General features: G+C 35.5%; 3 protein-coding genes across 3 annotated transcripts; 2 read left to right on the top strand and 1 right to left on the bottom strand.

Annotated features, from left to right (window-relative positions):
• Positions 1 to 25,585: 25,585 nt before the first annotated feature.
• Positions 25,586 to 26,572, bottom strand: LOC132543071 (uncharacterized). Its single transcript, XM_060206525.1, has one exon. The coding sequence runs from the start codon at positions 26,570 to 26,572 to the stop codon at positions 25,586 to 25,588; it is 987 nt and encodes a 328-aa protein (XP_060062508.1).
• Positions 26,573 to 41,241: 14,669 nt separating this feature from the next.
• Positions 41,242 to 42,669, top strand: LOC132543055 (forkhead box protein A2-like). Its single transcript, XM_060206511.1, has one exon. The coding sequence runs from the start codon at positions 41,242 to 41,244 to the stop codon at positions 42,667 to 42,669; it is 1,428 nt and encodes a 475-aa protein (XP_060062494.1).
• A 25,884-nt stretch (positions 42,670 to 68,553) lies between these two features.
• LOC132543070 (uncharacterized) lies at positions 68,554 to 103,307 on the top strand. The gene is made up of 2 exons (XM_060206524.1): positions 68,554 to 69,026; positions 102,671 to 103,307. Exons 1-2 carry the CDS (start codon positions 68,554 to 68,556, stop codon positions 103,305 to 103,307), a joined length of 1,110 nt encoding a protein of 369 aa, XP_060062507.1.
• The last annotated feature ends 6,937 nt before the right edge of the window (positions 103,308 to 110,244 follow it).

The following is a 110,244-nucleotide window of genomic DNA, read 5'->3' as shown; positions in this document are numbered from 1 at the left end:
CTTTTCTTGACATTACTGTTTTCGGAAGGGAAGTCTCGTCTCATCTTTTTTTATGATTTACGGAAATGAATAGTATGGAGAAGATTTTGTTTCGCATATCATGATAAAAGCCGGTAGATAAGGTCTTTATTCATTATCCCATAAAACCAGAGATATATTTCAGGATTCTTACACAGGTTAAATAGCACAAAAAAATGTTGCGAGGATGTTGTTCGAAATATTAAAACTTTATTTTTGGAAAAATTGTCGTTTTTTTTTTTTACTTGCATGATACGTAAAACAAATTGAAAAATCGATCACCCGATAGTCAACATCATGATAGTTCTGAAAATTGATAAGACATAGTCAGTAACATCATAAGTAACCAATAACATCGTCATATATTTGAAATTTAGCTACGTTATCCATATTCAGGTTAAAGGTGTAAAAGACTACTGGGATTACAGAATGGTCCTTAAACTATAATTGTTTAAAGAATCAGGTTCGAGTGTTTGAATTTTCTGGTTACTTATCTGCTAGTGTCGTTGATAATACACTAAAGACGGACTGATCGACAAGTTCCTGTCACAGAGCTCTCTCTGCACAGTTACTATTTCGAAGCTTTCTGTAAACCACAACATCATATTTCTTTGGCCTGAACGAAATTAATTTGTTGGTAGAGAAAAACGTTTATTGCGGTGGTGAAACAGGATATTGAAACTGTTAAAATGTTAACGTGCTACAAAAGTTTAACTGGTAAATAGGGGCACTCATTCATGGAGATTGCAAGAAACGATACGAAATGGCGTGGGTAAGTATCCGGAAAGTGTAGTCTCGAAACGTTTTATCGTCTGTATGTAATATCACATGTAATCTGATTATCAACAAATACAGCGCTACAGCAGAATATGCTAACCCAATAAACCAAACAGAAGTGTTTATTGAATGCTTAGTTAATTGGGACTAATTATCCCTCTGGTTAATTAGCATGGCGTTCACTAACGCTCTCATTTTCAGCTTGCAATGCGAGATTCCGGAATTAATTGGCTCTTTAAGTAGTATGAAATCTGGTTTTAGAAAAACACAAATGGCAAAGAAGAAACGAAACGAAAACTGTTATGCAACACTGAGATGGCGGTTGCCTAAATAGTATTATCAACAGTATTATTTACGACAATCTTTCGGTTAGTGTTGAGCATATTATAGTGGCAGCACAATTTGATATCAAGCCTGATATTTTATTGTTTAATTATCAAACTAATCTGATCACTGCTACCTTTGATTTACTGTGATGCAATAATCCACAACGGCTGATTAACTTTAAGAAATATCAGTACCGTCAGCACTGCTACCAAAATAATACGACTAAAAACGATGTAGCATTTAGGAATAAGATTTGCATTTGATAATGGCAAAAAAAATAATCAGAGAAGTTATAAAAGAAATTAAACTTTAGAAAAAAAACAAATTGTGACAAAGCCATTTTGTGCGAGGTAGTCATTATCACTGATGTAGTTCATTGTGGTAAACAAACGTGACAAAACATTTGGCGACAATATTAATTTAACCTGAAGTTTAAGAATCTCCTCTTTCCTACAATGTTGTATTTATCGTGTGCCTTTATAGTTTATAATTCTGGACAATCAAGGTTTGCCAGGTAAGATACAAATCGCATAGATTCGGTCAGCCAAACTTTGTTTTCTGCACGCTTGTTGAAGCGTCTTGGTGACTAAGACTATTGTTGCAATGTCCGGCATGTTGCCATTGGCGCAAAGCATAACTTTTTCTTCGCACGTATTATGTGTAGGGCTTGCTTAGCAAGCTGCCTCACCGGGGTCGCTCGAGCCACGCTCGCTCAAAACAACAATTTAATTAAAATATCAACCATAATATTGCCGATTTTGCGGTAAGGCAAAAGCATAAACGGGAGTAATGAAAGAAATAACAAATCCGGAAAGTTGAGTATGAACTAAGGTAGTAAACGTCTGTGACAACAGCAATAACAGTGATAGCTGTAGAATTCAACATAAAGTTAATTGGAGTCGTCAACTGTAGCAGTTAACCTAAGCAACGACAGTGATAACTGTAGTAGTCGACTTAAGCAACAACAGTGATAACTGTAGCAGTCGACTTAAGCAACAACAGTGATAACTGTAGTAGTCGACTTAAGCAACAACAGTGATAAGTGTAGTAGTCGACTTAAACAACAACAGTGATAACTGTAGTAGTCGACTTAAGCAACAACAGTGATAACTGTAGTAGTCGACTTAAGCAACAACAGTGATAACTATAGTAGTCGACTTAAACAACAAGTGCGATAACTGTAGTAGTCGACTTAAGCAACAACAGTGATAACTATAGTAGTCGACTTAAACATCAACAGTGATAACTATGGTAGTCGACTTAAACATCAACAGTGATAACTATAGTAGTCGACTTAAACAACAACAGTGATAAGTGTAGTAGTCGACTTAAACAACAACAGTGATAAGTGTAGTAGTCGACTTAAACAACAACAGTGATAAGTGTAGTAGTCGACTTAAACAACAACAGTGATAACTGTAGTAGTCGACTTAAGCAACAACAGTGATAACTATAGTAGTCGACTTAAACAACAACAGTGATAAGTGTAGTAGTCGACTTAAACAACAACAGTGATAAGTGTAGTAGTCGACTTAGGCAACAAGTGCGATAACTTTAGTAGTCGACTTAGGCACAAACAACTAGTACTGTAGTAGTCGAACGGGATCACATCAACAATACATTTAACAGTCGTCAAAATTAGTCATAAGTACGGCTGTCGAAGTCCACCATAACATCAATAAGCTACAGCGTTGGGTGTCGGCAACAACTTGCCCACTCATGCCGAATGTAACTACGTAAACTTCAACAACCGATATAAGCATCAGTTATTGGCGTCCGCAACACCAACAATTACCAAAGCAGTCGACGTCGGAAATACATAACTGACGCCGGTAGAAACATCAGTAACAGGTGCGACTGTCGAATGCTACTGTCTATAATTCTCTAATCGATATCAACAGTGCCATTTTCAACGACGAAAGTCGACTTCAGCAACATAATTACTGCAGCAGACATTTGCAACACTAACAGTAATTACAGGAGTAAACATCAGGCGGTGTAGGCAAAAACAACCATACAAAAATAGCTGTCAGATGACGACAGCGGCAAAAACTACCACAGTCGATGTTGGAAACATCACTAATATCAGAAACATTATCAACAGCAATAATTTTTCATAACTTCAGATGTCGACGTCAACATCAATATCAACATCAATAACCTACAGCATCGGGGGTCTGCATTTCAATAAGAAGAGTTGATGTCTGTTACGACGGCAAAAACTACAAGAGTCGACGTCGGTAACACTGACAATAACTGTGGATGTCGAAGTCGGTAACACTGACAATAACTGTGGACGTCGCCGTTGGTAACACTGACAATAACTGTGGATGTCGCCGTCGGTAACACTGACAATAACTGTGGACGTCGCCGTCGGTAACACTGACAATAACTGTGGATGTCGCCGTCGGTAACACTGACAATAACTGTGGACGTCGCCGTCGGTAACACTGACAGTAACTGTCGACGTCGCCGTTGGTAACACTGACAATAACTGTGAATGTCGCCGTCGGTAACATTGACAGTAACTGTTGATGTCGTCGTCGGTAACACTGACAGTAACTGTGGACGTCGCCGTTGGTAACACTGACAGTAACTGTGGACGTCGCCGTCGGTAACACTGACAATAGCTGTGGATGTCGACGTCGGTAACTCTGACAATAACTGTGGACGTCGCCGTCGGTAACACTGACAATAACTGTGGACGTCGCCGTCGGTAACACTGACAGTAACTGTCGACGTCGCCGTCGGTAACACTGACAATAACTGTGAATGTCGCCGTCGGTAACATTGACAGTAACTGTTGATGTCGTCGTCGGTAACACTGACAGTAACTGTGGACGTCGCCGTTGGTAACACTGACAGTAACTGTGGACGTCGCCGTCGGTAACACTGACAATAGCTGTGGATGTCGACGTCGGTAACACTGACAATAACTGTGGACGTCGCCGTCGGTAACACTGACAATAACTGTGGACGTCGCCGTCGGTAACACTGACAGTAACTGTGCTCGTCGCCGTCGGTAACATTGACAGTAACTGTTGACGTCGTCGTCGGTAACACTGACAGTAACTGTGGACGTCGCCGTTGGTAACATTGACAGTGACTGTTGACGTCGTCGTCGGTTACACTGACAATAACTGTGGACGTCGCCGTCGGTAACACTGAAATTAACAACACAGCCACCAGTTAACAACAACACAACCACCAGTTAACCACAACCACCTGTTAAACACTACACAACAACCAGTAAACAACAACACATTCACCAGTAAACAACAACACAACCACCAGTAAACAACAACACAAAAACCAGTAAACAACAACACAGTCACCAGTAAACAACCACACAACCACCAGTAAACAACAACACAACCTCCAGTAAACAACAACACAACAACCAGTTAAAAACAACCACCAGTAATCAACAAAATCACCAGTAAACAACATCACAACAACCAGTTAAAAACAACCACCAGTAAACAACAACACAGCCACCAGTAAACACAACACAACCACCAGTAAACAACGACACAGCCATCAGTAAACAACAACACAGCCACCAGTAAACAACACATTCACCAGTAAACAACAACACAACCACCAGTAAACAACAACACAACCACCAGTTAACAACAACACAGCCACCAGTAAACAACACATTCACCAGTAAACAACAACACAACCACCAGTAAACAACATCACAGCCACCAGTAAACAACACATTCACCAGTAAACAACAACACAACCACCAGTAAACAACACATTCACCAGTAAACAACAACACAACCACCAGTAAACAACAACACAACCACCAGTTAACAACAACACAGCCACCAGTAAACAACACATTCACCAGTAAACAACAACACAACCACCAGTAAACAACAACACAACCACCAGTTAACAGCAACACAACCACCAGTAAACAACAACACAACCACCAGTGAACAACAACACAGCCGACAGTAAACAACAACACAACCACCAGTTAACAACAACACAACCACCAGTTAACAACAACACAGCCACCAGTAAACAACACATTCACCAGTAAACAACATCACAGCCACCAGTAAACAACATCACAGCCATCAGTAAACAACAACACAGCCACCAGTAAACAACACATTCACCAGTAAACAACAACACAACCACCAGTAAACAACAACACAACCACCAGTTAACAACAACACAACAACCAATAAACAACAACACAACTACCACAGCGATGTCTTTATAAACGCCATTACAAAAGAAATAGCATTAACTGCAACATTGAAGAAATTTGTGTACATGATACTTGTAAGTTTACGTCCCTGCAACACATGAACCGAAATGTCAACAACTACAGAAAACTATCAGATTACAATATAATTACTACGAAATTTTCCCTTAATGAGCGCCATCTTAAATATTAAGATCAGATCAAGTGATCTTCTCTTTACAAGCTATAGACAGGTATATCTTTCATTGAAAATCTGCGAAAAGTTGATTGGCACCAACTCCGTAATAAAATAACTCTCTCTGGAATTCAGGCTAGACATTGACAAGATTCTGAATTGTCAACACTCCGGGAAATAGACTTGTGGAGACTAAGACTCCCGTGTCAAGTGCGTTAATTACAATTTATGACTTTCTAGTTCCTAAGCAGTAGTTTTTCGTCGCAAGACTGACAAACACGGATTGCAGGAAGTTTTACAAGCAAACCTGTTAAGGGCTAAGGTCGTTTGAACTCTTATATTAGAAAAAAAATTAAAGGATCACTTTTTATGCTCGTTGTTGCATGCTAATTCTTTATAGCTGTAACAGTACAAATTTAAAAAAAAAACTCTTATATATGTAAAACGGTCATCTTATCGTGAGAAAATAATTTTTTATCCACATTTTTGTACCTTTATAAGCTATCTGAAATTTCAACTTTGTTGTTCCAAAAAAAGGTATCAAAACTGGGAAAGATATACGTCGAACTGGAAACGAACACGGCATCATATCCGGATCAATTTCTATTTTCCTGAAACTCGAATAACATGTGTTTTATATCATCTGGTCGTGTGATTTGTACCTACCTGGAATTGTTGATTGATAAAAAAGTACCTTGCTAACGTTCTAGTGGACACTTAATTTAGCAGGGCCCACGAAAACTGGTACTTTCTTTCAATTTTTACGAGGATAATAAATTTGACTTTTGACCAAGAAGCTACTAAAGTTGTGATTTTTAACGTACTGCTACCAAGAAAAGAAATAAAATCTTCGTGAATCTAGGATTTATGTTGATGTGCAAGTGCTTTGTTCCCATACTTGAAGATATACATATAAACTATACGTCATATTGGCGTTAAAATTTCCCCGTTGATATTCTGTACTCTGTTAATCTATTTCTTACGTCGGTTTTAAGAGATAATAATTTTTTATGCTTTGTGTTACCTACAAACGTTCAAAAACATCACCATTTATAACAGTTTTCTATATTTGAAAGAGAGAAGTTGCACGTAAGGTCATGACTTGACCTTTACACGACCCAAAATAAATTCGATAAAACTGGAACCCTGCCTATAATTAGCTACACAAGATAAATCTAAATATTCATGATCAGAAAAAAATATATGATGTTGTTTACCGTGTTTCCAAATCATTTTCAAGCTATTTCATTCTGTTTTTTTAAAATATACAACTAAATCATATATGCATCAAAGTATATAAATGATATGACCAGAGGTCGCTTAATTTACCTTACTTCAAGATTTATCTAACCATACTCGAAGTTACATGTACATCGGGGTACATAAACCAGCTAACCAGGGGTCACTTAACCTTACTTCTTCGGTTGTCTAATCATGACTTATTGAGGACACTAAGTGCAGCATCCGGAATCAAAGCACATTTGAATGACAGAAATGTGAAAGTAAATTGTTAGGCAATCCATTTAATTTTTTTAATAATTAACCGCATTTATCAAAACTTATTGAAGTCAGGTAAGCTCGGAGCTAGTCAGCATGCCTGGTGATTCGTTGTTATAATCCTGGTAATCTTTCAGAGAACATGACATTATTTACTTGGATTTAACAAGATTTTTATATCGGTTGACCTGCCAATGAACCAGAAGACGCTCGCCGTTCCGTAACATCTGGTCTTATTCCCCTTTATTTTTTCAGGGGTCTCTGTGTAAATATTTCTTTGATCAAAGTTCGCGCTTATTTCATCGATTCGGAGTATACCGGAGTAGTGGCTGACTATTATTTCTTGTTTAACTTCATGAAATCCACATAAAACATTCGTAAAAACACCATGCTGAAATTGTTCAAATAGATTTTCTGTCTAAGACGGAAGGAGCAGTCTCATAGGATTACAGCTATTTATCTTATATATGTATATACACGTACACATGCCATATACATACATACATATATATATATATATATATATCAAAGAGAACTCCATTTCGGGACGAGCTATATAATTTACATGCTAGACTAGAGTTATCCGCTCTTTGAAGTAACTTGCTGATCATTATAATTAACTATTCGGTATATCGGTAAGTTAGTACTGTTAAAGTAAGTGTATGATGGAACATTGTTTCAGTATAATTATAATACTTAACTCGAGACAAATATACACTGAGTTGTACGTCTACTGAACGACAACAACCACAAATCTACACCAGACAAGAATGGCAGGCCTGACATGAAGAAATAGTTCATATTCTGACAGATTTCACGTCCGAATTCCTCCCTGACAAGAATGTCAGTGTATTTTTTTCAAAGAGTAGAGTTATTAGAGTGATGATTAATACGCCAGCATCGATCGGAGTGTGCGCGTGAGCAATTTGTACCGGAAGTGTGTGTCGGCGTCCGCCAGTGTACAACGAAAAAATAATCCAATATCTTTTACTTATAAGTTATCGAAAGGAAATGGAGGGGCCTTAATACGCAGTTATCAGTTGTCGCTTTCCGCTAACTTCCCAATTGGAATCATTAACAAGTGATTAAGTTAATACACGCGTGCTAATGTTTTGCCGACGGTTACAACTAAAAATGTTGTTAAGAAACTAACGAAACTGGCTTTGTCTGAGCTATCTGTTGGAGCTCTCTAATAGAGAAGCTAATTCAAACTCCACTTCCGGTAATCATGTCCTCGTATTGAAAACGCGGACTTCCTGTTTGGAGTAGTCTTGCGGGAGCCTAACAAAAACACAGCGGTATCTGGCTACATTAACAGGATCGAATATGGATGCCGATTTGCCCCCGTTCATACACAACAAAATGTTGACGAATTTTCAAACGTCAATTTGAAGAAATCGATAATGGATTCCATCTAGCTAGGCATAGAATTGCTAGACAAACGAACTAATTACTCATCTGATTTTTCTCTGACACTCGCTGTGTGCTATTTTACCGATTTCTTCACAGACTGTTTCTGGTAATTTAGAGAAACGTAGTCTCCATGAAAAAAATGTTTTCATGTCCACTGTAAACAGAGTAGAATACAAAATAATTAAATAAATATCATTTTTAAATTTCCCGGTCTTTCACTGTAAAACAAAATAAATAAATAAATAAGTAAATAATATCTTAAATTTCACTGCTCTGTTCTGAAGCTAATATTGAGAACTATTTCGTGACATTTTAACCCGCTCTGTGAATGTTTTTCCCCCATGTTCCTAATTACAGACCGAGAAGAAATACAATCCGATTGTTATGAGATAAAAAAAAAATACAACACAGTCCGCATTGATTAGTTATTTCCGTGTATCCAAGGGGCTTATGGTATTAAGAACTAAAGAATATACAGAAATGAAAAGCTGTGTGATCTTGTGATCTGATTATATGTCTTCAGGGAAGGATTTTGTGGTATTATTTTACAAATTAGGTAAGACGAATGGAATAGCATCTGTGCACGTGCACGCTCGTGATACTCTCGTTAAAGGAATGGCGAATAAAGTTATGATGTATGTTGTATTTTCTTCATAACGCAGTTCTGTTAAAGGGATGATTTAATCAATGAACAAATTTAACACGGGTAAATACAGTGGCAAAATATAACTTATAACTCCTAATGATAATTCAATATCTGATAGTGAGATAATTTTATCCGATGTCCAACGTGATCATTTTCTAGTTCTACCCTAAATATGGCATCAACCGGACTTGAGCCATCATGACATAGAATTCGTTCACGAAACAAGTCTCAAATGAGAAATTTGATTTACAACGGTCAAATGTAATAATGGTTCGGTGGTTGTTTACCTTGTTCTCATTTGAGAACGTGACATTACCTACTTGGATTGTTCAAGGTTTACATGGAAGGTGTCGTCTATGATGCAGAAGACGTTTACTCTTCCGGAACATCTGGTCTTATTCTCCTTGTACTTTTTCAGGAGTCTCAGCGTAATCTTTCTTTTGTTAATATTTTGCCCTAGTTTATGCAAATTGAAATTGAATTATGATGATGATTTTACAAGATGTAAATGTAATTTGATAAAAATATTCCTTATCAAATGTTATTTACTAATATTTTGTATCCAAATTATACCTCGAGTTTAGTAAAACTGGATTCAACGTTCAACGATGGCTATTATACTTATTTTTTCAATGTTTATGTTTATTCATTTCTTCCTAGAAACTGATTGTAATACAAATAGATTAACTTATGTAGACACAATTTCATCACTTCTAACTCTAATGTAGACAAATTTCATCACTTCTAACTCTTATGTAAATACAATTTCATCACTTCTAACTCTTATGTAAATACAATTTCATCACTTCTAACTCTTATGTAAATACAATTTCAACACTTCAAACTCTAATGAAGACAAATTACAACACTTCTAACTCTTATGTAAATACAATTTCATCACTTCTAACTCTTATGTAAATACAATTTCATCACTTCTAACTCTTATGTAAATACAATTTCATCACTTCTAACTCTTATGTAAATACAATTTCATCACTTCTAACTCTTATGTAAATACAATTTCATCACTTCTAACTCTTATGTAGACAAATTTCATCACTTCTAACTCTTATGTAAATACAATTTCATCACTTCTAACTCTTATGTAAATACAATTTCATCACTTCTAACTCTTATGTAAATACAATTTCATCACTTCTAACTCTAATGTAGACAAATTTCATCACTTCTAACTCTTATGTAAATACAATTTCATCACTTCTAACTCTTATGTAAATACAATTTCATCACTTCTAACTCTAATGTAGACAAATTTCATCACTTCTAACTCTTATGTAAATACAATTTCATCACTTCTAACTCTTATGTAAATACAATTTCATCACTTCTAACTCTAATGTAGACAAATTACATCGCATCAAAAAAATAATTAAATACAATATCATACATTCAAACTCTTATGTAAATACAATTTCATCACTTCTAACTCTAATGTAGACAAATTTCATCACTTCTAACTCTTATGTAAATACAATTTCATCACTTCTAACTCTTATGTAAATACAATTTCATCACTTCTAACTCTTATGTAAATACAATTTCATCACTTCTAACTCTTATGTAAATACAATTTCATCACTTCTAACTCTTATGTAAATACAATTTCATCACTTCTAACTCTTATGTAAATACAATTTCATCACTTCTAACTCTAATGTAGACAAATTTCATCACTTCTAACTCTTATGTAAATACAATTTCATCACTTCTAACTCTTATGTAAATACAATTTCATCACTTCTAACTCTTATGTAAATAAAATTTCATCACTTCTAACTCTTATGTAAATACAATTTCATCACTTCTAACTCTAATGTAGACAAATTTCATCACTTCTAACTCTTATGTAAATACAATTTCATCGCTTCTAACTCTTATGTAAATACAATTTCATCACTTCTAACTCTAATGTAGACAAATTTCATCACTTCTAACTCTTATGTAAATACAATTTCATCACTTCTAACTCTTATGTAAATACAATTTCATCACTTCTAACTCTTATGTAAATACAATTTCATCACTTCTAACTCTTATGTAAATACAATTTCATCACTTCTAACTCTAATGTAGACAAATTTCATCACTTCTAACTCTTATGTAAATACAATTTCATCACTTCTAACTCTTATGTAAATACAATTTCATCACTTCTAACTCTTATGTAAATACAATTTCATCACTTCTAACTCTAATGTAGACAAATTTCATCACTTCTAACTCTTATGTAAATACAATTTCATCACTTCTAACTCTTATGTAAATACAATTTCATCACTTCTAACTCTAATGTAGACAAATTTCATCACTTCTAACTCTTATGTAAATACAATTTCATCACTTCTAACTCTTATGTAAATACAATTTCATCACTTCTAACTCTTATGTAAATACAATTTCATCACTTCTAACTCTTATGTAAATACAATTTCATCACTTCTAACTCTAATGTAGACAAATTTCATCACTTCTAACTCTTATGTAAATACAATTTCATCACTTCTAACTCTTATGTAAATACAATTTCATCACTTCTAACTCTTATGTAAATACAATTTCATCACTTCTAACTCTAATGTAGACAAATTTCATCACTTCTAACTCTTATGTAAATACAATTTCATCACTTCTAACTCTTATGTAAATACAATTTCATCACTTCTAACTCTTATGTAAATACAATTTCATCACTTCTAACTCTTATGTAAATACAATTTCATCACTTCTAACTCTTATGTAAATACAATTTCATCACTTCTAACTCTTATGTAAATACAATTTCATCACTTCTAACTCTTATGTAAATACAATTTCATCACTTCTAACTCTAATGTAGACAAATTTCATCACTTCTAACTCTTATGTAAATACAATTTCATCACTTCTAACTCTTATGTAAATACAATTTCATCACTTCTAACTCTTATGTAAATACAATTTCATCACTTCTAACTCTTATGTAAATACAATTTCATCACTTCTAACTCTAATGTAGACAAATTTCATCACTTCTAACTCTTATGTAAATACAATTTCATCACTTCTAACTCTAATGTAGACAATTTTCATCACTTCTAACTCTTATGTAAATACAATTTCATCACTTCTAACTCTTATGTAAATACAATTTCATCACTTCTAACTCTTATGTAAATACAATTTCATCACTTCTAACTCTTATGTAAATACAATTTCATCACTTCTAACTCTTATGTAAATACAATTTCATCACTTCTAACTCTTATGTAAATACAATTTCATCACTTCTAACTCTTATGTAAATACAATTTCATCACTTCTAACTCTTATGTAAATACAATTTCATCACTTCTAACTCTTATGTAAATACAATTTCATCACTTCTAACTCTTATGTAAATACAATTTCATCACTTCTAACTCTTATGTAAATACAATTTCATCACTTCTAACTCTTATGTAAATACAATTTCATCACTTCTAACTCTTATGTAAATACAATTTCATCACTTCTAACTCTTATGTAAATACAATTTCATCACTTCTAACTCTTATGTAAATACAATTTCATCACTTCTAACTCTTATGTAAATACAATTTCATCACTTCTAACTCTTATGTAAATACAATTTCATCACTTCTAACTCTTATGTAAATACAATTTCATCACTTCTAACTCTTATGTAAATACAATTTCATCACTTCTAACTCTTATGTAAATACAATTTCATCACTTCTAACTCTTATGTAAATACAATTTCATCACTTCTAACTCTAATGTAGACAAATTTCATCACTTCTAACTCTTATGTAAATACAATTTCATCACTTCTAACTCTTATGTAAATACAATTTCATCACTTCTAACTCTTATGTAAATACAATTTCATCACTTCTAACTCTTATGTAAATACAATTTCATCACTTCTAACTCTTATGTAAATACAATTTCATCACTTCTAACTCTTATGTAAATACAATTTCATCACTTCTAACTCTTATGTAAATACAATTTCATCACTTCTAACTCTAATGTAGACATAATTTCATCACTTCTATCTGTTATGTTGACATAATTTCATCACTTCTAAGTCTGATGTAGACAAAATACAATCAATGCTAAATCTTATGTAGACATAATTTCATTGATTCTACGTTTTATGTAGACATATCTGTTTCAATAGTTCAAATTCGTCGCGACTGAATAAATACTTGAACTTAACACATTGCCCAGTTAACCAGTATATTTTTGTGAATTTAGAAAACAAATCAAACAGAAAAAATCATCATTGTTGTGTTGAAAGAATTTCTGTTCATTCTGTTATTACTTTCCTCAAACTTTGAGGTTTTCATGTTCTTGGCTTGTCTCAGATTTATCCGCAATGCACTCATAACAAAAGATTTCAAGATAAGTTGTTCAGTTGAGACTAAAGGAAACTTATCTGGTTTCACTGAGATTGTATAAAGAAATTTCCTTGTGTGATACGATACCAAATCGTTAGTCTACCTGTTTTCGTTTTTGTAAACACGGCTATCAGTTTGAGTACATGGCATTGCTAGGGTAGACATAGATGAGCATGGAGAGTGTAGTCGATGGAGCATATTCTCCATGTGGTGTGTTGATTTCAAACTTGAAGTACAATTTTGTTAGATATCGACATTCTCTTTTATTCAATTTCAAGTGCTTACATCTCTGCGAGTACATTTTTAAAAATCTTCTATCTTTTTTATCTTATTTTGTTTTATATGTTTTATCGTGGCCACACCTGCAAAATATAACATCACATGTAGAAGCATTACTAGTGACATATTAAAGAGATAATTAAAGTTGACAGGAATATTAACCTGATCAGAACCTTTCCTACCTCTCCATATACGGAACATTCTAATAAATTATTATTTGAAATATACATCCCTTGTGAAATAATATATACTAAATCTTATTTTCACAATATCTGATTATTTTCCCCTTTTGACATTGTTTGTGACCTTGCTTTTATAACATAGATTTTACGATGACTATATTGAGTTATTTGTCCATTTGACAAAATCTGATAAACGAATTTTACATTTCATAGCAAATCTAACAGACACTGAACCCTAAGGGAGACTTTTTGAAAACATCGCCAGTCTGTGTCTGACCTGTAAGGTGACATTCTCTCTTAAGATAAAACATACTACACAACTTTTTTGTTTTCAAAAATCTGCCCTTAAGTAGTCACAGCTAACGACAGGACAACATTTTGTTTGATTTATTAATCCTCTAACCACGGTCTCTAACCTCCAATTCCAGCCATGCATCATGTGATATGTAAATGTTGACGACTGATGGACACACTCACAACACATGGTTTCGAAAGATGCAGGGAGATGAAGATACTGGACCCATTTAGAAATATTATATATCCTTGTGCGATGCTAATTTGGACTTGTTTGTTTGTTTGTGTGTTTACTTGTTGGTTCCGTTGTTGTTTATCCTTTTCTCATTTTCAAACGTTGCATTACATCTTTGGATTGACGTAGATTTTGATAGCGGGTGTCGTTGAAGAAGCATAAGACGGTCGCCCTTCCGGAATACCTGTTCTTATTCTCCTTGTGTTTTTCAGGAATCTCCATGTGAATTAACTTTTGTTCATATTTCGGCCATAGTTTCATCAAATTGAGATTGATTTAAAGATTAGGTTGACTCGTTGCTATTTTTCTTTTATGTTCTAATCAGAATTATGCGGCGTGCAGTAAGGTGTGGGCTTTTTCAGTGTTCTATACATAATTTCTATACATGTAATGCTTGGTGCACTTAAATTTTAACTAAATTGGATAAATTTGCATTTGGATAAAGTAAGATTAAATATATTTACATTCAGCAACAGTTCACTCTTTTGTAACAAGGCATTGTAAACGATCCAAATTCCCGCGTGTTTCCATCTTGACTAATCGCGAAGTGGAAAGAGGCCAAGTTTGATCAAAATGCATCAAGGAATAAGGGCACTAGGGCGCTGACAATTCTTTTCTAAGGAAAAAATTAATGGTGAGCATGACTTATCCCATAACTCTGAAACTCGAACTTATCCGTGGTATAATGGTATTTATATAAATATGCAATTTGATCAATATCCTTAAAGGATTAAAAGGCATTGAATCTGCTCATAAAGTTTTTCTAAAAAAATGTAATTATAAATTTGACTTAACAACCCGTCCGAGGTACAGTATTAGGTTTCCCTATCATTTGTTTAACCTTGACCTTGATCTTGGCTACCTAAAACAATAATTCTTTTGAGGTTTTCTCATGTTTGTCTAATATATGAAGTTTTATTGAAATTTCTTAAACATCACGTCCATAGAACGACGACAATAAGTAAACATACGTATGAAGTTAACGGTATACCCAGCCCCGACGTCGTCCTCTGTTTTATGTGGTAGTGAGGGAACTTCACAATGACACCAGTCGCATTTTTGTACCTTTAATTGCAAAGATTAAAGTACCTTAATTTTTATACTGATATAGACCTTCTAATGATAATGAAATATTTTTTAATAAAATTGAATAAATAAATAAAAATTTAAAAAAAATCAATTGTGACTTCAATAAGAAAAGTAGATTCGTTTTAATGAAAAAGAAAGAAGACATTTCACAAAAAGGAGGGATGATACTTTGAAATTGTATGTTGTACATCATTTTAAATACATCAATTTCAAGAGAAAATAAAAAGTAAATTAGAGATTATCTTCTAGTATAGTGGCAATGATTTCCTTGATTTCTTTATACAAAGCTTGTTGAAGTCGGTCGCTATCTATAACCTCCGGAAATGTTAAACATGTTGGTTTTCTGTACCATTATATTAAGTTGTAATACAACAGGTGTTTTTGCACTCTAAGTTATTTCTTGTTTCTCTTTCTCTTAAGTACGCCCAGTCATATTAAATTGGCTGTATATGATGCATGTATTCGAGGAGAGCGCGCTGACAATGCTACACCTTGTCCTTTTGGCATATTGGGAAACTGAAATCTAGATGTGATCGAGTTTGGTTGTTTGTCGTTACCGTGTCCAATATGTTTTTCTGCGAAATGTTCAGAGAATAACCGAAACACATAGCAATCATTAATTAATTAACTTATTTATCTACCTTTAGATTTAATTACATATTTATTTATTCATTCATTTCCTACTTAACCTACATACCGTTATCAAAGATTGATGCGATGTCAAACGAGTGTGCCCCAAGACATTGATAAATGAAACGGATGAAGATGTGATCAATCTGTTTGAATGGAAACATCTAGAGAACAGCGTCTCATTTGCGCTTGAATTACCTGTACAATACGGAAACCTCGGTACATATTCTGTAAACAAATATAGAATGATTTTTGCTACAAAATTAGCGACTTAATGACCGCGTCGTCTTCAGCTGAATTTATCTTCGTCATCAAGTTGACAAATCTACTAAATATCAGTTATTATCAAAGATAGTTAATTCAATTAAATCTGGCGAACTTCCGGTTTTCATGACATCAATGTCGACATTTTCTTTCATCATTTAAATGAGCTTCCTACCACAAACCACGAAACACTGATCATAGTTTCCGAGACGTGATCCTCGATGCAAGAAGGAAACAAACATTTTTACGATAATGATCAGGCCAGATCGATGACGTCGATAAGACAACAGTGTTACCTTAATGAAGAAGGTAAGTGAGCGGCTATTAACTTCTATAAATACACACGCGTGACCACGCTTTATGAAATATCGCCAGCAAGAGAACTTCTGCAAGGCACATATTCCCAAATCTAATTTAAACAAGAGACCCATACATCCTCTATCGATCACCTGGTTTGGTTCGCTGTGATTGTTTTATCTAAAAGTGTTATATTTATTTCAATGCATTCCTATGATACTTACTGATTGCTTGGGTTGACCAAATTTAGTCGTAGTAAGAAAAAGAAGGGAACCACTGAATTGTTGTCAAGCCTTGAATTTGATGCTTAAAAAATTGTAACAATAGATCAATACAAAGTGTCAACCTCGGTAAATATACATAACATTTTCAAGCATAAAAGAAATGAAAATTTCCCAAGACATGATTCGAGAGGGAACTATTTGAGAAAATATTTTACGAGGAACATATTTTAAAACTGCCTGGAGGATGATAAGAACATGGTGTCAGTTTCGACCTTGTCAATTATCTGTTTGTTTACATACACATAGTGATAACCTTTAAACAAATCACCCTAAATCTTTTAACCCTGTCTATATAACAAAACACAAGGGGCCCGACATATGTAGTTCTTTAACGCTTACAGGTTATAATTCCTTTAAAGCTGACTTGAGAATTTTCACTACCATCATTACTACTCTTCAATTCCGGTAAGTTTAGCAAAATTTTATGTCCGTTTTTGTATCTCACGAACACCTTTCGAGGGCCATAACATATTTGACTATAAATTGTTTTGTGATTAGAACAAATCTTTAAAAAAAAAAATAAATAAATCGGGGCTACAAAGGTTTGATATCGGCCATGCTCACGTCACAGATGGGAAAGTCGTTACAAATTGAGGTTTTTTTCAAGTAAAACCAATTTTTATGATGTAATACTTACCATAACTTTAGTATGCATATATGGTACCTGCATCCATCTTTGTAACCATAAAACAAGATTAAAAAATCCCGCTCTCCCTACAGTCCCATGAGTCATTACGGCTGAGACAGAGTTATCTCCCTTTATGGAGCCTTAGTAAAGGGGTAGCCAGGCAGAGAAGGAAAAGAGAGGATAGAGAGGGACTCCATAAAATTATGGTTAGTATTGTATCATGAAAATTGGTTTACATGAAAAAGCTCAATTTTATTTCAGTAAAGATTCCCATAACTTTAGAATGCGAATTCGTCTAACCGTAGTTGAGACTTCGAAGCCAAGCAGCCCATCAAGGCACAGCAAGTAGGGAAGGGTTCAAGGAGTCCCCAAGGAGGACCAGAAGAATTGAAAGAATACCCCGTGTAGTAGATGCACCAACATAGAAATGACCTGCTGAAAGGAGGATCCATTGAGGAGGGCCCAAGAGGCAGCAAGGGTCAAAACCTCATGAGCCTGCACTTTCACTCTCGCCCGAGCTTGATTGATCATCAGAATGCTCATGTAAGCATACTTGATGACCTGGCAAACCTACCAGGAAACCAATTGTCCCTGTTTGATGGGCAACAACAGGTGGGTTCGAGAATCCCGCTCCTTCCCCACTAGTTTTATCGAGATGGAACCTGAGTGCCTGACAATGACAAAGCAATCCTCCGGACCAGTCAAAGCCGGAATCCTAATTTGATCGTGTGAGAACCCAGGGGCCCGATTCTTCGTCAAGAAGGAAGGACCTCTGGACCATCGTAGACAGGGAGGAAGCGACGACAATGCGTGGACTTCGCTCCTCCTACGTCTAGGGATAAGAGTCAGGAGTCAGAAGTGAACTTTACTGATGCAGGCTCAAAAGGAGTCCGAGTCGGGGAATCGAGAACCAGGATCAGATTCCACCAAAGGGCTACCTGCCGAACTATGAGCCTATCCAGAGCAAAGCCTCTGATTATGGCGGAAAGAGATGAGGACGAACCTATCTATTTCCTATTATAAAATGCAAGGACACTGGCAATAGTAATGCGATAACCGACTATTGTGCCAGGGGCCAGATTGTGGTCCCTCAACAAGGAAATCAGGAAATCCGCAATCACATTGACGTGTTACGAGAGCTGTTCCCTAGACCACTCCCCCGAGCGGCACTGACCGTCGTGGTAAACTCCCTTGTCTGTCAAGGGAACAACAGGACCATAGAGTGAATCAGCTTGGACAGAGGAACCAGAGAATGTTCTTCTGAATGATCCGCCAACTGGGTTAGAGGAATCTAGGCCTCCCAATCACTGGAAGAAGGAACCCAGTTGGCCAGGAGGAATCATCGGATATGAAGCCTCCCTCAGAGGACCACATCTGCCAGTGAGTTCAGATACCCCAGAAAACTGAGGAACCAACGCACCCGGTCATACGACCACGCGATGACGGTCAGAGCAAGAGCCCTGGCCTTCTCGAACTTCTCCAGAGGTGGAAGGGCTAAACCATGAACCGTGTCGAAACGATTCCCATGGAAAACGAATTCCTCTCTCTGACTTCTCTCTGGAGGAATGAAGACCACTTTGAGCAAGGGTTTCATGACCAGACGGGTGTCCCTCACTAAAGATTCACTCACGAGGTGAAGCATGAGGGAATCGTCGAAATAAATGTGGACATTTTCGTCTGCCACGGTCAAGGAGCTGAAAGTGACAGGAATCCTTCATCAGTAACCGGCGGCCGAAAGGCCTTACCTTAAGGCAGACCAGAAGGAAAACGGGAACTCCAAGCCAATTCGGCCCTGGGCTGCGCCGAGCCAGGGTTGGGGTACCCTCCCCCCCCCCCCCCCTGCTCCAGGACGCGCCTTGACGTGAGGGACCACCTCCGAGGGAAAAGCTCCAAGAGAGGAGAACTCCCTGGACAGGAAGAGCTAACTCACCGACCGGTTTAGAACAGGCGGCAGAAGACATAGCAGGCTTGCCTCTCCTGCCGGAAGAAGAGTACGAATCCCTCTTACGGCCGGACGAGGCTCACCGAGCAAGCTGGGACACCTTGACCAGGGACTCCCCGTGAGAATAGAGTTCACACGGCGCAGTCTTATTACAAGGACGACAAAGGGGACTAGCATCACGTAGGTCCCGCTCTCTAAGGAATTGGGAACACCTATGAGCCGTACCCTGACGCAAACTAGCACGAGACATATTTATGACGACAACTATGAAAAAATTGCGACTAAGTAAATATAATTTTGAATAACAAAAACGACTCCAAACTTACAAACACAAGCAACAAAAACGAAGGGAACCAACGCAAGCGAAGCAAGTAAACGGAAAAAAGGCCGCAAACAAGGAAACAAAAACAAAAAACAGCTGAAAAATACCGCCGGTAAAAACTGTAATGGCGGAACATGCTGTCACACACTCGAACTCATGGAGGAAGCAATGGCCGAAAACAGGAACAAATTAACAAATAAAAGCCGTAATAAACGTATGTTAAGGGAAGATGAGGAATATAAACGTAACTGAGTCAAAAATAACAAGGAACAACTGAAATGAGAGCTAAATCTAAGAGCTTATCTGACACACGTCAGGTCACAGCGGCGCCATAAAGGAAAGAGGAAGGGAGATCACTCTAAGTTTCTGCCGTGAGGGCTCGTCGGACTGCAGGGAGGGCGGGCGGGAATTTTTATCTTTTGTTTTTGAGATACAAAGATATATGCATACTAAAGTTATGGTAATTATTACTGAAATGAGAATGTGAGTAAAAGTGTTGATGAGTTAAATTTCATACAAATTTGACTATTGAGGAATGAAACTTAAAAAAACAGTGATGTCAATATCAGTTGCTACTTTCAAAATTAAGTCGTCATTTTTTTTTTTTTTTTTTCAATTTCAGCTCATCCGAGGCCATTCCTTTAAAACCTGTTTCGTCTATCATATATTAATCGGAATTAGATAATGTTTTATAGATTGAAAAAAAATGCATAGCTGAGAAGTATTAAACATTCCTAAACTCGATATACAAAGTTACACTTCATTAGATATGTCGAATAACGGTTAACAATAAATCAGCAGGCAAACTTCGTCATATCGAGGACTTTTTGTCGTCCTGACGCTTGTCAAGGCATATGGTAGGATAAGAGTCATTTTTAACCCCATCTGACATTTTAAAACCTTATCAACTCCTTTGTAAACGTACATTAATGAAAGAGTTATGGACTCGCCAACACTAGGCGAGATAGTGAAGGAACAAGTTGAGAGAAATGTCAAATTTCACTCTACAAGAGCAAAAAGATTCCTAGGCAGAATCGTGATGAGATTTAGGACGTCTTATTTATTTATTTGTTTATTTATTTATTAACTCTTTGCATTATCTAAATTACTAAAAGACGAAACAATGCAAATCTGTTACCTGAATTGTGCTTGCAAATCAAACATTCTATACGTTAACCAATTCGTAATTGATTTCGAAAAGAGATATTTTTAAAATCTCATCTACTGTATGGTAAAAGGCTTTTTATGGTTGAAATCTAAATAAATACAATCTTTAATTACCAATGTAATGTGTCTTAGCTAAGGTAATTTTTGCCATGGTTACTAATCAATTCGGTATAATGATTGTAACATCGGCTGGCATGATTTTCGCCAAAGTTCGAAAATGTCGATTCATTAATTATGTAAGCTAATGATTCTTTGTTCATGTAAAGGCGTTCGTTCATAGACCAAAATACATAGGCTTAATCACACTTACCACAGTGTAATGGGTACAATACAGACACCCAAATGCTAAATTTATGGCGATCAGGGGGATTATTAATTGAATAATATATAATGTGACGTCTGGGCAGCAAAAACATGTGACCGGTCAAGCCCTGCACCTGGAAACACGTTTGCCAGCGGTCACCTTTTTAGTCAACAAGGGCGTGACCTCATGGAACAAATATAGCAGACAAACCCATGTCGACTGGCCAATTCCGTTTGTGCCCGTAAAAAATGTCGATTTTCTTATCTATTTTGTGTTTTTTTTCTCTTTTTTTTTTAAGGGGGAGGGTTGTGTTAAAAACGTGTTTTCTCATGTAAGAATAAACAAATTCATAAAAACCTGTTTTTAAAACTGAAACTTTACAGAAAAGCAGTTCTCCTATTCTTAACATTATATAATGTTCTCATACATTTATGCTACAATTATGTATGTGAGATACGCTTAAGTTTGCCAAGGCATCATGGTAGACTTCCGTCAATAGCTGATCTAACGTTTCATTAAACCATACACAGCTGAGAAAACAACACAAAACAGCTTCCTTTAACCTCCATTTATCTGGAAGAAAAACAAACAAACATCTTCATGTATGGCGAAACCTTCTAAAAACCTGAGCTTAAAACGAAAAGAAGCTTATCAAATATCTCCCAAAGCATTTTAAAATAATTCGATTCGTACAAATATTGGTAGAAGAAGAAGAAGAAGAAGAAGAAGAAGAAGAAGAAGAAGAAGAAGAAGAAGAAGATGGAAGAAGAAGAAGAAGAAGAAGAAGAAGAAGAAGAAGAAGAAGAAGAAGAAGAAGAAGAAGAAGATGAAGAAGAAGAAGAAGAAGAAGAAGAAGAAGAAGAAGAAGAAGAAGAAGAAGAAGAAGAAGAAGAAGAAGAAGAAGAAGAAGAAGAAGAAGAAGAAGAAGAAGAAGAAGAAGAAGAAGAAGAAGAAGAAGAAGAAGAAGAAGAAGAAGAAGAAGAAGAAGAAGAAGAAGAAAAAGGATTTCAAAACAGTATAGAGTTATACATTCATGGGAATAAATCGAAAGAATTCTGTGTTGATGACCGAAGACAAAAGAATGAAGCCGAGAATACCCGCCCCCATCGCCCACCCCAACGCACACCTGCACATACACACCGTATCTTCCCCACCCCCATAAGAGGTATTTGACGATCTGCTAGTTATGTCATTTCCCTCATCTTCTTTCCATTCATCATCCTCCATTCATCAACAGAGGATAAAAAAACTTGACAGAAATAAATTCTACCTCGATAGTTGTTGATTTGCGTTATCACTTGCAATGTCAATGTTTAACACATAAAACTTCACAAAAAAGCGAAATTTGTCGTAGTGTTGAGAAAGTGCGTAGGACCAAAACCATTGTTCCTCGAGGAAACTATACTCTGGAACACAAATATTGAAAAAAGGAAATGTTTTAACAAATTCGGAATCAAAAGAAATGAAAATATTTCAGTGTGGTATTGGTCTCGGTGATTTTGTCACAGATGTTGTGACAAAGAAATATCTGATAACGTTGAACAGGTGTGGTCTTGATAAACTTGCTAAAAATCACGATAAACTTTAAATCTTAGAAATTCATCTTGTCTTTTTTTCATTATCTTTATTTCGAACAAGGCCTTTAACACCTGTGGTGGAATAATTAGATGTTGCTCGCACGTGATAATCACATCACACGTAACTATTTATGTAATTATGTAATCAGATACATACACGCCTTAACAAACCTAAGAACATGCATGCGTGTCGGTTCAGAACAATAGGCTACTCTAGGGTAAAATTTCTTTAAATTATTTTTATGTGCTTGTGAAAATATGGAGAATGTTAAACGTAAACTTTATATACAAATGTACATCTCAAAATTGTAAATAATTTTCTTGTGAGTTACAGACATATGCGATATACAAATGCATTTTTTTGAGAAGGAGAATCTCCATTGTTTTAGTTAATTACCGTAACGATACGTCCTCTTCAATGCGATGCGAGAATTCATAGAAAATTACGATTCCTGTTAAGTCAAGAATTGTAAGTAATTCATTTTTTAGTCAAAGTAGCTTTTAAAGAATCTAGATTTTATATATCAGAGTAGATTTTTTTGTTTGTTTTACAGTCTAGAAGAGTAAGAGATTACCATCAAACGAAAAACCTTCCAGGAGCCTCACATGAATCGGAATTTGATAGATTAATTCCGGAAATTATCCGCGGAAAGGATCTATGGATAGTAAGCGACGAATCCAATATTTACGGTTTAATTAGAAAGACAATCTGAGGTAAGACAATTTGGGAAACAGAAAAATAGAATAATTATGAATAACCTCAACGACATTTTCTGAATTGCGTGCAGAAAGGACATAATGTGTAGCATTGCCTAGTCTTGTATCTGATAGCTAAACTGCCAGCAGCTTATATAAGTCCCGTTGTTCTCAATGTATCGAATTTTTTTTACAACCACAAAAAAATTAGGCCTCAAGAATCAGATAGAAGAGATTTGCATCGCTTTCATAATGAATTTCATAGATCGGATAGATAAAGCTAAATACTCCCGGTTAAAATAATTTCAATCTGGTCTATCGTGCATTCTGGACGGTATAGGATTTATCTAACTCAAAAGAAACAATGTCTCGTAAATTCTAATGACTTAGAACACGCGCAGCTTGCACGCGCGTTGTCTATTTCTCTAAAATAAGAACCAGGATGAGTGCGCACGCAGAGACGGTTAAGTCTAAGAGATCATCATGTTGTCAAGACATATCAATCTAGATTGACTTCCTTCACGCCTTCGTGCCTTGGTCACGGTGAGTGATCACGAAAAATGAAATATGTGTTTTTCACAGGTGTATTTGAAAAGCAGGTGAAACAAATCACTTCAGAGGCCCCGATGGGAATTGATGGAGTGTGCTAATAAAGCGTGGAAATTTTGATGAAATCGTGATACTGCGAGAAAAAAATACACACTTTTATCTTGATCTTCACACTTTTCGACACACACGTTAAACGTCGAGTTCTGAAATGTTTTTATTTCTGAAATCGTCTAAAAGTTCTATTGGATTAATAAGAAACTTATTTCCAGTTTTTGATATGTTGTCAGTTGTCAAATTGTCTGAACAGATTTACAACTTTATATAAGAAGGAGAAAAAGTAGTAGTCGTAGTAGTAGAAAAAGAAGAAGAAAATATTTTCATGGGAAAATGTACGACAAGGAAACGATTCAGTAGCACATACCCGATATACATATAGGTAGAATTTTTAAAAATGATTTCTGTAATATCATTGTACAGGCTATATGTGTTATTCAACAACATCTTAAAACACCTTTCGAGCCCCTTAAATAGCAAAGAACCTGACGACTCCCCAGGCTAAGATAAATTGATGTTTCAGATGCACAGTTGGACTGTCATATCCAACTTTTGTCCTCATACATTAGAATTACAATGCAATCAATCTCTGCCAGATCTAAACCTCGGCCGAGTCTGATCTATTGACGTCCAACCCGGAGATTATATACATGTACGACCTCAGGTAAAGCTGATATTATAAACCTCAAAACAACAGGTATTCCGGATAATCGGATTTATTCTCTATTTATTCTCTTTCTCTTCTTTAATAAATAATTATAAGATAGTATCTTGATAGACTAGCACATGTCGAGTGCTATCTTTAAGCAGAATTCTGATTTTATCTCGAGAAACCACTCGGCAATGTCGCAGACATGTAATGATGTTGTCGACTTTCGATTCGTCGCATCTTTTGTAACTCGGTAATGATCGGTAATGATCGGTAATTCTTTCGTCGATGACCCTCCATCACCGCACCGCCGAAGGGGCTACTCGATTAGAGTACTTCAGGTTCATTTGACAACTACTCCAAAGGCCATAACAGTTAGATCGTGGTGTGGGGTCAAATTTTCACTCAATTGGTGAAATTAAAAATACAAGAAAAAAAAAGAGGGAGGGGGCATTGCTTTTAGTAAGCACACAGCACCAATGTTTTTATACTGCCGTTTATTCAACCTAATACACCTCTATCCCTTTGAACAACAAATGTCTACACAGCAATCGTCTGGTTTTAAGTGTATTTGGTACTATTAAAAGAAAGATTAAGATGTGACAAGATGAGATGTCATTCCTTCTACACTGCAAAGGGAATCAGTAAGAAACGTGTCATCATATATTAAAACCAATTGCATGGTGACGCCGTCGTGTGATTTCCATTGTAATATTTTGTGTGTTGACACCGTTATCAAGTGACTTAATTTGTTGTTTGGTGACGCCGTCGTCATGTGACTTATTTTGTTGTGTAGTGACGCCGTCGTCAAGTGACTTAATTTGTTGTTTGGTGACGTCGTCGTCATGTGATTTAATTTGCTGTTTGGTGACGCCGTCGTCATGTGATTTAATTTGTTGTGTGGTGACGCCGTCGTCAAGTGACTTAATTAGTTGTGTGTTGACGCCGTCGTCATGTGACTTAATTTGTTGTTTGGTGACGCCATCGTCAAGTGACTTAATTTGCTGTTTGGTGACGCCGTCGTCAAGTGACTTAATTAGTTGTGTGTTGACGCCGTCTTCATGTGACTTAATTTGTTGTTTGGTGACGCCGTCGTCAAGTGACTTAATTAGTTGTGTGTTGACGCCGTCTTCATGTGACTTAACTTGTTGTGTGGTGACGCCGTCTTCAAGTGACTTAATTTGTTGTGTGGTGACGCCGTCGTCAAGTGACTTAATTAGGTGTGTGGTGACGCCGTTGTCAAGTGACTTAATTAGTTGTGTGGTGACGCCGTCGTCAAGTGACTCAATTAGTTGTGTGTTGACGCCGTCGTCATGTGACTTAACTTGTTGTGTGGTGACGCCGTCGTCAAGTGACTTAATTTGTTGTGTGGTGACGCCGTCTTCGAGTGACTTAATTTGTTGTGTGGTGACGCCGTCGTCAAGTGACTTAATTAGGTGTGTGGTGACGCCGTTGTCAAGTGACTTAATTAGTTGTGTGTTGACGCCGTCGTCAAGTGACTCAATTAGTTGTGTGTTGACGCCGTCGTCATGTGACTTAACTTGTTGTGTGGTGACGCCGTCGTCAAGTGACTTAATTAGTTGTGTGGTGACGCCATCTTCAAGTGACTTAATTTGTTGTGTGGTAACGCCGTCGTCAAGTGACATAATTTCTTGTTTGGTGACACCGTCGTCATTTGACTAAATTGTTGTGTGATGAAGCCGTTGTCATGTGACTTAATTTTTTAGCCGTCGTCATTTGTGAGATATTACCCGTAAGATTGTCACCTGAATTATGAATTATGTTGTTGAATGGTATACTTGTCTTTGTCTTCAAACAAATTTTTATCTATTGTTTTTTTTTTTCAGATATGTTAGTTGGCAGAATTATACTGCATGGCAATGAGAGTTACATTTTTTCGATCAATAACATTGCTTGACAAACATATATCTAAAAACTTTAATATTTTTGTAATATTGAACAGTAAATATTTATGAACAGTGATTTATTTTAAAAAGAATTTGTCAATATACATTTTATGGCGACAAAGAACACGTCCAGGTTACAGAGGATGATGTTCCGGTATATATAAACTCTTGCGCATGTCTATCCATAATCATTTAGTAATATTATACTTTCGTAAATTTCTTTAAAATGAATTAAATTGACACGGATTTGAATGACATTTCCCACTTAACAGATAATTTTAAACGGCGATGTCATTTTTTGTTTGAAACGTTAACTTTTTTACCCCATTATTCTATATTGCAAATTCATTACTGCCCATATATATTTAGTGATAGATATTTCCTGTAGTAAAGCCGGAATTAGGATACATTTCACTTAATGATATAGTCTGTATATGCGTCCAGTCGGGGATGACACGATGAGAACTCGGCTTGAACAGTGTATTTGTAAAGTCGTGCCAACAAATGCTATCATGGTAACGACCCGATCAATCCGCGGCTGTGAATGGGCTACGTGGCACTGATTGACAGATTGGCGAAAGGAAATGACGTACCCCGCCGTGACGCCGCACGTCAGTGCTCCCGAATAAAATAGTCCTTTTAAAAATAATTTGTTATTGAGTGTAAAGTGTAAAACAGAAAAGCTTGTTGAAAAAAAAACACATGTGTTTGTGTAGGTATAGGAACTACAAACTATAGTTAACAGTATTATTTATTTGTTTATTATTTGCTCACCCTTTCAAGTCTGTGGTCATTGTAAAATAAATAAGGTAGGATTAGCCTTAAGCCAAAAGCGTCGCTATTAGTTCCATTTGCTGTTCGATAGATTTCGATGTAATGCTGTTTAAATGTTTGAAACATGATGCGGCTTTGCCTTATAGCCTTAGGTGTGTATACTACCTTTACGTTTACAGTTGTGCTTGTTGTTGATTGTATCTTGGTAAAACGAAGAAATACGATACCAGCGACATATTGGTAATGTGTACAATTCGCCATCAACAAAAGCCATCGCTAACTAGCTGCCGATCATTTGTATGATCAAGAGCTGCTAATTTGAAAAGCAATTCGATAAATGAAACAAACAAATCAATTTTCAATTATACAAGTGTCAGACTCGGGTGAGCGTTTCACGTGAGTAAGAGACGTTCTTAATTATAGATTAAAGGTTCCACCCGGAGCGCTCAATACGTTGCTGATAGATGGCTCTCTTTTCTGCTCTTTCAGATACATATATGTAGTTCCGAATCTATGGCGGCAAAGATATTTAACATTTTCATAGCAACGAATGTGGACGGGAAATCAAGTTGTGTCCATTTTCGCTACGGAAAGCTCAGTTTTCCATCAGTTTATGGCGTCACGTCAATAGTTTGAAGACTAAACATTTGTGCTAATTCAAAAACGAATATGAAGTTGGACAATTGGACATGTCTGTATTATTTGGACCAGGACAAAAACGTGCCTACCATCGTTTACAAGCTAAAGGCAACTACTCTTTTTACAGACAAACACAACCCTCTGCTACAAATAAACGTATATTCAAAATATTTTGAAAGCTGCCCAGAATGATATAAGCAGATGCTTTAAACACGAAAATTCTAGAGACATTCGGAAGTTTCATTTATTGATCGGAATTTCCGTCTTTGATTTACGATGTCAAACGGAAAGACCCGAATGTTTATATATGTATGTATATATATATATTTCCACTGAGATCAAGTTAAGCAATTTAAGCTATTATTTCAGGAATATCGTCTCTGCCAGATCCAAAATGGACTATAACCATCACGTATATTTTCCTTATTATACCCGTTGATATGCAATAACGATTTTGATGGCACGCCCTATCAGTTGATTGTATTAACAAACGTAAATGGTTTCCCAGTCCGCTCGATGCTCAGACAGTTTCAACCAGAAGTACCCTTAGGAACAGTCTAGAGGATATTCCGCAGTGTCAACAGTTTCTCGAGATTTAACAGCCCCATTTAATAGTATTAATTTAAAATATTATAACAAAAGACCAGTTGCTAAGAAAACGATGACTTTGGTTGTGTCGCTTTAATTTGCTATATGTCCAATTCAAAATGTCAAGTATGACGTCGTAAGGTCATTTGGTACTCACGGGATGGCGGAAAGACATAGAAATAATTACCTCAAAGTCAACTAACACATTGGTACATTTATGAAGACATGGATTTCAATTACCGTCATTTTGAGAAAAGGAAAAGGGGAACCATTTCTTTTACAAGATATCCCGTTTAACTGTATTCTATATAAAAAAATCTACTGTTTAAATTCCCCATTGCCCATAGACCTTTCAAAAATTAAATTTGTTAAAATCTCTGTAGAATTTTCTCGGTAATGTCTCATGTTTAAGAGCCCAAGTTCCAACAGGTAATTTTCCCAGCATAGCATCTACCTGTTGGAACACAAGCACGAGTAACACTATTACAACTGTCTTGTCAATGCTGAATTTTTTTTTTCATTTTCATCCAGCAACGGTGATTAAGGTTGCGTAGTATATGTTGTAAATGCATTAATGAAAAAAATATGTATTAGAGATTTGTTCGGTGATGTGTATGCACTCTATTTTGACCAGGATCAACGGAAATCCAGACGGAGGTCAAATGACATCATTACGGATTCGCATGATTATCTCAGATATATATATATATATATATATATATTGTTAACATTATTTTATATTCAATACGTCTTAATTCTATCGGGAGTTGAAATTCGATATTGTAAATCAGAAGTTACCATTACAAAAGAAGATGATTCCATAGTCAGATTTCGAGTTAGTCACCAAAGAATTAAAAAAATTGTTTGTCTAGAAAAGAAGAAATTGCAATCGGATTTCAACAACTTATATATATCTAGTGTGTTCGGACTTAATAGAATACACCTTAATTTTCACAAAAAGATAGCTGATTGGCCAATACAAGAGTTTAAGTTTTTTTTATAGACATTAGAGAGCTAGAATAGCATAGTCACTATTCAGGAAGATAACGAGACGGAGGTTAACGAGTCTGAAGTGCCTTTAATTTCAAATCTAGCTTTCGTTTTGTCCTGTCTCCTATTTTCGCCGACTTCCTTATCCACAGGAAAGACCAGTTTAAGCTTGCTCTAATTTACCCCAATATCTGTCCTTTCATACTTAACGACAAAACGTCCTAAATCCGCATTGGAAATGCACTCGTCTTTTAGTCATAGGCGACCATGGGTTCATTACTCAAACTAACATAAAAAGATATGGGATGACCACGTGGGTTTTCACCGGGCACTCTGGTTTTCTTAAATGTGTTTTTTTTTTTTTTTTTACTACCGTACCACCCGACCAGCAATAACACAGCTCGTGCTTTCATCGGGGCCAATAAGAACGATTAATGTCAGTTGAATTATGTCGTGCTACAATTGTTATAATTATATATAAGATGTATATCGTTGCCGTTATTACATGTTCGTTGCCGTGAAGCTTAAGTTGTCGGGTCCTTTTTGACATGACAGTTGTCTGCATCTCAGATTTCCTTGTTAGTTTCATAAATATTTTTCATACCTTACGTGTGAAAATTGACTAAGTAATCTTAAATTGTTTCAGTGCTTTATTGCGTTAATTCGTTTCCGCTCTTATCTAAATTCTATCACGAACTTAGATATTAATATCTATCAAAAAAAAAAAAAAAAAATAGAAAACAGTAATATCTAGATAAAATTCTGTTTATCTAAATCTAAATTCGTGACAGAAACTATATTATCCACAGGGAGTTGCATGGAAATATAGCGCTTCATTTGAACACTGTGACAAATTTACTGAAATGTTTCACCTTCTGAAATATATGAATCTAACTGTTCCCCAGGGTTCCATTTTTGTGTCCTATTCCGTTTACTATTCAACCCACGTAGTGTTAAAGTTGGATATCATTTATCTATTTCCACTTCCTTTTTCGCCTTTATCGAATTTTGGTAACACCGACATCAAGATAAATTAATACCTCAACATAGAATATGATGTAAATATCGGATCATATATTTTGATTTTAAAAGCATCAAAGTTCATGCATTATCGCTATGTGTATTGTAATAAAACCGATCATAGATGTAATTACGTAAACGGTATTGATTACGATACTTTGTGTTATATAATGTTATTGCTCTTAGCGTTTTGGCTGCATCTGAATTGTTGAAACATTTACAGCAAGAATTTTTTTATCAAAATAAAAAAGTGAAACCCGATATCAATATATTACTGCAGTAGGCGTCTTGTAATGTTTTAATAGCACGTCACCTTACATGCTGGACAATAAACACACCAAGTGTAAATTTAATCGAGAGCTCCATGTGTGACACCGTGTTGATAAGACGAGAAGACTAGTTTGATCCTTTGACGTACATCAAACGAATTTCGAGGTCGCATAAAGGTATGTTGTCCTGGCTTTGAAGCTGGGCGTTGTTACTTCGTAATCTTCAAAGGAGCTTATCAGTATGTGATTGGTCAGTTTTTTCTCCTAAAACTCGTTCTAGACAAGTAAGATTACTTCTTTTGTACCTTCAATTTTGCCATGAATGTTCCAGGGTTGCAGGGAGCGGAAGTGACGTCACCCCTGGAGTATCAAGGATGATATTAAGTGTGTATGGTACATCGTAATAAGATAAATCACGAATTTTAGCGAGTTTTCTTTTTTATCAATTTTGTTAAAAAAAAAAAATGAATTAAAGAGAGAGGGAAATTTTTTTTTAACCCGAATGAGCTTGCGTACTTGTTTCTACCACAATAAAATACCTATTCCAGTGATGAACGATGAATTGCACTGTTCTGTTCCAAAGTACATTTTTTGTTCACGACACCAGTTTGCCCGTAATGATACGACCAGCGAGACACACGCTAATTACAATGCAAAACTAACAAGAAACAGAAACAAATGTAAATATATAAATTTATTGCAAGTCATATTAAATAATTAATGTTTTTTCTATAAATTGACAGAAATCTTTATAGAAATCAAATTACAAATCGTGAAGTACTTATTGCGTGTTTTATGTTCCGCAAATGGGCGAAGCGCCCTTCCGGCGCTATTAAGCGCCATTCCAGACAAAATTCAACATGTCAACCAATCGAAAATCGCAGTTTATTTTAAGTGAGGTATAAGTTTTTTTTTACAAAACTTGTTATCATTTATTGATTCCTTGGTAGTTGAACAACGCCCACCTATTGTGTAAAAAAAGAATATATGACCTTCCAGAATTGATAATTTTCACATTATGTATCCCATCATATCCTACTATTATATCTGCAATATATATTAACAAGGACACCTCTTAGTACATATAAAACAAAATGAGTATTCACAAAAGACATATATGTTCAGAAGGCTGATTCTTTTTTAGGATTTGCAATGTAGCATAATGTAAGTTGCGATAATATAAGATCGTACATAGCACACACAAGTATATATATATATAATATCATATTTTCAATTAGTTCGATTAGTAGCACGGTCCATATGTACATGTACTTCACGATCTTCTAAAATATCGAAATTATTTATTTTAATTATGGAGATGTTGCACCTCCCCGTCTAGATTTTGACTTTTCTCTCGATCACCTTGAATTATCCTCAGTGGCCTCCTAGGCTTCAAAATTTAGGCCCTTAGCATCACTGACGATTCCTAGAAGACCTAACTCTAAAGTATTAAAAGGTGTTATTCAGTGAATCAAACTACATTATACAACTGTTTCATCTTTCTAGGACTCATCAATGATGTTAATTACCGAAATTTGAAGCCTAGATATAACTGAGGAAAATCCAGATTGATCAAACGAAATGCCAAAATCTATATGGGGAGGTGTATATCCATCATAATTCAATATATTTTATAATGTTCATGCACTTGATAGTTTCAAAGGCATATCTTATTCTGAAATGTGCCACTGTTCGAATGAATAAACATGTGAAGCGGTTTTTTTTCCAACGGGATTGAATTATTGTTTATTACACAAGTCTGTTGGGAATAATTGATTCAATCAAGTCTACAGATCTAGTCGCAGTAGGTATTGACTGAAGACTACATTTCAAGCATAAGAGTATTGAATAAAGTTTAGTATTAAAAATAAAATTAAAGTAAAATGAGAACTGTTCATATAAGTACTTACAAATATGAAGTAAAGTGTATTTATTTCAAAAGTAGTCAATATTACATTAAGTCCTATAATCACAGCAACAATATCCAACATGTAACACATAGCGTTTCAACAAGGACCGTTCACTTCTACTGTTGTATACTCCTAGAATAAATACCTAAGTTACAGAGAATTCTTAATATAGATAGTTTTCAAAAAGTAGTAAAGTGATTAGGGTTATCTATACCGTAATATATTTTTGTATTCTGTTTCGTGAATAAATTTTTTTATTCTTTTCACTTGTCGTGATTGACGGCTTCCATCAAATCTAAAATACGTAATAATGAAAAACAAAAAACAAAATAATTTAAGAACAAACACTTGTTTTAATGTCAACTATATCACAGGTGAACTTTCGATATCCTATTCAAAGTCGACTATTTCATGCTATTTTTTTGCATTAATTCAGTGACGAAATCGCTTGCGTTTCCATCACCCTTGCATTGGTTTTGGTATGTCCAAATTTGTTCCACCCCAAAATGAACCTCTTCAGATGTAAAGAAGCATTTGTTGATTATATAATAAATCCACAAGCATCACTGTACCACTTATACACTATATCACAAAGGACTAAAACATAGAGTGATTATACTCTCGCTTACAAGATATCCAACCTTTCACATTGATCATTGCCAAAACGAAACAGATGAAAACAATATAAAATCATCCCTAACCACGGAGAACGTAGATATGTATCTATTGGTATAAATTATCAAGAAATATCCGTGAACGTCAATAAAAATGTTCTTCAATGTACACAAACCCCGTGTTATAATATACTTATATTTATATTGAAATTTGCAAGTTTTTCATCATTGATATTTCTTCCTTTCCTTAAATTTCATCATCGATTCCAGTTCATTGATCTGTATTCGTCAACAAGATCGACGCAGGCGGTCTGGCCGAAGCATTAACGAGCCATATCGTAAAGGTCAATATTGATATATCTGGTTTCAGTTTCACACAAAACTTCCAATTTCTTGCAAGGCCTACATCCGCCAAACAACATATCTCGTGTCATAAGATGGCTACATTCATTTTCTTTTCATTGACAACGACACCACAAATAGTATCGTTCGTGATGAAACTTGTCAATGTAATAGGATTAATTTATATATATACTGTGCTCTGTTTTTGTTATTCTGAAAATCACAAGAGATGCACGGGTATTACTCGGCACGAAACAGCGTGTTTGTATATCAGTAAACCATATGTTTTTTACTCTCATCACCTACAGTATCTGACACGTTATATGTCTATATTAGTTGTTTTTCAATACTGGTATTAGAATCATGATATATCATTTCTGTGTCAGCTCTATAACATAAAGGAAAACTAAAGATTAAAAGGACCAAGAGAGAATATCAGATCATGAACAGGAAAGGGAGAAAAATCGAGTGTAGAAAAATAAGTTTAAAGAATCATTTACAGAAATGAAATAAAATTGTATCAGCACTCTCACTTCTACAGCTATCTGTCTGGTTTGTTTATTACGTCAGGAAATGTAACGACACAGTCAAAACTATTTCAGACTTCGCCTCCCTATTCACCTCTACGGTGAAAACAGTTGATGTCTTTTTGAGATGCCTCATTTGGTCAGACAGTAACTTAAACAAATACATATATATTATACAAAATGTACATTGTTTATTTGTAACAACTATAATTCTCGGAGTGTTGACTTCAAAAGTAACCAAAGTTCCTGACATTAGTGTTCTAAAAAATAATTTCTTTACGGACATTGAGTCTACCTACTGTATCAGTTTCAAATATGAAAAATTGTTATTACAAATTTTATAGCATCAACACTAAAAAGAATCCGATGGGAGCGCACAATTAATATTAATTTTTTATTGTTCTGTCACATAAAAACAATTTATAGTAGACATTTATAATTTTGAGTCACCATGGAAACAAGTATTAATCACATGATAAACAGGATAGTATTTAGTGAGATTTATCAAACTAGATGTATTTTTAAAATAATGTTAATGAGAGGCCTGCTTGAAGAATTAGTAATGAATATAAGCAAATGAAATAAAAACAAATACAGACTCATGCTGTGTCGACTGGCAATATATCAGCTTTAAAAACTGGTGACAGTGTCAAAAGAAACTAAGCGTGATAAACAAATAAATAGATAAAAGAGATATTTAGGCCTTAGCAAATCTTTAAAAAAAATGTTGAGCAAATCTTCGAACAGGTATTTATGAAAAAAAATATGACGAGAAGAAAACGGATGGATTCATAACTTATTAAAATATGAAGAATTACCATGAAAATTGCTAAGACAGGATTGTATTCGCATCATGCAATATAGATTCCATATGTGTACCAATTGTGAAATAATCAACTACTGAATTAAGAATCACACTTATGTTAATTATTCTAGTTTGATTATGATGCTATTGACTGGTATACATAACGATTAAGACGAGAGGTCGTCACGTAAGCTTACAGTATTGCGCAACAATAGTGTAACTAAATACATTGATGTACAGCCTGGCCGTAATGACCACAATCGATGTGGTCAAAGCCACCTGGTGCGAAGAACGACGAAAAATCTCACACTCAAATTGTCCTCTGGTCAGTCAGTCTATTCATGTATCTCATATAAGAGGATGTCCACTTACACTTGACCACTGGTGAAACCCACGATGACCGTACCGTTTAGTGTCTATTCACATGCATCAATATACTGGTCAAGTGAAAATTACAATGACATGACCGTAACTCCAACCAAGCTGGCTACTACATCTAGTGTCCTGCAATGACCATTACGTTTAGTGTCCAGTCATATGTCACCAGCCAAGACCAGAGCGAGGTGGTAAACATAGCAGTAATTGCAATTCTATAGCCAATCATTAACATGGGAAATATATAAAATAGAGCATGGTTTTATCCTCGCGGGAAGTCTGACTCGAGCTGGCAAGTTTTGGTCGTGTTAGAGGTTTGGCAGGAACACAATACAGTATTGTTAAGCGCTGTTGTTACAAATTCTCGGGGTTTCGGCACATTCAATAAACCAATAGAATGAATAGGGAAGAGCTATCAAGGACAATCAAAAAGATTAATTAGAAAAATACACAATGTCTGGTGACTAAAACAGGAAAACTAGCTCCATTTTGACATGAGAACGTTTCTGAAGTCTAGGTGGTCCCTGTCCCGATGTGACACACGCAACGCATTCCCATAATATTTGTGTGTGACATTTTTGTCCAGTTTTCATTTTGAAAATCCTTGTTTTAATCTAGACATTTCTATGGTTCTTACGAGCTCCTAAGTCGAAGTAGTTTATCACTATCTCTATCATTGTGTAATCATTTGTTGTATTTAAATTTTCTTAGAAAACAAATTATTAGATACAATAGACACACTCAATGAAATAATTGTACATACAGCTGTTCCGTCCCTCTAAGACTCGTCAGTGATACTAACGACCTAACCGTTGACGCCTAGAAACAAAGTGATAAAACTACAGTTTTATCCGTGTCTACATTTGTCTGATAAACAAATACCAATCATCACCAGAAACAAAACAAAAATCACGGCAATTTGTGTCTTGATTTTTTTTCTGTTATGATATTTCGAAAAAAAAAATGTGATTTTTGTGATGGGTTTTATTATCTCTCTGATGTTTGAAGTGTTTTTTTCCACGCGTATCTGTTAATGATTGATTTATTAATTAAAGATAGTTTTTTCTGTGATAACCTCTGAAAAAGGTAAGACAAAATAGAGATCCGTTGACACGTTTGTGAAACAATCGCCGACTGTAAACACAGAAAAACGATAAACTACCGCCTTGTCTATGTGTACTTCAGCGATCGAAGAATACAGAAGGAGTGCTCAAAGGACATTCTCTAGTTTCTCCGAAAGTTATTAAAAGATTAGCCCATTCTTTATCAGATTGCTTGTAAAATATTAATTTGTACATATATGTTTATGCATTTACCTGAAACAAATTTACATAGACTTAACCAGTTTTTGTTCAAAGGAATTTATTGAAAAGAATGCATTTTTAAAAAAAGGGCAATTGCTTGCATATCTTAAAACTTAAAACGTATATATCAAAAATTAAAAAAAAAAAAAAAAAAAATTAATGCAATTTCATTTTAAAGTAATTTTCTGTAAATATTCAACTGTTGTCATGGTTGCGTTGTTGCTCTTTTAAAAGTAAATGTTGTCAATGAGAACTGTACATATTGACTTTTCTCAGAGCTACGTCTTAATTACTGTTAACAACAAGTAATTTCTGTATAATATATATACATATTTTATCGCTGATTTCATTTCTGCGAGTTAAAGTTTACAGGTTGAAATTTCAGTGCCCTAGGTTTTGCCGTAACCTGCATGCAATTCTTAAATCCATTCGAACATTGGCACGATTCAGTGTTTAACGGCCTACTGAAAGTTACAAAATTTATTGAATTATAGGGCTGGTGTACTTCCCCATAAAGAATATGACATTTACTTTTGATCATTGATTTTCTTCAATCGCTTACTTGGTTTCAAAATCTAGGTTTTTAGCATCACTGATGAGACCTGTAAGGACGAAACAGCTGTATGATGAAGCCTACTTCATAATTTGGTTCTACCATTTCTAATTCTTACTTTGCATCCAAATGTGATAATCACAGGCGTGCCGTTTGTACAATCTTATAAATGTTTTACAGATTTTATCATGAATCTAATATACGAGTGAATTAAAATTTCTAAAAACTTCACAATCTATCTAACTAATATTTAAGTAATAATGTATTATGTTTACCAAACTAAAGTTGATAATAATATTGAGAAAATACCTAGTTATGAAATAGGTAAGTTAATCGATACTTAAGCTACACAAAAATTGCTACTCTGTCTTAAAAAAACTACAGTTATTCTTATCAGGTCAGTAATGTGACGACCACACATTACTACTGCTTCTCCAGTACAGCTAGGATAACATGAAACGTTATGGAAAGTCAATATATTTCCTTATTCGTCAGATAAAAGCTTTGTATTTCCAATAACTGGCACTTCTTTATGTTACCCAGTTTTCGTATTTCAGCATCCGTTAGCATACAAGAAATACCTAACCCTTTCTGACATCAAAACAAGAGGGATTTATTCTTAATAGTCTGTCTTTTGTGCAATCCTTGACGCAATATGTATTTTGTTATTATTTTGTAATAGTTACTGTATGTTGAATTATATTGGTAAGAATATTTTTATTGTTGAGATAAAGCTCTATAGAAGCTTACCATTTCACCTTATCTAAATTCAAACCATACAGTGGGTGAATGATGTTCTGTCTGTAAATGCGATGAACATTAAATTTCAAAATGTGTCCAATTTAATATATCAATCAATATAATTAGAGTTAATCAATTTATCTTTGGAAACATGTGACTTTAATCATCTAAATATACGCAGTCCCGTCGCTGTAATTTTTGGTAATACAACGAGTTTGATTCTCAAAATAATTATGCCCATGAATATTGTCAGTTGAACTGCCAAAGTCGTTAGTGATAGGTATCTTTATTGCCCATTTGTGGATCTTAAATCGTATTTTACAACTGTTCATTTGCTAAAAAGTACTTTCTTTATTTCACAATATATCCTTTAACTAGCATGGTTTTTAGAAACGATGCAAGCCCTTATCAAATCAAATAAAAATAGGACTGCTTCGTAGCAAATTTAACGACAGGCAGATTGCAGAAAACTATGACACAAGATTTTTGTACTTTCAACTCCAAGGACTGGACTTATTTAAGTCAACGAGTTTGATTACTGAAATTGTTTAAAGTTTACACGGAATACAAACATTTCATGTTTTTTTTATCGTTTATGCAGTGATATTATCACACCTCATTTGTATCTTATGCATCTTAAGTGACCCTTCAACGATCTCAGTTGTGTTATTTCTTGTATCGTATGGGCCACCAAACCCAAGGAAATGACAAGCCTTATTTTCTCATATACTATACATTGAATTCTCCATTAATGTTCTGAATTTTGTCACAGATGAAAAAACTAACTGGCTGAATATATGTAATCTACCCTATGTAGACATTTGGTTTATCAATATGTTAGTTTCATAAACAAGTTATTGGGTAGGGGAAAGTAATGTCAAGTCGATAAATATTTTTTCAAGAAAAAATGTTTCGCGTTTAGGCAGCTTTAGATTAACAAACATGTATACGGTTTTTTCAAGTTACAAATGATGTAAGAGAATTTTGGTATTTGGTTATGAGTTCGACATTTACTTCACTGTTGTGAATTGGTTAGAGAAATAAACATTTGTGATACTCTGATGATTACACATTAAACATTATATTTTTAGTGTTACGAGTATCTCCTTGATAATTAATGATAAACATTTTTCATATGTGCCGAGTATCTCTATGATGATTGTTGATAAGGTCATAATCTAAAATGACATTTTGTATAGATAAGCATTTCTATCTAACCCTGCAGAATATCATGATTAAGTCTTGTATCTGTGATAACGCTATTACTTTTTGGAGTTAAACAATACCACAAACATTATCACAGAAGGTACGGAGGAGTTGGCTTCCATTTTTTTCATGCTTTATAATTTCAAATTAGTCATAGTAACGTATATGTATACTTTATCGTTTGTGCATATCTTTATTTTAGTAAATGATGTTTGTTTAATTTCATTAGAATGTTAACAGCATTGTCTTTTAATAAAACATACTTAGCTTTTCACATAGAAATGAACAACTATTACTTCTGTAATATATATGGCGAAATATACGTGTGGTGTTTTGTTATCTGTTTTTTGTCCGTGGTTAGTATTATATTATATTATATTATGTTATACTATATTATATTATATTATATTTGCAAGGCAACGCAAATCACTTTTTTCGCTGAGATAAAGGAACATTTTTAATTTATCCAGCGCCAATAGTGTAATAAATTTGTTCAGCCGCGAAGTATTGGGCATTCTCTTAATACCTCACTGAACGCATCCCAAAGTTTTAGAAAAAAAATGAAAAAAAGAACAGATTTAGACATGCTCACTTAGTTATCAGTAGGAAAGCTTCTGCCTAGAACAGAATCTCTGAAAAATTGATTATATTTTCTAGATTATTTCCGAAAGGCACATAAAACATGCAATATCAACTAACATATCTTAGAATACTGTAGTTTGCATGTTTAAGAAGTATGAAAACAGATATTCGATAATTTTTGTTAGAATGACAATAATTTTCATGAGGCATGTAAAATAGATTTAAATGCAAAATGAATGCAGTCTTCATGAAGAAAATAAAGATATAAGATACGATAACTATGTGACGAGAATAACATCTCAAATTTACATCACTAAACACAATCACAACGACCTCTAAATGAAAATGTGTTAATCTAACATAGTAATGACACAACCAACAGTCGTAATTTTCTTAAGATATTAGAATCGTCAACCGTCGGTTTTTGAAGCCTTCAAGCCACCACGTGTCTTTAGAACATCGAGATGAAAAGAAGTACCAATTTAATCCGTGCTGTAATCTTTAAATGCTATTAATTAAAATCGTATCAAATGAATTTGGTATTGATACATGACACGACACTTCACCTGTAAAGATTTAAAAACAAGCATCAAAATATCAACAAAGCTGTTCCTTTCTTCTATCCTTTTCATCGAAGCACTGATTTGTTTTTTGATAATATATTTCTATTCAACGGAGCATAGTCGTTTTCTTTCTTATCTATTTTCAAACCGTTTTTCTCATTCCTCTTATGCGAAAGATTAAATGTCTAATTGAATTGAGTGGCTATGGATGTACGGCTTTGTATAGCTCACTTCATACAAATCTCCCGAGGGCAAGCGCCAAGCTATGACAATATACGGTGGGTGCTGATCGCGAGTAGAAGGGGAAATACAGTGTCGAGTCTAATTATGGGCAAATCACAGGGTTAGAGCACAGATGATTGGCGCAAACACACAGAACGAGAACAGCGGCGAAGATCTGTTTATTGGCAACATGGCTCATTAATATTCATGAGGTAACGGCCAATGAGATTGCCCGCAGTTCAGCAATCGCTGTGGATAATTCAGAAAATGGGGTGTATAAAGTTTATATTCTGTGTTCGGTCTAAGAAAGGCAAATTTGTCACACAAGCCAAACTGACGAAACGTATTTAGGAGCAAATATTATTTGAAGCGGTATCTTTAAACATGTGTAACACTAACCCTAGTGCCGTGTTGATTCCGTATGGGTTGAAGGTACCCAATCCAACACCGTACATGCCTTTCGGTTCTAACGTCTCTCAGATGGCACTGGACTTACAGCGGGCACAGTTTTATGACTATAGCACCCGACTTCAATACGGTCTTCGGGCAGGTTATCCCAACTCCCTGGGTCTGACACCATACCATGCTCATCCCGGGACCGACCCGTACATGCACCCGTACCTGTACAAGGACCCAAGAGCGCGTTATATACACGAGGAACCAAAACCTAACCATAGCTATATAGGACTTATTGCCATGGCAATTCTGAGCCACAGAGATAAAAAGTTGGTTCTTAGTGACATTTACCAATGGATATTGGATAACTATGCTTATTTTCGCACACGAGGTCCAGGATGGAGAAACAGCATCCGTCACAATTTGTCACTGAACGACTGTTTTATCAAATCTGGACGGAGTGCTAACGGAAAGGGACACTATTGGGCTATACATCCCGCAAATCTCGAAGATTTCCAAAAAGGAGATTTTCGTCGAAGGCGTGCACAGAGGAGGGTAAGGAAACATATGGGTTTGTCTGTACCAGATGATGAAGAAAGTCCCAGTCCCTCTCCTACTTCAACATCCATTACCTGGGACGATAACGAACCGATTTCTCTAGAATCTGAAGAAAAACAGGATTTGGACGGAGCAAGCGACAAACCCGATAGCGGTATACACAATCCGGACACTATAAATTCGATGAACGTTGTGGTAGTTGAAAACGCTATCAATGGTCACCAACAAACAAGATCAAAGAAAAGACTTTTTGATGTGGAAAGTCTACTGGCACCCGATAACTTTGATACTAAACGTCAACGTCCAGACGAAACAAGATTACGGACGATGGACCGCAAATCGGATACTGATGAGGATATCACTTTGGATGTTGGGACAGACAGCCTACAAAACACGGATATCGAATCCAATCACTCGCCAAAGGACTTGTCATTATCAAACTCAGAAACCTTTAATGGAAATACTGATAAAGAAAACATCGCACGTGTGACAGGTACCACTATCCCCACCCCAGGGGAAAGGTATGGTGACGTCACACCCATTGGAGATAAAGACATGATTCGACAAACAAGTATGTTATTTACTACAGGTGGAAATGACAGTGTCTGGAAACATGGGTGCAAGAACTTCTCGTTGATGGCATCCCGACCGAGCGCTTTCCATAATGCCAGAATGTGTTCGTGGGGGTCAATTTCACCTTATCTTGCAACGTACCCACTGGTCAGTATGAAGGGTCACTACCCTCTCGTGATACCGAGGTCAAATGTTAGTGTGGACACTGCACAAAAGTGGCAGGAAACTGTTGCCCAATTGACCACGAACAATCAAGAAGAAAAGACAATGTCGTCGGATGAATAACATTATATTTCGTCACAAGTGCTAACTAAAGACTCACAGAGAGGTCATTTGTGCATGTATGGTGAAAGTGAAAGTAAGACTGTTTACATGATAAATGAACTGTTAAATGAAAAAAAAAATCGTTATAGTCGTGAAAAAATTATTCAATATTTATCCTGTTAACTGATAGAAGAATCACATATTTATATTATGCTTGGTGCTAGGACGAATAATCATGTTGTTTACATTACTAATTTGTCTGTGTACGTCAGTGTCAAATGTATATTGAAATATGCCTGTTCTTTAGGTATAAGAAATCACACTGTCAAACCCAAACGTAAAAAAAATAAATTTCAAAAAATACGAAGAATGTAGTTGTCAAATTTTTGCCATTTAAGAAAATATACTTGGGCATATGCTTTGACCATACCTGCACGTTGGTGACAGAATACATCGTTTATGAGGACTTGAGGGTCGTTAAGCAAAAATGTGAGTATAAGATTTTATATCACGTATAAGTTTCCTTTGATATCTTTTTCATTTCTAGAATAGATTTAGTTTTAAACAGTACTTAATTGGAAATATTTAACTATTCATTATACGATAGTAAACGTTTCAGGATAAAAGTTCTTGAAATTCATATCAAAAATTAATTGTACAATTATGTAGCATTTGAAATATTTCATATCAAGTAAAACTTAAATCTAGTGTTAAAATCATCCTGCTGTTTCTGATGTCAGTTTTGATACTTGTTAAAGTTTAAATATTGATAAAAGTAAATATCATTTTCAAATGAAGTAATATGTAACGCTATTAGTTAAGATTTCAATGATGCTTTCTCATTTAAATTCACCAGGATTACCTCATACTTTGTCGAAATATTTCAAAAAATTTATCAGAATCCAACTTGAATAAATTGCCGTAGAAATAGACATCTTTCAATTGATAATTTTCATAATTGATACATTTGTGCATAGTGAAAATACGTTTTTTGTAATTTATTTTCATTTTTAATTATCTTTCTACCATTATACAATAATCTCAATATTTTTGACATATTGTTATTGAAGAATAGTGCACATTTTATTCCTAAAATGATAATTTATGCAGATTTAAATACAAAACATGTTTTGAAACGACCTATGGTAATAATTAGATACTTCGATTTATTGAAATCGGTAGAAGTGTTCCGTTTGATAAATCTAAATTTAAAATGTAGAGTAAAAATGATAACATTTGTTAAAAGTTCAATATAATGAATTCATATATACAAATGTCGTTTTAATTTTATAATTATTGTCTGGTTTTAGATTATTTGCTGTATTCAAGGATATTATCACAAATTGGTTAATATATCTTTGGATCACAAAATAGTGGTTTGTTATCACTATTTCTGGAGCAGTAATTGATGGATCATGCTCAAAGTTCAGTGAGATTATGATTATTATGACAATTGTTTAATTCGAAGTCAAGAGAGTTTTATTCAATGGCATTTACTTAAGTTAAATAAGAAGTTTTCATTAAAAGTTGTAAAGATATTTTCTTTTTACACATTGTGGTTGATAAACAAAGGCTACTGAACAACATCCTAAAATCAGCCATCCCATTATCACAAACGTAAAAGGACGGCAGATAGAGACACCGTAAGATGGTTATCCAAGAATTTGTCAGAATGAATCATTATAAAATACAGCATCAATCCTTTATTTCTGGGCATGTGCCGACACCTTGATACCTTTTTAATTTGGGACTTCAATGGATTCACTGGAAGAGATACGGTTGCAAAATTGTACCTTTTCATATCACGCAAGTGTTCAAGATAATGTTTCAATCGTGAATGTGCATCAGCTATGAAAAATCAATATTTGAATGTTTTCTAAACTAATGATTATTATACTTCCACGTAAATTTCAAACAGAATTGTCCTTCTGAGATTACAGGCGAAGCTTAATAAAATATACAACCTTCAGGTCTGATGATAACATGAACCGAAAGATATATCATTTCTATTTAATAGTTTTATGAAAACTGTACCACAAAGCAGATAGAAAGAACATTTATCACAAAGGGTTTAATATTGTTATTTTCACTCAGATCAAGAATTGGGGATAATTACTCATATATTTTCAAAAGAAAAATATAGAAGAATTATTTCTTATTTTCTTTGTTTTACGTCATGTTATTTTTGATGAAAATTATAGAGAATAAAAACAAAATAATAAATGTATATTACCAGGAAGACATTGTGATTTTTTGAAGCATAATTGACAGGTCGTTAATAAGAAATATATACATATATAATCATTTGGATAGAATGGGTATGAAGACACTATACGCAATGTGCATAATTAATTTATATATTAGATTCAATTCAAAATTTATTAGCACATATCTAATCATAAAAGTGATTTGATAGCAAAATAATCAAACATATTATAGAACACATACCATACCAAATAAAACTGTATCTACATCTTTATTAGTCCTAATGACTGACTAATATAGAAAATTAGATAATTACAGCGTGTTTTAAAAGTAACGTAAAGTAATTGTTTCCTAATAACTACTATGTTGTAAATTAACTGCCGAAAAAGACATTGACATTACAAGAATACTTTTCTGTAAACGGTATTATCGATCAAGTTGTAAGCAGAGTGATATTGTAGAACCTAAATTACAACAGCAAACATGTTCAAACTTATATACCGCTGTTTAATGAACAATTCATGTCTTGTCAATGTTGATACTAGTTTAGAATAGCATATTCATTTCCTGTCCCTGAAGATACCCCGTTTTATCGTAAAGTATACTTTAATTCAAAACAGGCGAAGGGTTCTTCATTACTGAAAACTGTCCATAAAATGAAAGCTATATTTAATTTTACTTTAAGCATTTGAACCTATTACAGAAAAGCAATGAGTAATTTATTAAAACCAACAGGATGAAAAATACATTCTTTACTAAAGCTATCACTTTAGAACTAATTGTTCTACTGACAGCAGGAGGGGTCGTTTTCCGTATACGTCAGACTTAAAAGTATGTTTATACCAGTTCGATAACAACTGTCAAATTAACGATTAAAGAACGATATTGTAATTATGTTGCGGTACTTAAATTAAACATCAGGTCACTGATAGCATACAGTAGTTACAGTTAATAAAATGAACATCGAACTATTTTCTTCCACGTTTTACAATTCTATAACGGAAACGTACACCAGAAATTTATAACATTCAAGTATTTTAGTATTGTTCCAAATCACTGTGATTTTTTCTGACGAAAGAAATTTGCCATAAACAGAAATAGTGATCGATGTCTATAGTTTATATATAAATCATATTAAACCATCATGGATAATCTATGTTTGTTTTCATGAAATATATTTTGATTATCATTCAAAATTGAGAGAATCAGTTTCTAATTTGAATTTTCAGGTACGAAAATACACATCTACAGTCTTCAGCAGTGTATAATTATAATATTTTGTATAAAAATAATATCGCGCCTACTTAGCATTTTCTTTACGAAATATATTATATAAACATTATGTTATATTTGCATAAACGTTAAATATGTTGCTACAGTATAAAATGATTTTAAGGGAAACATGACTTCCTTTTTGTCAAGTTTGCCATAGCTATTAATAATTAACATAAAATATTACTTTCAACATTAGATATATATATGACATTAAAGACGTGATATACAAATATATATTTCTGAAGATGTAACGTAAATCACCTATTTCATCTTCATGACATTGTATCTAATATACTTACAATGATTTCAAATTATAGAAGTATCAATACTTTCATTAAACAAAAACTGTAATTGTTAAAACGTATTTTAAAAGATAAAAGATACTTTTCACTCTCAAGTCATATGTAAATTAAATAAAGCGATTTAGGAAATGTTGTCAGAAAATGATTAAAATTCATATCGACTAATTATTTGTTTTCAGTAATTAGTTCGCAATACTTTGAAAATATCCTTCTTCGTGTTCGATTTTTTTCGTGGTATAAATCCATCGTTATTAAGTCTAAGAAATATCAAAATGCTACAAATCTTCTCCTGTGAGTAGATCTGTTTATCAAAGACCTGAAAGAAAGAAATCTTAGATTGTGAGAACCTTGTTTTAATGTCTATCATCAATTAATATATCAGCAAGAATCGGCAAGATCTTTTAAGAAAATTCAGTATGACTTGAAAAATACAAATGCATTGTAATGAAAAATGTTATTCAACTCTTGTATTTATATTGCAAAATAGTTCTTTGTAAATACTTTTATTTTACAATAAGTGAAATATTTGTTAGTCTTGTATCAACTGGGTTTTTATCTCAAATCATTAAAGGATATGAACTACAAAAAAGCTGTAAAAGAAGAAATAAAGTCTAAAATGATATTTGTTTTATGAATCTCCCTGTTGACATTGTACACCCATCCTCTGACTCACATATGTCAATCTGACGGTAACCTTTTGAATCCTACGCCTTCAGTATTTAATGGTCATATGAATCTATCAGTGTCATTGAGATATTCACATGTAGAAGAGTGATCAATGATACAGAGGCGCTGTAACCACTCAAGTACTCGTGACTTTAAGAAGGAGGTAAAATTCACTATGAAATACAAACATATCACAAGCTATGTGTCATTTAACGACAGAAACTTTTATTCCAAACTTACCGTCTTTTATATATATATATATATACATATATTTTTTCCCTCGCTATATACGTCCGAAGTTACCTTATCCCATTAGTCTCAAATATATTATGTATTTAAAGTATTTTTTAATGTAGTTGTATCGGTAAGGTTTTAAAATAATTATCATCAGTCTTATTCATGTTGCGTTTTCATATAATTCTAGAGTTATCAGCGAAAATAAATGTAATGAATTATCGCAGGTTCACTCATTACTCATCAAGTTGTTTTGAGGGTCATGATTTATTTTTCTGTTCCAGAAATTTGTTTCTTTCCGTTGTTGTGTGAGTATTCACGAACCCAGCCGTACTACCATTTATTTAGACCAAAGTGAGGACGTACATTATGTCAGTGATTTGCTCCTATAAAACACCCTCGCTATATCTTCTGTACATCATTAACTGGCTAACACACGCAATATAACTGTAAGGGAGCTAAGACATTTTATATATGTGGTTTATCTGTACGTACGGTTTTATACATAGAAATAATATTATAATTTTAACAATCTATTTCAAGACCTGCTGATCGTTCGTCTCCATAAATGTCACATTTAGATAAATGAATTGCAAAATATTACTTGTAATTTCTAAATTGCTTATAAAATCTAATTGACAATCCAGTCTTGCTTAAGACGATTATTCTCCCAGAACATCTGATATTATTAACTTTGTACTTTTTCATGGGTTTTCAGGTGTAAATATTTCTTTTGTTCATGTTTTGCGGTCATTACATCGATTTTTTTCAGCGCGAATTGAGATTATGTTGACATGTTGGTATTTTTGTTGTTGTTTAAATAAGCATATCTGTTGTGTAATGAGCTTTGGCCCCTCAAAAGCTATTTTTTTCCTTATGACGATATTTGGTCAGTAGAATTATAGTAACTCTTGATAATTAATAACACATTATAATTAATTAATCATATATATCTTTACAATTTAAAATAACATTAAATGCATACCCTTAATAATTCATAATTACACCGGAATCATTTCAGAAACGAAATATGTAGTAAAACAACCAAGAAATTAAAACATGATATTTATTTTGTACTTGATTTTTTTATAATAATTTCGTTTGGTTCTGCTTCGTCACTCATCAATAAATCTAAATCAGTCAAACAACTTTATTATCATTTGATAATGTGTTGAAAATAATAACACATATATTAAAAGTGAAATTAATCTACATTATCTTTTGTATATTTAATAGAAATTTTAAGAATATTGCTCTATACTAATTCTGATAATTTCTTTCCAAAGTAAGTTAATGAAAATTCCACTGATGTTGAATTCAAATTATTGAATTTATGTTGCTTTACCTTTAGTTTTGGAGTAAACCTTTGGCTATGCCTTAACTATTGAATCCGTCGAGTTTGATGTCGACATTTTATTACATACAGATCTTAACTTCTAAATGCAACACCAGAAATAAGAGGTATATAATAATTGAAGCTTTTTTCTAATGCCGATATAGATTTTTCTTTTAAAAAGAACGTTCTCATGGGAAACCTTTCCTTTCACATTAGATATCAAACCGATATGCTTATTAACACGTAATTTACGGTGACCCCGACTATCATATAGCTACCTGTTAATGTGTGGTCTCCTCTTCTACTCCAAAACCGGAAGTTCTTTTAACAACAATTTTAATGGAAGCTCATTGAAACTGAGAACTCTTCACTACCTTAGACATATGCGAATAATTGAAAATAAAACAACTTCTCAGGAAAATGTCGCCGGTTTGTCACTAAACGATAACACTATTTACCTCGCCTAAATTTTGTTTTAAGGTGTGTTTCTAGCTTTGGAATTTATCGCTTTGCACTATGTCGGTTCACGTGCATCTTTGTGTGTTGAGTATTCACCTTCCGGAGAGGCAGGGAACGAAATCTTCGCCAGCGATTGACTTCGGAGCTGTAATATGTTTTTCTACGTGGTAGGTTGTGGTTTAATGGTTAATCGTTTACTATAGAAGGAAGCAATTTGAGCAAGTTTTCATTATCAATGTCCTTGAATGATTACAACAAAAATCGATAGCCACGGGAAGACGTATCAATGGAATGCGATCACTCTCGAGTGCTTAGGAGTGCTACTGACAAGAGCTGGTTTTCTTTTATCATACTATATACTCGGTAAATGAATCGTGAATAGTATGAATCTGTTACTAAACCATAGACCGTCGAGTATTTATTTATAATCTGGGAACAAAACAAAATCACTCTGTTTTCAATTATAGTTTTTGAATAGATGACGATAATGGCTTATTGTAGTACAGAAAAAATATATCAACGTGAGAAAACATTATCAAAGGTTTGAAATTAAATTTGTCTGAATTTTCTGAAATGCCGAGAAATGAAAACGGAAAACAACAAAATTTTATAATATGTATTAAAATTTTAAAAATGCATCTTCTGTTCAAATTTGAAATTGTTTTCCATTCTAATTATTTCGTGAAGTGCCATAGAATTACACAATCATGATACATTAGCACGTCTGTTTTGATTGAAACATAGACATTATATGTTAACTGAAATAAAAAAAAACACCTCTCTCTTCATCTTACTCAGTAACAGTTTAAAAAAAACCACAGATTTCACTGGTGAACAGTTTAAAAAACATTTTATCGCATAACAAAGATATATTACAGATGTTCTTGTAAATCACAAGGGCATCATCTATGAGAATGAAGAAAAATGTCACAGAAATGTGTGCTTTGTAAAGTAAAGGATAAATAAGAAGTGAAATGTCATTATTACATGCATACGACAATCACACACTACATTAACATTTATATATTAATTCCATTATGATCTGCACGATACAAGAAATGTATAGTTTTGAAATACCACGGTTTTTCTTTATATTTGTTTTTGCCAAATGTGTGGATTACAACTAAGTATGATAAGGAGGATAACGCTGTCATAAGCATGGCGTAGTCTATTGTGATTCACAAAAGCTGATCACCGCCAAATTGTTGTGATGCGGAAATCGCTAAAGTTACATACCTCGAAAAAATGTTGATTTACAGTAAATGAGTAATTAGTACAAAATAGTCCCGTGGGTAACTTCATATGACATCTATACTGCAAATAAATGAAATGATAGCTGGCGTCATCTTTATCATGACGTCATAATTACAATATTTACGTAATTGAAATGTTGTAAAATCAATATCAGATGACATCATACTTTTTCCTGACGTCATTATTACAACGTTTACATTATTCCATTTTTTCTGAAGACTGTATTTTCAGTAAGTAAAATTCACTCTCAGTAAAAATGATACTTCAATACATAATTAAGCCGTTAACAAACGTTGATCTACTTCAGGTTGATGAATGCGTTCAAATGTAAACAATTAATGATTTCCCGCAATTCTAATAAATTGATAACATATTGTTCATAATCAATATGCTAATTTAATGTAAACCTTTCGTATTTACAGATCTAGTTAAGAATTGATATCCTTTATGTCTAATACTAGCCTCAGTTCGATGTCACAGAAATAGATTAAACAAAATCAAAATTTGTATGTTTGTATTACTGACAGACATTTACTAAAAGTTACCTTCCTTTTAGGAAGATGAAGCGGTAATGGCCTCCCATCGTGTTAAGGTCTCTTAAACAAATTATAACTGAATACAGCGAACGACATACACCCCTTAGATTTAATATGACGTTTAATCTAAAGGCTTTTTATGTTGGTAGAAATGCACTTTATAAGATTTGAGCATTTCAGAATAATTTAAGTCGTTTCAATAACAATCTAACAATATATCAGTTGAAAACATAGCTTTACACATCGTTGACATATACGGTGAAAATTAATTAACGAACTCAGATGGAAAAAAATCACACGACGAAAAGCTGTTGAGACATATGGCAAAATCTGCTTGAAAAAAAATCGGGAAGTCAAGGAAGACAGACTTAAACAATAAAATTGCTATAAATTACACAAAAGAATTGAAAATTAACCTTAAAGCGTATCTCTGAAAAGATCATCCCTTTCCGAGAGACAGCAAATTTTGATTGATTACAACAGTGTCGAAGATTAAGAACTATAATATCATTAACAACGGATAAATAGCTTTAATACCAAGAACCTTTAAACATTAACAATAGAGACATGTAATCAATAAGTAATTATTGATCAGTAAAACAGCCAGTGTTCTGGTGACTCTGGTTTAAGAAATATATGTTGTGACTGCACGATATAAATCTAAGACAGTGTACCTTTGTGAATCTAGTCCATGTGATTGTAGAAATCTAGATCTAACCTCCATTATTTTACGAGGCAGGAAAACACTTTTAAAAAATTATACATCCTTTTTTGAAGTTTGTTTTTACCAATAATGCATTCTTCCTCATTTCATATTTAAATAGGCTAAACGTCATTCCATAGTGTTTCATTTTAGTTGTGATATTTCAGTGTGATAACACTTTTAAATTTTAAATGTACTCGTCACTTGCAGATACCATTTCTAAACACCCATATCAATGGAACAGATTAAAAAATGAAAAAAATACTTTCCGCATTTTTTCGGCATTGCCTATTGTACTTTATCCGATTTTAATATATTTTTACGTGTTCTACGTCGTATTTTTCATTTCGAATTTGTCTATTTTATGCTGGTCATATCTGGAGATCAAGGAGATAGGAAATGAAATTAAGATTATTATATAAATCTCAGATCATATTTGATTTTTTGTACAGATACACATAGATTCAGAGAATAAGAATTATTATTGGGTTTAATGATAGAAAAAATGTTCTTTTAAACATTTATAAAGATATAAAGTATCTTTTTATCATGCTTTGTTGTATTTGAAGCAGAAAACACAACAAATTATTAACCAGTTTTATAGCAGAAGTTATCAGTACAACAGTTTTGTAACAGAAGTTATCAGTACAACAGTTTTGTAACAGAAGTTATCAGTACAACAGCTTTATAACAGAAGTTATCAGTACAACAGATTTATAACAGAAGTTATCAGTACAACAGTTTTGTAACAGAAGTTATCAGTACAACAGATTTATAACAGAAGTTATCAGTACAACAGTTTTATAACAGAAGTTATCAGTACAACAGATTTATAACAGAAGTTATCAGTACAACAGTTTTATAACAGAAGTTATCAGTACAGTAGCTTTATTTTGTAGTTTTGTTTTCACACATTCAGTCTCATTTTTATAAAAGAATGAACTCAGGTTTTTTCTTCTTTCATTTCATAAAGATATATTAACATATTATATCGTGTTGACATTACGACATATTCTGACAAGAAAATCATTCTGAAAAGTCGGCAAATATTATTAACCATAAGTAGCCTGAGTGACTGCTCCGAGTGGAGACATATATTAAAGTCTCGGTAAGTATATTTAAGTCTCAGTAAGTATATTTAAGTCTCAGTAAGTATATTTAAGTCTCAGTATGATTCTTGATCTCAGTATGGTCAGTAAAGCAATATACAGCAATTTTCTATCGAGAAAATCAAAGTTTGAAAAGGAATCTTTAGTTTTTACTTTTAAGACCGGTAGCAGCTAAGAGTTTGTTTCACTAACTACAAGACCACAAACGACACATAAGTAAATCGCACCCTTCCAATACAAATTTAGAATTGAATAAGGCAAAATAATTCGTCTTTCAGACCTTGACGAATCCTTTTTGTGTGCTAGATGTTATCCTCTAATATAAGGACTGTATCTCACCTAAGTGAAGAGCATTAATGAAATTTTAGTGAATGATGCCCAATATTTCTTGAATAAGTTCACTGTTATCGTTTTAATTGTCTGCTGCTTTATCAGAAAACTGTCGTGTACCAAACAAATCTGAATGAAATCAATACAGCGTTAAGATATATTTTAAATAGTAAATATGATCTCATTTCCTACAGTATTTACGAAACATTGGCAAATATTATGCCAATTGTCTTTTTCAGCAGATTCATTCTAAACCACATCTTAATGATATGCGAAAATATTCCCCCAAACCAAAATTTCCTGAACCGTCAACATTACAGTTTCTATTAGTCGTATTTTAATACATAAATATGACATGATCTTTGTAAATTACAATACTTCACATGGAAAGACTTCCACGACGCTTTTCCATGGAAGCAAACATACAGTCACATATATAGATTAGTTTATGTGAGCCTTCAAAGTGTCTGTACAACCTTGGGGATGAAATCGATAGAATATCAACGACGCTTATCAGTACATGTAAACTGTTTCCATTACGAGCAGACAAAAACAGATTTATACAATGTTTAATGGATGTGCAAATATTTTCCCAAAGAAATAAATCGGTATGAATCTGTGATTAATTGACTGAAGAACTTGTGGTCAAACGGTTAACGGGGTCTCCCATTTATAATGGCTGGTCGTTAATCACAAATAGAAAGAAATGAATGCAAGTGTACAGGGCACTGATTTTAAATAAACTGATGCTCGTTAATAACTTAATAATACTATGTTTTTTCCGAATTCGACATATAAATATCGGGATATTTTTTCGAATACAATACAAGATTTACGCTGATTAATTGACAATAATTATAATTTAAAATACCCCAGTTTAGTTATAATAATTTCAAACATTTTACGGTCATCGTGGTAGACATGCTATGAAAAGGACAGCCTTATGTGGGTACCTTTAGATAGAGAATTTTAAATGTTGTTACCGTTTCAAACGCTGATAGAAAGCTATGTTTTATCGCCAAGAAAAATCCTGCGAGACATATCGATTTTTGACGACAATGTCTGTGAATTCATAATTTATAAACATACTTACATAGATATGCCAGCACGTGGAAAAATCCTTTTTGTTGATCATACGTTTTGACGTCAGTTGTCACAGAAAAAAAAACAATATTAGCATTTTCCAAATGGATCAGACGTATAAAAAGTGTAAACGCAATAATTTATGTAGACAAATAAACAATATGGTTTGCTACAAAATATTTTTGATATAAATAATGTATATGATTATCTTGAAATCAGCCCTTCCTAAACATCGCACGCTTTCTCTCCCAGACTATAAATCTATTAATTGTAATGTATTAGATAATACAGAAACCAGCAAATATGGAAACATATTTAGGGACCTTCATGTCATCTTACAATTTCGAAAATTATTCCAGAGCTTTAAAGTGAGGTCAGCATTGCCCCCCCCCCCTCTCTCTCTCTCTCTCTGTCTCTGTCTCTCTCTCTCCCTGTCTCTGTCTCTGTGTCTCTCTATATGTCTCTCTCTCTCTCTCTCTCTCTCTCTCTCTCTGTCTCTCTCTCTCTCTGTCTCTGTCTCTGTCTCTCTCTCTCTCTCTCTCTCTCTCTCTCTCTCTCTCTCTCTCTCTCTCTCTCTCTCTCTCTCTCTCTCTCTCTCTCTCTCTGTCTCTCTCTCTCTCTCTCTCTCTCTCTCTCTCTCTCTCTCTCTCTCTCTCTCTCTCTCTCTGTCTCTGTCTCTCTCTCTCTCTCTCTCTCTCCCTGTCTCTCTCTCTCTCTCTCTCCTCTCTCTCTGTCTCTCTGTCTCTCTCTCTCTCTCTCTCTCTCTCTCTCTCTCCCTGTCTCTGTCTCTCTCTCTCTCTGTTGTTTTGTCTCTCTCTAATCTCTCTCTCTTGTACTTGCCACATCCATTCTGTCTCTCTCTCTCTCTCTTCTCTCTCTCTCTGTCTCTCTGTCTCTGTCTCTCTCTGTCTCTGTCTCTCTCTCTCTCTCTCTGTCTCTCTCCTTCTCTCTCTTTCTCTTTTCTCTTCTTTATGAACATTGTTGTTTTGTTCATTACTAATCACTCTAATACTTGCCACATCCATTCACATCTCTCGTTTTTCTTTTAACGTCATCAGCCATCCGTCTCTTAATTTCTTAATTCAAAACTGTCCCCATTTTCACCCCATTTCATCCCATTCTTTCCCCCTGTTTTCTCTGGTCTCTTTTATTTACATCCACACAGCATCTAACCTTTTCGTCTCACTTCATCCGTCTCTATTCCTCCACCTTCTCGTTAACTATAAACCGATTTCAACCACACCTACATAGATCAGTTTTCCTATAAGCATGTCCCCAATCCCTATATGTACAATGATAACATGTCATTTATATGTGAAGTTCAGAAATGTAATCTTGCGTAGTATCATGTTCGTGTGAGTGGAATTAATAAAACCCCTTGCATCACAGCATCATTTTACGAACCCCAACCTAGATTAAATAGTTTGTATTAATACAAAGACTGTGCAAAAGACATGTGAATGACACCATTAAGAGTTACATACAGTAGGGCCAAACAATAAATTAAACTGCATCATACAGCTGTTTCGTCCTTCTAGCACTCATCAGTGATGCTGAGGGCCTAAAATTTGAAGCCTAAGATGCGACTAAGGAAAATCTGAAGTGATCGAAAGAAAAGTAAAAATCTTTGTAAAAATGCACAGTTAACTCGACTTAATTCATCAGGAAATAAGTTTTTAGAGTTTTGTTTTTATTTTCAAAAATATCAGGGTATAAAGTTGTTCATTAATCTGTAAATCTATATATGAAATATATTCCGGAACAAGATATTTTCAAAAAACAATGACAGCTGTTGATTTTTGACTTCATCACGAACAAAATATACTACAACGTAAATCGGAGATATGGCATAATACCTCAGTGATTGTTTTTCATATCAGTTTGAGAATGATATTGCCTAAATAGACTGTTACGTGAGTAACATATCATATAGGATGCTCTACCCAATTCACATTACAACCATTATTAGTCTTCCTTTTTAGCTTTAAACAACAATTCTTAAACTGAAAATAAATTTCATATAAAAAAATAAAAACTCATAAAACTGACATTTTGATTACTTAGAAAAAAGGCAGCTTTGATCAACGTCTTCTTAACGACGAGAATCTACACATGTGACGTCACAATGTGTTGTGGAATGAACTCACCATCAGTCTTAGGCTTTATTTTACCACTATGGGTACAAAACGTATTTTAAAAAACGGAAATAGCGCAATCATACATCAATTGGAAATATGTTTAAGACTTTTTGTACATATTTATATTTTACCTTACTTCATTTCGTTGTTTAAAATACAGACAGACAGTAACATATAACAAAATTATCGTTATTTATTTATTTTGTTATGTTTACTTAAATGTATTAGTTCATCGCCGATATCTTAAAAAGAAAAGAAAAGACGATTTACATGGAGAGTTGATGTCAAGGAGAACAATGATATGATATCTTGAATCATTATCGTACAATTGACAAAACAATTATTTTATCAAATTACTGTTAATATGAAATCTAGACATTGATTTATAAATAAAATATTGTTGTTAATATCAAATCTACATATTGATTTATGAATAAAATGTTGTTCTTATTGTGAATCTAGACATTGATTTATGAATAAAATGTTGTTGTTAATATCAAATCTAGACATTGATTTATGAATAAAATGTTGTTGTTAATATCAAATCTAGACATTGATTTATGAATAAAATGTTGTTATTAATATCAAATCGAGATAAAATGTATTCATGAAGAGATTTCATATACAAAACAAAGGATATTGATTTTTGATTTTAAAAAATCTGTTTTTATCTATCATAAATTACTTATCTGCATTCCAATTAACACCGATGTACTGTGGTGCCATTAATTTTCGCAGAATTGGTATTTTCGCGAATTATTTCTTGGGCCACTTACGTGATCGTGAAATTTTGGACTCTGAAATAATATGTTGTGTAAATTTCATTTAAAAAATAAACTGCATCAAAGACGACAATACCGTTGATGACAATTTGTATACTATGACATTCCATCACGTGCGGAATAGATATACTGACAAACATACCAATAAATCATTTATATAAAAAAAATAAACAATTAGTATTTTGCCTGTAATGAATGATTGGAAATATCAGCGATGACGATAAAATCTTTGTTTTTTAAATTCTTGACTAAAATACAACATAGGATCCCTTTCCTCTCATTACAGATATTTCGAGTTTGATAAAAAAATAAAGAAATAAAAATACGTTCCTGATATTTTTTATGAATTATGAGATAATTTTCCGAGCACTTGTATATACCAGGTCAGTTACGTAATATGTCTTTGACTTATTGACATTGTCATAACAGGAATTTTAGACATGTTTTGTTATACAAATCCATCCCACCAACGCACAGGAATGTAGGCCATCTCCTACTGTATCTGTAGAATATAATCTCTAGGTACCTAAAGTTAACAATTCTGTGTTTCTTTATTTCGGCACGTGAATGATGGTTTTCTTATTTCTGCTGTTTTATTGATTGGGAATATGTTTTCCATAGTCTTCTTTTCAGCTTACCCAAATAGTTCAAACGTATTCTAAAGTACATCCATGTGATATTTTTGTGTATTACAAGTGTGTAATATAGCCTATTGTGACGTCAGGTTTAGATAATGAAATGACGTCACAGATTGTGACGTAAAATTGGAGGCCTTTTTTTCTTACCTGAATATCGTTCTTAATGCCTCATTATAATGCTATTTGTTCATCTTTTTAAAACAGTGCAGGATTAACCAAAATTTGAGCATTTTGAAATTGTCCAATTTTTACAGAAAAATAAAACAGTATACTTGTACATAACAAATTTGAAACAAATTTTATTTATGTTTTTTCCTTCTTGAAATATTCTTAATTTCATAGAAATAAAATTTGTTTAAACATACAGTAATTATGATAGTTATAAAATGTGTTAAAGTAAATAATATTTTAATTTGGGAACTTTTTTTCTTAGGTAAAATGTACATAACACATGGTACGACAGCAGATTTATACTGCAATCTTCCCTCGTTGAACTTTTGGTAACATGAATGCTACAAAGAAACATAAAAGTGCATATCATCATTTGTCTAATCTCCTCGCATTTTCAAAAACAGAACTTCTAAAATAATTAACAAATAAAAAAACTATACATGTATATAAGAGTTATTTAAAACTACCTAATTTACATTTCTTTTCTGATTTTCATTTTTAAACATTCATTAGACAAAAAGTATATCTAATTCAGAATCACACCCCTTTTCTCGAAATTAATGTACTTATTTCCAAACAATTACACAATACAGCTGATTTAAAATGCAAATGTAATTTTCGGTTCAGGAGACAATTGAGTCTAGAGGAGGAAACACATGAACGTACTAATGAACCTCTGTTTATTAACATCATTACATTGATAATAACCGGAGAAATGTGCTAAAACTGTATAGATAATCTCGTGCGTTATTTTTTGCCCTTGCTGCTCTCCTGATATTAGCAACATTTAAAACACTCCACTACAAAATGCATTCATGCGAAATTACAAAGAAAAAATCTTAATTTCAAAAATTGCCAAATTAAGAAAAGCCAAGCGTACTGAAAGTTTCGTCATATATACACTAATTTAATAATTATGTTTCCAATAGAACAACAAACTCGGGGAACGACTCTAAACTAGTCACATTGGCAGGGAGTAGCTTCATATAACTAAGGGATCGACATCAATATTGATTGCTCGCATTTAGTATTATTTAAAATAGATAAAAGACTCCTAAGTCTATGATGCGCTGTTGAACTCTTTTTTCCTTTTTCCCAGTTGCCTTTTGGAATTTGATAACCAGCGTATCACATGAAGACAATAGGAAATATGCGTTAATGTTTTATTTTGAATAACTTCATTGTGATGACGTCATAAATCAATTGTATTTATTTCACCTCCTAGTCTGGGCATCTATGAATAGAATCATTATATGCGGTGATAGAATGGAAGTCTATTTGACAGGTCTGACGTATTGTGGCTAGTCACGGCGGATTCGAAACATTTTTAAATGAAAATATATTTACAATACTTCTTAAAACTACATGAAACGTGTATTATAAAAGTGTTTGTATGGAAATTAAAACTATCATACATTGTTAAAATGTTGAAGGATAATTATAAAGATGCCAAATGAAAAGATCCTATGGATTTAAAATACCCCAATTCGGTAATGAAATCAATTACATGTACATTAAACTTTATCATTACTAATTTCAGTAGAATTTAAACAAGTAATAAGATTATGATGATATCCACACGTACTGGTAGATCCAGAAAGTGTCAAAACAAACGATAAATCTTTCAGCACGTAACGTCATGACGTCATAAGATTGAGCGGGGTTATGATGTCACTGAATCTAGAGGGGGCGGTCGGGGACGATGTACGAGGAAGGTTGTTTTCCAAGTAACAGTACAGCAACAAATCAAGGAAAGGCATGTAAAAGTACAGCACTAAGACAAATCGATCTCCTAGGATCAGCAAAGGAGAATCAGGGTTAAATCTAACCATACCGATCGCTCCCCTCGGGGCTGTAGAATTACATATGGCCATTCGGGTCACGTCGTCAGTGTCTGATGTGAAGGGTCATTCGGATCTCTCTCTTCTGACCATACTTTCCCGATGTAAACTTCCCAGAGAGACTATTACACTAACACCCCGTTAACTATTCTTAAAGGACTATTAAGAGTTCTTCGGGTTAATATAATAATCTGTTCGGAGCACTCTCAAAGAGTCAGAGCGATCATACAACCCTTCGGAGTACTCTCTGAGGGCCTGTTTGTATGATGCAAGCAACATCGCTTCCGCGTACAAGACATTTATCAAAGTTTTAGAGTACATGTGCGTTAGAGCGATCTAGGAGAGCGATGTCATTGTTGAAATCTTAGAATTATCATTTAAATGCAACATATCAATTATTGCTAATTTAAACAAAAACAAAAAAACAAAACAAAAAAAAATAGATTTGTTAGGGTTGGAAGAAAATTATGTGAGGAAAAAAAGAAGATCTGGGTTTTTTTTATTTATTTTTTAAATTTTTTTACACTTTTACACGGGTCAAAAAATAGTTAACTTATTTACAAATGAACGTTTATAGACTAAATATATATGTGATATCTTATTTAACCTAACGAAAATCATATTTCACGTGGAGTAACCGTGTACATTTATGATCGTTATACAGACATGATAGAATAACAAAAACTTAATATAAAGAAGAAATTAATTATATTTCGCGCGGTTGACTATAAGGAACGAGCGCGATATCATTTTCTCCAATGGATCGCCCGGTAGGTGGCGTATCTGTATTGGCAAGAGGTACACGGGCAGCTAGTAAGCTTGCAACTCAGTTCAGGGCAACACACTAGTGGTGACGGTCGATTTTCTTTTCTTCTTTTCTGACTAAATAGACCGGTATAGTAATCATATAAAAAGATAGTTTTTAATTTAAGTCATATTATATTTGGAAACTCTTTAGCGGATTATCACAAATGTTATCTGACCATTGAAAGTAGGACCCTCAACGTTATTGACTAGTCTGCAAAATGTAATTTAATCATTTTCAAATAAAGAATTAAATGACACTATTCGTGCGTTGTGGACATCCAATACGTTTTGTGTTGTTGCCACCTGGGGGTCGGTTATTGGACAAAAATGTATAAATATACAGATTACATGACCAGAGTGACAAAAAATGTTTATATATACGAGACAACAAAATTGTAATTTTTCCGGGTACACATAAATTCTTCACCAGACCCACGTCAATGTTATGGACGTGAGTTGATCGATGGCATATTGTACCGAACAGCAGGTCCAAGACATCCTGGAATATTTACAGGTATACTGGTTACCGTAGATTTGTTGTTAAGATCTGTTGAATATTGGGTCACGACGTCAGCTCCTTCGAGTAGATTTAGTTTCATTTGCTATATCACCCTTGTCACTTCATTCCATTGACCAATTCGGAGATTTAAGCAAGAAATTCCAGATGCAATTTTTTATCGAATAGACACTTTGGAAAAATGCAATTTTCGTTAACTGATAAGCCAAATATGAATTTTATTGTTAAACTAAATATTTACACTCAATTTTCCATATTGCTCACCTGCATAATCGCATAACCTGATTTATTTTCTCCACACTTTACCGTAACCATGTGTTGAATAGGCAGTTCTGAAACCAGGCACAGTATCACAACAGGGTCTTTAAAATGAAATGAATTTATTCATTGTGAACTTACTTTCCTTAAAACTTTGGAAAATACCTGATGTGAGAATGATTTAAATTTGAAATTTCCTGAGAGAAGATCATTGTCATTCAAATAGATTTAACAAGACTCTATTAAATAACGTAAATAAAAATTTTGCTCATTCAATTATGCAAGTCGCTTTCACTGCTACGTGTTATCAGAAAACATTTAATTATACATAGCGTGTTTATGACAAGGAGCCCTCAGTTTGTTATTTTTGTTTGTGTAAACATCTGTTGTCCTGTTTACCGATCGATATATACACAATCAGTGCCGGTGTGTTCAGGTCCCCGGATTCTCATGTCATTCTCCTTGTTGCTTCCGCGAACATCGATAGCAACCCGGCCGGAAATTAATCTATCGCAGTTTGCTGTTCGTTTCACTTACGGTATATTTCCGTGAAAAGAGTATGAGATGTTCCAACCCATGGTGGCGAAAGGAAGTCACTTTGCAAGTCAGAGAGCAAAGTTTTTCTGGTTGTTTAAAGATGAAAAATGATATTTGTTTCAGGAAATTGATGGTACTGTGCGGGTAATTACTTTCTTCAACCTCGGTCCTGTTCTCATTCCCGACATATCTTCCCTGAAGAGCCGATGTGTGTAATTTCGTAAAATCAAGATTTGCTTTTCAGAGAGTCGGAAACGTTACTGGGGTCTATTGAAGGAAGCCTGTGGTGACATGTATAGATCTGAGTTCTACTACACCGCTGCCACACAAAGAATTTGCTTTTCCGTTACAGAATTAGGTTTCCCGTTGACATTGAACTCTAATGAACTTTGGATTGGTTTAATTTTATGATATGAAAGTTATCAAAACATATGACATAACTAATTCACAATACACCAGATTTTTTTTTTCAAATTTCAATAGATATCCTAGAAATTATAACATGTCTGGAGTTGTTTGTTTTACGGAGTGAAATCGGGTCCCATAAATAAGCTGTAATTGGCAAGAGTAAGACCGACAGAACAGATATTGGGGACCATGAACATAAAACTGCTTGCAAAGCATTCAACTTAAAGAAAATTTAATGAAGAATTACATATCTCATAGTAATATGAGTGACTGGATCAAGATTCATCGTTAGTCAAGTTATATTTTGAAATTCTAATTATTTATTCTTCATGACAATATGTCTTATATTAACCTCAGGAATATATGTTAGCGGTATGATGAGTTTCGCTATACTATATATATAGGATTAAACCGGTCCTTTTCTTCATTTTTATATTCTTTGGCAATTAATAGCGATTTTATATCTATCAGATCTTATACAGTTTTAAACATTGCCTTATACCTAGAAATAAAATATTTTACAGGTTGGAAAATAATCGTTTCAACCTCAATGTAGGTTAATAAAAACATCAAGTTAAAATGAAGCGGTCTGCTGACGAAGACATACCACAAACAACCCTTGCTTGAAAACTAACCCAAATTTAATACGAGAAACGGTAAACGAGAAAAATAGACAGTGACCATTGAAAACCTACAAAAAGCAGCAATTAATTAATAAATTTGTATCGTACAGCTGTTTCGTCCTTCTAAGACTTCTGTGATGTTACATCATACAGCTGTTTCGTCCTTCTAAGACTTCTGTGATGTTACATCATACAGCTGTTTCGTCCTTCTAAGACTTCTGTGATGCTACATCATACAGCTGTTTCGTCCTTCTGTGATGGGTCGACAGAACCGGCAAATCCTAGATTGGAAGTAATGTCATGCTCTCAACCTGAGAACTGAGCAAATATGTAATCAGTTCAACTGACAAAAGTATGGACATCGAACATGTTAAACGACATATCGAACAAGGACATATAATTCCCTTTATAGAATAATAATGAAGATCTTAAAACACGTTTTTTATATCTTTTATTAACCTGCATTTCTCGAACCCTTTGCTGTGTGTGTGGTTTTTTTTCAAAAGCCGACATATTCCTTGGGAGTCATGTCTTTGGAAACATAGCTATGGACAAAGGATAACCTGCAACATGCAAATACCTTAAGTATATTGTGTAAGGAAGAAAGCATGTTACTAAACATAAATGGATAAATGCAAAATTTAAAAACAGCGAAAATATTTTTTTACACTTATCATACACCTTAATCACAAGCTCCAACTGCTATTTATCGTGTTGGTAAACATCGAGGTAAGAGGTGCATGTACAAGCGCACGTGGAATATGTTTGGTAAATACAATTATTGTTTTAAAAGATTTGACATCACTGAAGGATTTTGCAAAGTAATCGCTGCATTCTTTGATTATGTTATTCTACTAAAGCAAAAGCATGTAAGCCAAAACAGAAAGCTTGATCCCATCACTTTGACAATATAGTTTATTCAAATTCTTGCCAACAAATAAAACAATGATATTCCTAACCTGCTATGTTAGCAAAAAAAAATTTCCAGGAAAGATACGGATCTCATATATCGTGATGTTCTTGACATTTTCCATTTTACAGTTATGCTATATGTGTGTGTCGTATATTGTCGTCTGTAACAGAGGTGAAGATTATCGCTAATTAACAGACAATTATCATCCTGGTGTTATAGATACAAACATTGTCGAACAAAAGCTAATGCTAATGAGTTTATTTCTATATATGTATGTGATAAATCTGTAATATACACAAATTAACACGTTTTATATAACTCCGCCGCGAGTTGTACGGTTCAAAGAACATATATACAGAAGGTAATTGTAAGTGTCCTTCACAATGATACTGTCATTCTACACATTGTGATTTTAAACAAATCCTAACAACAGCTAGTGATTAATATACTTTCGGAATAATCACAATGAAAATAATTCGAGGTGTTTCGAAAGGGTAAGCGCCCTCTTCTTCAACGACAACATTCGCAATCTAATATAATCAATACTTGAAAATATTTCTTGTGACTTTTTTTGTTATTCAATTTCTTTCGGCAAAACCAAGGTCAACGTTATTGTAGATAGATCCCCTGTTACATATCACAGTTGTCTTTAAACGAGACTCTTTATTTTACATCGTCATGGTCGATAAGCAAAATTTCTTCCTATTTGAAAACACGAAATCTTAGCGACCAGTGCATGGGTTGTTGTTCAGACACCGTTTTAAATCATTCACAACCACGTGGCAATGTTAGTCAGACATTGAAAGGAAGAACCTTTTATTAACCTATGCGTTTGTAAATGTTCACCGTTTTCTGAGACAACCAAAAATTCAAGAATATTTTGAAAATGGCTGCCACCTGGCGAGATTTTCATTTTTTCACAGCTATAACAAAAACTCGATCGAAATTTTGTGACGTAAGGCATTTTCGAAGATGTGTTTGAACATGTTACATGATCGTCGGATTAAAACGAGGGTAGGTCGCTTTAAGCCCCTCGTGTTAACGTTGCTTTCGTGTGAAAATATGATGAATTTATGTTAAAACTTCAAATTATAAAATGATAGTGAATGTGTGAAATGTGGTATTTTATTAAAAATTTATTTCATGAAAACTAACGGTAAGAGATAGTTAATGTATGGTTATCCATCTTGGTTCGACTAGAGAATGTCAGAATGGGTCGTCACTGCGTGTTAACATATAACTGAATCGTACGGTCTGAATATTTAGGATTCCCCTTGTTGATTTTTTTTTCTATCGATATTTCGGCATAAATTGTTCACACAGAGTATCTCACAAAGTTTTCGTTTTTCCTCTTAAAAAATGAAAGAAAAATTTGACTGGATCACCCCTTTATCGGTTGCTGTGAAATCTGAAACGTGGTCACAGCGATGACATTGTACACAGTAATTTGTTATTTTGATATGCTGGAGTCGTTGTTAGGAAGCTTACGGTCACTGTTAATCAATATAACGTAATTTCTCTAAAACGTGGGGTTTTTTACCAAATCATCATAAAAATTCAAAATTAAGTGTTCACAAGCATCTCTTGTCGTTCGAGTTGGTGTATTGATTCTCTGGGTCAAAGATTTCACCATTACTTTAGATGTGATGATGACGTTATTACTGTTCATGCTATTTCTCACCCAATCATTACAAAAAAAAAAACAAAAACAAAAAAATGTAAGTGCTTACATGAAATATAAAATAAGGTCAATGATACCTTAATTATGTTTTGACGTCATCAGTTTAATTTTCCTATCAGATTATCAGAAAATGTTTTCGGAGACTGAATTACTCTGTTCAGTGTCCGGAGGAAAGCATAACGCTTGAAAGTTTTTTCTTACATTTGGAAATTAAAGTTATGAAATTAGACATTTCTCTGTTATACGAGTCGATTTAAACGTTAATCACATTAAAAATAAATTATAATTATTTTACAACAACTGCAAGTTTTTCCAACTTATATTAGTCACTTTTCTTGACTCTGATGGAAGCGCGAGAGGGGTCTTAGTGTGGGAGGAAACCGGAGTACCCGAGAAAAACCCACGTGGTCTGGCAGGTGACCCTATACCTTTTCACATCCGTTCCGGGTATCGAACCCCGGAAGGCTAGGTGAAAGGTAAGTGCGTTACCACTGCACCAGCCACCAAATGACATAAATGAAAAAAAAAGCAAAACAAAAACAAAAAACAAAACCAAAATCTAAAAAGTAACGTTATAGTAGTAAAAATGAACAAATAAAACGAAAACAAAAAATGGCACGTATATTTAGGTTTTTTAGGTGGTCGCCTCGCGCGGCGGTAACGTGGACGCCTTTCACCGAGGCGTCCGGAGTTCGGTCCCGGACCAGAATGGACCTGAAAGTGTCTTCTGTCCTACCACGTGGGATGTCTTCGGATACTCAAATTACCTTCCACAGTAAGACTGTTTGTGCGCTTCCACCCGGCCCAACAAGAGTGATCTATATAGTTGTAATTATTGTAAAATAAATATTTGTACTATTATCATTTTTTGTAATGTTACATGAAATAAAGGTAATGCGATTTGCGTTAGTATACTGGTAACCGAAGTTGGCGTTGATCGTCACTGAGAGAGTGAAAAATATCAGCGCGTATTTTATTTTCACGCAATAATATTGATCATTTTCTCTTGGGATCACCAGCTGATATGTTTGAACTTGTCATATGGTCAGTTTGAACAAACAGTTTGGTCAACAGTGTCTAAAATCCCAGGGGGTATCAACATTTCGACGATTCCTATCCGTCAACTCGACAAAACCCGCGCGGTAAGTTATACACAGAAAATAGACTCTTTGTCAACTCTCCACAGTTCCATTTAAACTGCGTGATGTGCTAATGACAATAATTACCGGGAGTGAGGATTCCCGCTATTTTTGGTGAAAGAGGTGCAAATGGGATAAATACATGTTTCAAGATTATCCACAGTTAAATCCTGGGTAAGCCTTTACGAAAATTGTAATTTTGTTTGACCTCCATACAACATTATGCTTGAAGTAAATCATCGAAATACCATACGGGAGCATCCCGAAGGTTGAAGGCAGACGACAGGTGTGAATTTCATTGATTACACTTCACGTCTCATTTACTGGAGCTTTGGCAAATGACAATTATATATATAAATATATCTATATACAAGGCCATCAAAACTAGAGCACAGTCATAACTTTATTGATGCTATTAGTGTAATTAAGAGATGTGACTTATTCATGTTTTCACAACTATTTTCACTATACATTGTGTGTCACCAATTTCCCAAAAGTTTTACAAACTATTTTCCACCATTTCAAATATCGTTCAGGTGCCTTAAACTTTTACTTACTTATAAATACATATTTTGATTTCAAAATGGAAACGACTTACTTTTAAGTTCAACAACTACAGGGAAAATATTAACAAATTCAAAAACTTAATAATTTTAAAATGCTATCGTTTAAAAATTTGCATCAATCATATGCGGTAAAAACAGCGAAATGGAATAATTTGTGAGTAGAACCAACGAAACCATTGATGAACTTTGCTTCAAAGATATTATACATCAAACAAAAAGCTTGTTACATCATTTGTATCCATGTTGAAATGGTTGTGTTGCTGAGCATATTGTCTTCAAATAAAAAGCTTTAAAACAATCCTTGTGGGGAATCAGATCTTTGGAGCGATATTATGGCAGTATTGATCCATAAAGTGCTAAACACTATTAACACGTGCAGAAAACTTCATTTTAGTGATTGTTTATTTGATAAGATTTATTCATTTTTTTTATTGTTGCTGTACGTCCTTTAAACAGCCAGGATAATTTTATAACGTACCTGGTGACTACACCAAGGAGGCTTCAAACCTGCGAACCAGAGGTCTGAGGGCAAATGATACGATATCAAATAATCCATTTAATGTGAGTTATTACACTGTTTAACTCACATCTTTACCTCTTCGTGTATGTTATTGTAACTGTACATGTAGTAGAACAAAGTCACGTGTGTTAACGAGTCACGAGTCCATTCACATGTATCTTTACACTTAAAGGTCATGACGCAAACACGTGACCATACCGACTCTGTTAAAGCTGAACATCAAGTAAGGAACGGTAAAATTATTTCAGTTTCACAAGCTTTTGTTTGACGGTGTTCGTTCTAGCGGATGGTTCATCTGATAACGACGTCGACGTCACCTCCTACTATTCACCCGAAGACGACGTAACTTCCTATAGTTCACCCGACGTCGACGTCACTTCCTACTATTCACCCGAAGACGACGTCACTTCCTACTTTTCACCCGACGTCGACGTCACTTCCTACTATTCACCCGAAGACGACGTCACTTCCTACTTTTCACCCGACGTCGACGCCACCTCCTACTATTCACCCCATGACGACGTCACCTCCTACTATTCACCCCATGACGACGTCACTTCCTGCTATTCACCCCATGACGACGTCACTTCCTACTATTCACCCGAAGACGACGTCACTTCCTACTTTTCACCCGACGTCGACGTCACTTCCTACTATTCACCCCATGACGAAGTCACCTCCTACTATTCACCCCATGACGAAGTCACCTCCTACTATTCACCCCATGACGACGTCACCTCCTACTATTCACCCCATGACGACGTCACTTCCTACTATTCACCCCATGACGACGTCACTTCCTACTAATCACCCGAAGACGACGTCACCTCCTACTATTTACCCGATGAAGACGTCACTTCCTACTATTCACCCCATGACGAAGTCACCTCCTACTATTCACCCCATGACGAAGTCACCTCCTACTATTTACCCGATGACGACGTCACCTCCTACTATTCACCCGATGACGACTTCACCTCCGATGATTCCACAGATGGCGATGTCACCTCCTACTATTCACCCGATGACGACGTCACCTCCGATGATTCAACAGATGGCGATGTCACCTTCTACTATTCACCCCATGACGACGTCACTTCCTACTATATACCCGATGACGACGTCACCTCCGATGATTGCACAGATGGCGATGTCACCTCCTACTATTCACCCGATGACGACGTCACCTCCGATGATTCCACAGATGGCGATGTCACCTCCTACTATTCACCCGATGACGACGTCACCTCCGATGATTCCACAGATGGCGACGTCGCATTCTATGATCCACCATGGAGACAGCAAGTTCATTTCTTTCGTCCCTGTCTATGTAGATGGATTACCAATGTAGGTATCTGAAGTTGGGATAATCAAAATAATTATAAACATGATTCGAAATAGTATCATTAAAGAATTAACAGAACTGGTTGAATAAGAACCTCCAATGTTTTCAAGATTTGAATTTAGAATGTACATTGAAATGCGTTTTTATACATTAAGGAAAAGCTATTCTGGGAGTTCCCAAAGTTACTTTCCGGTTCAGAATCTAGTGCATGCCTGGGGTAGATAAAGGAGTATTCTGAGTAGAAAAACGAGTATATGCTGTGTCTTTCGTTGTACGACAAATTGCTCATTTTCTGTGTATCAAGTGTCTTTTAGGATGCAGTGATATATATACGCAGGGTGTATCAATTACAGAAAAAGACACACCTATCTCCTATGATTCACTATAGGCGACACAAACCATACAGTTGATATGACAAATGTTTTGTGAATTTAATGTCTCGCAAAAAAACAAAACGTACAATAAGAAAGGAACTCGTCAACTTAAGATTTTAGTAAAACAATAAAAAAAAACAAATCATTCCCTCACTGAAAACTGCTTTATATGTGTCCAACAGATCTAGGGCCGTGATAAGACATTTTTATGAACTAGTTTTATATTTTTATGGTTGTTGCCACTTTTATGCCCGAGATGAGAATTAGGTGGCAAGTAAAGGAGATGAGCGGATATATCTATGTAACTCCTGTTGTCTGTAGAGGTTTCTTGTTTATGTCAGTTTTCTCGTCATGTGACCTCCACGTGTCCTTCCCGTGAAGCCCAAGTCGGAAAAAATACTTATATTGATTAATCACTAGGAGGCGCTTTTCATAAGAAGTTGACATTTGACATACAAAAAGTCGATAATACGTTTTGATTGGCCGTTTGTTTTATATTTACCGTTTCGAAAAAAAATTCAATGATTAAAGATATATTCCGGGGAAACTGGCAAATTTCTGGATGTTCTATCAAAGACGGTATTGTTAGCATCAAAACATACTTCCTTGCGACAGATTGGGGAAATTTATGGTAATACCCCCGGTCAATGAAACAAATATAGATATATACATGTATAACGATAACATCGCGCCGTCAAAAATTACGTTTATTAGTGTAAATGTGATACAATCAAAACCATTTGTAGATTGATGTAGATCTATGTAGAATTTCTACAAATTGAACGTCGTAAATGTTGCTGTTTTTTAGGTATACTATTTCTATAGGAACATAAGTATTATCAAAATGTACAAGACAGCATCTTACACAATTTTCCCTGGAATATCCGTAGTATCATTTTAAGGGAAAGAACAAATATTGCTAAAAGTGCTATCAATTCAATCGAAATCTTGTTAAAATATTGGACAATATAAAAGAGTTATTCGTTCATCCATGCCCTCAAGGAGATAACACAGAGAATTTAACGAAGGTTATTTAGTGGACGAGATTGCTTTCCTGCGTTCATTTCAATCAAGTATTTGTTGAAATTTTACCTCTTGGTGTTTAGTGCTGAATTAACCGTTCATCATCAAACTTAATTTAAAGGCCGAAACATGTTGGCAATACCTTCCCTTCATATATCACTTTACTCTGATTGTTTTGAATAATATGCGACGGACCTTCCGTATGTTGTTCCTTGAGATAACTACCAGCTACTACCAGGAGACTCCGCTTCACTACGACCCTGGCTGTTCACGGGGCAATAAACCCAGTGAAATATCATATCTATTACATTAAAACATACTATATGTGTATTCTAGTTTCTGAATTTAAGTTCATAATCGAGGTTTGACAGATCAAAACATCTTTGAAGGTATTTGAAATAAAATATCAACATTTCCATGACCTCTTTATTGGCACTGCTCTATAATAAGCTTATGATAAAAGATATTCTTAAAAGTTGCACGCATCTTCAGGACACACACCAAGTAAATCTGGACTGCTTATAAGCACGGGTATATAACACGTCTAGTTAATACTCGGGGTCATTGTTAGGCGGTGTTTTTTTAACTTACCGTAGCTGATGATTTCATAACTGAACACCATATGAGAGGACCGCCACATAATGTCAAAAACAATTGGGGTACTTGTTGACTTGCCGTTAGGTACAACCCAAGGTTACAAAGTTTTATTCATGTACTCTGTTGACTTAAAACAGGCATTAGAATAATTTGAACAGCATGTATGTATCTACCAGTAAATTTGCGTCAAAATTTCGCCGATGACTAAATTAAATGAAATATTTGTGGACAAGAATACGCTATGAAGCAGGATTCTCATTTTATTCGCAATGTAGTCCTGCTTTCCGACCAAATGCTGACTAGGTGTCTTCTTGTACGATTCCTTGATAAATTTTCACAGTAGTAGAAACGTATTGAGCGCAAAAGAACAAACAGGGAGAAGAGAAACGTGATGATGATGAGGAGAGGAAGGTGATGATGATGAGGAGGACTGAGAGAAAAACCACAACGACGTGAAGAAATTGCATCAAAGATGTCCATAACAGCGGTGATTGATGAGGCAGTATGTATCATCTATTTTCTATAGAGATATAAATTCATGGACAACCAATAAGTCATTAATATACATCATCCACCAAAGTTCAACAAGTCGTATCAGTTCTGAAAATAACCACAAAACAGTAAGTTATTGTCCCTAAACATTTTTTCCGGTACGGTACCACAGCCACGCGCTGGAGGTGTCCATCCTGGTCCGACCGAGGCACACGGCATAAGTGTTGCCTAAATTCTTAGTTTCTCTCAAAATCGTTTGTCTGTTAACTAACAGTCGCTTAAACACCCTCTTTTTCTCTGTGACGACGTGAAACATGAATAGATACCAAAACATCGAAATACATTATTTTGTAAAACATTTGCGAGGGATAATGCATCACCTTGGGGACTAAAGTAGTTTTTATTAATATATTGCTAAAAATTGCTGAACACTGATTTGGTGGAAGAAAATACTCAAAACTCTCGAAACCATTTGTTCACAATAAAATTGTCAATTTATGAAAATTTCTTCTGCGCATGCGTACATTATATTGTTTAGAAATACAATTGGGACATAGATGTATATATATCAAGTGAAGTGTAATTTGATTTCACTGTCTAGGAAGCCGATTTTACTACTTAATTTGTCCGCGACATTTTTTTCGTCCATTTGATTTGATTTGAATGTGTTTATTTCTGTCAAAGTATGGCTGGCATTCAAGTCAAAAGTTTGTTGGTGTAGGCTGATTGCTCATATGTGAATTACAGTTTACAGTGCATATTTACACGGGGGAGTAACGACACTCCCATAAAACAGAAAAAAACTTCCACACATTATGCTCAATAATGTATATAAAACTGTTGCCTCGTCATTGAATATAAAATGTCACGTTTTGATGTATCGGTATAAGTTTCGTCTCATTAACGTTCAAAATTAAGTCATCAGAAAAATACATCTACACACGTGCTCTGATAACTTACTACTTTAAAGGTTTAGATGGAGATTACAGAGCTCCACAACCTCTGACAGGCAACAATGACTGTATTTTGCATACAACTTCAGCAACATGGAGCAACCTCTAAGTAACTACCAAGAATTTGAATACTGTCAAAACTCCCGAATACACTATCGCCTTGATAGTCTCCTCACATTAAACTTATAAATTGTCGTATCCTTCCTAACCACGACCTTTATCATCTGAACCTGACAGAATCTCATTTTTATGCCGGTGGCCATCGTCGTAAACCTCGGGCTCCAAATGAGTTACCAACGGTGATCTGTGAGCACCCCTTTGTAAACTGCATTTTTTCTCATATGTCCAATTTACATCCTATCTACCTGGAATTATTTTTGTCTGGAAATGCAGACCTGTCAAATCTAGACACTATGCGGTCGAGTGACGCAGTAGTAAAGCATGCACTCATCTTTCACCTCGACGTTCGGGGTTTGATTCCCGGAAAGGTCGTGAAAAGGGTACCTTGGTTTCCTTCCAGACTAAGGCCCCTTACACCCAGGGCAAAAACAGTGATTAATATAAGCCAAGAGTCTCGAAATGGTTGTAAAATAAATAAAGTTTATATTTATTTGAGAATGAAGATATTTTAGAATTAATCAGATAATTATTCAAACGATTTGTTTAATGTTTAATTGTCGTCATTATACGGAGGACCAAACACTTTATTTTCCATTGTCTAATATGAAATGTTTAAAGGAAAGTAATATTTACACACTTATTATGGTACACAAAAATTACATATGAAAGCCTTTTGTATGGTGATAATTCTTCAGATATAGAATCAAATAAAAGCTTTTGTAAGCGTATTCAAAACTTTATTGTTGACAGTAAAATATTAAAATACAGGTCAATATATATCTGTCTAGTTGTTGACTCCTACATATTTCTTTTCTAATTATGTCTCTTTTTTCTATTTTTCTTACGTATTTCTACTCAATCACCTCTCTCCCGAATCTTTCTCACTGTTCCGGGTATCTCCATTATTGATATCAATGATTTCACAAAACATGTTATCGTAAAACTGACGAAAAAAACCTCTACATGACTCATTGGTAAGTATATGTAGAAGGAATAGGTTTGACCAGAGAAAAGACTTAACGGTAAACTGATAAGTATATCTAGAAGGAATAGGTTTGACCAGAGAAAGGACCTAACAGTTCGTTGGTAAGTATATGTAGAAGGAATAGGTTTGTCCAGAGAAAGGACTAAATGGTACATTGATAATTATACTTCGAAGGAATAGGTTGGACCAAGAAAGGACCTAACGATACGTAGGTAAGTATAAATTAAAGGAACATGAAGGGTCGGATTGTGAATAGTTTGACTACGTATATTGGTGATGTGGATTGGTTTTTTAGCTTCATGCAGGCTGAATTACAAATTTGACATTTACAGAAAACGAACCACTGTGAAAATTATATTCCACAATTTCCATTCCCCATTGTTTTGACTTTTTTCTTATTTTTTTGTTTTTTTGTTTTGTCTTTCCAAATTCCCCCTTTTTTCCTTGTTGTTTGATAGATATCATAACACGCATATCACGGTTATTACACTGTGCATTATACATCTGTGTGTGTCTCTATACAAATAAATTACATTTTATTGAGGAGGGGTATTACAAGTTTCTTTATCACTTGTGACCAAAATTATCCCATCAAATTATTCCTGGTTCTTCAGGAATACTCGGAAATATCGGCGAGAAACCGGTTGTGCTCGTCAACATTTTGATGGTTTCAATCAATGTCATCAAAATGGTAACAAATGCAAGATTCTGTTTATCACATTACTTAGATACTTTAGCTAGCTTTCGTGAAAACAGCTTTTCAAAAGATCGATATACAATCTAAGTCTGTGATATTCTCACGCCATACCTCTTTCTTTGGTGACGTCATAATATATATGACGCCATAAAGTTATGGCGTCACAAATAAGATAATTGGAACCTTTAACTAAAATACAAATTCCAGATATAGAAATTGAAATTTTATCGATAAAAAAGATAACACAATAAAATAGTAAATCACATTCAAATTCTAAAGAAACTATAACTGACTTTCATTGCAATATTAGATATAGGATAATTCATATTCTATAATAGGTGTAACACTCTTTCCATATGTTTTATCAATACACCGACCAAATTCGCTGTATGGCAATATAATTTGTTGACATTTTTGTGAACAAATAAACAGGAACTGCTAGAACAATGACAAAGTTATTTCGTCTTAATCCTAACGACCAGATTAGTTTAAACCTACAAATTACATTTTTATGAGTCGTTGCACCAGCAGGTCCGGGCTAATTTCCTCCTGCGCTAAGTCGAAAATAACCACTAACAGCAATTCTAACTTTTAGAACATCTTAGCGCATTGAACTGCAATCGCCCTCAAAATGTTTAAGTACTTAGATGGAAATAAACAAAGTTCCAATAACATTTCTAATTAATTATAGAAGGTGTATAATGGAGAAAACAAGATATAGGCAAGAATTATATTTCACGTGTAAAACTGACGAGGTTCTGGAAGATCTTCAATGGGAAATGGCTACAGGAAAAATTTCCGTACTGCATTCACTTGTACTTCGGAAATAACATGGATCTATGGAAGTTAATCTAATTGAATGCTTTATAATCAGTGTCTATCCGACGCTTCTTCTGCTGCCTCGTATAACGAAAGACGACCGCAAGAAGCAAACATTTCCGATTATATTAAATTGCGTAATTCAGAACCTTTCATAGAATGTATTCCTATCCAATTAGCAATAAGCATATGATTCATGTAAATGTGATCGAACGTTAATTTCCTACGTTTTTACACAGGAGACTCGGTGGATTCCTACAATTTAGCAAGGTATAAAGAGTACATGATTTACAAAGTATAGGCGTGATAAGTTTTTCTTCAATCCTTAAAATCAAATCACACTCTGTGACGTCATAATTGACGATAAAATGGCAATTCATTACGAAGATTAAAAAGTTTAAGTATAATTTTTGCCGTTTCAGTTTTAGACAAATCTATAATTTGATAAAACTAATATAAATTTCATTTTTTTAAATTGATTGTTTTACTGAAATAATATCTTATTGATTTTTTTTAAAATTCTGTTTATAAACTGTGTACCTCAAATGCAACGTGAATTCGCTAACCGCTTTCTAACGACCCAACGCTACGTTCGACTTCGCCAAGCTTCCTCTTCCACAGCCTCGACTGTTCTCTGCTAATTTTACCAGTTCTGTACTAATGACACCGGTAATTACCGATTAAGGAAATGTACTAAGGTGACACACGAATTAAACAATTTTAAAAAGTATACTAATTAAGATCTTATTGGTGAAATTGGTGTAAAGCACTAAAAAAAAAGTCACACCAATATTACTTTTTGGATAACACTTAAGCTGGAATGTCACTATTAAAAACAAAACAAACGCGAGAAACAAATTGTTGCTCATGTTATGATGGGTTTTTTTTCACAAAGCATTGTCATCTTACAATACACGTTCATCAGATAATTTTTTTGTTTAATTTTCTGTTCAATCTACCTTTCAAAATTGAAAATAATCAATATTTAAGACTAATTCTTCAATACAGTTATAGGAATTTGTAACTAAACGTTAAATTATCTACTCAATTTGTTTTCAGTTAAATCGTTTAAGACAATTATACTTAAAAGTGGGAAAAATAAAACAGGAGATAGACTTTTTAAAAAATGGAAACCGAATACAAATGTACATTGTTGGGTGTTCTGCACATATTACATACACATTTCTATTAGACAAATTGGAAGAGAATGGAAAACGTAGAAGAATGAGTTTTAAATTGTTTTGGCGATTCTTTGAACTGTGAAATCGTCAAGGAAAGTCCATTTGCTCTTTGTGTATGGAGTAGAATGCATCATAAACAGACAAGCAGGATGTATTGTTCATAGTGGTTTTATTACTGCACAGTACCCAGTAAATGCCGTATTTAGGTAAAAGATGTAAAAAGTTTTTTTACTTGTTTACACAAGAGGAAACAACGAGTACGATAAAATATATACAACATTCAACTCGTTTCCTACTGAAATGAAATGACATTATTACCGTTATTTGCTTACAGCGTTCACCTTTGAAGCTGTGGTTCGATACCCGAAAAGCTGTCACATCAAATATCAACCACAGAGTTAGCATTAATAGCAAGAGAAAGATGTAGGTTCGGGAATATTTTTTATTCGTAGGAGAATTGCAGATTACAGAAAGAAGAAGAAGAAGAAGAAGAAGAAGAAGAAGAAGAAGAAGAAGAAGAAGAAGAAGAAGAAGAAGAAGAAGAAGAAGAAGAAGAAGAAGAAGAAGAAGAAGAAGAAAGAAGAAGAAGATGATGATGATGATGAAGAAGAAGAAGAAGAAAGAAGAAGATGATGAAGAAGAAGAAGGAGAAAGAAAGAAGAAGAAGAAGAAGAAGAAGAAGAAGAAGAAGAAGAAGAAGAAGAAGAAGAAAGAAAGAAAGAAAGAAAGAAAGAAAGAAAGAAAGAAAGAAAGAAAGAAAGAAAGAAAGAAAGAAAGAAAGAAAGAAGGAGGAGAAGAAAGAGAGAAAGAAAGTAGAAGAAAACGAAAACTTGGGAGAAAAACTACCTTGTTCATCTAAATCCTTGGAAAAACTAAAGTACTTCTTAGATCATGATAAAAGGTGTTCTTGGCCATTTTAATATCGATATAACAGCTTGTGATAATCAGAAAGGCTTTAGAATTTGCATATCAACTACAACTGGACATGACATATTGACAATATGATGTGAAATATTTTGAAACAAAGTTGGAAAACACTTCAAACCATCATTCATGAAATCATTCATTTCGTTCTCCCTCTCCTGTAAAAATTTGGGCGTACTATCGCTGATGCAGGCATGATTTTGAAAATATGATCAGAATGATTCCCACTTTAACAGACACTCCGTCTTTAAAACTAGTTAGGAAACCGTAATGGAAGAACTACAATTGTTCAGTAAAATTCACATTGACTGCCGTCTTACTGAACCTCATTTTACCTTTGGTGGAAAAGATATAAAATAAACAATATCGTAAGAACTGGAAAGTCGAGTTCCTTCTGTCTGTTAAATAACTTAGATAGTTTGCGAACACATATAGAAGCAGCAATTTTCCAGAATAACATACAATTATAAACTGGCGAGGTTCTATCTAAAGACATCTATCTTTATTGTGACATCTCAACACGTATGACGTCATGAAGTTACGACGCCACAAGTGAGACATTTCAACTTGTAAATAGTAAATTATTAAAGCAAAGACAGAAAAAGGAGAAACAAAGATAGTATGTATGTGGGTGAGAAACGATTTTTAAAACATAGCTTAATCAGGCCAGTCTAGATGTTTTGGAAGTGTTCGGTGCCGATTAATATTAGTGTTTCACTGTATTGAACCATACGTCATGAAGATATACACAAAATCTCATATAACTCTAAACTGATAATTCTCTGTGGAATATGGCATTCTCATACACAGTCGGTTTTAAATGTCTGTTTAAATTGTCGATGGGTTATAAAATAATGTCCAACTATACCTCTTTCTTCGACTCCTTTGCGTCGAAAGCAACAGTGGCAATTTTTATTTTACCTTTTCTCCTTTTTAATGTCTCCATTTCTCCCTTGATACGCATACGGTTTCGATAATATCTCAAAGTCTTACTTTCCTTGACCTTATAGTGTCAATGTATTGAAACATAATATCCGCTGCACTTGGACCGTGCGTAAAATGTATCCCTGATTTCTGCAGACGTAAACACAAACCACTAAGCTACCATTACCTATAATGATTGTGAAAATAAAACTTAATAAAACAAAGATTAATTTAATTGAACCATCAATGTAGAAGTTTTAATTGCATATTATCTCCCTTTAATCCACTCTTCTCTATCGAATCACAAAACTTGCAATTGCACTCGTTGTACTCCTGGTGATGCACTGGTAACATATTTTTCATTTTTTTAAAACAAAGAACCAACTTATAGTTTCTTGGATTTTGAGCTAAAGGTCTTGATTTAATTTAAGAAAACTGGGAAGGAAAAATGTCTTCCCGAGGGAGGGGCACTCCGCAAGTAATACAATGAACAATCCATGATATTGTTTTTGTTTTTTATAAAACAAACTTTAGTTTTAACTTCGCATGCAGATTTTCATTCGGGTTTTTTTAAATTCCAGGTTTTAATTTAGTTAGTTCGATAAACGTAAGGGTTTTCTGTGACACGTAATAGCTTTCAAGGTTTAGATTTATTTAAGCAGGAACATACGATTTTTTTATATGTACGTTGAGGACAATCAAAATAACGTAAATCGATTCTTTTTTAGTATCAAAATCCTTTTACAGCTTGTCTTTATTTGAATAAAAAAATCACAAGTTTTAGTACAGGTAACCTTTTTGTTTCATGAATAAATGACAAGATAAAATGATGATTTTTTTTCAGGGGTTACTAAATTCAATAACTTAAAAAAAAGAAATAGCAATATTGCTTGTATCACAAATCTTGATAAATGAAATTATAATATTCCCCATGTAAGAGACTGAAAAGAGTCAAAGATTCAGTCACAGGGACGTTCAACTTAGTTGATAATTACGAAATCCTTAATGATAAAGTAGTATATTTTCGGTTTGGTGTGCACTCTGTTATATGACACCGAAACGATGTGGGAAATCACACAGACTGATCATCTACACTTGTCTCTTTTGAAAAGCTGGAATGTTTAATGATTCGATATAAATCTCTCCCTAACTACGTGGTGAAAATAACAATAGCCTACAAACACATTTATTTGTTTGTTTGTTTCCTTAGCTGTTTCATTTTTCAATTTGCCAAATGTTAAAAATATAATTTCGCATGAATGACATCATTGTCGCTATGACGTCAAAGTTTACTTACTGCCATTTCTGGCGTATCTAACAGATATTAGTTTTCCAAATTACACAAAATTATCACAATGCTTATCATATTGAGCGTGTCTTACTATCAAATATATAACTTTTACCATTTTAGTGCCGGTTTGAAATATTTATTGACTTCAAATACCTTTCTCAATTTACATGTAAGTGTGTATACATTTAAAACAGTTCGATGATCATACTTTGAAATTAAATTTTCCTAAAATTTCTAGCCAGATATGATCTTAAAAAATCAGGCAATAATTAAAATGAATAGATAAATAAAAGGAACGATTTGAATATATTGACGGAAATCCTCCTTCTGTCTTTCAAGCTGTCAGAGCTATGCCGTGAAAGAAACGACTTAATCTATTTCTTTAACTTGGCTTTTCTTGTTTAACCTTTCCTTGCAAGGTCACTTTTATCGCATTCTTTAGGCGATGAAAATACCTCACCCCTTTTCTAATTTGATTAAACTGAAATACACTACCAGATTTCGTGGTTTAAATGATTTTGACACAACATGCCTGTTTTTGTGTGTGTGGTTTTTTTTCTCTCTCTCTCTCTCTCTCCTGGTCCTGTTTATTCTCGAAAGCTTGGAATTTATTTGTTTGATTGATTCGTAATGTATTTAGGATACTACATATATCAACAATGCTGCACAAAAACTCCTTATTTTCCTCTGTAATACAAATTTATACCTCCGTAGGGTATCCTATTTTAGCCGGAAAAAATCCTTCCGACTTTTGTAGATCAAGGTTGTTTATTATTTGTGTTCATCCTGATTTGATTAAGGATCGATAAAATTTTATTGCCGTAAATGGTCACGTGGTGCGTTGGTCACGTAATGTTGAACAATTGTTGCCATGTTAAGGTTGTATTCTACCTTATCCTCACAAACTGATGATGATATATTCTGGTTTCATATTAGAGTTTTCTCCCTTTCACGTTACAGGTATGATCTATAGAAGATATGTCAATTCGAACATATATCTTTGGTTTTAGTTGAAACAGATTTTATTGCCACGCGGAAAATCAGAAGAATTCGAAAAAATTGTAATATCAAGGCTCTTTCCAAAAACAGGAAAAGACTTCCGTATTTGGCAAAAGAAAAATAAAGACGAAGAAAAAAGTATCCCTGTGGTAGCATTAATCTTTTAAGTTTAGAAAACATTATATCATAAAATAGTATTGTAAAGTAATTAAAAGATGCTGAATTCTGATAAAATAGTGCACATTTCTAAAAAAAAATCATCACGTTTGTTCCCATGGGCAGATTTTCTATATTGGTTTCAACATCTACATGTAAATCATCTGGATTGTAAAATAAAGAAAACGACAAGGTAAAAAATGTATGAAAGGCATACTCACAAGGATAACTACATCAGAGTTATCTTTAGCATCTTGTTATAACTGAGATAATATACCTACTTTAGCATTTATTTGCGTTAGTATGTTACATGTACATGGGTCATTATTTACGTTGTTTCTCCCTGTTGTTGTAAGGAATCTTATATCACACGTAATCGACCATTTAGCAGAACTCTTGCAAACGGAATTGATCTGAGAATCAGTGTTGTCCAGGACTTCACGTCCTATCTAAAATCCGGTTACGGAGACGGACTAGCCTGTTCCGGAATCAATACATTTTCGTCCAGCAGCAAGACAATTCAATAAGGAAACTCGTCCATTTTCACCCTCAGAATCATTTTCCCATGGACGGCCGGAAAAAGAACTACTTTATTTTCTCTTATTTTATTTGATTTTTTGACACGGACAATTCACCGCCCTGCGCGAGACACAGTGGAACAAATCTGGTTAAAGCTACAAAATATGTTTTTTGTAGGCGAATTCCTATCGACCGGGAAAGGATTTTCGCGCAATGGTTCGGTTGCAGTGATAAACAGTAGTATAATTATTTACTACGGTTTGGCGTCTATTATATCGTTAAAGCTCCGTGACAAATATTTTCGTCAGAAATAACTCGATTAGGGAAAGCTGATGGATCGGGACGAAATTGCCGGTGGATCACGGATCGCGAGGCTTGCCTAACCGTTGTGATAACTCCAACCGACGCATAACGACAGTTATAGCTCGTCTCTATTTGCATAGTTTCATTAAACATTTGTAAATGAACTATTGGTATTCGTCGAGTAGATTTGCAGGCCACAATCTAATAATTCATTCAAATGCAGCACAAATTACACATTTATCGTCACTAGCATTTTCAATGGGATATTTCTTTAGGAGAAGTCTCCCAAGAAGCTCCGATATGAAAGGAAAACCCCATGCTGTGATTTCTATTAGCAACACAGAGGAATTAATTCCAAAATGGCGATTAAAAGAAATTGCCAAAAAATTGTCTCCATCGTCATGGAATATTCTATTCTGAATTAAATTACGTTTACCATTGGTGCTTAACAAAATCGAATAAACAACAAAGTTAGAATAAACATTTTGCTGGCGTTGATTTATCGTTAGAAGATAATCCGATAGTCTTCGTTAGAAAACGAGCGGACCGCTTGACCCCGGAATTTAGTCTCATTCCATTTGTATCTTTGCTTGGTAATATAATTTCAAACACGACTAAATGTCCACGTTTTATATGCATGTTTTCAAATTGATCCTATTGTAAATTGATGAACTCAAAATTGATATTTACAAAATATTTTTCTCAGTATAATTTGATCTTAATTAGCGATTCACTGTATGATTTGTATAAGGTGTACTGTGCTATCTTGATTTGTCATGTACCTACTTGCTTCATTTCGCTCCATTATTTAACAGCTGTATAACACAAAATAAGAATTAAATATGTAAATAAAATTAAGAAAGCTACGACAATGACCTAAGCCGAATCAACTTCTAATCATTTGGGCCGCCTGGTAACGTAATTAGCGCAAACAAATAGTTTTGATGTAATACACACATATATGGGTTGTTTATGCAAATCAATTCTGTTAAAGGAAGAAAATGACGCCGAAGCAAAGTTACAAATATTCCTTGATTCCATTAAAATAAACCCTGGCAATTGTGGGTTTAAATCAACTGATTCAAATTTTGATTTATCAACCTTTACCACAATTGGGCGCTGCATGCTGATGGACTTTGGTACGTCACAGAACTTCCGGTCCCCTAATGGCGACGCCAGATTTGTTTCCTTACCAATAGAACAACACCACGACCACATCAGCGATTTTAATGGTCGAAGCATGGAATCAAATATGATTTTAATTTTATATCAACCAAACAGAGACAATAAATAAATAAATAAATTAATAAATAAATAAGTGAGGATGTCTTTGGAGTTTTGATATACATCTATATCAAAATATTAAATTCAATGTTATCGTCGAATCCATATATGACGGTCTTCTTTTTTGAAGTTGTAACGTGTCCATTAGCGAGTCCCTTTTGGGCTGCATGCGTGCATCAGTAAAGAGTCCTTTCCACATTTACCACATTTAAAGCCCCAATATACGTCACATGCACCAAAAATTTAGTGTAAAATCACACATAATTATTGAGATATTCTCTAAGATGTAGTTAGAATTAAGTTATTCAAACAATAGTTACCATGACTTTGTGCATAAAGTATTGATATATGAGCAGTTGAAACTCGCTATTTGTGAACACACACCTTTTTTAAACACGCCACCATCGAAATTACGATTGTTGCCGAACCACGTCGGAAAGTTCATGACCTGATCTTGCAAGAGTTGAGGTTTCTACTTATAGAGGAAGCACATGCAGATATGTCTACGGTAAGATTTTGTTTACAAACATTGTTTGCGAAGTCTTGTCGTAGACTTGAGGTATTCCTGTGATAAACATTCAGTTCTTAGGAAATTATTAGAAGGAATAATTAGTTTAGAAACGATACGACGCACAATTATAACGTAAAAATTCAGAACTGGCCTGATGTATGATTGGAAAAAAAGGAAGCGACTGGTGGACGTCTGCACTGTGTCTGACATGTTTACACACGCGGAATATGCGCATGCGCAATGTCATCGCTACGAGCGGTAATGTATGAATTATTGTGGGTCCCACATTGTTTATTTTCCGATTTTTTCAATTTTTATATAAATTGAAAACAGTCAGTTTAATTTTCTTTAATTAAAGGAAAGTATTTGTTTTGTTACATATATTACGGGGAAAATAAGATAAAGTTTGTTTTTTATAGTGCAAAAGTCCCTGTCTGTCTGCAAACAAACATAATTTCTTTATGATTTCATTTTTTATTTCCATACTTTTGTTGCAGATCTGCCTTCAGTCCCGGGTCACTATAAAAAGAATCAGTATTTAAAGTTTGTTTTTTATAGTGTTTTTTTACGTATATTGGGGCTTTAAGGGTTATAAAACTTTTTTCTTGCGATTAGATTTTTACCGTTAAAGATAATATATGATGTGCCTACCTCCTAAAACATGATCATTAAGATTGTGACGATACATTACTTTATAACTAAGGTTGCCTAAAATGAGTCCAACGCTATCTAGTCGTTACCCACCGGTGGCCTACCCGACATCGGCAATGTTACTAAAAGTTACGCGATCAATATATTGTAGTTAAGTAAAAATGTATTGCATTTCAGTATATCTTTCTTAACTTCAGATTTTATAATATTTGATCATGCTAGTTTTGTCATTGTCATCGGTATTGTTCATTATTTACATAAATTATTTGCTTTCTTGGTATACATATGACACTTCGCACTCTCCGTGTGATTTTTGACCAGTCAACCGAACTCGCGTCTTTAAACGTCATTATTCTTAACACATAAACCGTGCTAAACGAACGCATGGGTAAAATTATGTTCTTCTCAGTACTAATATCCATATGTCCTAGGGCCTGTGTATGATGTTAGAGTTAAACACAAAAGGCCATTCAACCATTTTGTATTCCTACGCGAAATTAAACGATTCATCAGCTCAATTACACTCTTTACGCTTGCCTCGCAGCGATCTGTACCGTGAAGTAAAAGACGGTACAAATTATCTCTTACCGATGCTCAAATGTGAACATAAGCGGAGCGCAAGAAGGTGGAATTAATTGGCTGCTGCTGGGACAAGGCGGTGAAGCGGTTGACAGGTTCTTTGTGATCTGTTTTGTGATGAGGAATTGATACGGACATATGTCACAACAATAGGAGACTAATATTCGACACAATGTCGGGACAAAGAAATACCGATTATTAGTCTGTACTCAAACACGACGAAACGTTATGATAGGATGTGTATGATCTTAGATGTGTTATCTAAGCAATCTTCGTATATCATGCAAGATAAAGTAAATCTGGTAAAACAGTTAATGAATATGATTGGCTTTAAATTGCTGAAATAATGGTTCAATAATAATAATAATATTAATAAACAGGCACAAACATTCATTGGCTATATATCCAACGTGTATAGTGATCTCTTGTATCCTACATTTTTACATGTACTTTCAAAATGATTTGACATAAACTTTTTTTAATCAGTAATAAAACTAAAAATACTAATTTTCGTTCTGACACCGTTTTTTTCACAATTCCACGAAGGTTGATGGCTTGCGACGGACCTCCCGTATGTTGTTCAGCGATGTAGCCATCACCGTCTGCAAAAGTCCCCTGTCTGCAAACAAACATAATTTCTTCATTTTTTATTTCCATACTTTTGCTGCAGATCTGCCTTCAGTCCCGGGTCACTATAAAAAGAACCAGTATTTAATGATGCTTCTGTAACCTTTATCATATCATTAGTCACATTGAACACCTGAACATTGTCTTTCAGGACTTTTTTATTCTGATATTGTTACATAAATATGGTTATATAAGTTCGCTTTTATACACATCATGTCGCTTATACCGTTCACAATAACACTGAGTAAGTACATTGTAATTTATGTTGAGAATATTTTGATATCGGTACTAAAATTGCAGCAGAAAATTACAAAACTTTCAACAAGGGAGACAGATATCGTATATTTTTTTCTGTTTTATGGCACCTGTTATGTAAGTTTAATTAAGTGTTTATCGATGTTCTGCCAAACGGTCAAATTATAAAACTGGTATCTCATTTCTGTTGTGTTATAAAAGTTTCTATCTTTCCAAACGGGGGAAAAGTAAACCGGTTTACATATCGACTGACACGTAAAGGTGACATTATCTATATCGGCGACTTTGGGATTTCTGTGTGCGCAGATTAAAAACCCGTATAATATTTTCAAATGGTTGTGACCTATATTTTCTCCATATATACTTTAATTCACACTTCCTGGTGCTGTCTTTTCGAATTTGTGATTTAAGCCTTTCCGTCAAAATTAACACATGTACTTGACGTTGTTCTAAAATTATTTGATGTACGAAAATCATGAAATTAAATTAAATTGAGGGGCTTGTGCACACACCCACACACCCGGGGCTTGTGCACACACACATACCCTCCCGGGGCTTGTGCGCACACACACACACACGCACGCACACACACGCACACGCACGCACACACACACACACACACACACACACACACACACCCTCACACACACACACACACACACACACACACACCCGACCCCTTCCTCAATACAAATGCTGACCTTTCTTTCGATCACTTTGGTTTTTCCTCGGTCGCCTCATAGGCTTTAGAATTTAGGACATTAATCCCCCTGCCGAGACCGAAACTGAATTTAAATTTTAAATATGATAAGGGGTTACACTAGAGCGTTACTTGACAAACATCAGAAAGTTCAAATCCGAAAATAAAAAAACAAGAATAAAACAAACATAGGCTTATACTAGAGACGTACATTTAGGTCCCCGATTTAACAGAACATCAAACTAGACATCGTTACCTCCCGAGAAATAGCATGATCCGGAGGTAAGGTATTCCGGAACCACGTGGCTGAAATACAATTGTTCGTTCCAGGGGAAAAGACTTTCTCTGTCCTATCCCATTCCAGAAGGTACGAAGGCCTATAACGATATTAATAAAAATAATAAACCAAATGAAATTACAGAAAAATACCAACATCTAGAACAGTATCTTTATTTAAACTCAAATTCGATGAAACTAGGGCAACATATGAAGAAGAAGGAATAGAGAAACCCATGAATGAGTATATTGACAATACGACCAGGTGTTCCGGAAGAGTAAATGTCTTCTGCTTCATCCACGACATCCGCCACGTAAATCTTGGCCAATATAAGTAAGTAATGTCACTTTCTTAAAAGAGAACAACACATACAACCACAGAACCATCAGCAAAACTACTGAGCATCAAACATGTCTATATCACATACCTGTTCTTAATGAGATCGCTATGACGAACGTACCACCTCATTAACCTGCATCTCTTTATTACAAATACCAACTCCTCCCTCCTCCTTCTGGGATTCATCAAAGATGTTAAATATATGACGAGACTTAAAAAATCAAATTAGTCAAAACAATGGCACATACTGATTCCGTAACCTCAATGACAACTACGAAAATTCATGTACTTTCCCTTCGTTCTACGCCATATTGTTTCCACTAGGTTAATATCACTATATTTTGGCCGTGTGTGTACTTTTGAGTTGAGGTTGAACAAGGCGTGATGAACTCTGTACTGTTTTAAATAAATATAACTATTTTTTTGGCCGTGTGTGTACTTTTGTGTTGAGGTTGAACAAGGCGTGATGAACTCTGTACGGTTTTAAATAAATATAACTATTTTTTGGCCGTGTTTGTACTTTTGTGTTGAGGTTGAACAAGGAGTGATGAACTCTGTACGGTTTTAAATAAATATAACTATTTTTTGGCCGTGTGTGTACTTTTGAGTTGAGGTTGAACAAGGAGTGATGAACTCCGTACGGTTTTAAATAAATATCACGTTCGCATAAAAGGCTTCCATATGAACTCAATGGGCATATTAGCTGAACTTTATATTTCTTTGTAGCAAAGTTTAATACTCAATGGAACGTTGTACAACTAAAGTATTCACATAGATCACACACGCTGCCGGCAGATTCTACCTGAAGCAGATAAAATTTTACGATTAAATAAAGAACATTTTATGGAAAGAAAGAGAATGCCAATCTGTTTATAAATCTAGAATATCTCTTCTAGTCCCCTTTTATTTCAATATATGTTTTAAAGAATGTACTTCACTAACAAATAACGCCATTTATCGTGGAAGGAATTCGTTGCTTATTCAACAAAGCTTGGCCGTAAGGCGAGCACTTCTGTGTTGGGTAAATTGGGACAATCAAATTTTAAATAGAAAATAAGATATCATGTAATGGCGGTTAGGAATAAATGAATAAAAAAGGAACATATACAAACAGCAGTAAGCTAGATTTATGTAAAACAATAGGATATACAAACTCTGATTTTTATTGTATACTCATCACAGCTATATTTGTGAAATTATTTAAAGGGACTGTTTTTTCTGTCTTGCTTGCTTGTTTGTTAATTTGTTCTTTGCTTGCTGCTTTGTTTGATTGCTTGTTTTATTTTTTTGAGTGTATGACTATTTTTATTATCTTTTTTTTTCTTTTTTCTTTATTTATTTATTTATTTTTTTTTTTTTTTTGAGGAGGGGGGGGGGGGAGGTTGATGGGGCGGGTTGGGGTTAGGATGGAAGATGATATAATGATTTAAGGTTTTAAGGTTTTATCATTTTCATATTTCCTTACAAATGTCTGAACTGAAAAGAAGCATATGAAATTACTTACACAAATTGCATTTCAAAACCGAAATACTGATAATTTAAAAATCAGCATAAACTAAATTCACAAAAAATTATGAAAATGGTATTTTGAAAAAAAAGAGAGGAAATTTTCAAAGGCGCATGGCAAGAAATTGAATGAAATTAATTATGTTGTCAGCTGACTAGTTGTCCACATTTCCTCAACATTTGCTATGATTAGCCTCAAGTTATTTATGAGAGTGTAGAGATATGAATTAAAGATCGCTGAACATATTTTAAGGGAGAGAAACAAGCTCTCGCGGTCGTTTGTGTGCCGACAGAGACGAGGTCCCGCGGACTACATACAGTATACATTATTTCAAACTGAAATATGAAAATATGAAATCTTGGTAAAACATTTCGAATTTTTGGTAATGTTTTCACATTTGATATTCTAATACTGCTTATTTTTGTGTCATTTAAAAAAATCTTTATCGTTGAGGGAACAAAAATTTCGCACTACTTTCTTTATTCCAAAAAAAAAAATCCATCGTTGTACTTTTTGAGTGTAGATATTGATCTGTGTATAATTTATATCAAAGCGATTGCCGTTTTCCACAAACAATATCCTGAATAGTGGAGTTTCCTTTTTTTGTTAAACATATGATAATGACTGCGGCAAGCCATATCAATTAATGTAATAACTGGATGGGGATTTCATGTGCCATTCTCCGCGTTTGATGACCTCACACGTCAATCATTCCTTGAGCGTGGGGTGCCACAATCCAAACCCTACATTTAAATGTTGATTCAGAATTGTATTCGTACGCTTAAAGTATATGAAACTTCATTTACATTATTAAAAGGCTTTGTTGACACGAGTGTATTTGGACGAATGATCAATATTCTAACTTGTTTACTTAAGTGCCCTATAAATGGGAGGGCGTGTTTTTCACTTCAAAGCTACAACAAAACAGGTCTTCAAACCACATATCGTTATCCGTGATCCTCTTTAATTGACGATGGCGATCTTTGAAATATTATGACAGTTGCTATCAAAATGTTTGTATACACAATATCAATGCGTAATAACATTTATATTACAACAATATTTGTAATTTAATATAAAAGGCAATGTCCAACCCCCTTCATTAAGGTACCGATGGCCGCTCCGTGTGTGGGAAACGTGTGACCATCTCCTTTCTGTGTGGCCCGGATCAAACTCTTGTCTGCTCGGTACGAAACTCTTCAGATCTTTTAACGGGGCCCTTATGTCAATGATGATATTTTTCTCCAATAAAAAAGAAGAAAAGATTTTTTATTTGAAGGTTAAAACTAAATACACTCTAGATTAGTACTTGAAAGTCTATATCATTTAAATAAAACATGAAAAGGTAAATGGATGCCGGATTACCAAAGAAATATAATTAAGTCGTTTAAAACTGTTTTCAAGGAAGGTCGATAATACCTTAAGTAAAATAAAGAAAGAAAACTGTTAGAAAAACCATTTATGTGGCCAATCGAATGATCAAACAAGAAAGCATTATCAAAGGGCGTTGTAAAGTCCGAATGTGAAAAATACAACACCTCACAACTTTAAAAAAATTATATCTACTCATCAGGATTGACACTTAAAAGACAAAAATAACAACGATACGCTACTTCAGATAAAAGGTTCAACAAAGTGCAGAAACATGTTTAGATTATTAATACATCGTAGTCGGTGCTATAGTGGGGTGTTTAAAGTGAAACTAGTTCATATATTAGATAGAATATTTCATTCTTATTTCGACACAAACACCAATATGATTATGATCGCTTTCAGATGTGCAACGAAAGCTCGCGTAGACCTTGATATACTTGACCTTTTTACATAACTTGTCACACATTCTTCATTTTTCAGTCACTAGTACAATACGAATAATCATAATCCTGACTCAAGGTCAATAACACAAGGGCAAAATATGAACAAATGAAAGAGACGTCTGGAAAAGTACACGGGAAATAAGACCAAGTGTTCCGGAAGAGTAAACGTTTTCTGCTTCATCGACGACACCCACCATGTGAACCTTGGTCAATCTGAGTTAGTTCCGTCACGTTCTCAAATGTGAACGAGGTTTAAAACAACGGAACCAGCATGCAAACTAACAAGTATCAAATTAAACACGTCCAGCTTCATATCGCACATAGAAACAGAATATTTCTCAATGATACCACTATGACAACGGTAAAACTTCCCCATAATTCTAACAAAATCTCCATTTACTCATTTCATGAATTGAACGATGTGTCATTTCAATTCTCCAGTTACTTGTCATTTAAGTGTTGTTTCGCCATCACATACCACAGTATATTACATATCTAATCTTTATAATAAATTCTCGTTTGTCATAAATTACCTCTACATGGTTTCATTTAAGGAGTAGTGGCCCGGTTCAGAATATACACATGGACTTGACGCTGTTCTAAAATTGTCTGATACATGAAAATTGGGATTTTTTTAAATTATGGGGCAGTTGCACTTCATCGTCTAGATCACTGTGGAATTTCCTCAGTCGCCCCTTAGGCTTCAAGATTTAGGCCCTAAGCATCACTGAGGAGTCCTAGAAGGACGAAACAGTTGTATGATGTAGTTTAATTAATTGTTTGGCTCCACTGTATCTAACTCTTAACTAATAAAATTGCTATTCCCTTGTGTGTCTTTTGTACAATCTGCACTATCATGATCATCCTTCATGTGAGATCTCCGTGTGAAACGGTCATCATTTAAACCACGTATCTCGGTTGTGTTCACATCATACTCATTTTTCTTACTATACTCTCCAACTCTGCACATGGCAAATGTTGTTGATGAAGGAGAAGACGTTTAACCTTCCTGAGCCAAATTACTTACTTTAACTGAATTTAATCATCATACTATCGGCTTTAGATATTGTTTTGGTTGCATAACATTTATTTATTTTCATTTTTTCCACAACTGGTGTCATTTGAACTTGATATTTCTCGTGAATTCTCATTTATTTACACTTTTTGAATCTTTCAAAAAATCATAGAACACCTGACGTCATTTGACTAATGACTGCCGAGACAAAAGACACCAAAACACTATTTATTATTGTTGATGGTAATATAAACACCTTCCCTGAATAAACATACGGTACGTAACTGTTCCTTGCTTAATGTACGCCATTTCGTTTCTATCATCATTATCCTGTGATACGATAGGAGCACCATAACAGGGCAAAAATCGTTCCTAATATTTCAGAAAGCATTCCGAGTAAAAATCCATTTTGTCGGTATTTGATGATCATAACTGTATCATATCTATGTTCTCATTGGGAAATCTTTCTTGTGCTCATATCTTGCCTTAGTTTTACAGCATTTGATTCTGTTGTCATCCTCAAAATTCCTGTAGTTACGATCATAGTTTGAGAGTAGCCTTAAGTCCTGATTATTTTTTTCCAACGGTTTCCTCCTCCTAATTCTCCCTTGTTTTTGTTTTTCTTTTTTTATGTCCATTTATTTCGTGATGTCTTTCCTGTACTTGGTTGTTTGTTGTTTGTTTTCTCTCTGGTGTCCTCAACTCTTATCTTTGCAGTCTCCGCCCTAATTTCGATGTCTTTCCTTTTACATCTGATTTCCTCAAATGACTTCACAAATCTTTAATATCTTATTTCAAATAACTCTGCCTTTGTGAACTCGGTAATCCATCTACGAACTAGGTGAGTCAGTATGCTGAATTAAATTGTAATCAAATTTATAATCATTTCATATCTTGAAGATAGAAAAAAATCTATCAAAAAAAGTTGGAATAAAAGCGACAACACTGATAAACCATTTTTAATTGTGTAAAATGTGTTTGTTAATCATTTATTATATTATTTTTATGATTATTTCAAAAACATAATCACCAGCTTATTTTACATAAGGTCACATTATTTTGACAGTAAAACGATCTGTTTTGATTGTTTGCGGGTTTATCGACCGGAATAAACCAAATACAAATGGTCATAGCATTTTCTATGTAAGCAAAGCAACAAAAACGTAATTATATCAAAGAACTTTGAACATGACAAATAGAATGTCGGCTTTAATAGATATTTATCACACCTGTATCTTCCGTAATCGGGAATTGATAGAGATTAAACCTCTTTAATAAAAAGTACGTTAAATTCACACAGAGCTCTATTCTATCGTATCAGTACTATAAATCTGGATTGTATCAAAGTGTATTTCAGCAGTTGATAAAGTGAACGTATGATCGAAAGATCGTAAGATCTTTAAGTTAAGATGTTAGGCATGGATTTTAAACCCCTGTTCATTTCCTACAGGTGAAAGAAACATTTTAAACATTTTGACTGTCGGGAATTGTCATCTTAACGTTCTATTTAAAATAACACGATTTTGCAAGTAAAGACATTCTAGCTCCAAGAATTTTTAAAAAAATGTTGGAATTCACATATCTTCCTTTCAATGTTTAAATATGTGAAGCTGTTTGGGTTTTCCTTCTTATCTGTCTAAATTCACAAAAGTTAGGTCCCCAACATAATAAATTGGTTCGTGAACGACTAAACTCTTATAAGGTGTAGTTTTGTCCGTTGCTTGTTTTAATCTTTATGTTCTCATTCGTAAAAATGTGTTAACTTTCTAATAATGATGACACCCAACAATTATTTATCAGACTTAATTTAGTCGTAAGATGTAAACTTTGATGCTTATTGATTTAATTCAACTATATATATATCAATACCAGAAATAACGATAATTAATGACTTTTTGTTTCACACTGCATGTTGCTTCAATATTCAATGGCCTGTTCCCATTATCACGATTTCCATGCAAGAAGCCCTCCATTGACGGATAAACACGTCACACAGGTTTCAAGAGATGCAGCTTGCTGAGAATTATGGGGATTTTTTATGGTCGCCTAAGTGTTCTCATTGATAAATATTTTATTTCTTTGTGGGTTGTGAAGCAGGACGTGTTTGATGCTCGCTAGGTTGCCTGTTAGTTCCGTTGTTGTAAACTATGTTTTCAATGGAGAACGTGACATTACTTACATGGATTGACCAAAACTTACATGACCGGTGTCGTCAATGAAGCGGGAGACGCTTCATCTTCGGAACACCGTGTCTTATTCCCCATATACTTCTTCAGGAATCCCGTGAAAAACTTTTTTGTGCCCTAGTTTTATTGAATTTGAGTTTGTTGATATATTGTTTACTTTTTCTTTTGTGTGTGTGTTTTTTGTATTTTTTAAAACAACAACAGCTTCTTTTTGAAGAATTTTGATTTAATGCTTGCAGATCCGTTTACGAAATACTTTAATGCTTATTTGCATTTCAATAAATTATCTCTAATTTTCATTTCAAAATATTTATGATATGGAAAGCTGATAATCATCGCTGCTGATTACAGTACTTGGTGATACTGACTTTCTGAAGTTTAGAATCCTATTTTACGAAGTCTTCGAATTTGACACAGATAAATTACAAAATCATTACATCTTTATCTTTTGGTATGTCTTTGCAACATACATAAATGAGATTGTCTGAAACTTTCAAGATTTTTCACATTCGAAATACATATTGAAAGATGCTATTAACGCGAGTGTCTGTTGAGCAATCACAAACACGAGATTGAAGATAGTTGACACTTCTGGTAGAATGCAGTCCTCGAGGTTTGAGTCGTTGAGCAGTTGAATGTTTCAGAATATACTCATGTACTTGATATATTCAAATATTTTTTAAAAATGTGAATTCGTACCTGCCCCCAAGGGTTTAGTAATTTCAGTATCAAGAAGGATAAAACTTTACGATGCAGAAAATTTATTATTTGGTTTTACTGTTTCTGAAAACTGATACTAAAAAGTGCTAATTAATAGTGTGTCTTTTGTACAATCTTTGCATCGCTTGAATACTTCACCTCAAAGGGTATCTACAAATACTTTACTAACATGCAGGTTTCAAGCTTAGTGTACCTACATTCTTAAAGTTAACGGACGATCTGTTTTCCCTTTCCTTTCTTTCTGTTTTTTATTTTTTTTTTTCTCGTTCTTTTTTTAATCTATTTTTTCAGATGAAAGCTGGTGTATTTAGGGCGGTGTGTGCGTGATAACTAATGATGGGCAATCGTGACACTCATAAGAAGAAATCGATTTGTAGAGAGATATTGATCGATATAAACTAAATGTTCATATAATTCTTAAGGAGCCTGCTCTTTGATATCTTAATCCAATAAAACACGACATCAAAGTCTAATTGGCTTTCAAACGCGACAGAGAAAAACTATGAAGCTTATTGTTGTCGTGTTATGGCTGACAGGTTCAGTTTATCAGCTCTTAGCAGGTCCCATTTAGGCATTGTTGATGTATTAAACAATCATACGTCTTTTTGTAAATTTTATAGATTCTGGTATTTGAACAATTTCTTTTAGATATAGTTCCTTCGATGATGGAGGATAGTATAGATTTTTGTCTTTCTTTTTTAACCATTTTTGACATTCTCTGACAATTCTAAAAAGGTTGTTGTGTGTGAATTAACTAGTTCAAGTGGAATCATAATAAAAATCCAATCCCTGTATTTTCATTTTTTCATTTTTTTGTACGTGTGAACTTGTTCCAGATTAATGTCGATATTCAGATAAAGTCAAAAAAACGTTTATAAAATGATACATAGATATAAGATTTTACAAGTTTACACATTATATGTGAGTTTTTATTACAGTTTCAAGAATTTTTGTTTTGTTTTCGCGAGTACCAGGTAAGTTAAAATGAAAAAAGGAAGAACAGGAAAACAAAAACTCATATGTTATCATTCATGCAGATATTACAGAAGTCATCTTCTGCATTGTGACGTTATGGTGACTTCACAATGGGTCATATCTATACATACGCGCAATAATAATACAGATAAATGCACTTAATAACACGAACATTATGCGATAAACATCGGTATTTCGATATATTCGGATTTTCACTGCTTTAACATCTGCCTTTCGAATGGTAGTTTCATTTATATGTTAATGTTAACGTTTGTTCGTTTTAGATAAAATAAAACGAAAAGAAAATATATGTTAACGTTTGTTCGTTTTAGATAAAATAAAACGAAAAGAAAACATGTTTTAAAAAAAGACACCTGGAAAAAAATCTATCAAAACAAACACTATCGACATGTTTTCTTAAACAGTGTGAGAAAGACAAAGTAATGTTTCCTTTCATTTGTATCGTTATGCTAATCGCCATGTAAATATATTTCCTGTTTAATTAAAAATCGTCTTTTTTCCGGAGCAACGCGGAGCCGCCGCCATCCGTTTAATGCATTATACATCAAAGGATAAAACAGAAAAGAGTTCCAATACTTGATATCGTTTACCTGTGTTTGTTTCCTTTTAAGCTTTTAATTGCAAATAGTTTTAAAGTTCCATACAAAAACTAAGGGTATACGACCATATTACATTTGATTTATAGACTACTTGTAGTTATCTATAATAATGATAATTAAAAACAATATAATTACGAACAAAGCCGACAATTCTAAAAGATAGTTTCAGAAAAACTCACTAGATACAATGCATCATATTCATTCAGATTCTAAGTTTGACTATGCATATCCGATTAGATACCGCACTTGACTACCCAGGTGTATGTCTCCAGATACCACACCAGACTACCCAGGTGTATCCCTCCAGATATCACACCAGACTACCCAGGTGTATCCCGTTAGATACCACACCTGACTATCCAAGTGTATCCCGTTAGATACCACACCTGACTACCAAAGTGTATCCCGTTAGATACCACACTTGACTACCAAGGTGTATCCCTCCAGATACCACACCTGACTACCCAGGTGTATCTCGTTAGATAGCACAACTGAGTACCAAAGTGTCTCATGTTAGATACCACACCTGACTATCAAGGTGTATCTCGTTAGATAGCACAACTGAGTACCAAAGTGTCTCATGTTAGATACCACACCTGACTATCAAGATGTATCCCGTTAGATACCACACCTGACTACCCAGGTGTATCCCGTTAGATACCACACCTGACTACCAAAGTGTATCCCGTTAGATACCACACCTGACTACCAAAGTGTATCCCGTTAGATACCACACCTGACTACCCAGGTGTATCCCGTTAGATACCACACCTGACTACCCATGTGTATCCCGTTAGATACCTCATCTGACTACCAAAGTGTATCATGTTAGATACCACACCTGACTACCAAAGTGTATCCCTCCAGATACCACACCTGACTACCCAGGTGTATCCCGTTAGATACCACACCTTACTACCCAGGTGTATCCCGTTAGATACCACGCCTGACTACCCAGGTGTATCCCTCTAGATACCACACCTGACTACCCAGATGTATCCCGTTAGATACCACACCTGACTACCAAAGTGTATCCCGTTAGATACCACACCTGACTACCAAAGTGTATCCCGTTAGATACCACACCTTACTACCAAAGTGTATCTCGTTAGATACCACACCTGACTACCCAGGTGTATCCCGTTAGATACCACACCTGACTACCAAAGTGTATCCCTCCAGATACCACACTTGACTACCAAAGTGTATCTCGTTAGATACCACACCTGACTACCAAAGTGTATCCCGTTAGATACCACACCTGACTACCAAAGTGTATCCCGTTAGATACCACACCTGACTACCCAGGTGTATCCCGTTAGATACCACACCTTACTACCAAAGTGTATCCCGTTAGATACCACACCTTACTACCAAAGTGTATCTCGTTAGATACCACACCTGACTACCCAGGTGTATCCCGTTAGATACCACACCTGACTACCAAAGTGTATCCCGTTAGATACCACACCTGACTACCCAAAGTGTATCTCGTTAGATACCACACCTGACTACCCAGATGTATCCCGTTAGATACCACACCTGACTACCAAAGTGTATCCCGTTAGATACCACACCTGACTACCAAAGTGTATCCCGTTAGATACCACACCTGACTACCCAGGTGTATCCCGTTAGATACCACACCTGACTACCAAAGTGTATCCCTCCAGATACCACACCTGACTACCAAAGTGTATCCCGTTAGATACCACACCTGACTACCCATGTGTATCCCGTTAGATACCACACCTGACTACCTAAGTGTATCCCGTTAGATACCACACCTGACTACCAAAGTGTATCCCTCCAGATACCACACCTGACTACCCAGGTGTATCCATTAGATACCACACCTGACTACCAAAGTGTATCCCGTTAGATACCACACCTGACTACCAAAGTGTATCATGTTAGATACCGCACCTGACTACCAAAGTGTATCCCTCCAGATATCACACCTGACTACCAAGGTGTATCCCGTTAGATACCAGACCTGACTACCAAAGTGTATCCCTCCAGATACCACACCTGACTACCAAGGTATATCCGTCTAGATACCACACCTGACTACCCAGATGTATCCCGTTAGATACCACACCTGACTACCAAAGTGTATCCCGTTAGATACCACACCTGACTACCAAAGTGTATCCCGTACCAGATACCACACCTGACTACCCAGGTGTATCCCGTACCACACCTGACTACCCAGGTGTATCCCGTTAGATACCACACCTGACTACCAAAGTGTATCCCGTTAGATACCACACCTGACTACCCAGGTGTATCCCGTTAGATACCACGCCTGACTACCCAGGTGTATCCCGTTAGATACCACACCTGACTACCCAGGTGTATCCCGTTAGATACCACACCTGACTACCCAGGTGTATCCCGTTAGATACCACACCTGACTACCAAAGTGTATCTCGTTAGATACCACACCTGACTACCAAAGTGTATCCCGTTAGATACCACACCTGACTACCAAAGTGTATCCCGTTAGATACCACACCTGACTACCCAGGTGTATCCCGTTAGATACCACACCTGACTACCAAAGAGTATCTCGTTAGATACCGCACCTGACTACCAAAGTGTATCCCGTTAGATACCACACCTGACTACCAAAGTGTATCACACCTGACTACCCAGGTGTATCCCGTTAGATACCACACCTGACTACCAAAGTGTATCCCTCCAGATACCACACTTGACTACCAAAGTGTATCTCGTTAGATACCACACCTGACTACCCAGGTGTATCCCGTTAGATACCACACCTGACTACCAAAGTGTATCTCGTTAGATACCACACCTGACTACCAAAGTGTATCCCTCAAGATATACCCAGATGTATCCCGTTAGATACCAGACCTGACTACCAAAGTGTATCCCTCCAGATACCACACCTGACTACCAAGGTATATCCGTCTAGATACCACACCTGACTACCCAGATGTATCCCGTTAGATACCACACCTGACTACCAAAGTGTTTCTCGTTAGATACCACACCTGACTACCAAAGTGTATCACGTCAGATACCATACACGTCTTCCCAGGTGTATCCCGTTTGATATCACACCTGACTTCCCAAGTGTATCTTGTTAGATACCACACCTGACTACCAAAGTGTATCTCGTTCGATACCACACCTGACTACCTAAGTGTATCCCCTTAGATACCACACCTGACTACCAAAGTGTATCCCTTTAGATACATCACCTGACTAACCAGATGTATCCCGTTAGATACCACACCTGACTACCAAAGTGTTTCTCGTTAGATGCCACACCTGACTACCAAAGTGTATCCCGTTAGATATCCCACGTGACTACCCAGGTGTATCCTGTTAGAAACCACACCAGGCTACCTAGGTATATCTGTTAAACACCGGAGCTGGCTGCTGTATTTCTGTAGATTCCACACCTGGCTGCCCATTCGCGAGAGCACCTGCACTATTGCTGCACTATTACATGAATTACTGTGTCACCTACCGCATTCGACTATACACTGTACTGATGATATGCAGATTAAATACATGATAAATCTTCTGAATGAATCTTTTAATGTCGATCGTGATAATCCTCATCAGAAAAAACGAGATCAAACAGATGATGTAAAAGGAACATGTTATCAAAAAACATTCGTACACAATCCTCGGACGTGTACCTGCACGTAACACCTTATCAGATAAATAAGTAAATTATCGACATGAAATATAAACATCAATCATATTTCACACAAATTTTCATCATCATTTCTTAAGAACTTTAACCTAGGTGAGATATTCTAACAAAAAAAAATGTCAATCTGCAAGAAATGTATACAACGATAACCTAATATAAACTTAGAAATGAAAGAAAAAATTCCAGAATTTCACTAGTTCTGTATAAAATAACAAAATGTATCAAAGTGTCTACAGAGAAGGGTGATATAAACATAGCGTCATCAATACAAAGTGACAAAGTACACAGCAGCGTCATCACAAAGTGACAAAGTACACAGCAGCGTCATCACAAAGTGACAAAGTAAACAGCGGCGTCATCACAAAGTGACAAAGTATACAGCAGCCTCATCACAAAGTGACAAAGTATACAGCAGCGTCTTCACAAAGTGACAAATTATACAGCAGCGTCATCACAAAGTGACAAAGTATACAGCAGCGTCTTCACAAAGTGACAAAGTAAACAGCAGAGTCATCACAAAGTGACAAAGTAAACAGCGGCGCCATCACAAAGTGACAAAGTATACAGCAGCGTCTTCACAAAGTGACAAATTATACAGCAGCGTCATCACAAAGTGACAAAGTATACAGCAGCGTCTTCACAAAGTGACAAAGTAAACAGCGGCGCCATCACAAAGTGACAAAGTATACAGCAGCGTTATCGGGCACTGACAAAGTATACAGCAGCGTCATCACAAAGTGACAAACTAAACAGCGGCGTCATCACAAAGTGACAAAGTAAACAGCAGCGTCATCACAAAGTGACAAAGTATACAGCAGAGTCATCACAAAGTGACAAAGTAAACAGCGGCGTCATCACAAAGTGACAAAGTATACAGCAGCGTCATCACAAAGTGACAAAGTAAACAGCAGCGTCATCACAAAGTGACAAAGTAAACAGCAGCGTCATCACAAAGTGACAAAGTAAACAGCAGCGTCATCACAAAGTGACAAAGTATACAGCAGAGTCATCACAAAGTGACAAACTAAACAGCGGCGTCATCACAAAGTGACAAAAACAAACAGCAGCGTCATCACAAAGTGACAAAGTATACAGCAGCGTTATCACAAAGTAACAAAAATATCACAGCGTCATCACAAAGTAACAAAAATATCACAGCGTCATCACAAAGTGACAAAAATACCACAGCGTCATCACAAAGTAACAAAAATACCACAGCGTCATCACAAAGTAACAAAACGTACCACAGCGTCATCACAAAGTGACAAAAAATACCACATTGTAATCACAAAGTATCAAAAAATACCACAGCGTCATCACAAAGTGGCAAAAAATATCACATTGTCATCACAAAGTATCAAAAAATACCACAGCGTCATCACAAAGTAACAAAAATACCACAGCGTCATCACAAAGTAACAAAACGTACCACAGCGTCATCACAAAGTGACAAAAAATACCACATTGTAATCACAAAGTATAAAAAAATACCACAGCGTCATCACAAAGTAACAAAAATACCACAGCGTCATCACAAAGTAACAAAACGTACCACAGCGTCATCACAAAGTGACAAAAAATACCACATTGTAATCACAAAGTACAAAAAATACCACAGCGTCATCACAAAGTGGCAAAAAATATCACATTGTCATCACAAAGTATCAAAAAATACCACAGCGTCATCACAAAGTAACAAAAAATACCACAGCGACATCACAAAGTGACAAAGCATACTACAGTATCTTCACGCTGTAGTAAAATGTACCACAGCGTTTTCATGCAATGACAAAATATACCTTTGTTTTCATACAGTGGCAAAATATACCAGCGTCTTCACGCAGTGACATACTTGTTATTTTTCTTATGAAGGTGTAGTCATCGAAAAGAGACACTCTTTACTAATTTCTCGGTATCTTTCGGAATAGCCACCAATCTGTGTGATCTACATTCTTTCTGGGCACGTGACAATGATCACGTGACTTCAGCAAGAAGGAAAATTTCTAAGCGCGATGTCATATAATTATGCATTTCGTGTCCACTGTATCGTTGCTGTTTACAATTAACTTTTACTACTTCGCAAACAACAAACTCTTTAATAATTCATTGTGATTTCCCGATAACAAGTCAGATAGCTGTATTAAACACAAAACATGAATGAGTCACTTTATTTTTTACCACTTTCGTTTACTTTGATGACGTGTATCGAAATCAACGTAATAATTGCCCGCAATTCGACTGATGTTCTTGCACGCAATTCACAAAATGACGAAATATTAAACAAGTTGCTAAGTAATTAAATACCAAGTAATGCTTTAAGAATGAAAAATATTTGTTCATGATTAAGTTCTGAACATACATACCCCGCGATAACCCTTAAACATTCGATGCACTTTGGAAACAAAACAATTTCAAAAATCGCGTTTGGGTTACATGGAGTTATATTTAGACTTACATAGAAAAAAGTGGCATGATGCACGTGGCTATTGTGCCGTAAGTGATGTAGACACAGAATTGTTTAAACTTGATGCTCCACTCGACCGTTTACACTGCCGATAATTAACTATTTATGTCGGTGTAAATCAAGCGTTTTATAGTGTACATATGTATCATTGTTATTTTCGATTTATAGAATACTGGCTTATATGAAAGATACACAAAAGAATATAGTATGCAAAAAATAGTAAAATAAAATGAATATTCATGAGAGTATGGAAGTATATTCTTCAATCCAGATCACCCCACTTGATCACTTTAAGCAGTGTACTATGTTTAAAGACGTGTCTTGAATTTTGTATGCCGATATGCTTGTTAAGCCTGTATCTATCTGTGGGATCACGCGGTATGTGTTCTTGACTTCTTAACCCATGTAAACCTAAGTACAAGCCCGAGTCACATTATGATTCATAACAGCGAACATTTCATTTTACCTAACAAAGACTTTTCACATTGGCAGTAAGGAGCAATAAAAAAAGACTTGCTCAAGACCATAATAACGTCCTTCTGCCAGAGGTTATCGAACCCCAGTCAACAATTTTGTTTCGCTTTCAACTGGTTCATGCGATCCCCTATAGTCTGCATGTTTATAGAAAGTATATTCTATACACAAATAAAAAACCAACAACAAAACATTAATCCAAACCATATTTTACATATAAATAAATATAGAAACAATACAAAAACGCCATATCGAGTTAATTATCTCAAAATAAACACGAATGTGTCATATCAAGTGAAAGTCATCCAAAAAGAAAAACTTATAATGGTAAACTAATTCTCAATTCCTTTTAAAACTGTTGTGTTGTCTCTCATACAGAAAGACGAATAAAATGCTTGGCTGTCGGTCCGTCCGTCTGTCCGATTACAGAAAACACTTTATCAGACTTTTCCAATGTTGTTCATCAATGTGTATCTAGTATCGGCATCTAATTAAACCCAGACATCATTTGTTCAGCGTCAACCTAACACGGTGTATGTTAGAAATAGCACACGGTAACTCATTGTCATAACAAATCATAACTACATGTCCGAGAGCAGTGGTTCAAAGACACCAAATTTACTCATTTGATGAAAAGAATCTCGGACACACCAAAAACAGAGAAAAATCAAAGGCTGACAAAGACAACAGAAGGAGGAACAGTGGGACACCAAAACAGAGGAAAAATTACAGAAAGAGTAATAGAGGGTTACCAAATCAAAGGAAATACAAAAGAAGGAGGAAAAAGGTGACACCAAAGCAAAGGAAAGACAACAGCAGGAACAAGGGGACACCAAACTCAAGGAAAGATAACGGCACGAACAAGGTGATACCGAACCCAAAGAACGACAACAGCAGGAACAGGGGGACACTAAATCCAAGGAAAGACAACGGCAGGAACAGGGGGAACACAAAACCCAAGGAAAGACAACTGCAGGAACAGGGGGAACACAAAACCCAAGGAAAGACAACTGCAGGAACAGGGGGAACACAAAACCCAAGGAAAGATAACGGCAGGAACAGGGGGACACCAAACTCAAGGAAAGATAACGGCAGGAACAAGGTGATACCGAACCCAAAGAACGACAATAGCAGGAACAGGGGAACACTAAATCCAAGGAAAGACAACAGCAGGAACAAGGGGGACACTAAATCCAAGGAAAGACAACAGCAGGAACAGGGGGGACACTAAATCCAGGGAAAGACAACAGCAGGAACAAGGGGACACCAAACCCAAGGAAAGATAACGGCAGGAACAAGGTGATACCGAACCCAAAGAACGACAATAGCAGGAACAGGGGGACACTAAATCCAGGGAAAGACAACAGCAGGAACAGGGGGGACACTAAATCCAGGGAAAGACAACAGCAGGAACAGGAGGACACTAAATCCAGGGAAAGACAACAGCAGGAACAAGGGGACACCAAACCTAAAGAAAGACAACAGCAGGAACAGGCAGACACTAAATCCAATGAAAGGTAACAGCAGGAACAGGGGGACAGAAAACCCAAGGAAAGACAACTGCAGGAACAAGGGGAACGCAAAACCCAAGGAAAGATAACAGCAGGAACAAGGGGACACCAAACCCAAGGAAAGACAACAGCAGGAACAGGGAGACACTAAATCCAAGGAAAGACAACAGCAGGAACATGGGGAACACAAAACCCGAGGAAAGACAACAGCAGGAACAGGAGGAACACAAAACCCAAGGAAAGACAACTGCAGGAACAGGGAGACACTAAATCCAAGGGAAGACAGCAGCAGGAACCGGGAGACACTAAATCGAAGGAAAGACAACAGCAGGAACAAGGGGAACACAAAACCCAAGGAAAGACAACAGCAGGAACAGGGAGACACTAAATCCAAGGAAAGACAACTGCAGGAACAGGGGGAACACAAAACCCAAGGAAAGACAACTGCAGGAACAAGGGAACACAAAACCGAAAGAAAGACAACAGCAGGAACAAGGGGACACCAAACTCAAGGAAAGACAACAGCAGGAACAGGGGGAACACAAAACCCAAGGAAAAACAACAGCAGGAACAGGGGGTTACTAAATTCAAGGAAAGTCAACTGCAGGAACAGGGGGAACACAAAACCCAAGGAAAGACAACTGCAGGAAGAGGGAGACACTAAATCCAAGGAAAGACAACAGCAGGAACAGGGAGACACTAAATCCAAGGAAAGACAACAGCAGGAACAGGGGGAACACAAAACCCAAGGAATGACAACAGCAGGAACAAGGGGAACACAAAACCCAAGGAAAGACAACAGCAGGAACAGGGAGACACTAAATCCAAGGAAAGACAACAGCAGGAACAGGGGGAACACAAAACCCAAGGAAAAATAACAGCAGGAACAGGGGGTTACTAAATTCAAGGAAAGACAACTGCAGGAACAGGGGGAACACAAAACCCAAGGAAAGATAACAGCAGGAACAAGGGGACACCAAACCCAAGGAAAGACAACAGCAGGAACATGGAGACACTAAATCCAATGAAAGGTAACAGCAGGAACAGGGGGACAGAAAACCCAAGGAAAGACAACGGCAGGAACAGGGGGAACACAAAACCCAAGGAAAGACAACTGCAGGAACAGGGGGAACACAAAACCCAAGGAAAGACAACTGCAGGAACAGGGGGAACACAAAACCCAAGGAAAGATAACGGCAGGAACAGGGGGACACCAAACTCAAGGAAAGATAACGGCAGGAACAAGGTGATACCGAACCCAAAGAACGACAATAGCAGGAACAGGGGAACACTAAATCCAAGGAAAGACAACAGCAGGAACAAGGGGGACACTAAATCCAAGGAAAGACAACAGCAGGAACAGGGGGGACACTAAATCCAGGGAAAGACAACAGCAGGAACAAGGGGACACCAAACCCAAGGAAAGATAACGGCAGGAACAAGGTGATACCGAACCCAAAGAACGACAATAGCAGGAACAGGGGGACACTAAATCCAGGGAAAGACAACAGCAGGAACAGGGGGGACACTAAATCCAGGGAAAGACAACAGCAGGAACAGGAGGACACTAAATCCAGGGAAAGACAACAGCAGGAACAAGGGGACACCAAACCCAAAGAAAGACAACAGCAGGACCAGGCAGACACTAAATCCAATGAAAGGTAACAGCAGGAACAGGGGGACAGAAAATCCAAGGAAAGACAACTGCAGGAACAAGGGGAACACAAAACCCAAGGAAAGATAAGAGCAGGAACAAGGGGACACCAAACCCAAGGAAAGACAACAGCAGGAACAGGGAGACACTAAATCCAAGGAAAGACAACAGCAGGAACAGGGGGAACACAAAACCCGAGGAAAGACAACAGCAGGAACAGGGGGTTACCAAATTCAATGAAAGACAACTGCAGGAACAGGGGGAACACAAAACCCAAGGAAAGACAACTGCAGGAACAGGGAGACACTAAATCCAAGGGAAGACAGCAGCAGGAACCGGGAGACACTAAATCGAAGGAAAGACAACAGCAGGAACAAGGGGAACACAAAACCCAAGGAAAGACAACAGCAGGAACAGGGAGACACTAAATCCAAGGAAAGACACAAAAACACAAAACCCAAGGAAAGACAACTGCAGGAACACACAAAACCGCAACAGCAGGAACAAGGGGACACCAAACTCAAGGAAGGAAGACAACAGCAGGAACAGGGGGAACACAAAACCCAAGGAAAAACAACAGCAGGAACAGGGGGTTACTAAATTCAAGGAAAGTCAACTGCAGGAACAGGGGGAACACAAAACCCAAGGAAAGACAACTGCAGGAAGAGGGAGACACTAAATCCAAGGAAAGACAACAGCAGGAACAGGGAGACACTAAATCCAAGGAAAGACAACAGCAGGAACAGGGGGAACACAAAACCACAAAACCCAAGGAAAGACAACAGCAGGAACAGGGAGACACTAAATCCAAGGAAAGACAACAGCAGGAACAGGGGGAACACAAAACCCAAGGAAAAATAACAGCAGGAACAGGGGGTTACAAGGAAAGACAACTGCAGGAACAGGGGGAACACAAAACCCAAGGAAAGATAACAGCAGGAACAAGGGGACACCAAACCCAAGGAAAGACAACAGCAGGAACATGGAGACACTAAATCCAATGAAAGGTAACAGCAGGAACAGGGGGACAGAAAACCCAAGGAAAGACAACTGCAGGAACAAGGGGAACACAAAACCCAAGGAAAGGCAACAGCAGGAACAAGGGGAACACAAAACCCAAGGACAGACAACAGCAGGAACAGGGGGAACACAAAACCTGAGGAAAGACAACAGCAGGAACAGGGGGTTACCAAATTCAATGAAAGACAACTGCAGGAACAGGGGGAACACAAAACCCAATGAAAGACAACTGCAGGAACAGGGAGACACTAAATCCAAGGGAAGACAACAGCAGGGAAAGACAACAGCAGGAACAAGGGGAACACAAAACCCAAGGAAAGACAACAGCAGGAACAAGGGAACACAAAACCGAAAGAAAGACAACAGCAGGAACAAGGGGACACCAAACTCAAGGAAAGACAACAGCAGGAACAGGGGGAACACAAAACCCAAGGAAAAACAACAGCAGGAACAGGGGGTTACTAAATGCAAGGAAAGACAACTGCAGGAACAGGGGGAACACAAAACCCAAGGAAAGACAACTGCAGGAAGAGGGAGACACTAAATCCAAGGAAAGACAACGGCAGGAACAGGGAGACACTAAATCCAAGGAAAGACAACAGCAGGAACAGGGGGAACACAAAACCCAAGGAAAAATTACAGCAGGAACAGGGGGTTACTAAATTCAAGGAAAGACAACTGCAGGAACAGGGGGAACACAAAACCCAAGGAAAGATAACAGCAGGAACAAGGGGACACCAAACCCAAGGAAAGACAACAGCAGGAACAGGGAGACACTAAATCCAATGAAAGGTAACAGCAGGAACAGGGGGACAGAAAACCCAAGGAAAGACAACTGCAGGAACAAGGGGAACACAAAACCCAAGGAAAGGCAACAGCAGGAACAAGGGGAACACAAAACCCAAGGACAGACAACAGCAGGAACAGGGGGAACACAAAACCTGAGGAAAGACAACAGCAGGAACAGGGGGTTACCAAATTCAATGAAAGACAACTGCAGGAACAGGGGGAACACAAAACCCAATGAAAGACAACTGCAGGAACAGGGAGACACTAAATCCAAGGGAAGACAGCAGCAGGACTCGGGAGACACTAAATCGAAGGAAAGACAACAGCAGGAACAAGGGGAACACAAAACCCAAGGAAAGACAACAGCAGGAACAAGGGAACACAAAACCGAAAGAAAGACAACAGCAGGAACAAGGGGACACCAAACTCAAGGAAAGACAACAGCAGGAACAGGGGGAACACAAAACCCAAGGAAAAACAACAGCAGGAACAGGGGGTGACTAAATGCAAGGAAAGACAACTGCAGGAACAGGGGGAACACAAAACCCAAGGAAAGACAACTGCAGGAAGAGGGAGACACTAAATCCAAGGAAAGACAACGGCAGGAACAGGGAGACACTAAATCCAAGGAAAGACAACAGCAGGAACAGGGGGAACACAAAACCCAAGGAAAAATTACAGCAGGAACAGGGGGTTACTAAATTCAAGGAAAGACAACTGCAGGAACAGGGGGAACACAAAACCCAAGGAAAGATAACAGCAGGAACAAGGGGACACCAAACCCAAGGAAAGACAACAGCAGGAACAGGGAGACACTAAATCCAATGAAAGGTAACAGCAGGAACAGGGGGACAGAAAACCCAAGGAAAGACAACTGCAGGAACAAGGGGAACACAAAACCCAAGGAAAGGCAACAGCAGGAACAAGGGGAACACAAAACCCAAGGACAGACAACAGCAGGAACAAGGGGAACACAAAACCCAAGGACAGACAACAGCAGGAACAAGGGAACACAAAACCCAAGGAAAGACAACTGCAGGAACAAGGAGGAACACAAAACCCGAGGAAAGACAACAGCAGGAACAGGGGGTTACTAAATTCAAGGAAAGACAACTGCAGGAACAGGGAGACACTAAATCCAAGGGAAGACAGCAGCAGGAACCGGGAGACACTAAATCGAAGGAAAGACAACAGCAGGAACAAGGGGAACACAAAACCCAAGGAAAGACAACAGCAGGAACAAGGGAACACAAAACCGAAAGAAAGACAACAGCAGGAACAAGGGGACACCAAACTCAAGGAAAGACAACAGCAGGAACAGGGGGAACACAAAACCCAAGGAAAAACAACAGCAGGAACAGGGGGCTACTAAATTCAAGGAAAGACAACTGCAGGAACAGGGGGAACACAAAACCCAAGGAAAGACAACTGCAGGAAGAGGGAGACACTAAATCCAAGGAAAGACAACAGCAGGAACAGGGAGACACTAAATCCAAGGAAAGACAACAGCAGGAACAGGGGGAACACAAAACCCAAGGAAAGACAACAGCAGGAACAGGGGGAACACAAAACCCAAGGACAGACAACAGCAGGAACAGGGAGACACTAAATCCAAGGAAAGACAACAGCAGGAACAGGGGGAACACAAAACCTAATGAAAGACAACAGCAGGAACAGGGGGTTACCAAATTCAATGAAGGACAACTGCAGGAACAGGGGGAACACAAAACCCAAGGAAAGACAACTGCAGGAAGAGGGAGACACTAAATCCAAGGAAAGACAACAGCAGGAACAGGGGGAACACAAAACCCAAGGAAAGACAACAGCAGGAACAAGGGAACACAAAACCCAAGGAAAGAAAACAGCAGGAACAGGGGGAACACAAAACCAAGGAAAAATAACAGCAGGAACAGGGGGTTACTAAATTCAAGGAAAGACAACTGCAGGAACAGGGGGAACACAAAACCCTAGGAAAGACAACTGCAGGAAGAAAGGAAAGACAACAGCAGGAACAAGGGGACACCAAACCCAAGGAAAGAAAACAGCAGGAACAAGGGGAACACAAAACCCAAGGAAAGACAACAGCAGGAACAGGGGGTTACTAAATTCAATGAAAGACAACTGCAGGAACAATGGGACACTAAATCCAAGGAAAGACAACATCAGGAACAAGGGGACACTTAATCCAAGGAAAGACAACAGCAGGAACAGGGGGAACATAAAACCCAAGGACAGACAACAGCAGGAAGAGGGAGACACTAAATCCAAGGAAAGACAACAGCAGGAAAAGGGGGAACACAAAACCCAAATAAAGACAACAGCAGGAACAGTGGGACACAAAACCAAAGGAAAGACAACTGCAGGAACAGGGGGAACATAAAACCCAAAGAAAGACAACAGCAGGAACAGGGGGAACATAAAACCCAAAGAAAGACAACAGCAGGAACAGGGGGAACACAAAACCCAAGGAAAGACAACTGCAGGAACAGGGGGAACATAAAACCCAAAGAAAGACAACAGCAGGAACAGGGGGAACACAAAACCCAAGGAAAGACAACAAAACCCAAGGAAAGACAACTGCAGGAACAAGGGGGAAAGAATAAAAGAAAAACATCTGGAACAGAAGAGACTTCAAAACAAATGGAAAACAACAAAAACAAAATAAATGATTCTGAAACTAGAGAATTGAAAAAGAGATGTATAATATAGATTCCTTAATAATTTGGCTACACTTTGTCTGATTCGAAATTCTAACCTCTTGTTTGTCTATATTGTACCGACCTTTGAATCAAATGAGATTTTCTTATTTGCTATCAAGCACTCATAGACACAAAATGTGTATCTGACGGAAAGGACAGATTTGTCAATTGCAACAGACGTTAGTGTAATATTTAGCAGACATTCGCTTTTTAGAACGGATACAGGCGAGACCGGAAGTCGACCAGTTTGCAATTATTGAAAAGCAATTGATTGTAAATTTAATTCTCATTTGAAGAATGGTGTCTAGACAGAGCTGTTCTAGCTTTCTTCCTCGGCCTCGAACCACCTTTATCTTACTTCAAAAACAGGTGGGAAACTATCTCTTTATAGAAAATGCGTACTAGGGGTGTCCTCAGTTCATGCTGAAAATTAGTCTAGACTGCCGTTTTGTTCGAAATGTATGGATTTGTTCCAAAATATCATAATTATCATAT

Source organism: Ylistrum balloti, unplaced genomic scaffold (assembly GCF_031769215.1).
Source record: "Ylistrum balloti isolate Yb309-2 unplaced genomic scaffold, AGI_CSIRO_Ybal_v1 Utg369740, whole genome shotgun sequence".
NCBI classification, from domain to species: Eukaryota; Metazoa; Mollusca; class Bivalvia; order Pectinida; family Pectinidae; genus Ylistrum; species Ylistrum balloti.
The sequence above is the reverse complement of the archived record's forward strand: the minus strand, read 5'-3'. Positions and strand labels throughout refer to the sequence as shown.

Excerpts from the sequence above, each read along its gene's own strand:
- LOC132543071 (XM_060206525.1), bottom strand. The coding sequence starts at position 26,572 with ATGTCACTTGACGACGGCGTTACCACACAACAAATTAAGTCACTTGAA.
- LOC132543055 (XM_060206511.1), top strand. The coding sequence starts at position 41,242 with ATGTGTAACACTAACCCTAGTGCCGTGTTGATTCCGTATGGGTTGAAG.
- LOC132543070 (XM_060206524.1), top strand. The coding sequence starts at position 68,554 with ATGACGAAGTCACCTCCTACTATTCACCCCATGACGAAGTCACCTCCT. Across the intron at positions 69,027-102,670 it reads TATGTAGATGGATTACCAAT|AGCAGTGGTTCAAAGACACC; the intron begins GTAGGTATCTGA and ends TACATGTCCGAG.